Source organism: Aythya fuligula, chromosome 5, assembly GCF_009819795.1.
Source record: "Aythya fuligula isolate bAytFul2 chromosome 5, bAytFul2.pri, whole genome shotgun sequence".
Taxonomy (NCBI): domain Eukaryota; kingdom Metazoa; phylum Chordata; class Aves; order Anseriformes; family Anatidae; genus Aythya; species Aythya fuligula.
The window spans coordinates 56241413-56380542 of NC_045563.1; the positions used below are offsets into that span (position 1 = coordinate 56241413).

The 139130-nt window shown below is 42.8% G+C and overlaps 2 protein-coding genes and 3 long non-coding RNA genes across 6 annotated transcripts; 3 read left to right on the forward strand and 2 right to left on the reverse strand.

Moving 5' to 3' along the window:
* Window positions 1-1585: 1585 nt before the first annotated feature.
* Window positions 1586-9994, forward strand: LOC116489967. Its single transcript, XR_004253323.1, has 3 exons — window positions 1586-1762; window positions 3891-4023; window positions 9945-9994. It is a non-coding gene; the product is annotated as an uncharacterized LOC116489967 (long non-coding RNA).
* Window positions 9995-12848: 2854 nt separating this feature from the next.
* On the forward strand, window positions 12849-14550 carry FIBIN (fin bud initiation factor homolog). The gene has a single exon (XM_032188527.1). It carries the CDS (start codon window positions 12883-12885, stop codon window positions 13504-13506), a length of 624 nt encoding a protein of 207 aa, XP_032044418.1. The 5' UTR covers window positions 12849-12882; the 3' UTR covers window positions 13507-14550.
* Window positions 14551-28556: 14006 nt separating this feature from the next.
* Window positions 28557-72023, forward strand: BBOX1 (gamma-butyrobetaine hydroxylase 1). The gene is made up of 7 exons (XM_032189328.1): window positions 28557-28872; window positions 30532-30646; window positions 58972-59170; window positions 66368-66473; window positions 68186-68382; window positions 69177-69343; window positions 71189-72023. The coding sequence occupies exons 1-7, from the start codon at window positions 28651-28653 to the stop codon at window positions 71347-71349; spliced, it is 1167 nt and encodes a 388-aa protein (XP_032045219.1). The 5' UTR covers window positions 28557-28650; the 3' UTR covers window positions 71350-72023.
* LOC116490282 lies at window positions 56655-60982 on the reverse strand. Of its 2 annotated transcripts, XR_004253353.1 has the most exons (4): window positions 60868-60982; window positions 58474-58622; window positions 57061-57199; window positions 56655-56926 (listed from the first exon to the last, which is right to left on the reverse strand). It is a non-coding gene; the product is annotated as an uncharacterized LOC116490282 (long non-coding RNA). The 2 variants fall into 2 exon arrangements; XR_004253352.1 differs by having other exon boundaries at window positions 56655-57199.
* On the reverse strand, window positions 69350-98443 carry LOC116490283. Its single transcript, XR_004253354.1, has 3 exons — window positions 98360-98443; window positions 93449-93571; window positions 69350-69521 (listed from the first exon to the last, which is right to left on the reverse strand). It is a non-coding gene; the product is annotated as an uncharacterized LOC116490283 (long non-coding RNA).
* Window positions 98444-139130: the final 40687 nt, after the last annotated feature.

A 139130-nucleotide genomic window follows, 5' to 3' on the forward strand; every position in this document is an offset into this window, starting at 1 on the left:
CAAGCAGCTGTACAAAGCCTTGGTATTTCTGACCTTTGCCAGCATGGGAGCATCCAAGCTTGCATCCAAGTGTGCCTTGGGATCCAGCAAAGCTTTCAGGAAAGATTTGACACTTTCGTTTTCATGTCTGAGTAGCGCAAGTAGCAGCAATCCTGGGTATTGTTTTTTTTTAGAAGATTAGGTTACTGAAAGGCAACGTTTTAATAATGTTAAATAGCTGTCAGCCGTAGAAGTTGTTCATGAATTTGAACTATTGATCTGTTACATGGATTTTTCCTGAAATAAAATAGCTAACACTCACCATTAAATGGATGAAAAAAATATACTTGCCTGACATTTAGTTTCTTTGATTTTTTTTTTTCTGATTTGTAAGCATTTCTGTCCATACTTGTCTTTTTCATCTTCAGGGTCGTGGTAAGAAAACGCTATTTCCGCATTTTTTCTGGCTTATACATGTTTGTATTTTGTTCTGGTATGGTCAGCTTCTAGTATTACTTGTGGTTTAGATAGAAAAGATGTGGTGGCAAAACAAAATTTCTGTGATTGTTTTGTGGGTTACCCTTAAATTGACCAGTACAGTTTCAGAAATATAAAGCAATTAGTGGGAAAGGGAAAGATGGCTGAGATGCCTGGAAGGGATGTGGGCTCAACACATTTTCTGGAACTTCTCTCAGCAGATCACCCATGGTGTCTGAAACTCGCTGCCTCACCTGGGTGACCTGCTGGTGGGATGATCGTAGAGAAAACATCTGCTGCCTTACACCCTTGTCTTGTGAGGGCTCAGCATATGCTTTGCTTTCTGAATACAACTAACACTGCCAAGTTTGGTAGGACGCAGGTAAATACACACAGGAATGTGATCTTCAGCCTTCATTTGTCCCTGGGCACAGAAGGAAAAGCAGGTCCATTTTTTCTCCTTATGAATCTATAGGAATTATCATGTCAGAATGGGCTCCCTCACCTCGGAGTATGTAGGAACTAACACTATTTTACCCAGGCACAAAAAATACGTAAACGCATGGAAGGAAGTGATGACAGCATTTAGAAGGGCTGGGAACGTGTCCTGACCTCGTGTCAGTCTGGGAGCCACTGAGATATACCTGGAAGGATCTTCTCCCACAGCAGTGTGCACAGATGAAATATTGGGGTGTCCAAAGTCACTTCATGTTATCTCTTTGGTTTCAACATGGCCAAGATATAGCCTTACATATTTCTATTCTTTTTGATGGACACTGCCCATTCTTTTGCAGAAAATCATTCTTTTAAGGAATCCTGTAGATTCCTTAAAATATATATATATATATATATATATATTACCACTATTCTCACCATGCAGAAATACTATACGTTCCTCTCAAACCAGCATGCTGCCCAAAGCATTTCTTCCTAAACAGGCACTGCAGATGCATTTGCTTGTCTGGGCGAGGCACAATGCACAACTCCATTCACATGTTGCCTGTCATACTTCTCTGCTGCCCTCTTTTTTAGAGGCCCAGCAGTCTAGTGCTGTTTTTCACGGTTGCAACTGATTTACAGGTGGTGACTACTGATGACCTCTTGTTTTGGGTTTTGTTACAGTGAAACGCATGCTGGCTGCTCTCAAATGCTTTGGTGCTTACGACTGTGAGTGAAGAAAAGCCTGCTTTCAAATCCCCCTCAAACTCTGGTGTGCATCCACTCCAAAGAGTCACCTGCAAGATCCAGAGCCTTGGATTTGGCAGTGGAGCCTCCTGTCAACATCTGGTCCAAGTCAGGAGAGGAGGTAGGACTGGAAGTGTATTTGCTGTGCTTGTTCAGTCTGTCACACATCCCACAGCTGCTGATGCTGAGGGTAGTGCCCAGAAGTGTGACCTTGGGGAATCCACTGAGATCTGCTATGGTTTGGATGATTCTAGAGGTACATCAGATAGATCATTATTCTGAGTTCTTCAAGTCCCATTTTCTTGTGTCAGAACTGTTATGCATATTCAAAGTATTAGTGTATTCTGTTTATTAACTGTTATATATTAGCTTCAACACGTGGGATGTGGTTTTCTTCATACAGTCATACTACACCCACAAGCCCTTCTGCTTCAGATAGACAAAGCGAATATGATGAAAGAGAATATTCTGTGCCATTCCAGAGAAGATGAGACACATTTTCATTTGCTAGTGCATTCCTCTTCCAACATCTTTACTGCTGTAACATCTGGACGAAAGAGCTATTTGGTAACCAGTGAAGTAACCTGGAAAAGTTAGGATGTCTGGAGGGGATTGCTCTTGCATTACTGTACATAACTGACTATATGTGCAGTTACTTACAGTAACAGGTTTCTATATTTGATGAAGAGATGAAAATGGAAATTTTAGCAGGAGCGCACCAGAATAACAAACAGGGCTTCAGAGCACACAGTTTAGTCTCAAATTAGACCAGATTTACATTTTTTATCATTACAGTTGTATGCATAAGGCGATCAAGTATTTTGTTTGCATTAGGCAATATAATTTTAATCACCTAGCTGTTCTTCATCAAATCATTGAGATAATTCTTTGAACATTTGATAACCAGAAACTCTTGTAAATGCCAACACTTTCACACACCTCAGCAGAAAGGACTCGTCCGAAAATCTGCTCCAGAAGTATTCTCTGCTGTGATGCTATTTCTTATGCAATAACTCTGTCCCAGGACTAACCATCACGTATCAACAATTACTGCCAAATAGCTGGTGGTCAAAGAGAACTGCTAGGAAGCATTATGTAAGCCACAATTTGAGTGATAACAAATTATTTGTTGTAAATCATCTGGAATTAACACAATGAACAATCTAGGAATTATTACTCATATCTGGAAATGCGTAGCATTTCTGGAAATTTATGTTTCCAGAAACAAGTAATGATTCCTCTATTATTCACTGTGTTGATTCCCATATGGCTGTCAAACCAAAAAAAAAAAAAAAAAAAAGAGAGAGAGAAAAGGCTACTGTCTGCAAGAAGCAATTTGCAAGTAAGCCAAGTGCAAGCAAGCCAGTTACAATATAAAGCAAAATATTTTCAAATTCCTTTTTGACTCTGTCCAATTGAAGATACAGGTAAAGTTCTCATCATCTTCAGCAAGTTAGAGAAAATATTTTTAGAAAATACCATTCTCAATATCTGAGTATCTTACTTATTGAGGTAGGTATTTTATCCATTTATGCTGAAGCAGCTTTGGACTCCTGATTCTTTTTTGTCTATGTAGTAGAAGCAACAGCAGCAAATGTCCAGCTACCATGCTCAGAGGTGTGCTCCCATTTTCAACAATGACTTAAGACTAAACTGATCCCTTTAAGGAAAAAAAAAAAAAAAGTTGACTAAAGGAATAAGACAGAGATTTTCTGAAGTGCAAATAATAAGTTTTAAATAACTTCCACAGAACTAGTGGTCTTAGCTACCATTTATAACCTGCACGTTTTCCTGAAAGCTGCAGTATAAGGCTCATTGTTCACTTTAACACTCTTGAAAATCCTGTGTATACATTTTCAAGAATGTCAGAAAACATCGCAATACAAGCTTGAGTTTGCAGCTCATAGTTCTACAAGGAGTACAACTACAAAGAAAGCTTGGCTATTTTTAATATATTTCTAAGTATGCTTCAGTGAGTGCATCCATCTCGGTAATCAGATCTCCTTGTTAGTTCAAATTCTTCAGTTTTAAAAGTAACCAAAAGATTACAGTCTACTTCCATGATTTTTCAGAAAGTACTGTTCGCTTTGCCTAATACTTTGTAGTTTCAACTCAGTTCATTTGTATAATGTGTTGTGTTTTTTAAAATATTTCTCAGCAACAGGAGAATGTGATCAAAATGTAGTTCTTTGAAGTTAAATACATAACAGCATGTAAGTACATGTAATGGCTATGCCTCTAATTTGCAGGAGGAATGACAAATCATAAGAACTGTACCTGAGACAAGAGCCAACCCCACAGTGCCTCTAAAAGCAGAAATTCCTGGTGCAACAAAGATCAAGCACATCGCAAAACTGTATTCTGCAAAAGGAGCTTTGTGAGGTAAGCGTGAAAATAAGTAGAAAATAGGAAAACCTGCATCGTTTTATTATCCAAAGACATATTTGCTGCTATTCCAAGCATTTTTATTTGTGGTAAACTACCCCTTCATCAAATTTACATATAAATGTAACAGGTTAAGAAAACAGATGATGGGTCGTCCCTTGCTGTCATCTCATGGGCCGACCTTCTACAAAAAGGGAGTGAACCACAGTTCAGTGACATACTACTACAGGAGCATAACCTGCAAAACGTATTTTAAAAAGGCACAGTAAGTAGAGAATTAGTGATTTAGCCATTTTGAAACCAAGGTTGAAATCCCACCTCCCCCAAAAAATGGATGGCACGGTGCCAGGGGCCAGGATTTACGTGAGGGTTATAGCTGGTATATCATAACATACAACTGGGGAGCCAGAAAGGGGAATACACATTGCCTTTTTGAAAGCAATGTTTGTGCTTCTGGATGTGTCTGCCGCAAGCTGTTTGGAAAATATGGTGAAAGAGGCCACACACTCTTGCTGTTCCTCTCTGTTCAGCCGTTGTGCTGCCACCTGCAGATTTACTGCTGGAAAGTTAATTCTGTAGACCGCTACTTCCATTGCACGTGGGAGGGGAAAGAGAGGGAACCATGCATTGACACGCTCCCTCTGCTCCAAACGCTGCTAGCCCAGAGCAAACAGAGCATGTTGCAGCCCTTCAACCTGCAGAGGTGTTCTGCGTGAGGGTTACTCTTGTAGAGGATGGGTTTTCCTGCCCTACTTTCCAGGTACTTTTCATTCTCCTAATGTACCCTCTGAATTTTCATTTCAAACAGCCATCATAGCATTGTTTTGGTTTGGTAGAACCTTCTTAAGGCTTCGCAAAGCTTTTTAAACACCTCTAAAGCCGTGCACTGTGAAACAAAGACATTTGTTCTGTTACTAGTGAGAAGCTGCTCCATTTTGCACTTGGGTGTGTTTGGATGCTGAGACCCTTCAGCACATTCAGCTCAGGCATCATCTGTCTAATCCTGGAGGAAATCCTTCCAAGTCTTCCACAGCTCTAGAACTGCTCTCTCAGCAAAACAGTCCCCAGGAAAAAGCAGGTTCGTTTCCTGCCACAGGCTCTGGGAGCATAAACCTGCTGCCCCATCCTGGCTCACCCCACCCGAGGTGGGAGGCAGTGCAGCTGGCACACGTAGCTCTTCAGCTCGCACCGTTCCCCCCTAGGGGTGCACCCAGCGATTACCTGCTCCTGTAGACAGTGGTGGCATTGGCAGCAAGGCCCATCCCTTCCTGTGTTGAGAGGTTTCAGTTCAGCAAAGTTCTCAGTTGCGTTCTCGTGCAAAGTCATTCAAGCGTCATTTTCACAAACTTTAATTCCGTTAACTTCAGTGGGGCTAAAGCTCCATAAGGGACTGATTTGCGTGACTGAATGTGGTGTTCAAGCAGAGGCTCTGATGCCTGCAGCGGGCCCAGGGTTTTCTCATCCAAGGCAACCAAGTGGGAAGAGACGTAATATTTCCTAAACCTAAATTAACCCACAGACTTTATTCAATCCAACTTCTTTCCATTAAAGCCAATCATATGTCTTGGCTTCTTGACCATAAATGTGGAAGCAGGCGCATGCATTCCTGCAGAGCTGCCTGTGTGTTTTGGTTTGAGGTGGGTCTTCATAAACGACAGTGCTGGGGTAAGGTTTATCAGGGCGCGTTCTGCATCACGCATAGAAGGGCTCACAAAGCCAGAAGCAAGTCATCTCGAATGTGAGGTCCTAAGTCATGCCACTGTACATGAAAGTCATAAATTGCAGTAGGAGGCAGAAATTCCCTATCAATATTCTGTGCAAACCTCAGGCATAAGAGAATAACGCAGTGTTAGGACTGCTGAATGAGTGCTCTGTGTGCACAAAGTCATTAAAAACCTGTGGAACAGTCAACCATGACTGCACAAAAATAAATATAGAGCTGGCCGTAAATAGTATCCCTTCACCTGCTTCTTCAAGTAGAATTTTATAAGAACGTTTCTTAAAGAGAATGATTTTTTTAACAAGGAGATTTTGGTATATTTCAATTGAAACCATATGCTTGTTCTTAGGCTGCTCAAATACAAAGTGAGTCTAGTTTTAAATTTAATACACTGTTAAAAACACCTAAAGAAAAATCTGAGTGAATGTGCTAGGATACAAAATGGATGTTTTCCAACTTCTAAAAACCAGATCTGGGAATACAAGTGAACTTTACTATGGAAGCATGTTTTGTTTTATTTTTTATTTGCCACACTGGGAAGAGCATGGGAGAGGAGATTAACCAGTTAAGTCCTATGATTTATTTTTTTTTTAATCACTTTCCATCTTTTACTTTATCTGTACAAAAGATACTATCATGAATGTTTCAGTCTGTAGTGCAGCAGAGCATAGAAAAATTAAACTATTGCAGAGAAACGTTTTATTAAACTTCATGCAATTGGTTAGGCTGATTATGTAGGCTCACGCTCTAAAGTCACCACCACGGACTTTAAAGGATTGGTGAGAAGAGGAAATTTAATGACTAATCAGTATAAAATTTGTCAGGAACTAACTTCTGTTTAGAAATTCATCCCTGACCTTAATAGATCAGATTGTGTGTGTATATCAGAAAATGCCATCCTCATAAAGGTGGCAAAACTGGAAATTATATAGTGTGAAATCTGCTTAAATAATCAGGGAACTGACCTAGAAAATAGGACTTGTGAAAATCAGCTTTCTGAAAACTTAGATGTTTTCAGGATCCTACATCAAATTAATGTATTTGATCACAGGGCTGCAAATCCTCAGCAACTGTATCAATGGATTAATCTCATTTGAAATTACATCAGCATTTCCCCACTGGACTCTCTAAGATTTCTTCCAAAGTTTTTATTCACATTCTTTTCCAACCCTGCCAGAGCAGAACATGCCAGGTTTTAATTTTTTTCTGTTTTATGAGGTAAGGAGAAAATGAAAGAGAAGAGTATTTTTTTTTAAATCCTAAAATGAGCCTAATTTTCCTTCTGACAGTTTAGAGACATGGAGAATGTTATCATGACAAATCAGTGAACAAAGTTTCTGTAACATTTGCAAAATATATATTTTCACACACAGCCTTTTCACTTTCACACACAGCGTTAAAAATAACATAGAAAGGACTGAAAATCAAATCAGCATTTTAACAGTATGATATGCTGACTCTGTGACAAACCACATTTACAGTAATGGGAAAACTTCTCCATGTGCTGGCCAGTGGTGATGCTTTTAAAGTGTTTTCATTTCCACTGAGGAAGTGTTATTATTTCCACTTCAGGAACCTTACTGAAGAAATAGTAGAGGTATCCCTTATGGGGCTGGAGGACTTTCAACAGCAGCGCTAGTATAATACCAGTAAACGTTTGCTCCTCTTCTCTCTTTTAATCCTCTCCCTTCCCAGGAAGCACACATCTTTTCTTTTCAAAAATAACCTAAGCATATCCCCAGTTTTCTGCTTTAGCCAAATCATATTTATATAAACAGCAGCCACTACAGAGACAGGCTGTGTTAAAATGTTTTTCTTTGCATTTTTCTGCCAAGGTTGAACTCATTTTGGTGCTGCCTAAAGTTGAGGTAGATCCAGTACTAACTGCGTATTCTTCTGAGACAATCAGCCTGGCACACACTTTTTATTAGCTGTATTTACATTCAGCTGCGTTTACTGATGCTGCCTGTAAGCACTCATGTTTTTTTTTTTTTAAATTCAATTTTCTGTATTGCTTATCCAAGAAGGGCTGGAGGACTTGGAGGACTGTGCCCAGTCACAGCTCTGGTTTGATCCTGAAATCTGTGAAGAAACAGAAGGTTATCAGAATCTGTCAGCTTAAGCATAAGGTAGCAAAAGAGTTGTTTTCTTTACAAGTCTGTACATGAGAAATCTCTTGTTCAGGTGTTCCAACTCTAAATTAAGCTTACCTTTCTGAGAAACTCCACGTTTCAGTGTAGGCACAGACAGCATTGTGGTACTGGAACATTTGGCACAGCTTATGCTTCAGCATATTCATTCCTACTTTGTGCTGTATTCCAAATTTATACTGAATGAGTGAATATTAAATGTCTTATAAAAGTTTCATTTTACAAATTAATCTTTTCTACAAGATCTCTAGTTATACTCTTATGGCAATGTTCCGAATACTCCTATGAAAAACTGGCATTATTCTTGCACATATCCCTAACTGATACCCTTCAACTGATAATGATAAACCTGAAAGCACAGAATGAAACAGCGGTGACTGCTGTAGTTGTTGTAGAGCCAAATGGGAAAAGCCAGTATTTCTAGTCACGTGTTTAAGTTGTCCAGCGTTTGCTCGGCCTGGCAATCTTTTCAACATTCCCTTTTGTGAGGAACTATTAAAGTTGCTAGTGCATTTAAGGGATATAAACCAGCAAACTATTAATAAGCCAAAAAAAATTCTTTACTTCAGCAAAGTATATATATAGAAGGCAATTTATTAAACTTTGAATGGGGCATTATTCATGTTAAAACTATTACTATGTAGCTTTGTAACAGCTGGATATTGGCAAACTGCTGAAAATTATTACAAAGAATGAGTCAGAATAATATTGTTCTGTACATTTAATATGTAGATACAATATCTAAGTATAAAGTCTATTCTTCCTTTTGCCTTTTGTAACTTTGACATGTGACAGTGCAAATCTGCCACCCCTGAATTCAGTTTTCTTGATATTCCTATTAGCATCTCAGTCATCCAAACGCCACCCATACTTTATTTGCATGTTCCATTCTGAAAAGTTAGCAATGTGCCTCATTAAATTTTTCCAGTAACTTTGTGACCCATTAAAAAAAAAAAAAAAAAAAAAAGTATGTATGTAATCACACATCCAATAACAGTAGCAGTAACTGATGAAGAACGTGATTAGTGGGGGTAAATATATAAGCTATTATTGCACACCTAACTTGATGGCATTTGAGCATTTGGTACTACACCCTACAATTAGAAATTACACTCACATACTTGTTGGTCTCCTGTTTAAACAAGGTATCTTTTTATAAAAAACTATATAACAGTTCACAGCAGAAAAACAGAAGGCAGTAGTCAGCAAACAGCATTTATACCCTAAAGCCTGTGGGGCCTTTAGGACCATATAACATATATCTGTTCCCTAAATTACTGACCGCTTACATCCGAAATATTCTGATGCTGCAAAGTTTACCATGATCTGCAACAGAAATAGCAAGCATATGTGAGCCAAGAACTGAAGATAAAGCACTGCTTGCAGAGAAGATTATGCAAGTGTTGCCTGAAATCCAGCACTGAGCTACATATTTGTGACCAGTTCACTGGCCATTTCTGGACAAAATTGGACGCCGATTTTGGTGCTGTTGCAAAAGAGGAAGAACTTTTTCAGCAGAATAAACTCTGCTGTTCTTCACATTATTATAAAACTAATGCTGTCCACTGGAAAAATGATGGCTTTACCATAGCAGAGAATATAATGCCAAGTATTTGTAAAAAGGCAGTATCAGTATCCTTCTTTATTTTTGTTTTCAGTACTTTCTTTTTGTTTTGTGAATAGGAATTTATGTAAAATTGCTTGAACAGACACATAGGGTAAAATACTGTCATAGTGAAATCAGCAGGACTTCTGACAATGCTAGGATTTCAGTGAAGGCCTTCATGCAAGCGTGCCGCAAAGAACATCTGTTTCTTGGAGGCATCCCCAAAACTCCCCAGATCTCTGATCTCACAGAACTACCCCTATGGGTTCCTAGCAGAAAAGGCAACATTCAGCATAAAACTGCCCTCTCTCTCCTGGTTCTCTCCACCCTGCATTTCTTGTATTCCAGAGAAATTCCCTTCTGTCCTTGCACTTCACAGATAAAGGCAGAACTGTTTTTAAAAAACTCTGCACTGACGCTGATTTTTATGTTGTTATTTCAGCCATTGCTGTAGCGTTGCTGATGAGAGTAACTACGATGAAAATATCTGACCCTTCAACTCAGGTCTTGGTGCTTAAAGGTAAATGTTACTTTCATTATCTTTCTTTCAAAAAAAAAAAAAAAAATCTGATTTTCATTTGTATGCCCATAGTTTCATGGACAGTTCAAAAGCATTCAGATTATCTTGATACATTCCTAAGGCTATTCTCTTTTAAATGTGATTTTGGAGTGATAATGGCTACTCTTACAAAATATTGTTCTGTTAGCATGAGTCTACATCTTCTCCCTTGTTTGATGTTTACCTACATCCTCAGTTAAAACGCAGGATTCTGTTGCACTGTAATCCTGATGTGTATAAGTACTGCCATAGCTCAGGCTGTTGCGTGTCTTTCATCAAGTTCCAACCTTTATGAATGGCTTGCCCACTGAGTCACCAAAGCTGCAGATCCCATATTGTAGACTTCCTTCAGCAGCAGACATTCCAGGTGGGTTACTTAGGGAGAGACTACTTTGGTATAAAACTTAAACAAACTTGGATAATGCGTTTTGGATTGAAAACAGTAATGGCCAGGAGCTGGCAGCTGCAGCAGGGAGCAACAAACACCTCTTAGTTTCTTAACATATGAAGAGAGGGGAAAAAAATTATTTACTAAGGCTGAGTTTTTCACCTACTGTGGAACTGGTGAAAGCATAACCATGCTGACAAAGCTATAGCTAAGAGATTTACAGTGTGGTGCTTCCACGAAGAGACCTCAAAAGTGGAGTCCACCACAGCTCAAGTTCAGCCAAACCAGTCAACTGGCAGTAACACCAGCTCGGGTGGAAATTTATGTAGATAAAATACTACAGCTGGCAAAGAATTGGGAACCGAATAAAATATTAGGTGAAACAAGAGCACCCTGGGAATAAAATTGTTTGAAGGTCTCCCTGTTGGCAAACAGAGACCAAGCACAAATGCCAAGCAAGCTCCGTTGAATAAGCTTTAAACCTTTTATAGAAAGCTGAAGCACAAAAGCTTAGCCTAATCCAACCTATTTATATGAGTGTTTTCTGAGCTTAATTACAAATTTAAAATGTTTCCAAATGTGTGGCATGTTTCTGTTTGGATAGCTTGTCTGGCTTGGGTTTTCAGCCGTGCAAAAAAAGTTGCCCAGACTTTGCAAACACCGCACACCTTGAGGTGTATACGTATGCAGCTTTAATGGACTCCAGGGCTTGGAAGGACTACTCAGAGCAGTCCATAGGTGAAGAGTCCAGCTATTACCCTCACTGTCCTGGGCTAGGTTTTTGTTTGCTTGGCTGACTGATTGTTTTATTCTTTTCTGTTGTTTCTCAGTTTGTTAGTTGTAAGATGTTCTGCGTTTGTCTAAAGTGCTTCAGTAGGCTCTAAAGTCAATACTTGGGAACACTGACATGGTAGGTTATCATTAAATATTCAGGGCCACGCTCACTGTGAGGACTCACCTTCAGTATGCTGTGTCCTACCTTAAAGGCCCTGTCTGTGTCCTTAAGCCCATTGCTTGAGCTCTCAGGAACCCATACTGACATCGCAATCGGTAGCAGAGGCACTTGAAAACAGAATTGGCAGAGTCACCAATGCCAGACACATAGAGATACTGAGATGATGGGTTGTAAGTCTCATTCATCTCTAGGTTGCAGGAAAGTGCAGCCGTCTACTTGAGAAAAGCAACCAGGACTTGCAGTCCTGGAGTAAGAGGCCTCCTACACCACCCCTTTCTGATAAAATAAAGCCAGAGCCCTCTGGTCTGAGCCCTGCCATAAGGCCATTCAGCAAAGATGTGAGACGGTTCAGTTAGGTCTATGGTCTAAAGAGAAACAAGCCCGGTGCTTCCTGACCAGTGTCTTAGTCTGTCATCTACCAGTTAATTTAGGGTGAAACCCTTCCAGTTTGCATGGAATAATCAAAACCTTGCCTCGTCTTTGCCCTGAAGAAGGCAGCCCAACAGCTTGTGCTTGCAGAGTGAAGCCAAGGGGAGGGAAGGGGTTTGAAATGTAGGTGTCTGAAGTAGTGGCAGCATAACAGCTGCTACAGCCACAGCCCCGAGGGCCCTGCAAGGCTCCAACCTACAGTGTCCAGCCTAACAGTGAAGAATGCAGAGACACGACAGAAGAGGCAGACCTGTTTCCCAGTAAAGTTAATCCTAAGCATCAATTATTCCAAGGAGCAGAAGGCAGGGATCATCAGCACTGGATGCTGGTTAAACATTTATATTAAGGAGATGGCATACATATTTCTGCGTGCAAAGCTTTCATGAACTGCAGCGGGAGTTTTAACTGGGGCCGGCCGCAGGATTTGGTGTAATCTCTGCTGGCTGGCGCCTGTTCCCATGAAAGAGGATGTGCAAGGACCTGCTGACTTTACAGCCCGCTTCCTTTCGTGGTCTCACCTTGACGATTCAGAAACGAGAAAGGCAGCTTTATATGTGCAATGCGCAGCGCTCAGCCCCGCCGTAACCCGGCTGCTGGATTCCCGCACAGCGTTGGGTTCACCGCAGAGGAGCGCTGGAGCCGCAGCATTTCGGCGTGCGGGTTTCCCCCCTGCTGCAGAGCCGAGCGGGGCGCCTGCCCTCGCTGCGTTCACCCTCCCACCTCGCCAGGGCTCAGCGCGCTGCCCTCACCCCCAAACCCGTTTTGTTTTTTTTTTCCCTGTTCAAGCGGGGACGGGACGAGCCAGGGGGGCGATGCCCGGGGCCGGGGGCGGGCGGGGGCCGCTCTCGCCGTGCTCTGCCCGGCTTTTAAGGGCGGCGCGCTGAAACCCGACACCAGAGCGCCGCCAGGCTCCGCACCGCCGCCCGCCCTCCTCGGCCCGGCCCGGCCCGGCCCGGCTCGGCTCGGCCCCCGCGTCCCGGCCCGTCCCGGAGGGCGCCCATGGGGCGGGGGCAGCGCGGCGCCGGCCGGCCCTGAGGCTGCGGGCAGCGATGCGGGCGCTGCGCCTGCTGTGGCTCGGCTGCCTGTGCAGCCTGTGCCGGGGGTACTTCGAGGGCCCGCTGTACCCCGAGATGTCCAACGGCACGCTGCACCACTACTTCGTCCCCGACGGGGACTACGAGGAGAACGACGACCCCGAGCGCTGCCAGCTGCTCTTCAGGGTGAGCGAGCAGCGGCGGTGCGGAGGGGCGGCGGCGGCGGGCGGCGGGCTGAGCCTGCGGGAGGAGCTGACGGTGCTGGGCCGGCAGGTGGAGGACGCGGGCCGGGTGCTGGAGGGCATCGGCAAGAGCATCTCCTACGACCTGGACGGCGAGGAGAGCTACAGCACCTACCTGCGCCGCGAGTCCGCGCAGATCAGCGACGCCTACTCCAGCTCGGACCGCTCGCTGAGCGAGCTGGAGGGCAAGTTTCGGCAGGGCCAGGAGCAGGGAGGTCGGGAGGAGGCTCGCCTGGGCGACAGCTTCCTGGGGCTGCTGCTGCACGCCCGTGCCCTGCTCCGCGAGACCCGCGACATCTCCAGCGGGCTGCGCGACAAGCACGACCTGCTCGCCCTCACCGTGCGCAGCCACGGCGCCCGCCTCAGCCGCCTCAAGAACGACTATCTCCGCGCCTGAGCCCCGGGGGCCGAGGGTGAGCTCTGGAAACGCCTATTTATTGCACAGGGCTTCCCAAACTCTGTCAAACCCGGGGGCGGAGGTACGGCGAAGCTAACGTCTGCATATCGGTGATAAACTGCCCCGGAGGTTGCCCACGAGCCCCCCGTGCTCACCACGGTGCACACCTTGACGCCTGGCCTCGTCGCCCACCGTGGTCCTCGCCAGCCTCGTGCGGAGCAGAAGCATGGGTTGCTTCGTTGTTACCCCCTCGTTCAGGGTGAACCCTCTGTTAACTTTCTTAAACTTTTGTAACGGCATGTACTCTACTCATGTAAAATGTTGTTCTACTACGTAACTTGAAGCTGTGATTTCCATTTGCGTTGTGAGAGATGGGATCTATTCCAGCAGGATTTGTACTCTTTATGGTCTTGCTTATCTGTGACTCTGAGCTATCGTAACCCCAAAGAGCCAGCCAAAAAGGCTTATGTCAGATCCTGAGAATGCTGATGCAGATTTTTATAGTAAGAAGGAGCTCTAGCGGCGATTGCAGTTTCAGATCCAAAACTGAAAAGCAGGGTTTCTTAGAGCGTGTTTCTGAAGCAGACAAAAAGTTGGTGTCTGTTCCAACATAGTGACATTTCCCATTGGCGCCCTTGTACTTTTGCTAGCTAAGCTATTAATAAAACTATTTTTGCTCCTGGACAATAGCAAAAGTGCCCAGTGGGAAGGAGGGGGAGGATTGTTTGGGTTTTTAGGCTCATCACTATGTAATCAGCAACTTGGGGTAATATTGTTACGGATACTGCAGGCAGAATCGCTGTTTGGATGAAAAAGTTCATGCGTTCTTTTAATAAACGTTTGAAAACCATACTAAGGCACACTTTTCTTTTACTGTTCTGCCCGAGACTCTCTTGATTTATAATACGCAGTTGTAGTATGTCTTTCAGCAAAAATTTGTGACTGTGTAGATCCTGCCAAATTAAATAACTTGCCTTTTAGTAAAAACAAATAAAAATTTACAGACTCAAGGTAAGCAGCTCTCATTAAATGAATGATATGGAAGAGTGCGTTGGGCTCTTTTTGGATTTTGTAAGCCTTTTTAAGAAACCAATGTATGAAACCAACAACCTCGTAGCACTGGAAACGGAGCTGTTTTATGAGCATTTGAGGTCTGATCTTGTTAACCCCATGTAGTTATACTTTGATCTGCAGACCATCCAGCTGGGTAAGTTACTCAGAAGTGTAATGGGTCAACAGAAGTCACCTGGGACCAGAGCGCTGAAAGCATCAGGGAACACTTGACAAAGGTATGTGCGTAGAGTACTTGTGGACCATCCATGCATCCATCTTTCCTAAAGGCACTGAGCTTTAGCTCCTAGCAGGACACTTTAAGATGTCAGTTTGCACCTTTAGATTCTTGGTTTCTTTGAAGATATGCCTGTTGGTCCTGTGTAAAAATAGAAGCCTTGTATTGACTGAGTTCAGTGGAACTACGTGGTGTGATTTTCAAGTGTTACTTTCAAGGGATACGTGACAGATTCTAGCTCTGAAATAATTCATTCCTTGCCACTAGGGTCAGATGTAGAAACACGAAAGTGAAAAAAGTCATATAAGTCACTGAGTCTAGTTTGCGTGCTTCCACAGCGAAGCATACAGCATTTGAGGGATGGGCCAATGACTGTACATAGAAGAAAAGCTCTAAAAGTTCCCAAGGGTTTCATTCACATAGTCTCTCCACTCTCTCTATCCTTTCAGAAGAACGTGCCAAAGATGTCATGCAGTTCCATTCATGCCCAGATTCTTCTTAAAACCCTGCCCAAGCCAAATCCTTGCAAGAGAAAGTGGGAGTGTTACTCTATGCTTATTCACTTTCTGAGGCACTGCTTATAATGTGAATTGTAAGCGTCAGTAAAGAAACTATAGTGGCAAACCATGCTGGTATTTTTAGCCACAATAGAATTCAAATCCTAATAGAAAAGTAGTAGCAGTAGTGTAAAACACAGTTTCTTGAATATGCTTCAGGCAGCTTGGCTTTGTACGTGCAGCAGTGATCTTTTAGTTGATCTCAAGCCTTCCCATGGTATGCAGCATACCAAGAGGGTAAATATTTGCAGAGTGGTTACTTTCAAAGCAGAAGATAGCATGACTTAACATGGAGATTTACAGAATAGCTCATTCAGCTTGGTGGCTCTGTACGTTGTCATCTAAAGAAGTAAAACTGTGGTTCTTAAAATCCATGATAATGTTTCATATGATAAATATGAGCATGTTGGTAAATATTTCTGTCAATTTTCATTTCAGAAAAATTGAAATTAAAATCAGAGTGCTGCTCTAGAATTTGTACAAGGCTTTAAACCTTCTTCTTTGAAAAGAAAATATGTAAATCTGAGTCTGGGCTACGTGGAAATTTGCATGCTTTATAAAAAGTGTCCATTTTACGTGGATTTTAAGAAGTCAGTACAAAACTTTAAGGGTATTTAAATCCATTTCAATTTGGTTTGCATCATTTTGGCTGGTCTCAGCAAATGTCAGTAACAATCCATTAAAAATGTATCAGTTTTGAGTCAGAGCCGATACAAGTAAGTGGCCTTTATAAAGCTGCGGTCTGATAAACTATGCTGCAAAGTGCCTGCATGAATTGGGTGTTCAGTCATATCCAGATGTTTACATTCAAAAGGGATCCTAAAATCTATGAAAACTATATTGTAATCCTTTTTGTCATCTTAGCTTTTCTTCTTCTTTTTTTTTTTTTTTTAAATCTGAAAAAACTTGTTTAATTAGAAGAGATGAAGATCTTCTGGTTTTATACAACCAATTTCAAATAGTCAAGGTCTTTTTATCATTGAGAACTTTAAATATTTTTAAGTGGAGAGCCTTACAAGAACAATTGTAGCAGCTATTTTGACCCAATAGCTCCTCCTATTGTGTTTAAATATAGCATCAGGATTGGACTCTCTTTTTTCTTTTATTTATTTATTTTTTAATGCCAGAGGGTGGAACTAAAGTTAAGCTGACTCTGTCCTTTTTGTGATGCTCAGGAGATTTTTCAAAATAGGTGCCACTTCTTCAATTTATTAAAGAGTTGATGGCATTGAAGAGCAGATTACAATGTTTACTGAAAAAAAAATCAATCAATCAATTAATGTAAATGGAGCAGAAGGGAACAGTAATAGAGGGCTTACTTAGTACTTCAGTTTTATTTGACATTTGGCCAGTGATTTAATGCATTAAGAGTTAAAGTGAGTCATCAAGAGACAAGACTTTACTCCTCTCTCCCGGTAGCTTACTTCTGCAGTCAGTGCTCTGCTGTAGGTAGTCTCATGTCTACCAATACATGCGATGAGATGAAGATGTTCAAAGTGTAACTGTGGAGCAAACTGCTGTCTCACGTGAGCACTAATAAAACTTTGGGAAAGGAAGGGCTGTGCTTGCAAATGGCAGCATTTGAAAGCAACAACACCTGTGACAACTTGGTGGCTAGGAATGTGGGGTGGTGGTATGAACTGTGGCTTTCTAAATTGAAATTTCCAAAGTTTCACAGGTTGACCTACCCAGCACCGTTCTGAGAAAAAGAGAAGTCAAAGGAAGCTTTCAGAAACATGGTAAGCCTTGCAAAGATCCTGTGTGTGCCAAATTTGATGATGAATCGTCTGCAGTGAAACTGTTGCTCTTATATGTTGTCATGTGCACAGGTGTGTACCTCAGAAGCAAAAAACATACTTGTTTCAGGCAAAAAAAAAAGGCAACATGGTGATCTATAGACACAGCATCAACTGCGGTTATGATCTTGCCTTGAAAAGTTTTAGTTTGTGGAGAAATCACGTTAGGTGAGCCTGTTGCTGTTGTGTAGTTACTGCTTTAGATGGGCTTCGTGTTACTTCAACAGCTTCTTGCTTGTGGTTATCAGATATCACATTTGCTATTGATAAAGGAGTTTTCGGTGTCATTGGCTGAAATGTAATTGTCAGACAATATTCCTGAAATAGTCCTGTATGTTTAAAATCTGTCTGGCATTCTTCTTTCTGCTATGATGTATTTGTGCTTACAGCCAATTGGGAAATTTATATCCTATTACTTCGCTTTTTGGCTAGCCACTAGCCAAAAATTGAACAATTTGTGGGTCCATATTTCATTGCTGAAGTATATGAAACTGGCAAAAATACTAACCCAACTATATATTCTTTAAAAAAAAGCTTTTACTAGAATACATATATAAAAAAAGACTATAACTCTGTGATTATTTTATTTTCTTCATAAAGTTGTCATCCTGCCTACAAGATCAGTTTACAACTGGAAAAGGCACAATTTAATGACTAATTCTGTAACAAGAAAAACATATGGTCTCCATAATCATTACATTTTTAATGATGTGGCTTGGAAAGAGTCATTCATGGCTTGTGGAGTCATTCGTCCTCAAGAACTGCCTTACCTTGGGGAGGTATCGCTGACCGTCTCCAACATACCATTCATATTCTTTCATAAGAAAAGACGATGCCAAACGTATCGTATTTTCTCAGATGACAGCCTTGCTTAGGCTGCATGAATACCTCTTCTGAATACTTAGAAACTCTCTATGAAACAGCAGTTGTTCATTTCTGAACTTTCTTTGGGGAAAGAAGTCGTCCCTGGAGAAGGTTGGCTTAGGGGGCGATTCACTATCCAGTGCCAGATAATCAGCAAGTGCAGGATGACCGAAAAAGCTATGTGTTCGCATCACATTTTCCACACTTTTTCCATGCTGCAAACATTTCACTGCAAAAGCAGTTACCAACATAAATTATTTTTACTGTAAATAGTAGAGGCTTTGCTATATACAGATTGTCCAAATTGCAAAATATTTTTTTTTTCCTCCTGTCTACTTACCATTTCTTCTCAAAAATAATGTGACCAGGATTTTCAGTTTAGAGTTAGGTCCAAGGGAGTTACTTCAGTGGGCCATGAATAAGCCTTTGGTCTTAGGTTCTCAGCTATTTGACTTAAATTTATCCTAGTGTGCCTTTACCTGGGTAATGATAAAGAAAGAAATCCTCCCCATACACTTTCTTTGTTGACCGCTCTTGTGTTATTCCAAAACAACCAACTTTTAACAACAGGCTTTGTCCTTTTTTTTATGAATATGACTTTGTTTCTAATTTAATGTGATTTAACAGTGATTTGTATTAAAATTCACAGTAATATGAATGAATATTTTAAATAACCTGCAAATTATTTTTCTACTTTGGTACGTCCTTACAAAGTATTTGCAAAGCTTTTTAACTCCTGATTCTAACAAGCACAACAAAGTATGAACTCATTGGTAATTGGGACAACACAGAAGTGAGGACACTTAGGTTTGGAATTTTACATAATACCCTGTATAGCCTCTAATTTAAGAGTAACCCTAGGTAGATCTCAGTGAATAAACAAGATGTCAACTATCTTTGTTTGTCCTGTGGACTCTGTTCAGGATTTCATTAGAGTCAAAGGACTGCTTTTCTGTTTTTCATATTTTTCTGAATTAGAATCAGAGTGAATGTGCTTTTCCTGTCCATGGAGATGCCAGGCACCTCAGAACGGGCTACATCATGAGGAGTGAACCAGCGAAGTAGGTAACAGTACAAATAACTTCCAGAGGAGACACTTCTGTCCCCAAAGCAAGACCTGGCTGCAGCTCTTCGCTTCTCTCCTGTGTGACTACCGTCCTGGTCCCTCACCTCTGCAACTCACAGGCACTCTCCCACCCTCATAGCTCTCTAGGTGCTAACCTGTCCTTGTCCAGTCTGACCTAACCTTCTAAGAAAAGCTTTGTCTTCCTCGTAAGAATCTGAGATGCAGTTTTCTCCCTATGGTCATGATTTCATGGCCTAGTCACTCCACGCTCTTTCTGTGCATAAATATGAGTGCAGGGGGATAAACCTGCCCACGTGCATCAAGAATGAACTGCAGTTCACCCTCTGCTCATTTACTCTAGAAGCTAATTTGTGACCAGGGCCAGTTTTTGTTTCTGACGTTTTTATTTTTGTGGCAATTAGGGATTTCAAAAGGCCAGGCAGGCATCCCCCTGTGCTACATATATATTGATTTATAGCTCCTACCCTCATGACCTTTCTGTTGTGTCTGGTTCCACAGCCATGTGCAGGCTGAGTGGTATTTACTTACTTACATAATCTTACTGAATTTAATGCAAGTTCTTCTATGTTTCTAAGCTCCACTTCAGCCTGCCCTGCCACATAGAGGCGCTTGTGAGAGAGTTAATGCTTGAGCACCAATACCCTTGGGCTGCGGCTGCTGCCTGCGTCCTCCTGCACATGTCCCGGGCTCCTGCTGCTGCTTGCCCCTTCTGGGGCTTTTCTACCATGGCCTTCCTGCTCCTGAAGACTTCCCGTGACGTCTCAGGCCTGCTCCGAGTTGCTCCTTGCATCTCCTCAGCACATGTGCAGAGCTGAAGCTGACAGGACCACAAAGCCATTGTTAAAGTCGGTAGGTCTCACTCAGCTGGGAACACAGGTCTAGTTTTAGGCTTTTACTGTTGTGTCAGGGTAACATATTCACTGGGCAAAAATTGGGGTTTGCTTTCTAAGGGCATTCTGCTTCTTATGCTGTTTGCACATTAGCCTGTGACTATGTTTTGCAATACCCATTACCTCCTAATTGCTGCCAACCTTAAATTTATTTGGCACTAACTTACTGCATAGCCTAGTAGTCATATGGAAACCAACAGCGTTACCCCCCGCATCATAGCTCCCCATATGAATGATAGAGGCAGAGTAAAACCCAAAGGGGTAAGTAAACTAATCTTGTACTACAGGATTCTGTAAAATGATATTGTGACGGGAAAAAGACACGTAAATGTACTGCAAAATAAATAAGCTCCAGATTTTCACTGCATAGTACTTCTGACACACTTCTTTTAAAAATCTTTGTTTTATAGATACTCAGCAAATAAAAGCACAACACTAATGAGTCATATTTTGCTGACTTATTATGTAATCTTGAAGGCAGTTTGTTTTTATTTCCACTGGATAGGATACTTTTCCACTTAGATATTATGTAACACTCCTTATAAAAATAGAGACCCGGTCTTGCAAACACCTTGGAGTGTTCCTGTTACAGAATGAGGCTTATGACCATTTCAGTTCTCACACCCTCCTTATTATGCTTATAATATCTCAAAACATTCCCCTTCTGGCTTGAAAAATTTGCCATTCTTGGTTTTGATCTAAAATACTTCTGTTACTATGTAAAAATAAGAACATTTACAAGATTAATTATAAGCATACAAAATATAAAATGTTTTTTATCAGCCAGTATGCATTTAATAGGGTTATAAAAGACAACACTGGTTATAAAAGACAACAAAGAAGAAAAAATACTTGAGAAACATAGTGTTAACGAAATAGGTGGTAAGGCCAACAGCACAGAGTCAGCACATCAAAAACCACGGCTTCTGGAGCTACAATCTACATTCTGCACGAGCAGGATGCCCTTTCCTAAGTGCTAGTACTTGCAGATTGGTGATTGACACAGGGAAAGAGGTACATACTCTTACAACATTTATAAAATATCTGAACATGTGGAATTCTCTGGGTTTTGTTTGTTTTGTCTTAATAGAGAGGCATGACAATTCTGGAATAAATAACTAAAGAATTTTTTAAACAATATATATGAAACGTGCCCAACTATCTGCCAGATGTCCAACGTACTAAATGCTAAAAATCATTTAGAATTTTCAACCTCCTAGTTTCAAATAGCATGATCTAAATGGTAGCAAAAATAAAAGGGTATACATTAGAAACTCATTAAAAAAAAAAAAAAAAAAAAAAAAAAAGCAGGAAGACAGCCAAGACAACCAAGAATGTGTGTGTTCCTTAGAGAAAAATGGGAGAAAAGTAAGGCAAGAATGTGAAAGAAAGGTGGAAAATGGACCTGGGCACTAATTTTAAAGCAAGTAAACCTACCACTGTTGCCTTAAAATAAAGGAACACATCCAATGAGCTCCATGCGTTAAAGCACTGCTTTGGCACGTGAAGACTTTTTTATTGAAGATGTTGAATGATAACTACCAACAAAAATATTTAATTTCCTATAAGTTGCAGACGTCTTAGCCTTTTTAACTGCCAAAATGCTGAGAGAGACAGTCTCTAAACAGTCATTTAATACTTGTGTGTATGCTTATTTCCATCCAACTAGCCAGCATTTCATCTTTGTGAATGTACTGCTGTCTGCTTAGACAACCTTTGTGTCGAAGGTTTTCCCTGCATGGGTTATATCGAGGCACCAGCACTTTTCTAGGTGCTTTGCACACCACAGCAGGGACACCGAGTACCCAGGGGGACCAGTATGTCTGGCATAGCTGGTGGAAAGCTTCGCTGTGCCCCTCGCAAGGAATTGCTCATTACCCAAGACAGTAAAGGTTTTTCTTTTCCTTTTTAGTTCAGACACACAGCCAGCTTGTGCCCGCTGAAGAATGTGAGGATCCTGGTCCAGTACAAGATGAAAACTTGAAAACCAGCATGGGGCTCCCCATCTGAAAGCCGGGTAAGTGCTGTATCCCACTGTTGGGACACAGCAACACGTGAGCATTATTTCTGTCTCTTAGAACCTCCCTCCCTTCAGCCACACGAAACACATTGTGCAAATAAATACTGCACTGATGTATTTACCACCCAGAAGGTATGTGGCACTAAATAATGAGGATATGTAATTGCTCTTTTGAAATCTATTCCCGGGAAGCTCATCTGCCTGGAGCTTACTGCTCACAAGATTTGCCTGGCTCTCAAATCACCTGCACCATCAGCTCAGAGGGTACAGGCAAGGCCGCTCTATCTGTAACAGTGGGGACTTTTTTTGCCACATCATAGGCAGTGTTTGGTCACAGGCCCAGCAATCTTGCTAAGGAGCATCTTTCATATTTGGTGATATTTACTGTAGTTTAGATCTGGCATAAAGAGCCCAGGGTGTTGATGTGTATTTTTGTTTGTTTTTCTCCTTTTGCTTCTAAGGGCACACAGCTCATCACACCTGGTGAGGACAGTAAGGACACCCTCAGGTGTGTTTCCTCCCAGGTCCTTGCTTTGTTCCTGTGGTCCAAAGAGGTTTCTTAGCCTGACTTACCCCCTGTTTATCTCTCCTCCCACCAGGACACTTGAGTTTGCAATGCCTGGGGAGCGTTTGTTGGAAAAAAAGGCTCGGGAAACGACAGCTCTTCCCCGGCTTTCTCCTCGCATCCAGTCCAAAGGCCTTTTTAAACACACCCCGCCTCCCCCAAACACACACCGGGATCCCAGAGACCGCCTTAGGGCCCTGCGTGCCCCCTCCGGAGCCGCCTCCAGGCGCGGGGCCCTCCCCGGGGCCGGGCCTGCCGGGGCCGGGGGGGGCCGGGCCGGGCCCGGGGCCGCTGTGAGGTGCGGGGACCCCTCCTGGCCGCGTCCCTAATCGTGCAGGTACAGCTACGGAGCGTGTCTGACCCCAGCAGGCAGGCAAAAGGGTGGTAGCAGGGCCGGGAGGCTGAATAGGGGGGGGATTTGGGGGAAGGACAGCAGCGAGCATGAGCTGGAGGGCGGGGGGAGGCTGGAAGCACGGCTGTGAGCAGGGAAACCTCTGAGCCTGTGTGCATGGGGCAGTGGGACTCGTAAAAGCTCTTGGTAGCGTTTGTTTTAAGCTGTGAAAGTCCCATGAGTGGTAACAGAGCAGAGTCACGCGTGGTGCCTTCGGGGGTCATGCAGCGGGTAGCCCAGAGACGAGGCAGGCGGAGAGCTGGGGTGCAGGGAGCTCGCCCTGCGTATTTCTGAGCTATTTGCTTTTCAGTTTGACCGTGGTTGTGAGCATCCTGAGAACAACTTCAGGCAAACCAGGCAGTTCTGCTTCTCGTTTAGCGCAGAATGCGATTCCGAGTGTAAAATAGCACCACGTGGGTAAGCGTCAGCCTGGAAAGTTTGAGGGGGAAAGGGGATGAAAACCCCTGGGACTCTTGCTTGTAATTGGGCCTGCATTAGGCTGAGATTAGCATCCTACTTTTATTGTTGGAGGGGAAAAAAAAAAAAAAAGAAAAAAAAAAAAAGGAAAAACGTTTAAACAATCGTCAATAAATTGAAAAACTACACTGAAGCTGTTAGCAGAATCCATATGCTATGTGACTGAAGCCATGAAGCATGTTCAAGAGCCTGTTAGAATATGAGATGTGTTTTTCCCCTCTCTGCAGTGGCCTGGCACCAGGCATTGGGATTTGTTTTTCTTTACCAGCAGCTCCCTGCGTGTCTTGGACTCCAAGGTTTTTAAGGCCTAAAGTAGTAATTCTCCAGCATTTAGGACTGTATCTTAGTTATTAAGAAAACAGGAGTGTAACCCCATAGCTACAGCTGTGCCAGTCACTGATCAGGGCTGGAAACTCACAGCTCAGTGACTCTGTTTGCAGATACACCTATCAGTGAGGCAGTGCTGTCTTTGTGCCAGTGAGTGGGAAGGCAGCAGGTAGCTTTTCTGTGGCACTTTTAAGTGAACAATAGCAGGATTTTCTGAAGACATCACTACGAACAGTTCAAAGTTCTTTATCGTCCTGTGGAGAACTCACCTGAATGTCCTGTATGCGCTCAGCGTGAAGAAGAATCGCTTAGGAGCAGCACACAGTTTGCAGACACATCCACCCAGTCCGTGGATGCCTCTCCTTGCAGCACACTGGAAATAAGCAGAGCCAGCAGGCAGGGCTTGCTCGTTCATGTGGCAGCTAGGGCCTTGCCAGTGCTGTTGGAAGAATATTTTGCCCCAGCTTCACACGCTGTGTCACTCGTTGCTCCAGGAGGGAGGCAGGGCTGGCTTTCTGGCCAGAGCTGGGAGCTGGAGCTGTCCTCCTGCCCTGGCAGGCCGGGAGCAGCAGCTGAGCAAGCAGAACCATGGAGCAAGTGAGGGCGAGGGGGCACAGAGCACCAGGGTGAGTGGTGACAACATCATGACAAACCCCGGGTGGCTGGGAACTGCTTCACATCCAGAGAGGTCTGGTGAAGGCATGCCAGCTTGCTGCTGTGTACAACGCAGAATGCTCTAGCACCCCACTGATGCTAACAGTAAAAAAAAAATAATAAAAAAAAATGCTGAGGGGGGAATATTTTTCTGAGAAACAGCATATGGGACAAAAATGAGACTTGCAGATCTGTTTAATTTGTATGTCTGAGAAGAAAAACATCCAGAGGCCTGTTGCAGATATTTTTAATCACTGTCATCTGGGTTTTCATTTTAATAATGACACCATGATATGACTAACTCGAGGAAAACAATAAACAGCCTCTTTATTGTTACAAGGTTTCTCTCGGTAGGTGGTTAACCCGAATGATTGCTTTACAACGAAGACAGAAACAGAAGTTGTAATGCAAACGCTGTTGTATATTTTAAAAGTGAACGCTTAACTTCACCACAAGGGAAATCTGCTGCTGTAATAGTTTGCATGGCTTCCTCTCGCATACCTACCAACCTGGCTAACATTGGATCCAAAGGGCCTGATTCTCTCCTAATTGACAGCGGTGTCATTTAGGTGCAAGTCTACTCACTTCAGCAAATAGACATCATAAATGAAAAATCTGAATAGGCTTGGAGTCATGGGGCACAGTAATAGTAGACAAAATAGATCTGTATATTAAAAAACCCACATACTGTGATTTTTATTAATCCCACGAAGCGTGCGGTGGAATTGTTTCCTACCCTAAGCGTATCGAAGGCTTCTGCTGCAGTCTGGGAAAGAGATCCTCCCCTCTCTCTGGGGTGCAGAGGCTGGCTATTCAGCGTCTGGCTGTTAGGACTGGAATTATTTCAAGAGAGCACTTTGTGGTTCACAATAGGTTGGACCTCCAATGCCAAAACCTGACGTCGCTTGGAACGGGGGTGCCAGTGACAGCAGCGGAGGCTTGCTCTGCCTGGCAGCAAAGTTTAGGGCTGCTACCATCCACGATTCTCCCAGCAGTGTTGTGCGTAGCGAGTTGTATGCAGAAACAGTGGTCTGGGAACAGGAGCACCAGTTCATCATAAAATTACCACTGTGAAATGTCTTGCGGAGTGTAAACACCGACAGTGTAACATCCACGTCAGAGCTAGCTGCTGGGGCTCTTCTTGTAGCTGGTGGAGAGAAATAAGAGTTCAGTTCGTCTCATCCTGAAGCAGGTTTCTCCAAAGGTCAGGTGAAGTGTGCCCTAAATGTGCCTGTTCGTTACGGGTGTTGCAGATGGCTCCTGCGATGTTCGGGTGTAGGTGACTGGTACATGTCTGAGGTGAGGCAAGATGAACGCTGCCATGCCATGCTTCTCGGATCTAAGCAGAGCTGGAAATTCCCCTTTGGCATACAGCCTTCCCCACTGTAACATAGATTATGTGTAACTTCCAGAAGATTTGTTTATTTATCTATTTGTTTTTAATTTAGAAGTTGTGTCTGGCAGGATTGGCTGCATCTGATTTTTGAGGTTGACCTTTGTTCCAAAGCATTTGCGAGACTTCCTGCCACTGACTTGGAAGAAATTCTGCTTGAGATAGGCTGTGTGTGCCTGAGTTATCATTACCCTGCGAACAAATACCAGTTAAGCAACATCTGTGACAGGAAGACAGTAAACTCACCTTAATTTCTCATCATAAAAAATATTCTGATGTGGTTTTCTATTACCAGCAGTACTACAAGGGGCCTCTTAGGAACAAGTTCAGATTTCTTAACTGAATGGTAAAATACAAGAAGCCTGGACACCCTTCGAAGCTGTCAGACTTCAAGTAGGACAGCAGACTTGGTGATTAATGTTCCCTGAAGGGCATTCGGGAATTAAAGGCTTAATTACTTTTTACATGAAGACTCCAACGATGAAAGTGATTTAACAGGTTGTGAAGTTAAACAATAAGTATGCGAATAATACTTAAGTTATTTGGCAAGCCACGTTAATCAAAATGAGCAAATTATGCATGAAAGTTTATCCGAACAACTGGATGGCGTGGTGTACCAAGTGTATGAAATACAGCGTAGGCAAAGCACATAACGAACTAATTAGGTGGGTGTTTTACAGACCCAAAAAGATCTAGTTCTGAGAATTCTCCCTGGTAAGCCAGAGGAGCTTCCTGGAGGCCTTGAACTTCGAAAATCAAATCTGGTTCTCCTGGTCTTGTCCTAACCAGATGCGTAAAGGAATGCCTCCGTAGGTGTAGTGCACGGAGATGTGTCCCTATCTGCAGAGGAGCTGGGCTGGCTGGGCGGTTGGTTCTGGGAAGAGTTATACCCTGTAAGACAGGTGGAATAAATTGCTCCTACCGTTTAGGTTGCTTGTATGCTTTCTAACCTTGTTCTTAAATTCAAGTGGCCATGAGTGCAATGCTTTGGGTTGAATTCAGTAGTCGTAATGATGATGCTTTGATGATTTGATGATGGTGCTTACCCAACTGTGCCTTGCAAGGGGCGGCTTCCCCTTCACCCTAAGCTGTATGCTGGTTAACTAAGCGTGCTTTTGGTTCTGATCCATTGTCATCAAATAATCCACTGCCTTGAGCAGAACTACCGTGTAACCAGTACAGATGCAGCAGAAGTTTACAGTACGTTAAAGTGGTGGTGTTGTTACTTGCTCGGAAACCAGCTCTTCTAAAGTTTCACTATATTGGAAACATTCATTGTGTTCCAGTGCTTGTCTTTTGTTTCAAAGAGATTAGAATAAGTATCCAATTGTTTTAAGTTTAAAAAAAAACTAAAACATACCATGTCTTTGCAGCCATACATAATAAAACTTTGTGCAAGATGTTTCAGAAGGAAACTGCAGCCAGTCCCCTGGTGTAAATATTTTTACAGTCAACAGGAAAATTGCTGTGCTTGAATAGTGCTTAGTATGTATTTACATATATATGTGTGCACATATACGTGTGTGTATGTATAAAAGGAAAGATACGTCTGGATATGAATCCATTTTTGGATAAAAGAGATTTGAGCCTGTGTGCACAAAGCTGTTCCTCGGGCTGAACTGCAAGTGGAAGTTGGTAATTAATGGGTTCTGATGGGACTGCTACGCCCAGACAAAAGAAAGCAGAAATCAATATTCTGCTTTGCTGTACTAAATCAAATCAAATAAAAACAAAAAGAGACCCTGGGGCGCTGTACAGCGTAATTCTAACTTAGAGAAAGGAAAGGAAGAAAATCAAAAACCTTCTGACAACTTCTGTAGGTTTTAGTGTGTCAAAACACTGACGCTAATGAGGTTTTCCCTGTGCAAAGACAAGTGGGGAGGCTTTGGTCCTGACAGGGCATCAATATTTTGCCCTCTGAGTGGAAGAACAAAAACAACAGAAAAAGACACTGAACACATTGGAAATAAATACACAAACTTCAAAATGATTAAACAGTCTATTAAAAACAAATGTGATATTTTATTGATTTGAGGGGAGGCCAAGTGCTTTCCTGAATAAGAAAAACAATCGATCAGAACTTCTCTTGTAATTTAAGGTTTGGATGCATTGTCTTTCTTCAGTACAGCATACAGCTAACTTCAAATATTCAATTAGCTTTAAATAATCCAGCGTACGTATAGAAAGCAGGCTGCCTGTGCAAGGAGAAATGAGCTCTTGCAGAACTCTGTCGTAGCTCAAGTCGTATTTCCAAAGCTTTTCCCTGCAGGGAGATGGATGCAGCATCTGCTTTTCCATAGTGTTGAGAGCAGGAATTAAGGTGCGTGTACTTCAAAGCCGTAGCTTGTCAGCACGATTGGTAGCAGCACCTACGTTTGAGCTGTGGAGCTCATCTGAAGGTGTCTTTTATAAAGAGACAATTTATGCAGTACGTATTGAACTGACTGCAGGAACTGAAGATGGTGAATCAAACTGAAGCTCTGCTGATCCCAGGGCTTTCTGAATAGGTGGGTCCGAATGCACTCTCCGTGCCTCAAAAAAAAACAAACAGGATAATGAATGCTCCTAAACGTTGAGGTAGAAGACAGGTGGGGAGAACCATCTCAACGTGCTCTTTCTGTTACAGTTTCTCCTTCAGTAACACACTGCCCTTCACCCTGCTGTAGGAGCTCTCTGTCCGGCGGTGTCGCGGCGGCTGCGATGTGGAGGCTGGCGGCTCACGTCCTGCGGGGGACCAAAGTCCACGCCGTGCTCCAGGACAGGAGCGTGATCACCGCGGCCACCCTGCTGCCGTGCTGCTGGCGGGGGACAGCGCGAGGGGCCCACAGCAGCAACATGAGCACGGCGATACAGAAGGTGGAGGCTCCGGACGCGGAGCACCTCGTCCGCGTGCACTGGGCGGACGGGAGCGAGAGCTGCTACCCGTGCGTCTGGCTGAGGGACAACTGCCAGTGCCCCGACTGCTTCCTCAGCTCGGCCAAGGCACGCAGGCTGCTCTTCGAGGACCTCGATGTTGACATCGTGGCGAAGGAAGTCACTCTGACAGACAGAAAAAAGGTACTCGGAGAGGCACTGGTTGCTCTTCTAGGGAAACGTGTTTAACAATTCTCGTTAATCTGCAAGTTAGAGATAAGCCCAGGATATGCTGTAACCATAATTCATTTATCCATGATCAGTAGTGTGGATTTGCACAGCTTTTAAGAATAACCCAAGGATCTAACGGGAGTAATTCGGGCAAGTTGGGTCTTCCCAATGTATATGAAACTACTTTATACGTGTGACGCATTGGGCACAGAAACAGTTTCTAGAACATAATTGTTCTTTTTTGAACGTTTCCTTATTATCAGAGGTTGAAAAGAAAATGTAGGCATTCCCCACACTTCTAATTTTGCATTAACATCTGTGTTTTTTCTCCTTATTTTATAAGTGACTTGCAAATTAGAAAAACAAATGGGAAAGTGACGATAATCTAAATTCATAACAAAGATATCCTTGTATTAGCTGATATCTTCCAATGTGCAAAAGACTTCATTTTAGAGCAAACGCTCAAACTGAAGTTGAACCCGATATTCAGTGCTGGCCTAGTGTCTGTATCTGTGTCTATCCATCTACGTTAACGCTTGGTTGTGAAAAAGAGAGGTCATTGGGCAAGAGGGGAGAGGAACTGCCCTTGCTGTAAATTTTAATCTTTCCTGACATATGTAAATGCCTAGTATATTATCTAGATCTTATACATTTATTTACAAGCAGTACATAGCTCCCTTGATATGCAAACTCACTTCCTTTATTTTGCAGTTAAAGAGGTTTAAAACATGTTACAGACAGAGCAATCAGCCCTGTAACAGCCGGGGCTCATCTGCAAGACAAGGTGCTGTGTTTATTTAGGCTCCCGAGCTGATGGTTCATTACCAAAAGTAATGCTGTGTAAATTCACCCTTTGAATGAGCAAATGTACTGTGATAGAGGGATTGCCTGCTTCTGTGTACACTCAGGAACTGCAGGCACAGCACTAATCATAAACTAATGCTGGTGTTTTACCATAACATGAACGACCAGAATTTTGTGAAATGGGGATTGAAGCCTACACAGCAGATGAGAGAATTCCATGGGGTGTGTGTGCTGCACTGAGCTCTTTGGTTCATAGGAAGCAAAGCTTTACACTTTCCATCCTTTTTTTTTTTTTTTTTTTTTTTCAGGAATTGAAAAATATACAATTATTTGAAAGGGGGAAAAAAGTGTCAAAACTAGGGAAATTATTTATCTCCTAACTTTTTTTGCATGTGTCTGTCTTGTCCTTTTTCTGTTTTGACAGCTGTCAGTGTTTTGGAAGATATTTTTGCTCTCTTCTGAGTTGTTGATAAAGTGCTCTCCTCAGTGGTGTGTGCCAGCTTCTGTGATTCCCCACTTTCTGCTAAGCAAAGCACACGCAGTGACAGCAGCACGCACAAAATAGCAAATTAGGTCATGTGCTTATGTGAAAATAACCATCTATAAATGGTATCAGAACTTGGATGGTGTTCAGATTGGGATTTCATTAATTGTTTGCAGTTACACTGCAAGGAAGCCTGGGCTGATATTACTGATTGAAATATTGCAATATTTATAATTTCTAAGGTTGGAGTTTTTAGTTGTGTTTTTTTGTTGTTGTTGTTTGTTTGTTTGGTCTACATGGTGGTTGTTTTTTTTCTAAAATGACCTTTCTTTTTATTCTTTAAGATATCTATTACATGGCCCGATGAACACACAAGCGAATATGAGGCTGAGTGGTTGAAAAAACGATGCTTCTCTGAAGCAGCCAGAGCAGAGATGCGAGAAGATTTGTTTTTACCAGGTAGGAGTTCAAACCGCCTCTGTGACACAGGTTTCAAATGCAGGTGGTCTGACACTGCCAGCCCTGTCTAGAGGGTCCTTGCATGAGGACCAAGTCCACCAGCTGAAGCAAGCACAGCCAACCTTAGGAACATGCTTTTTTGCCCTTTCCTCTCTTCTAACCTCTGGACTGCAGGCCAGGAGCAGCCACTCGTGACTGCTGTGTCCTGGGTCACTTGCAGGGAGAGCAGTGGTCAGCTGCTTGGGCTGTGTTTACTTTCCTAAAAGACACTTCCTTTCAGATAGTTTTTGGAGATCTTAAAATAAGGCTTGTGCAGCCCCACTGATCTGTGATAAAGCATATGTTGGTGCTCTTCAAATTATTTAAAGTTTTATTTTTAGAAAAAATCTTTAGAATTGCAGGGGAATTATAACCGAAATATTTTTCCCTTTCTGTGGCCTTCTGTTAAAAAGTAACCACATTGCACACCAGTGTCTTGTGCTGAAGTTCAGGTTGTGTTTGCTCTGTGTCTGATTCTTCCTGCACTAGTTGACCGTCCTTTGGAAAAGAAGCATTTTGTGCAACTGGCAGTGAAACATTGGCAATACAAGCAACAGTCACCCACGACACATCATACACCCTTTTGAGAGAATGATTATAAAATCACCAGGTTTGCCATGATGCACATTATCATTTCTTCTTTCTTTGGCAGTCTTTTGTACTGTGAGCATGGAATGTGTGAAAACTTGCAAGATTTCTGCAGTTGCCCTTGACAGCGTTCCTGTGAGTTCTGCTGTTGCAGAAAGCTGTGGATCAGTATTCAGAGCTAAGCCTGTATCCATTAAAATAGGGTATTATTTTAGTAAAAGAAAGTAGAGGCAGGCTGATGGTGTGAAATTCAGATCCAGCTATTGGTTCCATCAGAGCTCAGCAAGAGGAAAGTCTGAGGTTGTTTTATGCTGCTTTTTTTTGATGTGTTTTGTTGGTTTTTTTTTCTAACAAAGAAAGGAGAAAGATTTTGTTTTGTTTTGTTTTTCCTGAAAGTTTATAAATGGGAAAGCATAAGTATCATCCACTTCTGAGTTTCGTCTGGCACTTAGGGACAACTCAAGGGGCCCATTATCTTTCCCAATTTCTGCCTGTCAAATCTTCCTTACTCCTAGCACCTGTTTTCCTAAACAAAAGCCAGTTATTTAGATTCAGCCTTTTACATCTAGCTTAAAACTTCAGTTATGAGTAGTATTTCCATTCATTTCAGTGGATCGTGTAACAGCTGTCTAGTAGTTCAGAATGGAACTTTTTTCCTCTAGTGACTGATATAAACGTCTATGTCTACTTTTGCCTTGGCAAGAACAAACTACGCTGTTTACTGTTTAATAGGCTTAGGCATGTTCCCAGAATGAACATGATGAAAATGCAAACCTCATATAGGGAAACTGCATTTGATTTCTCAGCTAGTGAGAACTTGTATTTGGAAAAATGAAGATGCTGTGGAAGTTAACAAGACATTTTACAGCGTCTGGGGGGATCGATGCAAATCGATTGTTGCTCTAATTAATGCCCAGACAAATTAGTTTAGATCTCTGGCTAAGTTTATTAGCAAAGGTATCAGTAACTGTAATTTCGGGGATTCAGATATGAATTGCTTCTTTTTTCCCTCCATTATGAAGCCTTAACTGGGTATGATTTGGCTTCTCTCGCATATTTACAGTGTGCTTACTCTCAGGATCTAAATACGATGCTTATTTTGGAGGCCACTTCTCCCCTCTGCTGCTGCTGTTCTCTAGTGGAGCAGTCCAGATAAAATAAACACTAATGATACTTTTTGTTCTTTGGGCAATGCTTTGCAAATTCTATTTTCCATGGTAGATCTGAGTAAATATGTTTATGGAAGTTGCACTAAGTAAGGGCCTGCATTAACTTTGGCTTTGTGTTGTAGTGTCATTCTGCTCTTTCTCAGATTCCCAGAGAAGATCTGGCACATTATAAGGATTGCTTCTTCCAGCATTTCTCAGGTTTTGTTTGCACAGAAGGCTGAAGTTATAAAGGATGTGAATTTGCTTGTTGGCTGTTTGAGACCTGTTTCTCATTGTGTATCAGAATAAGTTTAGAATCAGCTTCCTTCTGGTCAGTGCAGTTACACCACTGCAAATTACATGCTCTTAAGTAGCTAATCATATCCCAGCAGCTTAGCATTACAGATGACATGAAATGCCAGCCCTGCATACTGGTTCAGCAAATACAAGAGCAAGCTCACCAGACTGCTGTAGTTAGAGGTTAACCTTCACTGCTGACATTATCACAGCTGTGGCTTTTTTCTTTTTTCTTTTCTTTTTTTTTTTTTTTTTTGGAAGTGGTTATTTGCATTTCATGTTGCTTTTATGATGATTTTTTGTTGTAATTTCTTTTTCAAAAAATTAGGTGTCAAACGTGTCAAACCAAAAAAAAAGAATAAGTTGTACCTTCACTGCATGATGGAAGTGACTATAATAACTCCATGGCAGTACATCAGGAGTACATTTTTAGAAACGGTGCCAGACCTTATCAGTGCAGTATGCAAAGTCCTCTGTGTGTGTACACTGAGGCTCTTTTCAGGCTGGCCTAGGTTAAAACCTAGGTTAGGTTAAAGGCCTCAGACAGCAATGGTCCTTTAAAATGTGATAATGTCATACTGAACATATATCTAATTCCACTGTTTGAATCGGGATATTAACACTGTCATTGGTGTTTTCAGTTTTTCTATGGGGCCCTGATAGATGACTTCTTTAGAGAAATAAGTTAAAATGTTTGTTTGTTTGTTTGTTTTTTACTAAAGGAGTTTGTTCATTTGAACATATCCTATAGTAATAATTAATGAGAACTGCCCCTGTGAGCTAGGCTGCCATATACTTGTGCTAAGTAATTGCATTGGGTTGACATGGCAAGGTGCAGTACAGCAGAAATGAGGATGTCCCGCAACAAACGCTAAAATACCCATTTAGACAAAATGTCTGAAAGCAATAGGTTAAAAATCAGGAAAGTTTCTTAAAAACAGTAAAAAGCTTTAAAAGGCAGGAACTCCCAATAAAGTTTGTTCACTCATGGTTAGGTCACCTTCCATCTCATGAAGTAGTGGTTTCCAGAGGACCGCTGCTCCTTTTTTTCCCCTCATTTGTGTGACAGCAGTGACTGCTGAACTGCTGGAGAGAACAGCACACTGACACAGGCAGTCAAAACCAGAGGATGCAGACTCCAGGTCTGTGCTTTGTTTTTCAGTCCTTGTTTATTTTGCCATGTGGCTCATAACAGTTCAACCTTCCAGAATTTTAATTTCAGCGTTTCAGCTGGTTGTTAGCTGCTTTGCTTCAGCGATTTGTGGCTTTGGCAATTTCAGAGCTGTAATTGCTAGCAGAGTTAAGTCGCGCACTTTGAGAAGCACAAATACAACAGCTTGCAGGCAAGCTTGCGCACTGCGGGCACCCACGCTGCCTGTGCCTGCAGTGCTACCTAAATACAGACGTGTATACATGTACATACGGTCCTCTAGCTTGTATGCATGTGTCGGTGGTGCCTGAGCTCATCAGACATGTGTAAAATACATTTTCTGAAATGGTGATGTCTTCTTTCCTAAAAGATTTGTATTTTTTGCAGATGGTGGCAATTGTGCCAGTGAAATCTTTTTTTTTTTTTTTTTTTCCCTGTCATTTAGTTTCACTGTAGATCAGTTCCAATAACTATTTTGCATGTCTTTCTTCTCTGGGAAAAAGACAAAACTTTCTGATGAAGCTTTTTTTCTAAAAGTAACCATCCATTCCTGGAAACTCTCAGACCAGTTATTTCTGAGACACATTTTCAACAGGGATATAAAGTTATTGTCTTTTGAGAAAGGTTGTTAGAAACAGATGTCTACTAAGTTGTTTTTTTTTTTCCCCATTTATGTAAAAGAGAATATTTTTGAGTGCATTATACCACATGACTCCAAGTAATTACCCATGTTTGATTTTTTTTTCCACGTAGTATCCATTACTGTGGGTCCAAAATGGAGGGGGAAATAACTCTGACTTTTTTAATAGTTTTAATCTGAAAAAAATCCAGATTTTCCAATCCATTCACTTTTAGAGTGCTAAATACTTAAAATACATATATATATATATATATATATATATATATACACATGTTTTACTCTGAAAACAAGTATATGAATGAAAAATATCACTCTCTTTCATTTATTCCCCGATAAAAAATTCTAAGCTTGCCAATTAATACTTTCTGTAGCACATCTTAAATGCAGAATAATTAATTCCAAGTGTTTGTTGATGATTGCACACTGTCTGCAGAAATTGGGCAAAGGCCATCTTCTCATTTTGTGCAGACGTCTGATGTAGAGTCTTTCTGTGGCTAAACCTGGTATGATCAAGAAATGGTATTTATTTATTAATTTTTTTCTCTTAATTATTATTCTGAAGCTGGAAGTTGTGATGACGACTTCTTTCAAAAGCAGGTTGTTCTTCCCACTTTGAAAAGCACCTAGATCTGGGTTTTATTAATCGTAATGCAATTGGTCAATAATGACGTGAAATAACTCTACAAGACCTTTGTTTTTATCCCTTGGGAATCATCCAGCTACACAGAGATTTTTAATATGGCAACTGCATCTGTGCTGTGCAGGCGAGAACTAGGTCTGTCCAAACACTAATGACTCGCTGCTATCTTTCTTGCTCTCTCAGGTTTTGGAGCTTATGTTCTTAAATTTCTGCTGGAGTACAATGGAAACTATATTAACTGTGGTTACATCAATATCTTAGCATCACAGGATCTTTTTTAGTTTTATTACATATGCTTTCCTGTCCCTTTCCCAAAAAATCGTGAACCTGCTAATTTGCCAAATTGTAAATATTGGACAGCGTGTAACATTTTCATGTGGGGCTGAGGAGAAGGAAATCTTCATAAATATTGCTGCTTTTAGTGTTGACTTGTCTCTCTCCTCCTCCTGTTGAAATTAGTAGTGTTGTACTTGAGTTGCTGTGATGGTCTCTGGGACCCATCAGGAAAGGAAGTCCTTCATTGTTTTTCAGGCATATGTGCATCATTTAAAAGTAGTTCGTGCCTACATCTGACATAAATGATAAAAATTAGACCCAAGATCCAAGCTACCAGAAGGGTTAGAACTAGCACCAATATATTTGAGTTAAACCGTATGATAGCTCTGGGGAAAAAAATAAAAATGACTAGTATGTAAAGTGTAAAGATGAAAAATACTGTACAAAACTCTATGCTAAAAGTCATTATATGAAAGTTGTCATCTAGCCTACTCTTTTAATTCATTCAATGTACATGATAAAAACAATCATCTGGCAGTCAGTGTAGAAAGCCAATGTGACTGTCAGCCAATTTCCCCTTTGCTGATAGTAAACACATTTATTATGCACACTGCCTCGAGCTGGTATTTAAATCATGCAGGTTTCTCCCTATTTTCTGTGGCTTTATTGCTGCAAATGAATCACTTTATTTTAGTGTGGCTCTAAAAAATTTTCCCACATACTTCTGTTGATGGAGATTATTCCTTTCTAATATTTTGGAAGGTCTGGGCAGTGCTGTGAAGGCATTGGTTTGCTGCATGCTCTAAATATGCAAGTTTGTTCTCGCTCTAGGAGTGTTGAAGGGCGAGGGTTACAGCTCTAAATGACCCTCACAGACAGGAGAAATGGTAAAAACAGTTTAAAAATGCTTTAATCTGCTGGGCAACTACTTTACCTAGCCTACTTCTCGGTCTTCAGCAGCAATATAACAAAAGCATCTGAGCCCAGCTGCTCTCCCCAGTCCATTCGCTTCGTACTTCTAGGGCATCCACTGTCTTTGTGCCAGGGTTTGCTGTAAAGTGCTGCAGCTCGGCGGGTGTCGGAGTGCAAGGTAGGGAAATAACCTCCTGTCTGGGGTTGGTACTGCTCGCAGACCGAGTCCTGCCTGTGCTGGCAGACTGGCTTGAGATCAGGGCAGCCCAAAGGGAAACCTGGCCTGCCTCAGGGATGAAGTAGCCCTTCTGCTCCTTTTAACAGAGTGACACTTCCATAGCAAGGTGCTGGGCGTCAAGGAAGGCTGCAAAGACAGCGTGCTCATTTGGAAAGCTCTGTAAATGGTCAGGGCTCTAGAGACATCTAAGAATTCAAGGGCTGCGGAGAGAGAGAGAAGAGTGAAAGAACCATTTGTTTTCCATGTTCACGGTGGGTACGTCAATATACTGCATCTGTACATATATGAAAATATTTTCAGAATAGGTAAAAATTGGAGTTCAGACAAACTATTAACAGTTTCAAATTAAATGGAAGATTTTAAGTGAGGGCATAATTTTTATAGCAAAAACTTTACGAGCTGCACTAGATTTATATATATATTTTAGTCCCAGATACCAGCTGCTGCTGCATTCCATACATTTCCCAAGGATTAGTAAAAACTTGGAGCTGTACACAATGCATTTTCAGCTTCTGGCATATTTACCACAGTGTCATTACACAGTACAGTGGGAAATGTCAGGGGGAAAGGTTACTCCTGCAGTAGCTCAAAGACTAAGCTCTTGGCTGCGATAATATGCCACTGAAGGGCTGGGAACTTGGAGCCTTTTTTCTGCAACATGAGGTAGGATTTATAACATGCACTGTGTAAGCATTCATGTACCAGGCTGCACCTTTTAAAAAGAAAAACAATAATCCACTGAGGAGGATGCTGGCTGCACTTGTCACTGGAAGTGAATTCATTTGAGAGAACTGGAACTTGGAGGACAGAGTTGATGGCCTTGCCAAGGCAGGATTTGACTAAATTTACCACTTTTTAACTATTTTTTAAAATTTATTTTAAAATATGAAGTAGCTAAAAATTAAAAAAAAAAAAAAAAAAAAAAAAAAGCCTAGGAAGCAATTTTACTTGAACCATTTCTCAGTTTCAGTAGCGGCCTGCAGAGTATCAGTGAACAGTTCTGTCTCCTGGAAGTACTCCAAGCAGTACAGTGGAGGTTAAACACCTCTTTGCTCTGCAGACAGCATTGAGTCCTGAATGCAGTGCGGAGTCGGGGAGAGGATAAACTCCCAGTACCTTGGTGGGATGCACATGGCTGCTTTGCTGTGCAGGTTATTTACAGGAGCAGTTTGTGTTTAGCTTTGTCTCCCTCAGCTCCTTAGAGTTGGAGATGGGAGGCCAGGCGAGCGCTTCCACTGCAGGGGTCTGGTGGGGAGGAAGAGCAGGTGAGTTGCTGCCCCTTGAGGGTTGCCTGCGGTGCAGCTATAAGGCTTGGCACATGTGTCATACTGAAATCAAGGGCGGTTCTGGACAGGCATACTGAGTAAGTACTGCCTTGCACTGCCACACTGTACCTTGGGTTGTGCATCCCATTTGAGGTGGAGCTTCCAGCAAGCACGGTGACAGCTGGGAATTTGAACAGGGGAACCCTACAGTTCGTGTGCTCAGAGAAGCCTGGGGCACTTGGAGCTGCAGTTAAACTCCAGGCTCCATGGGTGTTTTCCAAAGTGGGAAAAAATCTGTTGGTATATTCCGAGAAATAGTAATGTCCCTTTTATTTTATGTAAGGAAGATTAGGGAAATATTTATTAGCGAGATCAGGAAGGAAAAGTTGCACGTTAAATACCCCATTAGTTTGCACATGGTTGTTTTACCTGCACAAACACTGAAACCGAAATCTGTCTTTCAAAGGATGTTCTTGGCGGTTCACACAGCATAGCTACAGCTATTTTAATTTTATAACCTTTAATAGAGAAAAAGGAAAACATCTATATTTTATTTTTTCCCAAACTTTCAAACGTGTGAAGGGATGTATCTTGGCTTAAACACACTGGAGCAGTGAACAGACAGCCACAGAGTGGTCGCACGAAGGAATTTAATGAGGTGAGATTCTGCGTCTCCTCAAGGATTGCACTTCCTTCATTTTGTGAACATGTTGTGAAATTCAACAGCTTGTCGATCATACCACAGCTTCTTTGAAACATGGGATGGGGTATAAAAGATGGTCTGTGCGAGTGGCTTATATTTGGGTATGTGTGTTGTGTTTCTTGGACAGCCTCTAACGAGCTGAGCCAGAGCAGTAAGGAGTACTCGTGGCTGGAAATCTGCAGACTTTGCAACTGCTGAAAATGTAACTCTGTAGGGTCGGGGTTCACATTTTTATGAGCACGTGGTGTTTTTTGCTTGCTACCTGTATCCAGAGAGGGAGAACATTTATTTTTTTTAAAAAAAAAAGAAAAGAAAAAAAATGACTTTTACATTTCTTTGAAGTGCAGCGTGTCCCTCAGCACCAGGTGAAAGCTGCTGCTCGGAGGGCACGGTGGGTGCTGGCAGCCCTGGAGTAAGGAGGGTGTAAGTGACGCAGTCCCCTTTTGTCAAATGCTCTTGGTCTCCTCTCTGGGTGTAATCTTTACAGTCGATGACTGGACAACTTAACTGAACATCAGCTAAAACACCAAGTGAGCTGGGTGTGATGTAAAGCAGACGAGGGTGCTGTTAACCAAATAGCTCCGATGCCAGCAGAGCCAGGCCGGCCGGCTGAAATCAGAGCAGAGAGCAGCGTCCCGGCCGGGGGGCGAGCAGCGGTTCCAGTGCCATGTGTGCTCGCTGCCCAGTGATGAAATGAGTTTTTTCCTCTTGCACGAGAAGTGAATGCAGCGTGTGGCCACGTCGGGCGGCGCAGAGGCAGCAGCAGCACGGAGCGGCCCAGAGGTCCATCTAGCGGCGCGCAGGAGGGCAGGTGGTGCAGCACAGGGAGCTCGGCACTGGGGGCTCTCAGCACCTTCTGCCCTGCCCACGCTAAGCCAGGTGACTCGGGTGACTGGCACTGGTCCCTGGGCAGAGCGTTTTCACCCCAGAAATACGCAGCGATGCAAGATTTCACTGCTCACGTCTCAGCGCAAGACAGGCGCAGACGGCTGCTGCTCAGAGAGGAGAAAGGGAGAAGAGTTTGCAGTCTGGTTATGCAGGTAGAAGGCGCCTCGGTGTCTTCAGGGGCTGTGTCAGGGTGCTGTCACCGAACTATGAACAGCTGCTGCCAGGGAGGAACCCCATCCCCCTGCCTGGCTTACGCTTCCTCTGCAGTCTGCAGCAGATTTTGCTCAGTCTCCAGGCCCTGCACCACCCGCTTCCCACATTACATCCCTCAATTTTTCCCAGGTAGTGCACATCTTCCTCCTCCCTGACAGGTGCTCCCATCGTTCATGTTGAATGTTTCCTCCTCTGTACCGGAGAATTCACCCAAGCATATTTCTGACATTGTCTGTCACCAAAGTCAGAAGAATTAGTACCTTTGCTGGATTTTTTTTTTCTCAAAAACAGGCAGAAAATATGCTTCTTCATTCCATTTCGTTCTCTGAAATGCCTGACCCTTTTGATTGATTGTTCTCCCTATAAACTCAATATAAGAAAAACTTCGGCATAAAAAGAAATCTGCCCAAAAGGCTGTATTTTGCTGAAGCTGTAAGCAATTAAAAGCAGCTCACAGCAGAAAAGCAGATTTCTGAGGAAATCTCGGTACCTCTTACTATGAACCAGTCTTTCAGTGTTGTAGCTATGGATATGTATGGTGCATCTGTGGGTTATCATGAATATGCTTGACATACATGGGAGAAAACAGTTGTCTATGATGCTTCCTAGCAAGGCCATTTGATAGGAGTTACAGCTTGACCTAAGGTTTAGTTACTCCAGCACACCTGTAGTCATTTCAGATTTAATCTAATGATGTTTACAAACTCGATTTATGTCAATATAACCGAGACTGTGGCAGCTCGCTTTCAGGTATGTGGGCAACCATTTCACGTGGCTTTAACCCTGTCCTGTTTTAAACTCCAAATAAATAAGCAAAAAAAGACCAGGCTGGGTTCAGCGGCCCACACCAGCAGTGCAGTAGCACATTATTCTCTGCAGTCACTCCAACTGTGGAAGAAAATCGCCAGTAGCTGTAAAGTAGGAAATGTGATGCACAGTCGTGGAGCTCAGTGCCCTGTGCCAGGAGCACAGACAAATTAAATTAAAGTTAACTGCGTTAACGACAGCCAGGCTCCAGAAAGTGTCCTGGTGAGAAGCTGCGCTTTGGGCTCCGTGATTCATTTCCTGCCTTTTCCCTTTCTGTCGACGTTGCCATTCTTGGCCAAATGCACTGGAGCCATTAAAATTTAGGTGATACCTATTTCAGTTTTGTCTAGCAAAATTGGTCCTGGCAGGAATAGGCTGAAAAAAAGCAAACAAACAAACAAACAAAAACTTTTAAAAATTATTTTAATGAAGTGGTCTTGGCATAAGAATATTGAGGGCTAGTCAAGATAGTCATAGAGTTTAGTGGCCCTTGTGTGTTTTTGTCTGCACTAATGAGCTGCTACAGCACTGCCCGCTGTTGAAGAAAATTAATTGGATTTTGCAGATGTCTATGAAAATCTTAAAATATATACTTGGCTAGCCAAATTTGGCTGGTTTCAACAGAATGGCAAATGTCCTAAGAAGTGGGTGACTTTCCAAATTTGACACTTGAAAGAATGAAAACATTAAAACTTCTCAGCTAAGCCAATGTAGGAATTTTTGGCGTGGCCACACTGCTTATCTTTCACTGGTCCATTGGGTTTGGGACCATTTTTGTTGTTGTGGAAGCTCTCCCAAAATATTTGAGGCAGGTATTGCCATGGAAGCCCTCAGCTGAAATGGCTGCAGTTTAGCAAAGTTGAAACACTCTGAGAGAAGCGTGAGGTGGCTGCAGAGACAGAGCCCTCCACCAGCTGTGCTCTGGGTGGGGAGTGTTTCATGGGCACGAGTAAGGGAAACTGAAAACACCGCCCCTGGTCATTGTGCCAGCTTCCTCGGGGCTCTGCCAGAACTTCTAATCGGAAAGCATCTCAGCCTAATGTATTCTGTACGTCTGAAGCCTGGTTTTGAGCTGTATAGGTATGACTTAGGATCATCCTATGGAAAGATGAAGGAAAAAAAAAATCTATTGTTCCCCAGAGGGAGGCCCAGATATCTCCAACTGCACCGGCAGATGGCAGTTTGGCACTTGTCCGTGCACGGAGAGCTGTCATCGTGCTCTGTACACATTTCTTTGTCCACTAAAATAAAATGGCCATGGTTTCACAAAGGACAACCTTTTGTTAGGAGTTAATAATCAGATCCAGCATGGAAAACAGTTTGCTCCTCCTTTGCGCAAGGCACAGCTCTTATTAAAAATTCTTGCAAACCTGGCACTAGTACTCTTTATCCTGGTACACACACAATTTTTGAACATTCGTGGTCTTCTTTCCATCAGAGCGGATGGTGTTATTTTTCCATCAAGAAAACCTTGGCTGCTGCTGGTTGTGTTCAGCAATGCTGCTCTGTGACCTACGGGTGGAAGTCTAACAAGTCCAACACCACCCTGATGTTTCTGCTTATGATCACCTCACATTTTTCCCGTGAAGAAGCTGCAGGTGGTCATCTTCAGGGTTACACGAGAGGGCTCCTGCAGCCATCAGAAGGGTGGCCCCATGAGTCTCGGCTACAGAGCTTGTGAAACGTTCAGCCGGGGGAAGGACTGGAGCTCCCTGGTGGCCACAGGACAGCATCCCTGGAGAGCCAGGGCTGTGTGCTTCGGTCACACAGGCTGCAAGTCCTGCTCCTTCCTGCGGTGTGGCTGCCAGTTTTCAGGTCTGGTGGTAAGCTCCATGAAGCGAAGCAGACTTAGTTCCTTGTATTAAGCAGCAAGAAAATATTAAACGATAAATCAGTATGAGCAATAGCAGCACTCCTAGGGAGATGGCATCAAAAAAAATAGAAAACAAAATAGAGTAGGAGGCGTTATCAGCATTGGGATGTTCTGGAGAAAATAATTAAAGTTATAGACCTCATTATTTTATTTGTTAGAAAGTCCCATTCCCAATGAAGTCAGAAGAGACAAAGCACAACAGAAATACAACTCCAGCATAAGCTTATGAATAATTTGAATAATTATTCCCTACTTATGTTTTAAAAACCTGTTTCTGTATCCATCAGCCAGTGGGAATTTTGGGAGTAAAAGAGTAAAAAACAATTTGTTGAATTTCAAATGTAAGTGCATCAAAACAGGGGGAAATAGGGTTCTTGGGAACAGACACGTGCTGAGTTGCAGAAAGGCTGAATGGTTTTCTCAAACTTAATCTGGGAATAAATAATACTTTGCATGAGCAACAACTAAAGCTTTCTCTGACTGCATTTTGACTGTGTGTGAGCCACAAACTGCACAACAGTGGCATAGATCCCCAAAGAACAAAGCCCAAGGGAGGCAGCCTGACAGCGCCAGGAGCTGCTGGGCTGCCCTGAGGGCAATGGGGCAGCGACAGCGGGGAACTGGGAGCGCTGCGGGGGGATGGAGGCACAGAGAGAATGAGGAGCACAGCCCCGAAACGGCTGGGTACGGGGCTGCCGTCAGTAACCCCGGGGCTCCCAAATTTCTGCAAGTTTGACCTCGAGTAACCCCGAGGGCTAATTGGTTGACCTCAGATGACCCCGGGGCTCCCAAATTTCTGCAAGTTTGACCTCGAGTAACCCCGGGGGCTAATTGGTTGACCTCAGATGACCCCGGGGCTCCCAAAAATCTCCAAGTTTGACCTCGAGTAACCCCGGGGGCTAATTGGTTGACCTGAGATGACCCCGGAGCTCCCAAAAATCTCCAAGTTTGACCTCGAGTAACCCCGAGGGCTAATTGGTTGACCTCAGATGACCCCGGGGCTCCCAAAAATCTCCAAGTTTGACCTCGAGTAACCCCGGGGGCTAATTGCTTGACCTCAGATGACCTCGGGGCTCCCAAAAATCTCCAAGTTTGACCTCGAGTAACCCCGGGGGCTAATTGGTTGACCTCAGATGACCCCGGGGCTCCCAAATTTCTGCAAGTTTGACCTCGAGTAACCCCGGGGGCTAATTGGTTGACCTCAGATGACCCCGGGGCTCCCAAAAATCTCCAAGTTTGACCTCGAGTAACCCTGAGAGCTAATTGATTGACCTCAGATGACCCCGGGGCTCCCAAAAATCTCCAAGTTTGACCTCGAGTAACCCCGGGGGCTAATTGGTTGACCTCAGATGACCCCGGGGCTCCCAAAAATCTGCAAGTTTGACCTCGAGTAACCCCGAGGGCTAATTGGTTGACCTCAGATGACCCCGGGGCTCCCAAAAATCTCCAAGTTTGACCTCGAGTAACCCCGGGGGCTAATTGGTTGACCTGAGATGACCCCGGGGCTCCCAAAAATCTCCAAGTTTGACCTCGAGTAACCCCGAGGGCTAATTGGTTGACCTGAGATGACCCCGGGGCTCCCAAAAATCTCCAAGTTTGACCTCGAGTAACCCCGGGGGCTAATTGGTTGACCTCAGATGACCCCGGGGCTCCCAAAAATCTGCAAGTTTGACCTCGAGTAACCCCGGGGGCTAATTGGTTGACCTCAGATGACCTCGGGGCTCCCAAAAATCTCCAAGTTTGACCTCGAGTAACCCCGGGGGCTAATTGGTTGACCTCAGATGACCCCGGGGCTCCCAAAAATCTGCAAGTTTGACCTCGAGTAACCCCGGGGGCTAATTGGTTGACCTGAGATGACCCCGGGGCTCCCAAAAATCTGCAAGTTTGACCTCGAGTAACCCCGGGGGCTAATTGGTTGACCTGATATGACCCCGGGGCTCCCAAAAATCTCCAAGTTTGACCTCGAGTAACCCCGGGGGCTAATTGGTTGACCTGAGATGACCCCGGGGCTCCCAAAAATCTCCAAGTTTGACCTCGAGTAACCCCGAGGGCTAATTGGTTGACCTGAGATGACCCCGGGGCTCCCAAAAATCTCCAAGTTTGACCTCGAGTAACCCCGGGGGCTAATTGGTTGACCTCAGATGACCCCGGGGCTCCCAAAAATCTCCAAGTTTGACCTCGAGTAACCCCGGGGGATAATTGCTTGACCTCAGATGACCTCGGGGCTCCCAAAAATCTCCAAGTTTGACCTCGAGTAACCCCGGGGGATAATTGGTTGACCTCAGATGACCCCGGGGCTCCCAAAAATCTCCAAGTTTGACCTCGAGTAACCCCGGGGGCTAATTGGTTGACCTCAGATGACCCCGGGGCTCCCAAAAATCTCCAAGTTTGACCTCGAGTAACCCCGAGAGCTAATTGATTGACCTCAGATGACCCCGGGGCTCCCAAAAATCTCCAAGTTTGACCTCGAGTAACCCCGGGGGCTAATTGGTTGACCTCAGATGACCCCGGGGCTCCCAAAAATCTCCAAGTTTGACCTCGAGTAACCCCGAGGGCTAATTGGTTGACCTCAGATGACCCCGGGGCTCCCAAAAATCTCCAAGTTTGACCTCGAGTAACCCCGGGGGCTAATTGGTTGACCTGAGATGACCCCGGGGCTCCCAAAAATCTGCAAGTTTGACCTCGAGTAACCCCGAGGGCTAATTGGTTGACCTGAGATGACCCCGGGGCTCCCAAAAATCTCCAAGTTTGACCTCGAGTAACCCCGAGGGCTAATTGGTTGACCTCAGATGACCCCGGGGCTCCCAAAAATCTCCAAGTTTGACCTCGAGTAACCCCGAGGGCTAATTGGTTGACCTCAGATGACCCCGGGGCTCCCAAAAATCTGCAAGTTTGACCTCGAGTAACCCCGGGGGCTAATTGGTTGACCTCAGATGACCCCGGGGCTCCCAAAAATCTCCAAGTTTGACCTCGAGTAACCCCGGGGGCTAATTGTTTGACCTGAGATGACCCCGGGGCTCCCAAAAATCTCCAAGTTTGACCTCGAGTAACCCCGGGGGCTAATTGGTTGACCTCAGATGACCCCGGGGCTCCCAAAAATCTCCAAGTTTGACCTCGAGTAACCCCGAGAGCTAATTGATTGACCTCAGATGACCCCGGGGCTCCCAAAAATCTCCAAGTTTGACCTCGAGTAACCCCGAGGGCTAATTGGTTGACCTGAGATGACCCCGGGGCTCCCAAAAATCTCCAAGTTTGACCTCGAGTAACCCCGGGGGCTAATTGGTTGACCTCAGATGACCCCGGGGCTCCCAAAAATCTCCAAGTTTGACCTCGAGTAACCCCGAGGGCTAATTGGTTGACCTCAGATGACCCCGGGGCTCCCAAAAATCTCCAAGTTTGACCTCGAGTAACCCCGAGGGCTAATTGGTTGACCTCAGATGACCCCGGGGCTCCCAAAAATCTCCAAGTTTGACCTCGAGTAACCCCGAGGGCTAATTGGTTGACCTCAGATGACCCCGGGGCTCCCAAAAATCTGCAAGTTTGACCTCGAGTAACCCCGGGGGCTAATTGGTTGACCTCAGATGACCCCGGGGCTCCCAAAAATCTCCAAGTTTGACCTCGAGTAACCCCGGGGGCTAATTGTTTGACCTCAGATGACCCCGGGGCTCCCAAAAATCTCCAAGTTTGACCTCGAGTAACCCCGAGGGCTAATTGGTTGACCTCAGATGACCCCGGGGCTCCCAAAAATCTGCAAGTTTGACCTCGAGTAACCCCGGGGGCTAATTGGTTGACCTCAGATGACCCCGGGGCTCCCAAAAATCTCCAAGTTTGACCTCGAGTAACCCCGAGGGCTAATTGGTTGACCTCAGATGACCCCGGGGCTCCCAAAAATCTCCAAGTTTGACCTCGAGTAACCCCGGGGGCTAATTGGTTGACCTCAGATGACCCCGGGGCTCCCAAAAATCTCCAAGTTTGACCTCGAGTAACCCGAGAGCTAATTGATTGACCTCAGATGACCCCGGGGCTCCCAAAAATCTCCAAGTTTGACCTCGAGTAACCCCGAGGGCTAATTGGTTGACCTCAGATGACCCCGGGGCTCCCAAAAATCTCCAAGTTTGACCTCGAGTAACCCCGGGGGCTAATTGGTTGACCTCAGATGACCCCGGGGCTCCCAAAAATCTCCAAGTTTGACCTCGAGTAACCCCGGGGGCTAATTGGTTGACCTCAGATGACCCCGGGGCTCCCAAAAATCTCCAAGTTTGACCTCGAGTAACCCTGAGAGCTAATTGATTGACCTGAGATGACCCCGGGGCTCCCAAAAATCTGCAAGTTTGACCTCGAGTAACCCCGGGGGCTAATTGGTTGACCTCAGATGACCCCGGGGCTCCCAAAAATCTCCAAGTTTGACCTCGAGTAACCCCGGGGGATAATTGCTTGACCTCAGATGACCTCGGGGCTCCCAAAAATCTCCAAGTTTGACCTCGAGTAACCCCGGGGGATAATTGGTTGACCTCAGATGACCCCGGGGCTCCCAAAAATCTCCAAGTTTGACCTCGAGTAACCCCGGGGGCTAATTGGTTGACCTCAGATGACCCCGGGGCTCCCAAAAATCTCCAAGTTTGACCTCGAGTAACCCCGAGAGCTAATTGATTGACCTCAGATGACCCCGGGGCTCCCAAAAATCTCCAAGTTTGACCTCGAGTAACCCCGGGGGCTAATTGGTTGACCTCAGATGACCCCGGGGCTCCCAAAAATCTCCAAGTTTGACCTCGAGTAACCCCGAGGGCTAATTGGTTGACCTCAGATGACCCCGGGGCTCCCAAAAATCTCCAAGTTTGACCTCGAGTAACCCCGGGGGCTAATTGGTTGACCTGAGATGACCCCGGGGCTCCCAAAAATCTGCAAGTTTGACCTCGAGTAACCCCGAGGGCTAATTGGTTGACCTGAGATGACCCCGGGGCTCCCAAAAATCTCCAAGTTTGACCTCGAGTAACCCCGAGGGCTAATTGGTTGACCTCAGATGACCCCGGGGCTCCCAAAAATCTCCAAGTTTGACCTCGAGTAACCCCGAGGGCTAATTGGTTGACCTCAGATGACCCCGGGGCTCCCAAAAATCTGCAAGTTTGACCTCGAGTAACCCCGGGGGCTAATTGGTTGACCTCAGATGACCCCGGGGCTCCCAAAAATCTCCAAGTTTGACCTCGAGTAACCCCGGGGGCTAATTGTTTGACCTGAGATGACCCCGGGGCTCCCAAAAATCTCCAAGTTTGACCTCGAGTAACCCCGAGGGCTAATTGGTTGACCTCAGATGACCCCGGGGCTCCCAAAAATCTGCAAGTTTGACCTCGAGTAACCCCGGGGGCTAATTGGTTGACCTCAGATGACCCCGGGGCTCCCAAAAATCTCCAAGTTTGACCTCGAGTAACCCCGAGGGCTAATTGGTTGACCTGAGATGACCCCGGGGCTCCCAAAAATCTCCAAGTTTGACCTCGAGTAACCCCGGGGGCTAATTGGTTGACCTCAGATGACCCCGGGGCTCCCAAAAATCTCCAAGTTTGACCTCGAGTAACCCCGAGAGCTAATTGATTGACCTCAGATGACCCCGGGGCTCCCAAAAATCTCCAAGTTTGACCTCGAGTAACCCCGAGGGCTAATTGGTTGACCTGAGATGACCCCGGGGCTCCCAAAAATCTCCAAGTTTGACCTCGAGTAACCCCGGGGGCTAATTGGTTGACCTCAGATGACCCCGGGGCTCCCAAAAATCTCCAAGTTTGACCTCGAGTAACCCCGAGGGCTAATTGGTTGACCTCAGATGACCCCGGGGCTCCCAAAAATCTCCAAGTTTGACCTCGAGTAACCCCGAGGGCTAATTGGTTGACCTCAGATGACCCCGGGGCTCCCAAAAATCTCCAAGTTTGACCTCGAGTAACCCCGAGGGCTAATTGGTTGACCTCAGATGACCCCGGGGCTCCCAAAAATCTGCAAGTTTGACCTCGAGTAACCCCGGGGGCTAATTGGTTGACCTCAGATGACCCCGGGGCTCCCAAAAATCTGCAAGTTTGACCTCGAGTAACCCCGGGGGCTAATTGGTTGACCTCAGATGACCCCGGGGCTCCCAAAAATCTCCAAGTTTGACCTCGAGTAACCCCGGGGGCTAATTGGTTGACCTCAGATGACCCCGGGGCTCCCAAATTTCTGCAAGTTTGACCTCGAGTAACCCCGGGGGCTAATTGGTTGACCTCAGATGACCCCGGGGCTCCCAAAAATCTCCAAGTTTGACCTCGAGTAACCCCGAGGGCTAATTGGTTGACCTCAGATGACCCCGGGGCTCCCAAAAATCTCCAAGTTTGACCTCGAGTAACCCCGGGGGCTAATTGGTTGACCTCAGATGACCCCGGGGCTCCCAAAAATCTCCAAGTTTGACCTCGAGTAACCCCGAGAGCTAATTGATTGACCTCAGATGACCCCGGGGCTCCCAAAAATCTCCAAGTTTGACCTCGAGTAACCCCGAGGGCTAATTGGTTGACCTCAGATGACCCCGGGGCTCCCAAAAATCTCCAAGTTTGACCTCGAGTAACCCCGGGGGCTAATTGGTTGACCTCAGATGACCCCGGGGCTCCCAAAAATCTCCAAGTTTGACCTCGAGTAACCCCGGGGGCTAATTGGTTGACCTCAGATGACCCCGGGGCTCCCAAAAATCTCCAAGTTTGACCTCGAGTAACCCTGAGAGCTAATTGATTGACCTGAGATGACCCCGGGGCTCCCAAAAATCTGCAAGTTTGACCTCGAGTAACCCCGGGGGCTAATTGGTTGACCTCAGATGACCCCGGGGCTCCCAAAAATCTCCAAGTTTGACCTCGAGTAACCCCGAGGGCTAATTGGTTGACCTCAGATGACCCCGGGGCTCCCAAAAATCTCCAAGTTTGACCTCGAGTAACCCCGAGGGCTAATTGGTTGACCTGAGATGACCCCGGGGCTCCCAAAAATCTCCAAGTTTGACCTCGAGTAACCCTGAGAGCTAATTGATTGACCTCAGATGACCCCGGGGCTCCCAAAAATCTCCAAGTTTGACCTCGAGTAACCCCGGGGGCTAATTGATTGACCTCAGATGACCCCGGGGCTCCCAAAAATTTCCAAGTTTGACCTCGAGTAACCCCGAGGGCTAATTGGTTGACCTCAGATGACCCCGGGGCTCCCAAAAATCTCCAAGTTTGACCTCGAGTAACCCCGAGGGCTAATTGGTTGACCTCAGATGACCCCGGGGCTCCCAAAAATCTCCAAGTTTGACCTCGAGTAACCCCGAGGGCTAATTGGTTGACCTGAGATGACCCCGGGGCTCCCAAAAATCTCCAAGTTTGACCTCGAGTAACCCCGAGGGCTAATTGGTTGACCTCAGATGACCCCGGGGCTCCCAAAAATCTCCAAGTTTGACCTCGAGTAACCCCGAGGGCTAATTGGTTGACCTCAGATGACCCCGGGGCTCCCAAAAATCTGCAAGTTTGACCTCGAGTAACCCCGGGGGCTAATTGGTTGACCTCAGATGACCCCGGGGCTCCCAAAAATCTCCAAGTTTGACCTCGAGTAACCCCGGGGGCTAATTGGTTGACCTGAGATTACCCCGGGGCTCCCAAAAATCTCCAAGTTTGACCTCGAGTAACCCCGAGGGCTAATTGGTTGACCTCAGATGACCCCGGGGCTCCCAAAAATCTGCAAGTTTGACCTCGAGTAACCCCGGGGGCTAATTGGTTGACCTGAGATGACCCCGGGGCTCCCAAAAATCTCCAAGTTTGACCTCGAGTAACCCCGAGGGCTAATTGGTTGACCTGAGATGACCCCGGGGCTCCCAAAAATCTGCAAGTTTGACCTCGAGTAACCCCGGGGGCTAATTGTTTGACCTCAGATGACCCCGGGGCTCCCAAAAATCTCCAAGTTTGACCTCGAGTAACCCCGAGAGCTAATTGATTGACCTCAGATGACCCCGGGGCTCCCAAAAATCTCCAAGTTTGACCTCGAGTAACCCCGAGGGCTAATTGGTTGACCTCAGATGACCCCGGGGCTCCCAAAAATCTGCAAGTTTGACCTCGAGTAACCCCGGGGGCTAATTGGTTGACCTCAGATGACCCCGGGGCTCCCAAAAATCTCCAAGTTTGACCTCGAGTAACCCCGAGGGCTAATTGGTTGACCTCAGATGACCCCGGGGCTCCCAAAAATCTCCAAGTTTGACCTCGAGTAACCCCGGGGGCTAATTGGTTGACCTCAGATGACCCCGGGGCTCCCAAAAATCTCCAAGTTTGACCTCGAGTAACCCCGAGGGCTAATTGGTTGACCTCAGATGACCCCGGGGCTCCCAAAAATCTCCAAGTTTGACCTCGAGTAACCCCGAGGGCTAATTGGTTGACCTCAGATGACCCCGGGGCTCCCAAAAATCTCCAAGTTTGACCTCGAGTAACCCCGAGGGCTAATTGGTTGACCTGAGATGACCCCGGGGCTCCCAAAAATCTCCAAGTTTGACCTCGAGTAACCCCGAGGGCTAATTGGTTGACCTCAGATGACCCCGGGGCTCCCAAAAATCTCCAAGTTTGACCTCGAGTAACCCCGGGGGCTAATTGGTTGACCTCAGATGACCTCGGGGCTCCCAAAAATCTCCAAGTTTGACCTCGAGTAACCCCGGGGGCTAATTGGTTGACCTCAGATGACCCCGGGGCTCCCAAATTTCTGCAAGTTTGACCTCGAGTAACCCCGGGGGCTAATTGGTTGACCTGAGATGACCCCGGGGCTCCCAAAAATCTCCAAGTTTGACCTCGAGTAACCCCGAGGGCTAATTGATTGACCTCAGATGACCCCGGGGCTCCCAAAAATCTCCAAGTTTGACCTCGAGTAACCCCGAGGGCTAATTGGTTGACCTGAGATGACCCCGGGGCTCCCAAAAATCTCCAAGTTTGACCTCGAGTAACCCCGAGGGCTAATTGGTTGACCTCAGATGACCCCGGGGCTCCCAAAAATCTCCAAGTTTGACCTCGAGTAACCCCGGGGGCTAATTGGTTGACCTCAGATGACCCCGGGGCTCCCAAAAATTTCCAAGTTTGACCTCGAGTAACCCCGAGGGCTAATTGGTTGACCTCAGATGACCCCGGGGCTCCCAAAAATCTCCAAGTTTGACCTCGAGTAACCCCGAGGGCTAATTGGTTGACCTCAGATGACCCCGGGGCTCCCAAAAATCTCCAAGTTTGACCTCGAGTAACCCCGAGGGCTAATTGGTTGACCTCAGATGACCCCGGGGCTCCCAAAAATCTCCAAGTTTGACCTCGAGTAACCCCGAGGGCTAATTGGTTGACCTGAGATGACCCCGGGGCTCCCAAAAATCTCCAAGTTTGACCTCGAGTAACCCCGAGGGCTAATTGGTTGACCTGAGATGACCCCGGGGCTCCCAAAAATCTCCAAGTTTGACCTCGAGTAACCCCGGGGGCTAATTGGTTGACCTGAGATGACCCCGGGGCTCCCAAAAATCTCCAAGTTTGACCTCGAGTAACCCCGAGGGCTAATTGGTTGACCTCAGATGACCCCGGGGCTCCCAAAAATCTCCAAGTTTGACCTCGAGTAACCCCGGGGGCTAATTGGTTGACCTCAGATGACCCCGGGGCTCCCAAAAATCTCCAAGTTTGACCTCGAGTAACCCCGAGGGCTAATTGGTTGACCTGAGATGACCCCGGGGCTCCCAAAAATCTCCAAGTTTGACCTCGAGTAACCCCGAGGGCTAATTGGTTGACCTCAGATGACCCCGGGGCTCCCAAAAATCTCCAAGTTTGACCTCGAGTAACCCCGGGGGCTAATTGTTTGACCTCAGATGACCCCGGGGCTCCCAAAAATCTCCAAGTTTGACCTCGAGTAACCCCGAGGGCTAATTGGTTGACCTCAGATGACCCCGGGGCTCCCAAAAATCTGCAAGTTTGACCTCGAGTAACCCCGGGGGCTAATTGGTTGACCTCAGATGACCCCGGGGCTCCCAAAAATCTCCAAGTTTGACCTCGAGTAACCCCGAGGGCTAATTGGTTGACCTGAGATGACCCCGGGGCTCCCAAAAATCTCCAAGTTTGACCTCGAGTAACCCCGGGGGCTAATTGGTTGACCTCAGATGACCCCGGGGCTCCCAAAAATCTCCAAGTTTGACCTCGAGTAACCCCGAGAGCTAATTGATTGACCTCAGATGACCCCGGGGCTCCCAAAAATCTCCAAGTTTGACCTCGAGTAACCCCGAGGGCTAATTGGTTGACCTCAGATGACCCCGGGGCTCCCAAAAATCTCCAAGTTTGACCTCGAGTAACCCCGGGGGCTAATTGGTTGACCTCAGATGACCCCGGGGCTCCCAAAAATCTCCAAGTTTGACCTCGAGTAACCCCGAGGGCTAATTGGTTGACCTCAGATGACCCCGGGGCTCCCAAAAATCTCCAAGTTTGACCTCGAGTAACCCTGAGAGCTAATTGATTGACCTCAGATGACCCCGGGGCTCCCAAAAATCTCCAAGTTTGACCTCGAGTAACCCCGGGGGCTAATTGGTTGACCTGAGATGACCCCGGGGCTCCCAAAAATCTCCAAGTTTGACCTCGAGTAACCCCGAGGGCTAATTGGTTGACCTCAGATGACCCCGGGGCTCCCAAAAATCTCCAAGTTTGACCTCGAGTAACCCCGAGGGCTAATTGGTTGACCTGAGATGACCCCGGGGCTCCCAAAAATCTCCAAGTTTGACCTCGAGTAACCCCGAGGGCTAATTGGTTGACCTGAGATGACCCCGGGGCTCCCAAAAATCTCCAAGTTTGACCTCGAGTAACCCCGAGGGCTAATTGGTTGACCTCAGATGACCCCGGGGCTCCCAAAAATCTCCAAGTTTGACCTCGAGTAACCCCGAGGGCTAATTGGTTGACCTCAGATGACCCCGGGGCTCCCAAAAATCTCCAAGTTTGACCTCGAGTAACCCCGGGGGCTAATTGGTTGACCTCAGATGACCCCGGGGCTCCCAAAAATCTCCAAGTTTGACCTCGAGTAACCCCGGGGGCTAATTGGTTGACCTGAGATGACCCCGGGGCTCCCAAAAATCTGCAAGTTTGACCTCGAGTAACCCCGAGGGCTAATTGGTTGACCTGAGATGACCCCGGGGCTCCCAAAAATCTCCAAGTTTGACCTCGAGTAACCCCGAGGGCTAATTGGTTGACCTCAGATGACCCCGGGGCTCCCAAAAATCTCCAAGTTTGACCTCGAGTAACCCCGAGGGCTAATTGGTTGACCTCAGATGACCCCGGGGCTCCCAAAAATCTGCAAGTTTGACCTCGAGTAACCCCGGGGGCTAATTGGTTGACCTCAGATGACCCCGGGGCTCCCAAAAATCTCCAAGTTTGACCTCGAGTAACCCCGAGGGCTAATTGGTTGACCTGAGATGACCCCGGGGCTCCCAAAAATCTCCAAGTTTGACCTCGAGTAACCCCGAGGGCTAATTGGTTGACCTGAGATGACCCCGGGGCTCCCAAAAATCTCCAAGTTTGACCTCGAGTAACCCCGAGGGCTAATTGGTTGACCTCAGATGACCCCGGGGCTCCCAAAAATCTCCAAGTTTGACCTCGAGTAACCCCGGGGGCTAATTGGTTGACCTGAGATGACCCCGGGGCTCCCAAAAATCTCCAAGTTTGACCTCGAGTAACCCCGAGGGCTAATTGGTTGACCTCAGATGACCCCGGGGCTCCCAAAAATCTCCAAGTTTGACCTCGAGTAACCCCGAGGGCTAATTGGTTGACCTCAGATGACCCCGGGGCTCCCAAAAATCTCCAAGTTTGACCTCGAGTAACCCCGAGGGCTAATTGGTTGACCTGAGATGACCCCGGGGCTCCCAAAAATCTCCAAGTTTGACCTCGAGTAACCCCGAGGGCTAATTGGTTGACCTCAGATGACCCCGGGGCTCCCAAAAATCTGCAAGTTTGACCTCGAGTAACCCCGGGGGCTAATTGGTTGACCTCAGATGACCCCGGGGCTCCCAAAAATCTCCAAGTTTGACCTCGAGTAACCCCGGGGGCTAATTGGTTGACCTCAGATGACCCCGGGGCTCCCAAATTTCTGCAAGTTTGACCTCGAGTAACCCCGGGGGCTAATTGGTTGACCTGAGATGACCCCGGGGCTCCCAAAAATCTCCAAGTTTGACCTCGAGCAACCCCGAGGGCTAATTGATTGACCTCAGATGACCCCGGGGCTCCCAAAAATCTCCAAGTTTGACCTCGAGTAACCCCGAGGGCTAATTGGTTGACCTGAGATGACCCCGGGGCTCCCAAAAATCTCCAAGTTTGACCTCGAGTAACCCCGGGGGCTAATTGGTTGACCTGAGATGACCCCGGGGCTCCCAAAAATCTCCAAGTTTGACCTCGAGTAACCCCGGGGGCTAATTGGTTGACCTCAGATGACCCCGGGGCTCCCAAAAATCTCCAAGTTTGACCTCGAGTAACCCCGGGGGCTAATTGGTTGACCTCAGATGACCCCGGGGCTCCCAAAAAACTCCAAGTTTGACCTCGAGTAACCCCGAGGGCTAATTGGTTGACCTCAGATGACCCCGGGGCTCCCAAAAATCTCCAAGTTTGACCTCGAGTAACCCCGAGGGCTAATTGGTTGACCTCAGATGACCCCGGGGCTCCCAAAAATCTCCAAGTTTGACCTCGAGTAACCCCGGGGGCTAATTGGTTGACCTGAGATGACCCCGGGGCTCCCAAAAATCTCCAAGTTTGACCTCGAGTAACCCCGGGGGCTAATTGGTTGACCTCAGATGACCCCGGGGCTCCCAAAAATCTCCAAGTTTGACCTCGAGTAACCCCGAGGGCTAATTGGTTGACCTCAGATGACCCCGGGGCTCCCAAAAATCTCCAAGTTTGACCTCGAGTAACCCCGGGGGCTAATTGGTTGACCTGAGATGACCCCGGGGCTCCCAAAAATCTCCAAGTTTGACCTCGAGTAACCCCGAGGGCTAATTGGTTGACCTCAGATGACCCCGGGGCTCCCAAATTTCTGCAAGTTTGACCTCGAGTAACCCCGGGGGCTAATTGGTTGACCTCAGATGACCCCGGGGCTCCCAAAAATCTCCAAGTTTGACCTCGAGTAACCCCGGGGGCTAATTGGTTGACCTCAGATGACCCCGGGGCTCCCAAAAATCTCCAAGTTTGACCTCGAGTAACCCCGGGGGCTAATTGGTTGACCTCAGATGACCCCGGGGCTCCCAAAAATCTGCAAGTTTGACCTCGAGTAACCCCGGGGGCTAATTGGTTGACCTGAGATGACCCCGGGGCTCCCAAAAATCTCCAAGTTTGACCTCGAGTAACCCCGGGGGCTAATTGGTTGACCTCAGATGACCCCGGGGCTCCCAAATTTCTGCAAGTTTGACCTCGAGTAACCCCGGGGGCTAATTGGTTGACCTGAGATGACCCCGGGGCTCCCAAAAATCTCCAAGTTTGACCTCGAGTAACCCCGAGGGCTAATTGGTTGACCTCAGATGACCCCGGGGCTCCCAAAAATCTCCAAGTTTGACCTCGAGTAACCCCGGGGGCTAATTGGTTGACCTCAGATGACCCCGGGGCTCCCAAAAATCTCCAAGTTTGACCTCGAGTAACCCCGGGGGCTAATTGGTTGACCTCAGATGACCCCGGGGCTCCCAAAAATCTCCAAGTTTGACCTCGAGTAACCCCGGGGGCTAATTGGTTGACCTCAGATGACCCCGGGGCTCCCAAAAATCTGCAAGTTTGACCTCGAGTAACCCCGGGGGCTAATTGGTTGACCTCAGATGACCCCGGGGCTCCCAAAAATCTCCAAGTTTGACCTCGAGTAAGCCTTGAGGAACCCCTGCATGGGAGTAGCCTCCCCTGCACCTTTTGTCTGCCTCTCCAGTTTGTGGGGTTTCCCCACTACAGCAGCAGTTTCTGGGGTCTCAGTACTCCCCATTTTCAGGGTTCCCCCCCTTCCATGCATTGGCCCTTCCAGATTCAAGCGTTGTTTCAAAAACATCAGCACAGGTTTAAGCCTCATAGCAAGACTTTACTTTACAGAGCTTGTGTTCGTTAACAAAAATCATCACCACAGCTCACTTTTTAACCACCCTCCCCACACAGGCGAACAATTAGTCCTTAACAAGCACATCCCAAATTAGCTGTGAGTATAAAATGGCAGAGAGGAGGTCTGTTAGGGTTTGATCCACTTCCAAGGTGAGTGGCTTTGTGGGCTGTTTGATGCATGCAGCTAGCAATCAATGCTGTTGGGCATCTTCTTTTCCACCTCGTTTTTATCCGTTCTTGGTGGTATTTTCTTCTTTCCTTCTTCTGAAAGGCACAAGGGCACTTCCCCTGCTCCTGACAGAGCTGACTTCTTGTACTTGCTTGCCATACATCACACGTACAGCCAGCTGCTCCTTTGTGCTTGCCTATCCTCTGCCCAGTGGCACTTTGTTATTGTATTGAGTGCCTTTTGCTGGTGGGTTTACTACAGACCTTCAACTTGCATCTCCACTCTTGCTGCTTACCCTTGTTGAATTCTCTTCCACCTCTTAGTGCAGCAGGGCACCCGTGCTGGGGTCCTCCTGAGGGACTCTGCTTTTACATAAGGGGGAAAGTAGATATTAATAATAATTATCACCATCATCTGCGAAAGGATTCCAAGCTTTACTTCAGACCCATCCTCCTATGTGAGTGATTCCAGAGGCAGTCCACAGCAGAGGACTTACATCTCCTGTTGAGGGTCCCCAGGAACAGAGAGCTGGCAGGGGAGCTTCTGTAGAAGGGCTGTTCTTGTAGGAGCTCTCATTATCCTCTGGGTGAGCACAGGTGTGTTCTCTGGCTGTGGGCTGCAAGCCATACAAATTCCTGAAAATGAAGAGAAAGAGAAAAATCAGTAAATTCCTAATCTCTGTGTGTCTGCATCCCACCTGGAGAGAAATGGATGTTGTGTGAGGTTGAGAGTGCCCAAGGAAGGAAAGGGTTATTGTCCTGGGACAGAACAGAGATAGGAAAGGAATAATTAATTCCAGGTGTGTGTGAAGTGACTGAAAATATTTGGGGCTTTCCTGTGGTGCTCCCTGGAGCTGGGTATCTCCAGCACCTAAAATGGCTGCAACAGCTCACCCCATACGAGAAGGTTCTTTGTTAGAGCCAGTGGCAGGAATTTCTTACTCCCTTTTCATGAGAGAGAGAAAAGCCTGGTCTTGGCATCTCCCCTTGAGTCACAGTCCCAGAACTGTAGAGTTGCTTTGCAGAGAAGGAAGGAAATGTACAGGAAAGAAGATACAAGTAAATGACAAAAAATCTCCCCAGCTGCAGTCAATACTAGCTGCATGCTCTCTGTGGGGAAGCCTCATCCCTCCCCTACCAGGCATGTGAGGGGAGTGTCCTGGCACCAGGTGCAGTCAGGGACTTGGGTTGTGAGCTGCCACCATATCCGTGCGTTCCCTTAGCATGCCTGGGAGGTCAGTGCCCCTCCGCCTGGCTGGACACCCAACAAGACTTTGCTTTTCCAGAGGCAGTTTCAAGCACAACAATCCAGATCTGAGTTGTGGGTCATATGGTTTAATTTAATATAGTGTAATTTAGGCATAATTCTTAGAACTTAGCCATGCTGAAGGAAGAATTTTGCATTGTGTAGCCCTTCATAACATGAAATATCTGCCCAAGCCCCATGCTCGTATCTAACTATGACTACATTCTGTCACTGTATTAATGCTTTGCCTTTTCCATAGGTTATCTTTACAAATGGATATAAGGCCATGTTGACTGACACCAGAGTACATTCTTCCTCAGAAAATAATCATTCTTTCTTCTACTTACAACCCAGTGTTAGTTTTATTTCTTCTCTGTTAGGTGTTTTATCTGCTTGGGAACTCTAATTCTTACTATTCTGTTGTCAAATGCTCTGACAATGGGCAGGACAAAGCTTCTTGCTCATTGCTCAATATTTCTATCGTTATCCTTACCTTCTGGCAGTGTTTGGGTTCGTTAACATCTCGGGCTCTTTTTTTGCAATGATCCAAAACAACACTAATGCTCACAAAAAAGAATGAGACAAGCAATGACACCATCCTGCAGAACTTAGCATGTGACTTGATGAAGACAGGTCTACAAAAGAAAATCAGTTGGTCACTTACGCAACTGTGATGTAGTTACTCAGCTTCTAAGGTGTAACACTGATGTCTGTCTTCTGCTGTCCTGCACTGGAAGCGTAATCCTTTCATTGATATGTATCCATGCCGTGCTTCCGAGGGGCATCTCAAGGTGCTCTGTGCTGTTTTACCCTCTAGGAGAAATTTTGAAAAGTGGTCTTAGTTTCAGAAAGTCTTACCTTTGTGGTTCACCAGTACAGACAGAAAAAAGTATTATGCACATTTCTGGTGTATTGTTAACAAAATATCCCCTTCAAATGGGCTTTTATTCCATTTCTGATTGAAATTTGCTTCTTTACTGCAATGCTCTGTTAAATTTTATCATGAAGATCCTTTTTTATCCAGGCATAATCGGGGACCAGGGTTCAGGTTGTTGGCTACAGGATTAATGGCATATTCACAAATGCATGGAAATCCCATTAACGTCACACTTTGACTCCTTCGAGGCTTTGAGAGCTTCCTTCTCTATTTCTTCCCTTCCAGAACGTCAGTACTGGGGCTCAGACCTGCAGCTTCCCGAAATACCTTTTGAAGAGATCATGTACAATGATCGGAGTGCATACCAGTGGCTGTGCACCCTAAAGAAAGTGGGAATTGTGCTACTAACAGGAGCTGCTGCTAGGCAGGGGGAGTTGGTTAAGCTTGGCCACAGGATTGGTTTCCTGCGTCTCACTTTTTATGGGTAAGTTGCTGTTGGTTTTTAGTTGTTGTTTTTCGGTTTTGTTTTTAATATCCTTGCTTTGCCAACTGTAATCATGTATTTCACTTCAGCTTACCGGACCTCTCTTGTGGATTAATTTATGAAAGCAAGAGGATTTTTTTCTTGCCTACTATTATGAAAATGCGGAGACAATTGTTAATCTGTATAAGGAAAAATGTCTGACAACAGATAGCAGATACATGACAACCCCAAGAGAGCCATATTTATCTGTATCACTGAGCAAAATCAAAAATCCCTAATCCAGTTCCCTTCTGCACAGAGGATGAGGTAGCTGTACTGAAACATTTTCTTAGCCTGCTGAGTTATGGAAATAGGTAAGAGCATGCTGAGATGTGCAAAAATCCACTTTTCCCTACTGTGAGCAGAGTCCAACCTGAAAAGCCACAACCAACCTCACAATGCCCAATTGAGACTACATGAGACTACATAAAAGACCTCTTCCAAATTGCTGTACCTATGAATAATAAAGTTTGGGGGGGGGGAGCAGAGGGATGGTTTGTTTCACTTTTTCCTTTAATTACCAGAACGCTAGGACTCTGTAGCTTGGCCTGGATCACCTCTTCCTTGGGAAGACGTCTAGAGCATGTTCACATCTTATTTCAGTCCCAGGAATTGATAACTCACTGGGGGAAGAGGCAAAATTCAGTTTGCTATTGAAATCCAGCCCCCAAACCCTAGCTCCACAACATGTCCCATGCCTTGCTGATGCAGGTCCCAGCCCTGTGTGCTCCTTGCTGGTATTTCACAGCTGCTCCTTGTTTCTATTTTAGTCTTTCTTAAAAGACGGTAACATTTAAACACACTTGTTATTTCTTTGTGCCTGAAAACACACCAAAACACGATCAATTTAGGGCTTCCCATCTGAAAAGTTCCCTTCTCCCCCATAATAAATTAAAAGATAAATATTACAGCAAGACTTCTTCACTTGAATCTACCTAGTTCAGAAGACAACCAAATAAACCATGTGGGCAACAACCAAAGCATCTCCTTTGTCTAAAATTATGTAAAATAAAAAGCAGGAAAACAGTCAACCTTTGCCAGAAAGATGATGTTCCCACCAGACTTTAACTCAGAAGGGAGGATTTTCTTCCCCTTCAATAGTCTTGTATGGAGGCACATGAGTCCTGTTAGAATATGCCATGTGGGTGAGGTTGGTATGAGCAGCACTATGATACTGGGAGAAATTTATTAAATCAAGAGGGAGGAGGGTAAAGGAAAGGTCCTTTTTTCAAGCTACAGTGCTTAAGACTTACTGTTTATTGTTACATCTTCTTTTTACCAGTGAAGTTCCATCATTAGATAATACTACTGGCTCTTAAATTTATTAAACAACTTCTAAAAGGCAGGGGAAGAGCTAGTGTGATATAATAGCAACTTCTGCCAGCATGGAAGCTAGTCCTGATCCATTCTCTCCACTTTTGTGTTGCTTTCTGACCATGCACCCAGAGGACCCTGCTCCCAGGTCAGCTGCTGCCCTCAGACATGCTCACATATGAGCCCTGACACTAAATTGCATGAATGTAGAGGGCAAGAGTTTAAGTCTATGAACAAGACCTGCTATCTTTTTCTTTCTCACTAGTTATATTTCAGTATTTCTGAAACAAAGGCTTGATTCAAATCTCTGGCAGCCCAAGCATCCCTCTGGCAGAGTCACTCACTGGCACATTGGTTCCGTGTGGGGTTGCCTCGGAGCAGTGTCCTTGTGACCTTGGCCGCAGCGTATGGCTGTACTCCAGACAGCACTCCAAACACCAGCACCCCTAACGGAGAACAAAAACATAGTTTTTAAGGCATAGTTATGGATTTGCTTCTGCAAGGTTCACCAAAGAATATTGTGCTTGGATAAAACACAAGCGAAAGCTGAGTGGCTTATCCTGCACTAGGAACGTGTCAGTTGACTGGAAAACTAAACACCACAACCCCTGCAAAGAATGGCTGTGGCCACGGCATCCCTTCCCTTGGTCGCACAGGAAAAATGGAATTCTTCGTAATACTTCTTATGTTGAAAATCAACCTGTTTCTGTGACACTTTTTTTCCTGTGCTTCAAACCTGGGAAGCTGGCTCAGGAAAAATCTTCAAAATCAGCCAAAATTCTGAGTTCACTTCAGTGAACTTCAGATACAACACTTGTGAGAATGGCATTTTATTTTATTTTATTTTTTTTTCTGCTGACCTCCAAAAAGAGGGGGGTAGAGGGAACAACTGCTTTAAATTACCATTAATATTATGAGTCTTCTGTCAGTTCCAGAAACCACCTTAAATATTTGTAAGGCTTGAAAAAGAAACATGTATAATGTACTAGGTTGGTTAAGATGATGTACTTTCACTAGGATGTTTTTTTCCCCTTTCTGCTCACTGTGCCAGAAGGAAAAGTGGTTTTCAATGTTAACTGGGATTTGGTCATGTCCATCCTACTAAATCTAATGGGAACAGAACTCCCTGCTCCACTTGGAAACCTTATCCAGTGCTAGTAAATATTTTCTGCTGTTAAAAGCATTCCTAATGTCAAGCACGTCTACATCTGGCAGCCTGCTACAGGTCTCACTTAAATACTTGCATTGTTATGCAAGTAGCACCGCTTGCTTTTTCTGTTCTGATGTGCTCCTCATAACAGGTATGTGGTGGCTCCTTTCTGAGCGTGTTCTGCTGCTCTCTGGGGTACCTGAGGGATGAAAGCTGCAGGGGTATCTTAGTTCCGTTAGCAATGAGCAGAGAACAACAAACTGGTTCCTTGTTAAAGCATATCACTACAACAAAGTACATAATATCTGCACGATAGCTTGAGACAGGGGAAAAAGCAACCCTTCAAAATACCTCACGTGTGTGCTTGGGTTACAACAGAACTTGTAGGAGCTTCCCTTTGTTTAAGGGATGAGGAACTGGATCTAGAAGTTCCTAGGCCCTAAAACTGGAAATTATCTCTACATCTCCCAGAGGCATTTCATCCACTGTCCATCTGCTGAGTGCCACAGCATGTTTTTCACAAAGGCATCCAAAAGGTTTTGATACTTACAATGCTCAGCAGCACTGTAAGATGAAACATCTGCCATTCTGCTTGGCTGTCTGCCTCAGCTCTCGGCATCCTTGCTGTTCAAAATTACTGCAAATTTCCCACTCGAAATTGTCTTCAGTGTCCACCTTGCGATAACTCTCTGCACTGTTTAAGAGATTCCAGAGAGTCAATTAATACATAAATGTGCATTAACTATTAGGACATTTTACCTGACTGTCTGAGCCAATAAGAGATTCAGATTCAGTTGTGCCATCAGAATTTTTCTGTTAAAATAAATTAGTGATGTACCTCACTGATTCTTGCCTAATATGGTTATAAAGAGTAATGTTTATTAAATACTTCCTTTTGTTTATGGTCAGTTTGATGTATTTGTTGTATTTATTGTGTTTAAAAATTATTTCAATCAAACTGATTTGTACGGATGAGTTCTGAGTCTCTGACATATATTTAAGTGTTTTAATACATCCTTCAGTGAACTTCCTGATCATTCATGTCCATGCCCGTTCACGTTCAGGACCAAGACTGAAATTTGACCTCAGTCCACAACAATTGGGCAAATAATATTTAGAGCTGCTTTCACTATTTAAATCAGATTTCCTTTTGGTGTCAATTAAACCTTTGTTTTGTTTGTTAATCAAAAAGACTGTAAATAGAAAGTTGGGTTGCAAAATATTAACCCTTCTCAGAAGAAGCATCGTTCAGCTGCACAACTATCAGCCATGGCTCCTTCCTCCCAGCACGCTTGCACATGTGCAGGCACACACGTTGCACATGAAATGCTTTTTAAAATGACCTGGGACATTGCCCCCCCAATAAGAGCACTGTTTTTAAAAAGAGGGGTGAGGAGGGAATTCCTCAGGTACTAAAAAATACAGTTAGGATCACATGTAAGTTTCCTGTTAGGTGTAGTGATTTAAAAGTTACCCATTAACTATTCTTAAGTCATAAACTTCGTGTCAAATATTTTAATACAGCTATGTATGAAGCGGTAACATACTAAATGTACCCAACAGATAGCTAGGGAGCTGTATTCAAATAGCTTAATAACCCAGCTTTTGTTAAATGTGAATCCATCACATGAAATTGTGAAGATTTCAATTTTTGTGTGTGTGTGGTGGTGGTTTGTTTGTTTTCAATTGTTTTAAAAGAAAGAAGTTTCTTATTTTTAGGCATGAGTAGCTGGAACATAGTCTAAAACTACTACAGAGGAGAAAAGGCCTCTGTTCCTATAGTACCTTTTCTCCTGATTTAACCTGTTTCCTTGTTCAATATACTTACTGTAGCACCTGGTCTCGGTACTCTGACATAGTTCTCACAGTAGCAGAAATTGTACTGAGTTTTCAAACTGAATGACAGGCTCAGAACAGCTGCTTTTGGTCCACGTTTTTTGATACCCCTAAAAGAGAAGTTCATTTATTACTGGCATTCAATTCTGAAGTGCTTTTTACAACTGTAATAAAATCATAATTGTTGGTAGTCCCCTTGCTATTTCACCAGTGCCCAAGTACAAGACCTACTAATATTTTAAATAAAATGGATAAACCTGAAACGGTCAAGTTTGTTGAATAAAACATCCCTCCGCAGGGCCATGCATTTTACTGAAATGTAACAGAAATGAATATAACACGTACGTGGGAAAAATGAAAGCCTTTTTTCTTGCCTAGATGTCTGTTTGGTACATGCTATCTTAAAAGGTCACTTCTGTGGAAACATTCTCTGCATCAGCCCTACAAGAGGGTGTCCACACTTACTTCCCTGTGAGCATTTTTTTTTTGTTAAACTAAAGGAGGAACAACTCCACCAGCAGGTTCTCCCCTCCTCCTGCAGTGCATTTCACCAAACCCTCCTGTGCTGGACCCTGCGCTCCTTCCCCTTCAGAAACTTCTCTCAGTGCTTGGGGTGGATCGAGGGCTTCCCTGGGGCCCACCTGCACCTCCCAGAGGGCTGCAGCTGCAAGAGGAGGACACGGGTCCCAAATCTCTTACAAACAAGACCTCAATTTTTAATGAAGTGCAAGGCCAGGTGATTTAAGTGTGGCTTCAGTTCCTACCGCAGCCATTTTCTAAAGCTAAAGACGAGCCAGGCAGAGTAGTTTTCTGCTCAGAGAGACTGAGCTCACGTCGCCCCTTAATGCCAAAACAAGAAGTGCTACACCCGCCTGGTGCCAAATTTCCTGCTATGTCAAACAGCATGAGCAATTCATGCTGAAATCTGACCCTAATTAGTAAACCATAAGCCATTCTAACTGTTTTGTTCTCTCTATGGGATGGGAGTCCTCTGACATTACCTGTGTTTTCTCCTGTAAAAAAGCATCTTCTTTCTTTCTTTCCTCTCCTGGACTTGGTCTAACAGCTCTCCCCGTGACTGAGTTCATACTTGAGCTCTGTTGATACTTTGACAAAGTCTTTTTTCCAGGCCCAGCACTCGGCTCCCCATTAGAATCACTTTGTCTGTTTAATTATTGCTGACTGCAAGGCAGTAACGAGCTATGACAGAAGCTCCACGCATGAAAGGGGAGCCCCCAGGGACAGGTCTCCTGGAAAGCATAGCAGCAGGAAAGCTCTGACCTCTTTTGCAAGATGTCACAACAGCTTTAGAAAGTATTACCATTCCAACAATTGTATCTACTGTATATAAATGAGACAATTAAAAAGCATTAATTTGTTTTAGAAACAGTAAGTGATACTGGAGCCTTTGTAATTAAATATGGAGTGAACATAGCTACCATCAACACCAGTGACAAGGGTGATATAACAAGCTAGTTTTTGGCTGTACAAGTGGGAGCTATGGAAATGTGGTTCAAGTTACCATTCTTCAGCACTGAAGTCATGTACTGATGAATATGTGCTGTACCATATAATAAAAGTGATTTTTCCCAGGCGTTGAAGCACACTCGCAAATATTCAAGTTTTTTTTTTTTTTTTTTTGTTTGTTTTTTGTTTTTTTTCCCCTTAGCAATTTCAGAAATTCAGCTTTAGTATTTTGCATGGTTCTTTTACCAACTGCTACTCCTGGAACAGAAGTGTTTGTGTACTCCATAGAAGTGATTTCGGTCTGCATGTGCTTTATCCTCTTTTCTTATTTAAGCGCTGTTAACAAGTAATGCAAGCACACCACCTGAAACGCATAATAGATTTGGTCTACACTAATTCAAAGGGAAAAAATGAGTTTCACATTTTTCTTTGAAGTCACTCACATTCCTCAATTCCATGACCTGCATATGGTGACTGAGGCTTCCCCAGGCGAGCGTCTGCATCTCCATCACGCCCTCGCTGAGCGCTGGCTTCAGCCCCACGCTCTGTGCAGACCAAATGTGTGGGTCTTGGTCTCCATCTCTCCTGCACGGCCTGCCACGTGAAACAGGGTTTGAATGCGCTGCAACGGGATGTATTCATGTCTTTATTATATAACTAAGACTCCATTTTTTTGCACTTGTCAGTAAACTTTCATACAGAATTTTGTCTAATTTCAACACTGAAACTATGTGATTAGATAAGGGGGAGGGGGAATTCTCAGAGAGAGCATCAGCAAAGAGAAAGAAGGTACGAAGTTTTAAATCAAGACAATTTCTCTTTAATGGTGAGTCTGTGTGTACCAGGAAAAATCCCACTGCAAAGGATACTCTGTATTTTCCAAGATTGTGAAACTTTAAAATTAACTTTGGGGCAAAATTATATAGCTTTAAATAATTTTATATTTCACTTGTGTACTCCATCTGGCAGGGAAAAAAGTAAAGCCCATAAAAAGTGGTCCAAATCCCATTCGAGTATTTCTGAAGCCTCAGAAATAGGTGTTGATTTAGCCCAGAAGATATGGCTTGGTTCTCGTCCTCACCTGATCCTTGTATTCAGCAAAACACCAGTGCTGGAAACCATCACTCCTCTAGATACTGCCTGGGGCCAGATGTCCCTCTCCACACTCAGTTTCTAGCCTGAATTCAGTAATGCTTAAAATCACCAGCATTGCAGAAATAAGCCTGAAATAAGCTGCAGGGGACATTGATCAATCATTTCCTTGTAATTTACAAGACATTCGTGTTCAAAGATGGAGTAACTCTCTTCTCTTGTGATTTCATGGTCTCCATGTGCACGGCACGCTGGCTGACTGTTCTCACATGTTTTCTCTTTTCCCTTTCATTGTAAAGACCGACTTGGCAAGTGCAAGACAAAGCAGATGCTAACAACGTGGCTTACACGACCGGGAAGCTGTGCTTTCACACCGATTACCCTGTTCTGCAGCATCCACCTGGGGTAAGACAAACCTACTGACTTTGCAAAAGGGAATTGTTCCCATAGCGCAAAGCATGAATTAAAATGAAGTCAGCATTCAGCGACTCTAAATTTTGATTTAAAAGAGCAATATAAAAATAATGGTAGATGAATCTTTATATAACAATGTAAATATACATAGAGAAGCATTATGATGTCAATTCTGCATAGCAAGCCCGTTATGTATCCCAAAATTTTCAAATGAAAACTCCTTGTATTGAGAATATTATGGGGCACTCACGCTTCCTCATATGGTATGTGCTTTTGATACTGTTTTCCTTACATTGGAGTTGGGTGTCTGAATGCTGCAGTCAAGTTAGGACAAGGCTGTTCACCTCAGGAGGAGAATAAAACACGATTAAGATGTCACGTCCTGTCTTTTACAAATTGGCTGAAGTTAGGCACTCACGCTTTCGGTGACAACAGACAAACAGGGGGCATTCTCCAGAGCCGACCCACCTCCATGGGACATAGCTCTTCCCCCAGCCCATGTCACTTCAAAGCCTAACCCACAGAATTCACCAGAGAACTGAAAAGCAGCAGGAACACACGTGAAGGAACAAGGAAAATACTGCAAAAGTTTGCATCCATACCTACAACTTCCCTTTCTATTACTTTACCACACTTTCTGTCATTTTCTCCTATAAATGAAAAGCCAATATGATTTATCCACAAATAAGCATCAAATTAGCATCACCTATTAAAATCACTAGATGCTATTCATTAGTGTGGAATAAAAATGGAAGAGAACTTCATTAAGAGAGCACAGCCATGAGTTAGCTCACAGCCTCACCTGTGCCAAAGCTCTCGCTGCTATGAAACATTATAAAAAGAGCAAAACCTCTTCCATTCAAACATGCTTGCAAGACATTAAAGTATTGAAGCACACTGAATTATTTTCAAGCATCATCCTGAATGTAGTTTTATTTATATAGTGTTTACACGCTATTTGAACTCTGAGGATGTATTTAATACAAATAATTGAAGAAGCCTTTTTAAATGGATGATGAGTTCATAGGAATCCTGTAAAAATAGCTTTAGGATTTCCCACATTTTGATCTTGCAACTATTATCCAGGAGATATCCTGGTTTAAAATCACCACCAATAACACTAAAAAAACAAACAAACAAACAAAAAAAACATTAATAATTAGATCTATATAATTACACCAGTGCAGAGTTCGCACTTTCTGTCCCATTCTATGCCTTGGCAACTTCACTGTGAAGTGAAACTTCCTTAATCCGATTTTATTACAGACACTGGGCCCATTGCCTTCCATGAGCCACCTTTTCCCCTTTGTGAACAGATAATTCACAACAGGTTTTGTTTCTGCAAGAGAAAAATAATCCTCTTTGTTGAGATAAGGAGGGAGACTGCAGTGCGTTTAAAATTGTATGACTGCGGCAAACAGCGCCTCAGAAGAAAGAAGTTACAGCAGAGCTTTGCACTTGACTTGCAGGAAATAATAAAAAGCTGCAAGTGTTAGAAGATGTCCCAAATGGGATGGACTTATTAATGTTAAATTTGAACTTTCTGCCTGTGGGATAATGGCGTCAGAGTACTGTGAAGCTGCAGCAATGGGAAGTCAGTCTTTTGCTTGGGGGAAAAAAAAAAGATAAGAGAAAACTGATGCTAATTAACTATTAAATACACAGGGTAATTCTTGTTATAATGAGATCTTAATTTGCTACAGGTTCAGTTTCTCCACTGTATAAAGCAAACAGCTGCAGGAGGCGAGAGTGAAGTTGTAGATGGATTTCACGTTTCCAACAAGCTGAAGCAACAAAACCCTCAAGCATACCAGATCCTGTCCTCTACTGCTGTAGACTATACGGATGTCGGGGTCGACTACTGTGATTTTGCCGTGCAGTGTAAGCAAAGGATTATAGAGTGAGTAGCTTCAGCAACTCAATTCCATCGAAAACTAAAAGCCCCAGTGTCAGGGGATTGCGTGTTGGTAGGAAAAGGTCTGCTCCTGCCACCTTGTGGGGAAACTGTGCCTTAACTGGGTCTGGAGTTGCCTTTTTTTTTTTTTTTTTTTTTTCCCCCTTTAGGAAGCCAGTGTATTTATTACTTGTTCTTTGCTGTCACACTGCAGCATAGTTTTCCTTATTCGGCCTTGCCCAGTTCTAGGGAGGACTCACAGTCTTTAGGATACCTTCTGGGTGCAGGCACAGCAGCTGGGCTGGTTGCTCAGTTCCAGCCTGTGCTGTGTAGCTGTCCCTCTGCTCTGTGCCAGAGAGAGGTCCTACTGTGAAGTATTTAGATTAACATCCATATACTATAAAAAAATCAAATTTAAGTGTTCTTAATCTCTCCTGAATTTAAAAACTTCGACTCTATGACTGAGGTGTATAGAATATAGTAATTTAAGGAAGTTAAGTGTCTACGCTTTTTGCTTATTATCCCTTTCCCTAGTTAGGATTAATTACCAAATTCCAATCCAGTAACAATTAGGAATGAAAGAACTAACCTTGTGGTATCGTCCTTTGTCACAGACTTGAATTTTGTTTAGAAAAGTAAGTCAGGTCGATGGTTGGATTTGATGATCTTGAAGGTCTTTTCCAGCCTAAATGATTCCATGATTCTGAGATTCAAGAGAAGAGTTCAGTTGTTTGTTAACTGCTAAAATGTTTCAGTAACAACGTAATACATTTCTTTTCCTTCCCTTCTCTGTTTCACAGTGTGGATTACAGAGGCCAAGTAGTTCGCATCAATTACAATAATGCAACAAGAGACACAGTGTTTGACATACCAGCCGAAAAAGTGCGGCCATTTTATGCAGCTCTAAAGGAATTTGATGATTTATTAAACAGCAGAGAACACAAGTTTACTTACAAGCTGAAACCAGGTCAGGAAGTTGTTTCTCCTCGCAATGATTTTTCGTGTTTCTCCTGACATGTCAAAACACTCGAGCATCGTTAGCGCTGTCCTGGCACTGAGAGGAAATGTTAGCCCTGTTTGTCACCTATGTTATTTCACGCCGTATCTTTACATTCACTTCATAGATTTCTTCTGCCATCATTTCACTATAAAGAAAAAAAAAATGAGGTGTCTGGGTGGGGAATAGAATCTATTGGTTAGCCCAACCTGTCTGTTCAGGACAAAGACTCACGCCACGTAGGAAATGTTAACTTGTCAAAGCACCAGCACCACAACTGGGAAACATCACTTGCAAGCCTGCTGGGCCACCCAGTTCAGCACACGGTACGTGATCGCACCCTCGTTCGTGCAGGGCAGGAACATTACATCAGATGATTCGCCTGTGTTGTGCTGCTCCTGTGTATTCCCAGGGCACCTCACCAGTGCTGCAGGGAATTCAGTCACCTCCCTTCCTTAGGCACCCAATGCCCGAGTAATGTGGGATGAATTTCGGAAGTCTCTGCTGTTCTGCTGCTTTTTCTGGGTGGCCTGTGCAAGACAGCTGGAGGCAGATTTGCAGAGGCACTAAGTGCTGTAAACTTCAGCTGGAGTTGCACGGGGCTGTGTTTCGAGCATAAAACACAAGTGCTCTTTAAAAGTCAGCCCATACATATATTTAACTACTTTGGCCTTAATCTCAGTTCCTTCATTCTCCAACTATAAAATAAACATACAAATAGTCCCTCAGCTCTCACGAGGTGTTACAAAAGTAAACTTATTAGTGTACGTGACCACATCACACGTCATGGTGCTACTGCCTTTAAAATGTCTATGAGGAAACGAATCACTGCCTATTGGGAACATGCAATAAAATAATTTATAGGATCACATAATAAATGATAAAACAAAGTACTTCCCATTACACAAGTACCATCTTCCTACCATTAAACGCACCAAAATGGTGGTAGAGGGAAGGGTACGTAGGAATGAAAGAGCATAAGGTTATTTAACCAGAGATTTATCACAATGGTGGCACACAAAGGAGAAAAATTTAAATGACAAGCTGGCCTTAATTAAGGCATTTCCTAACTTTCAGTGGTTTAGCTTTGTACTCTCAGAATTCTTTTAACAGGGTTAGCAATGCAGGATGTGTATTGCACAAGTAGTTACAGACCCATCAAGTGAAAATCACCCGCTTTTCTTTGACCCCTTTGATCCTTCCACGGATTTCCCCTAGCACTCTGCTTTCTAAGCATGCCTCCGAGCTGTGGCAAGCCTACTCAACCTTATGTGGGTGACTCAGCGTGCTGGGCTAGTCCCCAGTTAGAGGCTTTCGCTGAGCTTTGTCTCCACTATCTCCTCAGAGGTTCAGCACAGCTTTGTCCAAACAAAAGAAACGTGGATAAACGAGGTAGAAGGTTAAAATGAAAGATAATTTGTATGTGTTGTACACTTTTTAGGTCCATTTTTGGCAGGCTCAATCTGTCCGTGCTTCCCAGCATCTGGGAAGAAAGATTTGATCTCTTTTAGGGGCAGAAGTTCTTTTTTAAACAAGTACCTTCTTACAAAGAAACTCATCTAATCATTTTCTCTAAGCTATCCCAACTGGCTTCTTTTCTATCTGTCCATGGGATTGTCCAGAAACAGAGTTGGAGCTTCCTGGCCTCTCTGCTTGAGAATCACCAGCTAATCTAAAGCTACCACATCACCAAAACCTTCAGACGAGCTATCTGAAATTATCGCTCCCTAGTTGCTGATATAGATCTATCTCAACATCATCTGTCCGAAGGAATAAAATATACCAGCTGTTAAACTTTGTGCCATCTCTTCACAGGAGACATAGTAACCTTCGACAACTGGCGCGTGCTTCATGGTCGCCAGAGCTTCCAGTCGGGATCAGAGGTGAGTCGCCACCTGGAGGGTGCCTACGCCGACTGGGACGTGGTCATGTCAAGGCTCCGGCTCCTCCGAAAGAGGGTCCTGAATAGGGACTGAGCTTTCTTGTGACTAGAACAAACAAAACTAGGCTGTCTAACCTCAAAAAAAAAAAAAAAGTATAAATAAAATAACTCATGTCACAAACTAACATTATGAATATCTGAATGTATTTCTGAATCCCATCAGGTGCTGAGACACTTGCTGCTCATAGCAATTAAAGATCTGTCTGTGCCCTAGTCTTGGAATCTACAAGTGAATTGCTACCACAGTCAACTTACTTTCTTTTTAAAAGCAACATGCAAATGGCTTTAAACGTTATCACTTTACAGGGGTATCCCACTGGGATACCCCAGGGATTTGCCCTCACAGATACACCCGCCCTCCCTAGAAAGCTTGAAAGGATCATCAAGAAGGAGTCTATAAGCATTAGTAACTACAGGTTTGTTATGAACAGCATCTTCCACTACTTTCAGAGAGGCATCCTTTGCTGCATAAATCATAACCCAATTCATTAGCAAAACAAGCAACCGCTGCTCTGGAGTTGTTTTTATGTAGAGACCTTTCTAAGAAGAACCACACTTTACCACGAGCTGTGCTCTGTGTATTCCGATGTACACATGATGACTGTCACAGCCACAACTAACTTTTTCTACGTTTCTAAGTTCATAAGCTTGGAAACCCTAGAGCTAACAGAGAATGCATTGCGTTACTTCTCCTCTGCATTAGGAACAGAAAATTCTCAGTGTGGAGGTCGCTGATAGGGCCAGAAATCACTTCCCTGCGAGGGCAGTGAGGCCCTGGCACAGGCTGCCCAGAGAAGCTGCGGCTGCCCCATCGCTGGAGGTGTCCAAGGCCAGGCTGGATGGGGCTTTGGGCAACCTGGGCTGGTGGGAGGTGTCCCTGCCCATGGCAGGGGGTTGGAACCAGGTGGTCCTTAAGGTCCCTTCCAACCCAGTGATTGAATTCAGATCCATTTTTAATACCAAATAACAGAGAACACCTTTGGCAGATGCGGTCGGGAGGATATTCTCTCACTTGCATTCTGACTGGAGATCACACCATGCAAAAATCGCTGTAGCAATTACTACACAAGTTAGCTACAGCTCTGCACCACTGTTTTTTCCCCCTATATTCAGATGCCAAATTGAAAGACAGAGGTTTAAAATGCAGGTTTTCACACCCAAATGTATGTCCATTGAGTCTATTCCTTCTAGGTGTGGAGCTAAGAGGATGCCCTCTCACCCATGCTGAGGGCCTGACAAGATACCCACCCTTCTGCTCCCCAGTTTGCTCCATTCAACTGCTGATTTCCAAACTATTGCTTAAAATAAATAAATAAATTAATTAATTAAAATTAAATAAACCCATGCCACTTCCTGGCAGGCTAAAACAATAGTACTGTAACTGTGAAATTAAATAGCTGTAGAATTAACTACGTTAACAACAACAACGACAAGAGAGCACAAAAAACCCTAAGTGAGACCCTGACATAAGCTTGCAAACACTCTCAAGGCTTCTACTCATAATTTACAGTCAACAGATGTCGCTCAGTAAGCAAATAAAACTGAATTGGGATGTGGGTGTGAACGGGCACAGTGCGGTTCAGAGCCAGTCCTCTTCAGTACACAGCAAAATATTTTTGTTAAAGTTTTAAACTGACATTAATATGTAGCACAACAAAAATGGCTTTTGGTGGTTATTTGATTTCTCAGCGTCTCCTTTAGTAGTTAACTTTGGAAAGAAGAGCACTGTATTTTTTTGCCTTTGCTATAAAAGGTGGAAAAGATGGGGAAAGGCTTATACCTATATTCCGTAAAACACCAGCAATACTGTGCTTTAGCTGGGATATTTGGCATATAACAATTTAGCGAGGATTGCCATTTGTAACATTTTAATAAGACATCTTGGGATCTATAAAGACGATGAATAGCAAGGAGATTTTCTGCTTTTATTCAGTAATTTTCTGAAACTTCTTTTAGTCATATGTCTGTTTATTAAAAGCCATTGTGGAACCAATTATTCTTTTGGGCTCAGCTCATATTTTGTGCCTGGGAGATACTGCCCTTACACACCCACGCTTCCTCAAACTGTTTTCCCCCAAAACGCATAGGATCAGTGCTAAATTTTACAAGACAAATACAAAAAAGGCAGCTTTGCTGATTACAGGCATACGCCGTGTACCCAGGCAGGATGGTGGCTGTAGGAGTGCTGCTGGCCCTAGGTTCCCCAACAGCCCGCTCACTGTGCTTGCACGCAATTTGCTGTGTATAAATCCTGCAGGATTGTCTATGAACTTAATTCTAGCTATTATATATATATATAACAAAATGTTTCATGCAGAAAGTACGTCATGAAGTGCAAATAATAATAAAAACTGGTCCCTGGTGGAGACGTGAAGCACAGCACAGACAAAATCCAACCCCAGCAGAACCTCTGTGAGTTACGTGAGATGTCCCTTTTAACTGGGCAAGCGTCACTCTATCCACACAAGTCTGATGCAGAACCAAAATTCCAGTTTTTCACTGCAAACCCGCTGCTTAACCTCTAGGACCTCACTGCTTATATCACCGATTTTAACCAAAACATGTTTGCATGTCACACCAGCGATTAAGTTTGAACTCCACTGGTAATTTCAGGTTTGTTTGTGGTATCCATTCTTACTGTAAGCCGGGGAAGGACTTGTCCTCGTTAAAATACCGATCACTTCGTGCCTGATTCTTCCGTGCTCTAAACCACGTTCAGCTTCTAAGGTACTCGTACGGTTTCACAGAGCATACAGCACACGCTGCTTCTCAGACTTCACATTTCTGTAAATTCGCTGCAAATTAAGTCCAGTGTTCCATCACACATGCATTTTGTTCCTCCCGGAAGATCTATGTTTATTCTGTCCCGTGTTTTTCTCTGACAGAAGGCAGGGAAAGCACTTGGTGATCTTGTCTCAATTTCTCCCCGTGGCAAATGAGCGTTCATTCTATTCTAGGTGTTCCCATAGCTAACTGTCAGCTTAGGGCAAGCCCATATCTTAAAGTTACAAGCTGTAAACTTGGAATTGCTTTTGGTAAAAGCTCTGAATTAATAAATACATTTTATACTTACATTTTAAACTTACAGAAGATCCCCCACCTTGTAATGCCACTCCAGTAGCACAACAAGATGGTAAAGATCAAGATGCAGAAAGAGCACGGACCTCCCTTTTCACACCCACCCCAAAAAGGAAAATAACTGGCAACTGTTCATAAGAAACCCCACTTCCAAATAACCTCCGATTAAACTGTAGAAAAGGAAATTGTCGAAACCAGGAGACTAACTACGTGAACTGTCTTGTAGGGCATGGGCTGTTTGAGTTAGCAAAATATATTTGAAGTCAAACATTTTGTGTAGTTTAATGACTTCATTTTTTTAACGTGTTAAAGCACCCAACAACTTTGAAGCAGGCAGAAGATTTCTTTGTTGCCGTGCCACAATACATCTCTTTCCTCATTAGCTCGACCAAAAGGAGGCAGGAGGCCTAAACATGTGGACAGCAGAGGGTGGTTTCTCTACTGTCCTTCCTCTCCAAGCCGTCGCTTAGATCAATAACTACTTGTGTTGGCAATAACCAAGCCATGCACCTCTTTCAAGTTATTTTTGGAAGCATTCAAAGCAGCAAAGATCACAGAACAGCAGACACGGAGAAGATAGAGCAATATTAGAGTATGTCGTACTCACTTTCTGAAAACTTGGCCTGCTTTTTGACTTTAATCAAACAGGAATGTTGTTATGAAAATGTGCTGTGGGCCATACTATGCCCTTGAAAGGAAGCGGGCGAGGAGCAGAGCCGCAGCGAGCGGGGCAGTAGCATACCTCTGAAACGCTGCTCCGTACAGGGGATCTGCTGAGCTCCCCAGAGCACGTCTGGCAGTCAGCAGGACACAACCCTCTCCTTCAAACTATCAAGCCTCCGGTCTCCAGTCCTTTGCTGTCTCCAGTACTGTGTTCACAAGCAAGTTTTCCCACACTGCTCCTTTGCAGTTTTGTTTTCACTTTGACAAGTACATGCAGCAGACAACTGTATGTAGGAGGGAGCCCTACCCATTCGTTTTCTTGGCTCCTCGACAAGATTGCCAAGGAAAACAAACACTGCACAGCCAGAGCACGTGATTTTTTGGCAACTGTGAAGGTTTAGAAAGAGCCTACCTTCATCCTTTCAGGTTTTCCCAACACCCCAAGGCAGTGCTTCCCTTAGCAGCACACTCCACAAGGAAACACGGCCAGTTGTGTGTGTTGTGTTTGTGGCTTTTTGTTGACTTCATCGCCCCCCTGCTCACTCCCAACACCATCCCTTTGGCCACCAGCACGCCATCCAGCAGATGCTTTAATTGTACCTTTGCATATAACTAATATGCTTTATGTATCACTTTTACCCATCGCCACTATTTCTATTGTTGTTGACTTTAGTCAATAAATAAGCCTAATTTAACTTTGTTTGTTTTCCATAATGAGTAGCTATCACAGCTCAAAGAGCTCTTGGTGTCAGAGGACAAAAAACCCTCTCCCCAAGTGCACTTCACTCATCTCCAAAGCTAATGATTCACTTCCTGCTGCTTTTGCACTCCGATTAATTATTTTTGTGGCAGAAGGGGCAGCAGGGAGGTACCCCCAAGTATTTCCAAGTGCAGTTGTGGCTATACCTGCTGTAGGAGGGCTCCTTTCCCACCCTGCAGGATTTAGGCAGCCGAGCACGCTTCCACTTCACTGTTGGCATTTCTTTCCCTAGCTCACTGTTTGCAAGCTCACAGCAGCAGCGATGTGACGCGCACGTCTCCGCCGTGGGGAACGTGATGGGGTGCCCTCAGCTGCCAAGCACGACAGCCAGGGGGAAGGCAAGGACCGGGGAGCGTTGTCTCCATCAGATGAATAAAGCAAAGCAGTGCGAGCGGAAAAGCGCAGCGCTTTCCTGCTGGCAGCCCAGCCAGATGTCTGCTGTCGGAGGCACCACCCCGAGCGCAGAGGCTCGGGAGCTCTGCTCCGTGATGCATTGCACATTTTACAGCCGCATCTGCTGGAAAAGCACTTGAAGGATGATTTATCACCTTGCCGTGCCAAAGGACTGAGAAGCCCCCTGAAAGTTTTCCACTTAATACTAACACTTCCAGCTTGGTGATCCTCCCTGGCTTTTTCTGTGTCCTCTTCTAGCGTTGCTGCACGCGGCAGCCATGGAAGGAGCCTGGAAACTAACGGCAGAGGCCAAAGTTAGGAAAGGATACAGATTAAATTAATCATAGATCACCAGTTTTTGAGCAAAAACCCTCACCAGCAGCTCCCAGCAGGACTGCCTGCTGCAGGGCACCCAGCCCAGCCCCAGCTGCACAGACCCTCGGCGAGCACCCCTTGGTGGCGTCATGGGAAATGCCTCAAATTGGCTGAAAAGGATAACGAGGCTGTAGCTATTTAGAAATATGTATGCTTTCAGCAGTTTTGAGCTTTCTTCCCTGAAAAGCACAGCGGAGAGGCCTGTTCTGGCTGCTGGGAAGGACAGCCCAGAGTGCCGCAGGTATTTTTGTTCCTGTGTTGCAGGTGTTAGCCCCACAGGACCAGCACACGAGGAAAAAGAGGAACAACCAACGCTGCTCTGCATGGGGTCAATCCCAAAGCCACTGGTGCTAGCAGCAAGGACTCCCCTGAACGTGACATGGTGTTTGGGTCAGGTGCCCGGATCTGAAGGCCATCTCGCTGCGTTTCCCCCATTCCATTTTCCTGTCCATCTGAGAACGGGCAGAAATAGGGGTTTCCCCTTAAGATATTTCTTGAGCATGAAGTACAGGGAGGTAGGCTCCGTGGATGGTGGCACCATGCTCTCAGCCTTGATGCTTCATTTCACAGTCCTCGATTTCCTGGAGCTTATCTACAATTTACTCACTGCTCTGGGTGGGAAGGTGGTGGCTGGGCACCACCTGATGCCAAAACTCCCGAGGTGCCTGCCCCTACATGTACACGAGATACCCGTGCAGGCTTCTCATCCCGACAGACACGGGGCATCTCTCTCAGCAGGGAGAAGGGCCAGCACCCAGCTCGGGCATCCAACCTGGCGTTCCCCTGCTCTCAGTGCCCTCTGGGCAAGCAAAGCTCCCCCAAAGAGCATGCCAAGCCCAGAACTGGCTGATGCAGGTTGGAAGCGGGGCTTCCAAAACACAGACCCAGCTTGAGAAATCACCCTAGTGCTGGGTTAAGCATTAGTAAGCACCGTCACCATCTTCCCCAACCTTTTTTTCTTTATTTTTTTTAAATGTTCTACAGGGGGCTTGGCCAGGGCTGCAGAGTGACTGATGGATCTGATCTGCAGCCAGATCTCGAGATGAAACAGCACGTAGGGCAAGTCTGGCTCTGTAACTGATACTCCCCATCAGATCAAGTGTCTCATCTGAGTAAACATACTTTTATTATCTTTTTACCCATGGGTTTATTTTTCCAGAATAAGGTGATGAATCAACAGTCCCTGAAAGCCTGCTTTTTCCTTCCAAGTATTTTCATTTAGTCCATACAGCCTATAAATTTGAGGGCATTTTGAACAAAGGCAGAGCTCCAGTCATCTTTTATGTGGCCAAGGAGCACTGTACTCTATTTTTCAGTGAGCAAATTTGGCACTATTTTTAGGCTCTTGTTTAGGAGAGCAGAGTGACCTCAGCTTTTCTGCCGCCATGCATGACCGTCCTTGCTCATAAACACATTCCTCGCTGCTCCTCCTGCAGGGGGAAAGCACTCGCTCAGAAACGGCTGCTGAACATAGAAGTGCTATGAGGTCATGGATTCCCTTCCTTCGTGGGCAATGTTTCATAATATTTAAATAATAAATAAATGCGACTAAGAAAAGAAACTAAGGATGAGAAAGATCTGAAACAGCGAGGCCTCCTCTCGCTGCCTGACATCCCGTCAGGATCTTGCACACAGATGCTGACCCAAGGACTCCTACAAGGGCTGTAACATTGTGCAGGAAAGGGCAGGGAAAACATCACGTCACAAATTGTGCAAGAGATGGCTAACACTGTGTTAGGAACAGGGATTAAATGGGGAATGAAAGATCCTGTGCTCAAAACTCAGCTTTCCAGCAGCTACCCTATTACTTTGAAAACAGCAAGCTGAATGTGGAGGAGCTGGAACAAATTCCAGCTGGGTCAACAAAACCTTTTGGTGTCAGGGTACTAGCACAGTCCTGAAGCTGGCTAGATCCACAGATAAGCGCACACCAAGATGTGTTTAGACTTCACTAACTCCCCACACCACCTCTCAGGCAACTCAAGCGTGCAGCGTGTTTGAGGACAGCGGAGCTGCACGACACCACGCTGCTGTCCAAGCAGCAGGCACGCCTGTCCTTCCAGAGGAAAAGCAGCAGCACTCGGGGACAATGACCAGAAGGTCACTTGCTGGCTGTAAATAAGGCAGCAGCATAAATTGAACCAGACCATTTCAACAAAGCAACCTCCAGAGACACCACTGTCTGAAAGCTTTGTGTTATGACTACCACCGATGAAGGCAATAACAGTGTTTTTGGGACCCGGTGCAGCACAATTCCCATTTTATGGCTTCACCCAGCCCAGCCCAGCCTGGCAACACCGCATGTCCATGCAGCTCCACAGCACGGAGCAGCCCATGAAGAACGCTTTTGCTTTGGGCTTCTCATGTGAGCGCCTTCAACAGCAGACGAACGTTGTTTGGATCAAGGTGCAGACTGCCTTTGGAGGTCAGTCTGAAGGAAGCAGAAAAATGCTCTTCTTTAACCACAGACCTTTGCTACTGAATTAGCAATAACGCCGTGTGTATTCATATATATTTACATGGATGTGCATGTCTTATATGTGATCATAATAGTAGCCTTGAAAAAAAAAAATGGAAAAGAAGTAATCAATGATTTTTCAATTTTGTTTTCCCTCCAGTTAGGTCAATACAGCTTTTAGTATCTTGACCACTTTTTCTGAGTCATACAAATCAAAAGAAGGATACCTGGTTCTGTTAAGTGAATATGACTGGTCATTCTTTTATTTAACCTTAAAAATTACTACATTGCCAAAAACAAAATTAAAAAGTCTTTCTGTATTTCTTTGCTGAACAGAACAAAATAAAAGAAGTGTGATCTGCCAAAATGAGGAAGCGAAGTAGACCTCAGCACACTTGAGAACTGATGCAAATAGTATGAGCACTATTAGCCTCTTCCCTACAGATATATTCCCTACAGATATATCGATCACCAAGCACATGAAGTTTAACAAAGGCAAGTGCTGGGTCCTGCACCTGGGACGGGGCAACCCTGGCTATATGTACAGACTGGGTGACGAGATGCTGGAGAGCAGCCCCGCAGAGAGGGATCTGGGGGTTGTGGTTGACAGCAAGTTGAACATGAGCCAGCAGTGTGCCCTGGCAGCCAGGAGGGGCAACCGTATCCTGGGGTGCATCCAGCACAGCATCGCTAGTCGCTCGAGGGAGGTGATCGTCCCGCTCTGCTCTGCGCTGGTGCGGCCTCACCTCGAGCACTGTGTGCAGTGCTGGGCACCACAGTACAAGAAGGATGTGAAACTGTTGGAGAGTGTCCAGAGGAGGGCTGCAAAGATGGTGAAGGGCTCAGAGTGGAAGACGTATGAGGAGCAGCTGAGGGCACTGGGCCTGTTCAGCCTGGAGAAGAGGAGGCTGAGGGGGGACCTCATTGCGGTCTGCAGCTTCCTCACATGGGGGAGTGGAGGGGCAGGTGACTTATTCTCCGTAATCACCAGTGATAGGACCCACAGCAATGGTGTCAAGCTGAGGCAGGGGAGGTTTAGGCTGGACATCAGGAAGACGTTCTTCACTGAGAGGGTGGTTGCACACTGGAACAGGCTCCCCAGGGACACAGTCACTGCACCAAGCCTGTCAGAGTTTAAGAAGCATTTGGACTGTGCTCTCAGTCACATGGTCTGAAATTTTGGGTAGACCTGTGTGGTGCCAGGAGTTGGACTCAATGATCCTTATGGGTCCCTTCCAACTCGGGATATTCTGTGATTCCATGATTCTGTATTAAGTGTAATCCCCTTGAATGATGCATGTTTAAATATTCAACCCCTGTACAGCTGGTTATACGGAGGCAGCCAAGGAGATGTGGGAAGTGCTAACTACAGAGAAGCAGACAGAGTTTACAGCAGATTCATGGCTTGCACTAATGCTTGCACCAGCTTCTGATCTCACTCTTTCCTGGGCCATCACCAAATGATGATGAACTTAGAAAACTGTTTCTGGAAAAACAGCATTTCCACAGACAACAATCAGGGTCCTTTAAAATGCATTTCAAAATTCCTTGTACGTGTGCTGATATTCACATAGTACACGCAGCTTGGTCTCTTTTTTTCCAAAAGGGCCTCCTTCGTCTCACCCAAAAATAGTGTTTTAGAGATTTGTTTTGAAGGAAGACGTACTGCAAGCATTGCAAATAACAAGGTCATGTTGTGCATAAACACGGCACGCAGGCACAACGGAGCTGACAGCTGCGGGGTCCACGCTCTCCCTGCACCCACAGACACACCTGGCCCGTGACCATACTGCTGTGGCAGGAGCTTTTTGGGATGAACATGGATCTCTGCAGTTGTTTCTCAGATCTAATATATACCGAAGACAGAAAAGTCTTTATTTACTTAATCATTTTAGGTAAGGCCTTGCTAGGGCTACATCAGCCATGGGTTATATGGTGCTCTGGAATTAAGTTGTCCATTCAGATTTACCAAAAAAAAAAAAATACACAACTGGACAAGTTCATAAATTTTTTTGTCAAACGACTTCTATAACTCACTCAATTCATACTCAATTCCATATCAAAAGCTACCAAAAGCACCCAGCTTTACCCCCTAGCCCAATAACATGCTGGCCGATTCCCGCAAGAGGACGTCAGGCACTTTAGGGCACTCCAAGTCTCAGAGGCAGGAATCTCCAAATTTCATCAAGCAGCTTGCAACTTCTGCACTGCCAGGAGCTGTGCTTCCAGCACAGGTCGGGCACTAACCTGCAAGAGACACAGGCACCCCAAAGGGCAGAAGAAATAGAGGGATTTGGATCAGGGCTGGGAGGTGGGAGCCGCTCATGCTGAAGGGCAGAGTGACCACGCTGCCTCGTGCTTGCCATCGCCTCCCAGTCTGCCCACAGCCCCCTGCTTGTCTTTGGGTTTTTGCTTTCTTTTGCTTTTTGCTCAACGTACAATAGATTCACACATTTGGACCCCGTATTTCCCCTTCTCCCCACCTCTATCTGGTGGTCACAGCGTGACGTTTTGCTGGTTCCCCCCCATGCCACATGCTCCAGCACACTCCGCAAGACCTACAGGCAGCTGACGAAGCCAAGCAGACCGATGCCATGACCTGCAGCAACACAACCTGGCTGTGCACGCTGTTTGAGCATCCTGAGGCCCACTGCCACATATTGTCCAAAGGGTTTGACCAAGGTACATCTCCTCGCTCTGCGATGCTGCCAAATGCAAGAACTGAGGCAAGGTCCCTGCTAGTACTGCATGGTGCCCCATAGGCGGGCACATCTATGGACTGAAGTGTACTTACAGCAACTCTGTGACAGTTACCAAAAACAACCTGAGCTGATCTATTTTGCTCTTTTCTGCCACTGGAGGGCATTCATTTCCCTTACAAAACTTCCTTAGCGCAGTCTGCAGGCAGCAGGGATGCCGCAGAAATGCCCTGGGTGAGTTGTTTTCTCAACTCCCCCACTTCTGGTGCCGTGCTCTGTGTGTTGGAAGAAAGTCACTGGGAGGACGCGCATCTCGGGGTGCAGGCAAGCAGCCGGTTCGTGGGACAGACTGGAAGCAGATTGGAGTAAAAGAAAAATTAAACAAAAATCTAAAACAGGGAATTGTGTGGACGGTGGATGCTTGGCACCAAGTTTTTCACCCTACAGACCGCTCCCGTGGGTCGGCACTCATCGTTGGCTGTCCATCAGCTCGGCTGGTCCCCTGCATCCCAAGATTCAGGAAGGCTTTTGGTTTCCGGGGTGAAAGTTTGGCAAGGATATGAGATGGGGGAAGAGAGGGAACCAGCTATAAATAAACCTAGCTGTATTCACCCAGTGCATACATGGAAGGAAGACACTTGTGTATCAGTCCAAGACATAAAACCAGCACGTTAGCACTTTGGAGTCTCAGTAGCTAAGCATGAGAGAGGAAACAACTGGTAAGGATCCACAGGACTGTGCAGCCGTGCTCCTCAGGGCCACCCCACTCAAGGCTCCGAGGAGGCAGGCAGCTCACAGTCACCCAAAAAGCAGCGATGACAGCACCCGCTGGCTGCCGTGCCCCTCACCAAGAAGCCTCTTTGCCACCCCGAGCAGCCAGAAGAGCTGCAGGAGGAGCAACTCGTTTATCCTCAGCTTTGCAGAGCCCTGTCAACAAGTGCCCCAGCTCCGGAAGCTCGCGCTGGTGAGGATTACGTGCGGAGCTAAATATCCTTTCAAGTAATCGCCCTAAGGGTGCGTGAATAATACGAGCTTTCGACTGGGGAGGAAAGGGGTAGGAGAGGGAAAAAAAAAACAACAACATATTTCATGAGCACTTGTTGAGACAGTCTGCTGCTCCGCATTCCCCAGCTCTTTGTTTTCAACATCCCTGGCAAATCGTGCTGGCACCAAATGACAGCCCTCTGTAACAGCATCCATCCCCCCGGGAGGGGTTATTATTATTATTGTGTGCAAGTTTTTTTTTCTTTTTTAAATAACTTTCCTGCTTGACATGTTGTATAGTGGTTTTTGTTGTTGTTGCTGTTGTTGCTTTTAAAGTTAGTCAAGGCTCAAATGGGTTCACAAGCTGTAATCATTCATTCTTTCAACTGCTGAAAAAAATTAAAAGCTGTACTTGGATTCCAGCACAAACCCTCTTTTTTTCCCCCTTCACTGCAGAATAACATGAAAGTGTAGAGGGGAACATTTAATCAAGTCAGGCTGAGGGACAACAAATGATTTGTGTTACCCTCAGGTTTGGGGTGCAGGTGAGAACGCTCGGGAATATAAAACTCTCTACAGGGCATTAGCTCAGTTCCAGTCCTACTAAAAACTTTTTCAGCAAAACACCAGGCTGAAGTGGAAGGCACGAAGCACAGGAGCTAGAGCAAAGAAACCATGGCTTATGCTTTGTCCCAGGTGCTTTTGCATCCCCTTCCCCTGCCTGTGCTCACTCCACAAACGCACTGTGAGCTGTACACACGTTCACCACGTTACTTATTTACCAGCAAGATTTTATTCAGCTCTTATCTTGTTTGTAGGCAGAAAAGGATGAGAAGGAAAATACAGTTATATTCAGCTCAATCCTATCACAGATTGCAACTCAATTGTCCACTCAGAAAGACGGCTCGGAGCCTACATCTGGGGCACGGGTCTGATGTCTACAACCACTTCTGTCTGTAAATAACTTTGCCATTAGAAAAAGAGAACGCAGCCCGCAGTATGGGCACCGGCATGCACCGTACAGGTATTTATGGCATACGTGGTACCTGCTTGTCACCACAGCACCAAACTTGACCTGGGAGGTTACTACAGCACAGAGTGACTCGTCCAGTAACTTTCAATACCATTTATTACCACCTGGGCGGTAGTAATTATATATGGCAGCTTTCACACATTAATTACTTCTTATGAGAACTCTTCTCATAACTCGAACTCATAAAGTTAAATTATGTGTATGTATATATAGACTTATCTACATATCTATATATAGATGCACAACACATACACATTATTTTTCTATCTATCTTATCTCCTGGAAAATTAAATAGACCAAGACGCAACAAACATAACCAAGTTAAATTAAACATTATTAAAATTTATGATGGTTCCTGGTCAGCTAAACACAGTTGCAAACCACTGTTGTAATATAGCAGAATTCCAATGAACTTAGCTGCAATAACTTGTTCTTTCTTCACAGTCCATCAAAACTTTCTTGGGAATTAGCCTGCAACATACGGACAATAGAGCCATATATCTTCAGCAATAAGTTCACTAAAACAGTCTCAGTGTTTTAGCTCCAATTTCCCTGATGCAGTAATATTTTACTGGCTCTCCCGTTAAGTGTTTTGGGGGAATACTTGGGGCATTCAAATAAATGCTTTGGCTAAATAAAAATAAATCTCCAGATTCAAGCATGTGTTTTGCTTCCTTGGTTTTGAACAAGATGAAGTACCTCAAGCCTTCTCAACATTGAGAAACCTTGGTTCATTGAAAGATTAAAGTTTGTTTGTTTGTTGTTTGTTTTTTTCCCCCGAGTTTGAATTTTTAAATCTAAATAATTGCAACATGCAAAAAACACAGAATCTAAAAAACCTTTAGTTTCAGCATTGCTTTCAAAAGGAGATCGTATATATTTAATTTCTTTGCTGGCAGAGATGTTACTTTTCGTATGTTTGGCGCAGTAATGGTGTGATCAGCTATGTCTTAGGGTTTGGATAAATGAACAAGTGTCAAAGGATGTGCTGCAAAGTGTTGAAGTGCAGTCAGCATGCAGATTTCTGTCTGAAATGCCTGGCACTACTTTCTTTCACTTGATTCTAGAAGTAATTATTAAAAACCATGTGAAATGCATTTTCAGACAATTGAACTTAGTTAACAGTACCCTTGCCATGATTCGCTGCACAGAATGAAGAGAAATGCAAATGTACTGCGCTTTTTAATGTTCATTTTCACACAAGCAAAGCAGGGAAAAACAAACAAACAAACACGTTGGCACGTTTCATTATGCCATACCCAGAAAGGAAGATGTCACCTACTGGTATCACTGAGAATTCGGTTTTTAAAACATTTCATAGCAAATAAATTTTGCTGTTCTCCCATCTGGCCTGTATCCTCCCAAAATACAACTATTTCCTGTCTCATCATGCAGCAGCACTAATGCTCCAGCATTTCAAAAGAGTTAGACATGATGATGGGGAGACCTGGATATGTCAATAATAAATATTTCCCTTTTAATCAGTATCAGAAAGTATTTTTAAGAGACTACTTATTAATAATACTTCATTATTTTTGTTTTTGCTCATATATACATACGGTGGCAAGATGTGGTGGAAAAAAAAAGTTTCTCTAGCAGTTACCTAGATCATTGTACCCCTAAATGCTTCAGTGCATCCAAGGAGGAACAAATGCTTGCAGTTTGATTCAAGCACAGCAAGTTTATTTCCTCTTTCTGTCTTCTAAATGCACATTACTTCCTGTACATCGTACCATATAAAAACATCTAAAATATGTTTTACAGCCCTGAATGACAACTATCAATGCTACAATAGCCTAAGCTGACCTGAATGCTGTATAACCTGAATGCTGTAACCTTAAAATAGTTAGAAATATCTTTTTAAGCTTTTCTTTACAAAAACAATCCTAGAAACTGGCATGCTGAATGGAACACAATCCACTTATAAACAAGAACTGGACCCAACACAAGAATTTGGCTGAGCAATCTGGAAGAAAAATAAGAAAATCTTCACCTAAAATGTACTAGTTAGGAACTGAAGAACCAGATTTGTTCTGAGCTGAAGGAGAACGAGGTACCTTAGAGCTGCCCATCTGGTCTGTTACACCTGAAAGGCACTGAATGATACACGCTCGCCTCTGAATCAAGGGAGCTAACAATCCATACCCAGACAAAAAAAAAAAAAAAAAAAAAAAAACACCACAGTTTAAACTCAGTGCTAGAGAAAGACCTACACAATTTCACCAGTTTATTCCCATGAAATCTTCACCCCGAGTTTCTCGGGCACGTTTGTCCAAGCACTAAAGCTTAAATGCATATTTCTATTCAGTTTCATATAGCATTAAAGAAATTTGGTCCCTAAATGTTTCTTGTTTCAGTTCCCAAATATTTGAAACCCTACAAAAGCATCCTACTTGCAGATACATCAAATAAGTCAAAGGTCAGGAGTTCATCGAAAACATAAGCCAGACCAGCAGTGCTGACAATTGACACAGTGACAAGTGAAGGGACAAATACAGAAGATAAGAAGGTACAAGATACTTGGACTCTTATTCCTGTGCATGAAAGAGGCTAAATGCATAGTGAAGACTGCATGCTATTCGTTCCTGACATAGGGTAAGCACCATACTGGAAGATCAAAACCCTCACGTATACTGGGCCAGACACAGCCAACCCTCCTCTTAACTTTCTTGAGTTTTAAATGCAGCTTCTGGGGTTTAATCTGCTCTTCCAATTTTCTCTGCTTTTGTGTTTGCTGTAAACTATTTACAAAGCTTGACAACAGGGTGAGAGAAAGCTACAAACCTACGAAGATATGCCTGTGGAACAACTGAGAATTGTGAGCAAAATATTGCTACTTTCCAGATTTGCCATGACAGCAATTTTTTGTGTATTTTAACACAGCAGTCACTAACAAAAAAAAAACACCCTGAATTTGCAAACACACACACAAAAAAAACACTTCTTACCAAAAGCATAGGTCAGAAAGTAATGAACCTTTTATTTCCTCAGATACACAGACTGATGGAGTATCATTTCTAATTTCCATCCTAAGAACGCAGTGCTAATGTATGCCAAGCAAAACTGATCTTCAGACACGTCCCCCTTATTCTCATGCTTAGCTGTTCTCTGGAAAAAATTCCTTACGGTGTTTTCAACACCTGCCCCTTGACCGTCATCACACACCTTTGGAAAACAAGGTGGTGACAACTGAGAGTTTGGTTTTTAACATCCCTTGTGCTTTCTTCTGTTATCAAACAACGCTGCCATGTCTCAGCAGGACTTGAACCCACACATTCAGAGGTCAGAAGTTAATGAAGGAAAGCAGAATCTGATAAATAAATTACAGACCATATCAGGGCTCACACCTCAGTTGGCTCCTGACATGGTTGCATCCTTGTCAGACTGCTATAGTGAAGTTACAGGGGCCTCTCTTTTGGCTTTAGGCTTTTAGGAAAACTTAGGAAAAAATCTAGTAAAGTTCTTGTTGAATATGCTTACTTTGATACCATTTGTACCTGAGATTCAAAGGTCTGCTTTGGCATTAATAAGCATTCAAAATTAAATCATGTTTTTTTTCACTGTACGAACTCCTATGCAGGAAAAAAAAAAAAAAAAATGGAAATCATATTTCAGGGTGCTGCATCTCCCAGTTAAAAATAAATAAGTAAATAATGCAGTACAAAGGTGAAAACACCAACACAGATTCCTTTCCACCAGCCTTGCTGTGTACCACCTCAGCGATTCCAGCATGACATTGCCTACGATATTCAGGTCCGCGCATGCCCACAAACCAGTCCTGCAATCTCAGTTCATTTTAGAAGCTCACCTGCCTACCAGTGACTCATGTAAAAAGGAATAACCAGAACTAGGAGGAGGTAGTACAGATGCAACGCTTTCATGGTTAAGCCACAGCCCCTCAGATTGTTCCCACAGTCTCATGACCTGCCTTAGCTTTCATTTGAAAAGGAAGGAAAGCGTTTACTAGTTTCAGCAGAAGTATGTTGTAGCTTTTGGATTAGTTAATACCACCTTAACAAATCATGGTTTAAGAGACACTGAATACTGCCTGAACATGGTGATTGATGTTGGCCTACAACAACTCAGACAAAGAAGAAAGGTACCTTAGAGTTTGGTTTTGCAATGAAGGTCACTTAAGGGTTCACTGTTGTTTCATACGTCAGCGGCTGCAGCGCAGCACTGGAAGATAGAGAACTGTTTTCTAGTCCTACTGCAGATAGCCTGCGTGATCTCAGGTCAGCCAGATAACCTCCTCATATCTCACATCCAAACCACAAATCACTGTTTTGAGTCATTTCTGAGAGAATAAATAAACCACATTTCACACGTTGCTCAATCTAATCTTTTTTACCTCACAGCAGCCAATGTTAAAATCCAGCTCTCCTTTACACTAACTAAAAACACTCCTGGAGGCGCCGAACCACCTGGAAAACCCTTTCATGCACAAACTTTCTCAATTCACAGAGGACAACAAGCATTTAATGCTGACTTTAAACAGCCAGGGTCCTTCTCCAGCAACTTTAACAGGAACAGCCAAACTCTCAGGCGTCATTCACTGCAACTGTTTGCAGGCCCCAAACCAAAACCAGTCAGCAAGTTTTCATTCACATCCACAGTAAATCACAAACCTGATCAATTAGGAAACACATAGGGCAATTATTTAAAACTCCCACCCTTACTGATAAGGAAACTGGACTTACTTTCTGATGAAATGAAGGCTGTGATCTCCCCAGCAGCAGCAGTGAGAGCTACAGGCAGGCTGCTGCCAGGGCCTGGCGTGGCCACGAGGGCGGTAGCACCAGGTGCCCTAGTGACTTGTCATTAGAAACTGCAGCTGTGTGGGGAGCACAGGTTTAATAGGAAGCAAGTGGTCCTGCATACACAGAAGAGACGAGACACTAGACATTCATGCCTAACTTTATTTTATTCCCAGCTAAACTACTTTCTGTTAGCAGATGCTCCTCCGGGTCCATTTATTAGCGTGCCTCAGAGTGGTGGCTACAGCTGCCCACTACAATATTGTCTGTGTGCTCACCAGCACTGGGTATAGTCCAAAGCTGCAACACAGCAAACACTCATCCTGTTTAACCTCACATGTAATCCCATTGAGATCTGCATATGAGTAAAGTCAAGCAACCACGAGAGCCCAAGATCAAAGTTAAGCCCAGCCTGAACTGCCCAGCCCATGCTGAGGCAGCAGAGGCCTACTTCCAGCAGTTGCCTGCCTGCAGTCGGGGCTTTTTCTTTTTCCTTGTAGTCTGGTTTACACTTTAACCCAGAATCTGCCCATAAAATCCAGCATGGCAATTTTGCAAAGTTTAATTGTAGCAAAAATCATAAAGGCTGCATCAGTTGGTGCAATAACAGATGTTTTCTAAGGTGCCTTGAAAGCCCAGAAGGAAATAAGGGGACAACTTCTGGGAGCGAAGACACCTCAGGAACATGAAGAATGATCACCAAGGTCATTTTTTCATAAAAAGAGGATCTGCATAGCAGAAAGAGAAATAAAAAAAAAGTTTTAGTGTGATGTTCTGGAACTACTCAGAACATATTGTTTTCTAGCTGAAAAAAAGTAATTGCCCAATATCTTAATTTTTGCATATATAAGAGAAGCTTTGTACAGAATTCAAAATAACTTTCTTGTTGTAGAAACAGGCTAGAAACACATAGGTCAACATCTCTTGTTAAGCCTTCCAAGTAAAACCACATGCAGATTTTAGTTTGTGTGCATTTCCTCGAGCCATTCCAAGGGAAAAAAAATTATGGGGTAAAGGGAAATTTAAAAACACAAGTCCAGCTATATAACTCCCAGAAATTATCAACTCAAATGAACTGACCGTGTCACAGAGTAACCCTCAAGAGGTGCTTAGTCACACTGCTAAAGGAGATGAAATGGAAAATACAGTAGGGCTGAAGACACCCAAATAAAAACGGAGCTATATTCTGACAGACGGTGGGTCACAAAGCAGATGAAGGCACACTATACTTCACAAAGACAAACACAGTTCTTGAATTGCTTACAGACTGATTCAGGCAAACATCCACATAAGTCAATATACCAAAATCCACCCAAACTCAAATCTTGACCTCGTCTGTTTTCCCTCTTTATTGCTGAAGTGTTCAGAAGGGGCCCACACAAGTGTTAAAAAGAGGGATATTTGACAGCAGGTTTTGAATGCACAAGATCCTTCAGAAATATGATAGTATTTGAGAAATGATTTCACCAGGGAAACCAGAACATTCTGTCCTGAAAAGCTGGGACATGTCATTTTGAAAATGTTATTTTGAATGAATTTAAATTAATTAAAAAAAAAAAAAAAAAAAAAAGAATGAAAGAAAAAAAAGGAAAGAAAAAGGCTTATTTAAAGAGGTAAAAAAAAAAAAATCCTGAAAAGACAATTAAATTTTTTGTAACAGTTTAAGCAGACATTTCATTCACGAGAACTGAGGTTAAGGGATGAGATCTGGGTCTCCTGCTTGCAGGCAGGAGCACTGTTGGCATGGCAGCTGCTTTTGGGGTGCTGGCAGAGGCCTCCTCCCTCTCCCAGACAGGCAGCACTGGCTGTGCCAATGCCACACGCTGCAGCTGTAATGAAAACCAGGCCAAACATGCAGAATTTGAAAAGACAGATGAATATTTTTCATGCCAGCTTTATCTTAGGTCATGCCACTGATGTCAGTACTAAGTGCTTCAAGGACGAGGATGGTCACAGCCCCCAGTGGGCTCTGTCTCTGCAGTGCTGGCACAGAAGGAGCACACACCAAAGGATTTTCTGGCATACAAGTTCTCTCCTCAAACTGATGGTCTCCTTACAGAACATCAGGAGAGCTTAGCCATGCCGTAGGCAGTTGGGTGCCCTGTACAGGATCTGACTGCATTAAGATTAGATCAGGCTAGGGCTGAAGGAAGGGCAGGAGGGTGATGGAGGACAGCAGTGCTGTCTGAAATGAGGGATCTTGTGCTATAGGTGTAGGACAAGCTGGAGCAAGAACTGTCAGGAAGTAGGACCGAGACAAGTCCTCTGTGGTCATGGTTCAAAGCATCACTCAATAGCCCAAAACAGCCAGTGGGGTTTTCGTATGTAGTTGATGGGCAGCAGGCCAGGCTCATAGGCCAATCCTTGTGTTTAAGGAGACCAGGTGTGGTCAGGCAGTTATATCTGCCTGCCCCACTGCAGTCTAACAGGGCCTGACACTTAGTCACAGACACCAACACGCCTACACACCTTCACAGGAGCTGCCTGTGCTGCCGAGCCCATGCCGAGGCTTGAGGAAAAACCAAGTGAGCAAACAGCAAGCACAGGTGTCCCCGGACACCTGGTCTGAAGGAATCCACAGGCAAGGGATAGAGGGCTGCCTTGTCCCGAGCCCAGGAAGAGTGATAGAGGCACTGCCCACGTGCCCTGTGTGGAGAGGACAAGACAGGGGGTGCCTAAATGCTGTATGGGTGCTGAGGATTGAATCTCTGTGCTTGAAATTGCGTGTTCCCAGCACACCCCACAGGGAATATATAAAAAATCACTAACAGGAAAAAGGGGAGTTTAACAGGCTGGAATAATAACTGATAAGGAAGAGAGAAGCTGTTGCAAGGAATACAGCGTGATAAAAGAGGAAAGGGAAGCATTTACGGCAGAGAGAGGCCTGGAAAGCTCAGGATAAAAGCAAGCAAACCAGCCTTATAGAACTGTAAACAGCCCTGAAAGTGACAGTTTGGGCACAAATTCACAGAGGGAATTCTGTAGGGCAGATCTTAGCAAAGCGCACCTACTTCTTAGGGCTACGTGGTCTTAAGGCATTCCCCAAAGTTTCCTTATCCAGTCAATCCAGAGAGAGAGCTGCAATTAAATTCCTGACAGCCAGCCCATGAAACAGGGCAAGGGGGCATGTGGAGGGCACTAAACTAGCAAGCAGGAAATGCCAAAGAAATGTCCCTGAAATAATCTTTCCCAGGCTGAGAGCTGTAAACCATGCAGCTGTGAGACCCAAATCATCACAAACATGGAACAGCTTTCTGCACTGAAAATCCTACCGTCTGTATGAGACTGATTTATTTTTTTTTTAATGTTGCTTTCATAAAATGGGCTAACGGCTCTCATAGTCCTTTAGGTTGTGGAAAACCAACATTACTGGCCCTCTGTGGCGTGATAGGATTCAGCTCTTCTCCTCGGAGGGTACTTCAATGGTTCAGTTGCAAGTAACCTCCTCCCTTGAAATCCTTCCCTTGCAGGGCAGCAGACCGTGCTTGTACCACCTTCCTCTCCTGCTCCAGGCATGCCCTCTCTAAAGGGCAACCCAGTTGCAGAAGATTTGAGCAGCAAGTCTACTCCTTCCCTGTGCCTTGAGTAGCAAGTACACTTCTAAGTAATGTGACTTTAAGCCTCTTAGAGCAAGAAGCAGCACTGGCTTCTGGGTTAATGCCCTATTCCCTCAACTGTCAGAGAGCAGGTACCTTTCAATTCTGGAGTTTTTTGGCTCACACATGAGTGTAGTTGCTTGACTTCCTATCCGCAATATAGCTTGCTCCTTGTTCAGGATGTAAAATGAAAGGCAAGATTCATGAAAGACTCTGCAGAGACATCAGTGGAACAACAGAGTGGAAGACAAGTACTGCTGGACATAAAACAGCACCAGAAAACCAGCTGAGGTAGCCAACACTGAAGGTGTAGTGAATAGAAAACACAGGGGAAGCAGAAAGGACAGACGCTATACACAGCTTCTAAGAAAGAATCAACAGAATTTCACAATGTTGTTTACTTGATTCGTTTTAAGTATGTTCTGCTCCATTTCCATGCAAGATCAGTCTTTGCCAAACCTCTGCTTCCCATGGGGCTGTCTGCTGGTTGGGTCAGTTTATTGTTCACAGAGATATTTGGGTTACCCAAAGCCAGTGGTGAGATCTGGAAACGGTCCCTTTTGTATTTAACGAAGAAATACAAAAGCTGCTGTTGATTAGCTCACATTTCTGACTGCACATTTTTATATCCAGCTTGATATGCTGGATGTTCTCAGCGTGATTCATCTGGAAAAATAGCAATTTAATGTAGAAGGGCATGTTGGAGCAGGCAGAAACATTTCAGGGAAACATAGATTTAGTCAGAGGATTTAAATATCAACATACAGAAAATTATCTGTCTTTGTCTGGATGAAGAATACTTTTACAGGCTAGGACTCTTAAAAGTAGTCAAAGGGAAGTAGGCATCCAAATCCCACCAGATTTTTTCAAAGCTCTTTTAAAAATCCCATCCTGGAATGTGAGTATCAGGCTAGACTAATGGATCAGATCCAAACATGCATAAGTGAGGGTAGCCTCAATGTGGAATCACGAAAAACAGGGAAAGAAAATACCTCATGAAGTCATCTCGTTTATCCCCCTGCCCCGGGCAGGATTATCTATACCTATATCATTCGTGACAGATGTTTGTCTAACGTGTTTTTAAAGACCTCCAAAGACGGAAACTCCAATATTTTATTATCCTGTTAGAAAGCTTTTCCCTATTGTTTAACCTGCATCTTTCTTCCTGTAGCATAAGATCACAACTTTCTATCACATAAACCATGGGCTTTTAGGAAAGACTATTTCTGTCCTTTACACAGTTTGATTCTACCTTCTACATACTTGGGGATTATCTCTGTGCTATCCAAAGGCTTCTCTTGTAAAAGCTGAGCTATTGAAACTTGATTAGCTCTTACCTCCTTGGTCATGTTTGAGACCTCCATAATTATACTCAAGGCTTCTCCTTTGAATCTTTCCAACTGGTCCACGTCCTCTCAAACTGCAACACCAGAGAAGTTCAGCCAAGTTTTTTTCCAATGCTGAGAATAGCAGAAAGATGGCATATATATCAGGTATATCTCGATATATATCAAGCAGGCTACATTGTTCTTTGTGCAATTTGGTATTCAGTATTGCACTCCATCTTTTTTCTCCTCAGCAGCATGACTTTTTTTTGACTCATTCAAGCCACAGAAGAAAACCTTTCCCAACTTAGAGTTCCCCCCCCCTCCTTCTTACATGCTGCTTATCCTGGCCGTCCACCTCATTAAGCAATTTTTCTTTTATAGGATCTCTTACTTCAAATCCTAGGTAGCAAATTCCAATTGACTTATTATTTAAAATAGATCTAGCTCCTATGGAGCTTGCTCAACTGCCAACGTGGTGCACTGTGAACAGAACACTTAGCAATTATAGAAATGATCCCCTCTGTTTCCTTCCAGCCTGTACAATTTAAAAAAAAAATGCACACAAAAAAACACTAGAACATAACAATAACCCTAAATAGACTATACAACATCAGCCAGTCTCAGTTGTTCATTATAATCATAACCGGCTTGTAAGGTTTCAGAGAAGGTCATGTCAGCTATTTAGGAAATTAGCATGATGTTAAACGTATGTAGTTATTATTCTTAATTGGCAAGTTTGATTATCAGCTGTAAACACAACCTGATTTTAAGCTAAAGAAACCTTGCGATGAAATTCCCCTGCTAGATAGTCTGCAAAGAGAGATGTTTTCAGCATATGCTATGTTTAAGCATATGAACTGCTGTTCACGTTATCATTAATCATGCATTGCAGTGGATGGTACAATGTATGCAAATCCTATATTTACAGTTCTCTGTTAATTGCATGGTGCAGACAGAGCCACCCTTCTCAGGGCTGGGAGCCTGGGATGTGTGGGCTGCAGCTTAGCATCAAGAGCCTGGCCAAATCAAAACTGGCTAATTTGTTGTGACTGTAATTGGTGCTGTTACATATTTAATAGCCTCAGTTACCAGAACATAACGTCTCGGTTTCTGTGTATATTTCCCAGTATAGACAGTCATATATGCATTTTAATTTCTAAATATACTGCATTCCCAAGACCTACTCTAAAATAATATAATTGTTATAAAATCATGCTTTCAGAAACTTGAAAGTACGACAAGCTTGTCTGAGGAGACTGGAGAGGGTATCCCTTTGTCCATTCACGATAAAAACAGTCACTGTGTATGCCTGCAGAACCTCTGTCCCTTTCATGGTGGACATTTCTGGAGCTATTTAATACAGACTAATTTTATTTATTTATTTTTTTTGGCTACAGTTTTTACACTACACTAATTACAAATCATATCTGAAATATCTTATTGATTTCCTCATGGATATTTCCAGCATGCGTCCACCACAGATGGACATTTTTAAGGCAGCCAAACACCAAGTTCACCAGGAAACCTAGAGGAGCTGGGCCATAGGTATCACTGCAGCTTTGGGTACACGGTGCTACTGTCCAGCTCCCGCTGATGCCAACTGCCCACTGTCACCATTGTGACTGCTGTCCCAGGGCAGGAGCTGTGCTGAGTACACAAAGCACCGAGCAAAGGACCAGGAGGCTCCAAATCCGCACTGCAGGTCCTTTTATTGTGCGTTTGGAGCTTGCAAACAAAAATGACCATGAATAGAGCTAACTGGGATGGAGGTGGACTAGCACGGACTTCCTGAACTACACTGAAGAAAGCTCAGCTCCACCTGGCACTACACACTGGTACACACATGACCCATGGGATGGCAGCGTGGCTGGTGGTGGTCAGGGCAGCTGCACTGGGGCTCAGGGGAATTGGGCACAAAGGTTTTGAACACAGACACCTCGGCTCTTTCCAAGCTCCAGGTCCCACACTAGCCACCATATGCCCCTGGGAGGATGGTGCCACTCGGTACCCTGGAAAAGATTCAGTAACTACATAGATGAGTAAGAATTGATACTGCAGAATGTTGTGTCATTCATTGGAAATCATTCTAGCAAATGATCTCACCATCCTAGTTGCCATTCACCTTGCTAGACTTCAGCAACAGAGCAGAGGCTCGTGAGTGTTTTTTTGTTTGTTTCTCAAGTGTGCATGTTCCCTCCCTATGAGAATATCCTCCAAGTATCTGAATCTCCGGCTGCAGAAGCTGTTGTTAACTTGCAGAGACCAAGGTTTGTTATCAGGCTTAAAGCAAAAAGTACCCTCGAGTCTGTTCTAAGACACCAAGCACATTTGTTTGCCTACTATGTTTTTCAATAAAGTCCAACTGGCCTCACAATGAACTGGAATTTCAGTTCAGCTGTCCATCCAATACTCAAAAGCGAAGCAGGCTTTTACTGAGCACTCACAGACCCTCCCAGGCCCCTGCCCAGCAAGATGTGTGCAGCGCTGCTGGAGACCTTAGCAATGCTCTCCAGGCAGGATTAGATAAGATGTGAGATTTTGCCTGCATGAGTCAGCCACCTCACCCTGTTTCTTTGTTAGTGACTTTAAGACCTTGTCTCTACTTGAAAGATATACCTGTAAAACAACAGTGCACATGGGATGGAGCTTAGACCAGAGCCCAAAATGAAGTTATAACAGGAAAACCTTTTTCTTTTTTTTCCCCAATGTAACCATGCTTACAAGGACAGTTACAACATCCCAAGAACTGTGTCCTATGACTAGCATAACTCAGCAAACATTTCAGTGTAGATCAGGTCAACTGTGCACCCAAGCTGTAAAAACACTGGAGAAATCTACACAGTCATTCATTTTATTTACATTAACAGAGACTTCAACCCTATAGGAGAGATTCTTATCTACCTTGCAAGGTCAGTGCTGATTTGTGTTACAGACCAATTGAAAAACTAAACCCTACTCCCCTCTACTCTGCCCTAACTGTATACAATTAGGACTGAACACTGAACATTTTCCAAGTCACACTTCCAAGTTAGAGTTACCAACCCCCTGAGACCCATAAAATTTTTAAAAGTTCAAAATACTTTTTTTTTTTCAATAGAACTGTCATTAGGTGATTTTCAATAGTGCAGCTATTATAATGTCTGAAGAAATGGAAATTCCTGTACTTGATTTGTACCCGGTTACGTACTTCAAAATTAGAGAAGTCCTTTTGTGTGAGTGTTCAGGCCACTCATAGCAAAACAAATAAGAACAGACACTCCTATGAGTCCTTAGAGATATTTGGGGTCCATAGGTGCATATTACCTTATTTGATACTTATTACAATGGCATCTTACAAATGACAAACTGAGTAACACGAGCTGGGGACACACAGGAAGCCTGCAGCTAATCAGAGAGCTAAACAACACCCTTGGAGTCAAGATGTTAAGGCTACTGGGCACTATTATTTTCTAATGCAACCAGCATTTTCCAGCTGTCTTGTATTTGCAGGTATGTTGCATCAGTGTAGGTGAAACAGCCGAGCATGTGCACTCCCCGTTGTGTGGCACAATACTCCTTGTGGATCTCTTTTTGATTCAGAACTGAAGAGCTCTAAGTCTTCACTATGTTGCCTTTTTTTTTTTTTTTTTTGTATATATTTCTCTTTCCTCTCAGACAGATTTCAGGAAGTTGCTGCTGTCTTATTACAGCTTATTCCAAGCAGACTCATTATATCATAGTAAATGTTTGCACATCTGATCTTGACACTTTTCAGGATTTTTCGATTTACCACCAGGAGGTGCAAATGATCTTCCCAGCTGCACCACTTTGGTGTTCATTGCAATTACCAGCTATATTCAAGGTAGAAAGAGCTTTGTCTATTCTTTCACAGGATTTTTCTTCCTTATTTCCTCCCTACTTGCGGGCCATGAAGGCTTTCAGAGCACTTACCAAATGTGATTTCCTAGCCTGTTTTGGATTGAGCTTTCTCTGGGAGTCAGCTCTGCGTTGCTGTTGTTGCTGGCAGAAATATTTGGTAGTACTTACACATTGGAAAAGTGCATACACCACACCATGGCAGTTAAAACAGATCATTTCTATGGGTGATTTGTTATCTCCCTTTAAACAGTGTGACTGAGCTGTACAATCAGTCCTGGCAAGAGCTGACTGCAAGCCACACAGTGAAAGCCAAGGACCCACCAAATGCCTGGGATCCACTTCTCTAGTGAGTCTGCAGCCAGAGCTGGTCATAGCCCCAAATTATCGGCAGGCAAAAAGGGAAAGAAAGCCCTGTCCTTCTCACTCCGTGCAGACGTGAAACAATAAGGATGGGTGGGGTTTCTGTCCCAACTGCACGTATATTCAAACCCATATTTAAATTTAGCCCTTGTGAGAACTGGCATCTGAACCGAACCCAAAGCTAAGAGAAGGCATTTCTTCCATGCAGGAGCAGCCAAGTATGTAAGATATAATCACAGGGTAAGGACAGGCTCTCAAGATGAGGTGGTCTCACTGGACTTCCAGTGGAGATTGCAGAATTTTTAGTTGATTTAGCTTGTTTCCACCCTTCTAACTATGGAATGTTACAGCAGCAGCTCAGATCTGAATCACAGAAACTCCCTAACACTGACTTGTTTCCAAATAATTTTCTCTTTACCCTTTACACATGGGTGGGGATCCAGTATTACTGCAAGACCAAGTGCGCAGGGCACTCAACAGCACTAAAATAGCCAGTTCCAGCACTGTTGAGAGATACAGTATGTGCAGTGCTAATGTGTCCCATCCCACCTGAGCAACCTGACCTCCAACCTCCTCCACCTATTTTCCCCACAGAAGTGGGCAGGGTCACCTGGATATTCTCTCTGCCTTAGGAGTTAAGTAGCAGAGCGTTAGAAGTAGGTCACACTCAATTGTCTCCCTGTGCAGCAGAGAGCCCCATACCTTGTTCTCTCTGGCAGAGTTGCTGTGCCCAAGTTCCGTAAAAAAGGGGCACCAGCAGGAGAGCCAAGATCTCAGGGTGTCACATAGCACATGCTGCAGCCTCCAGGGTCACGTCCTGGCTTCCTCATGAGACCACTGCTCTGTTAGCAAGAGAAGAGAGAGAGGAAAAAAAGATGAGAGAAGTCAGAAGCTTATAGGTAAGTCTATAGAGAACATGGTCAGGATTAGTTTGCATCAAAAGCAGTACTTTGCAGTACTGTTTTAATATTTTATTTTTTATACCATGAAAGTGTTATGCATGTTTCCTCTACCATTTAGCAATTGGCCAAGTGGAGCAATATTTGAAATTTCCCTTTCTTTTTCTGCCTTGATAATACCAAAACGAAAAATTTGGAAAAGGTTCTCAGTCCCAATGTACAGAAAACTTTGTTTGGGTTAAAATAACATTATTAAAGGGATATTTCCACAGCAATTCAGTAGTCCACTAATGGCTGTGTACCTACGAGCCTGGTCCCTACAAACAGCAACATGTATAGCCCTGTAGTTAGCTATCTGTTCTCCAGTTTTGAACTTGGCATATGCTCCATGTCAAGACTTCAGGGCATAATCAACAAGAAGGTATGGATTCCGATAAAATTCAGAAAACACTAAGGAGAAAATGAGTGTATCTAAGCAAGGCTATCTCTAATACTTTCAACTAACTCTACGCTAAACAGCTCCTGATGGCTTTCATCTCAACTACCATGCATGCTCCTCCCTTTCTTCTAAGGGTGATCTGCTGACATGCTGAAGGGCTTCTTTCCCAGACAGCATGAAATACCCAAGTGGCCAAGGAAGGGAGGAGTAGGCTCATACTGCTGCATTTTAGAGACGGCTACAGCAGGCCCTAAATGTGGGGAAAGAGACCTGAGATACTGATTGAGGAGAAGAGGGAGGTGAAGTCAAAATGAGGTGGAAAACGAAGGATCACAGTTTGGCATTCAGAAGGAGAAAGAAGAAAGGAAAACAAAGATAGAATAGGAGAGAAGAAAATTAAAAAGTCACTCAGTCTCTCTGGACTGCAGCAGACAGCATCACTGTAGGGGGGACAAGTGAGGAGAAAAAGGGGATCGAGGGGCTCCAAGGGTGCGTGCCATGCACAGCCCACAGGCATGGCAGCAGAGGGAACACTGAGGGTTTATTTGCTTTGTGTATGCCAATTGCCAATGCCAAGGACAAACGAGAAAATTGCACATTGACAAAAAGCTTAATTCCCTCCTCATTAGCAAGCAGAAGCACTGACACCAAAGCATGCCGCTCATTAGCTCCAGTTATTTTAACAGTAAATCTTGAGTTATCAGAAGAAAACTCTGACAGCATCACTGAGCATAAAGGAATCTAAATTCACTTATTTGCACCCTCCAGCAAACTGTAAGTACAAAATTGCAGGGTACATTTTTTTCTAAATGTGACCTCTAATTGAAAAAAAAAAAAAGATTATTTTCTAGTGCTGAGATTATTGTCTAGTGCTCAGCTGGGAAGGAATTAAATAGGATCTGAAAAATAGTTAATTAGAAGGGCATGCTGCGGTTGGCAGTTCTGGTTCCTTTTCATCCGTTTTACAGCCATACTGTGAATCAGGAACATCAAGAACTGCTGAGAAATTATTTGCGGAACATCTTTCACTATCCACTGAGCCATATTCCGAGATCTCTCAAGTCAAAAGGATTTTTCTCATTGACTCCAATGGTAAATCACATAAACACGTTGGAGTATTTAATTAATATACATGAGGTGCACAACACAGGAACAACACGAGCATCACTAAGTGGTAACCAGATCACTTAAATTGATATCCCTTTGCTCCTTTCTTGGTTGAAGAGGCTTGTGAAAGCTCCCTAGTCAAAAGTCACTGAAGCAATACAACAATAGAGGAGGGAGACCAAAACACGCACCCCGGCTGACCCACAGCTAGACCAGCCATAGTAATGGAAGTGCTACAGCTAAAATAGAGGTGATTAATTTCTACCTGGCCAGATGTCTGTCCAAGAATGCATCACTTATGAGTAGTCATCCTTTTGCATTAGTGTAATGCAAAACAGTGAGCTAAATGCTTCTGATAATGTTTCCAGATCTATGTTTGGATTACAGGAATATCAGGAGTAATTATAGAGAATTATCTCTAGCAAGAATTCTGGTGGTAAGTTAGGATAAATACAGCACAAACGTACAATTCTTATATATTGGAAGAATGAAACAATATCAAGCTTCAGCTTTTTAATTCTGGGATAGACTTACTGAATTGCCCAGCTACATGTCATACCCAAAGACTTTCTAAGCATCACAAAAAGAAACATGCACTCCTAACATGAGCCAAGGCTAAGCCTCACCTGAGCCCAGAAGAAATGAACCTGAAGGTGCCTGTTGGGTCCTTGTCACCTATACTCTAACCCTAAGATGGACCTGTGCTGGCAGCTGAGCTGAGCAAGCACACCTACCCCAAAGGCCGTATGTAGCCTTGGCAGCATTTAAAATGCTGGTTTACCTGCAAGGGAAGCTCTTCTCCAGAACCAGAAACCAAACAAAACCTTGGGAACATGACACCCGTGTATTCTGGGACAAGATAGCAGCAAGGTATAATTTGAACCAGTTGTAACTTTTCAGATGAAGTTAGAAAACATTTTATTTTTTAAAAAAATATTGCCCTGGAAATAAATAAATGTTTAAAGAAGTTGGTGACCATAACGATGGCTGGATTTCGAAAAACAGAACACAACACAACAGAGAGCATTTGGCTCTTTTCACAACAAACAGCATGTTTCTAATCATCAGCAACAAATGCAAGCTAAGTATTTCAAACCACAACACCAAAGAGAATAAAACTGTACATGCTAATGTACAGCAGACTGTGTTGCTATATGCCCATCTCATCTGTTGTCATGCCAACTTTCTTACTTGTTACCAGCTTCTTTTGTTTGTTTGCACTTTTTATTTGAAATACCTTATTTTTAAAATCACCCAGCAACTCGTATTTAGCTATCCATTCAGATTTCCTAAGAAACTTTGTTCCCTTTAGAGAGCTTAGTGAAATAACCAGTTATTTTAGAGTGTTTAACACCAACAAGCATCACTGAAGCATCACTGGGGAAATTCAATTTGAAAACTTTGTACCCAGCTGGCTTTCTTAAAGAGGCAGTTTAGTATTTGGTGGCATTCCCACTCCCCTACTCTTTTTGTAATACAAAGCTAGAGAGGAGCATGATGAATACCAGTTGCTGGCTGTACCGTGCCTGCCTCTTTTTCTCCTTAAGGAAAGAAGTAGACTGAAGAGCACGAAATATGAAGTTGCTGCTGTCTGCCAGGCTGACAGCCTGTCTGCCTACAAACCTAGTAATTCATGCAGTGCGTGCATGATGCAATATTAGCGACTTTTGCTTTTAGTATGCAGTTAGCATGCAGTTTGCTTCAGTATGCAGTTATAGTCACGTGCAGAATGAATGCGTGGGAGATTCCGATCGATGGCTGCCACAGACTCATCTTGCTGGGTCTCATTAGCGAAGGCCGTAAAAACAGCAACAAGTGAAAACGAGTCAGAATGAAAATGTATTAGAGCCTGCCATATTTTCAGTGCACAATTCAATGATTTCCCACTTACGCCAGGGAGGAGACTCTGCAGATGAGGCCTCTGGAGGCCACTCAGAAATTATTCCTGGCTCTTCCCCAAACTCCCTGTGTGATCTTGTCTAAGCTAGTTTATTCTTCCATACCTCAACCCTCTGTGTAGCTGTAAAACGCACCCTAAGTCTCTCTTGGCAAAACAAAAGTACAGCGCTTAGGTAGGATTAATCAACTGCACAAATTCAAAATACAGAGTGATTAGCTAGGGTTAGACCTGTTATTTTTCGTAACAGGTCTTGGAGGTTGCAATGGATCACCAGCTGAGCATGAATCAACCATGTAATCTGTTCTGAAAAAAACCAAACACCTCACTGGGACACAAACTGGAGCAGAGCATACAGATCATGCAGCAATCCTTCATCTGCCAGTACACCCCAGCTGAAGATCTGTCGTCCCGTTTTGGATGCATTTTAGGAAAGATGAACCACTAGAAAGACTTTTAAGCAAGACGAGAGAGGGAGACCAGAGGCCCAGAACAGCTGACCTATAAGAGCCTTAATTAATTGCTGTCATCTAGCCAAAAAGAAAAAGCAAGCTGAAGAAAGGAGGACTAAAATAACAGCGCTCCAGGTTGTTGCAAGACAGAGCAAATAATCTCCTTTCTGATATCTTTGGTGGTTAGGAAAAGACATAAAGAGCTTCGACTGCAGTAAGAGAAATTTATGTTAAACATGATGGGAAAAAATTCTGTGACAGGAAGGGTGGTAAAGCACCAGAATAAATTGCCCTGGGAAGCTGTGGAGTGTCCATCTTTGGAGGCCTTTAAGAACGACTTATACAAACATCTTTTAGGAATAACATAGGGATAGTTAATCTTGCCTTGGGGCAGCATGATAAACTCTGATCTTTCAAAATCCATTCAGCCTGTTGTTCTGTGATAATATCTGTGCAGCTGTCCGGTGTTTGTACAGTACCTAGCCCTCTTCTTTCTTCCTGAAAGACAAACAGTAATTACTAATTAGCTTTATAATCATTATACTTCAAACCATAGTTTTATGCAACTTACACAAACTATAGCTTCACTTTAAACAAAAAAATATGTTCTCCCATTTCCCTACTGAGCTACACTACATTAAGAATAATTGTTTATTTTTCAATGCCATATCTGCAAAATCAGTTCACATGGCTTTACTTGGTAGTAGGAAAAAAGCTCACTACTGCATCGCACACAGTCTTTTTCATTTTCACATGCTCTACTGTGCTAGAAAAAGAAAAAATAAAAAGTAAATATAAAACTTCCTCAAATATCTATTCCACTTCTTAAAAACTAAAAATAGCAAGATTCACAACTTCATCTTTGAATATCTTTTTGCCTTACCTCAGTTAATATGAAAATGACAAGACTGTAACTCTGAATTAATGTAACTAATTAATTAATCTGGGTGTTGTTTCATGTGATATTTATCATTAAAAAATGAAAAGAAAACCACTCCCTTCTTAATATGTATATTTCAACTACTATTTAGACTCTTATATGCAGGTGAAGCTGTCATCATAATTGATCACTTCACCAGTCACTGCCAAATGTTATCATCTCTGTTCAAGTCTGTTAATGCCGTATTTGCTCTCTTTCCAGCCTTACTTCATGTGCATGTAGAGGCAAACCCCCTAACTGGAACAAAAATGATGCAATAAAACAGAAGAGTACTCATGTCGCTAACGGGAAAATTCAACGGCCATGTTATTTTCCTCTCAGAGATATTGCTGGTTGTTTCTATTTAGTTCAGTGCTTTGCTATTAAATTGACACCCAAACCCCACTAGGCAATGATAAATTTCACCAATGTTTCATTTGTTGTAGTCTCAGATATACCCTTATGCCTGGCAGCAAAGGATGTGGTTCAATTCAGTTCTCATTTTTTAGGATTCTGTACTGCATCTGGATGTCTACCCAGCAAAGTAAAAAGAACCAGAGCCCATCTCTGCTTCAGCGTAAATCTGACTTTGGGGAATCGAATCCCATCAGATTTCAAAATAGACACACCACACTGACTTTTGAAGTAATGTAATTTGACAGTGATCCACCATCAGCTTATAAAGGGGCCTGGATGAAGAACAATATGCTAATAGGGTGCCAGTTATACACTGTTTTCCCAGATATTATGCTGGTCTACATGTATTTTGCTATACTCCTACATTATGTAGGAAATGTCACAAGTGGTGGTGGTTTTTTTGTGACTAGTGAGATATTAGATATCTTAAGGCTTTGCTCTTAAATGCATGATCATTTCATCTTTCATTAAGGAAGAGGAACATTTTTCCTACCCTAAAGGATGCAAAGGAATCCCTAAAACAGCCTCTGATGTCATATTATGTGACGTAGCATCTTGAAAATTTGTAAAGAAAAGACTTGTCCATTGAGCCAATAAGGATCTATTGACAGGTAGTATTAAGACTAAAGTACTTAAAGCTTTTTATATGCCAAAATTCAGAAGGTAAATCACAAATAGCAATCTGAGTTAATACTAAGGAAAGAACAGGGAAAGGACAGTTTAGATAGTACTTAGGTAGGTTAAATATGTTCAACTCATGCTAACACATACAAAAATCTGAGCAAGATTGCTAAGATCCCAGAGCCCCTGGCAACTGCCTATCTCTGGAAATCTCTGGAGGACCGACAACATATCAGAAAGCTGCAGAAGGGAGAAAACGGTGATTATTCTTACAAAGGAACAAAACCAGAGCAGCTGGGAATCTGCAGGCCTGACGACATACTTATCAAACAACACTGGCACATATAATTAAATAATCTATTTGTGAGCACTGAAAAGAAAATAGGTCCAGTAGTGGCAGTCAGTGTGAACCCCTGTTAAGAGCTAATAGTATCAAACTACTGTAATTTCCCCCTATAATATGGTATCAGGCTTTGTGGGTGTGCAGAGGAGAATATATCCCATAATTTTACCCTTGTAAAGCTTTTGATATTTTCTTACAATCACACTGACCAAGTACTAGATTAAAATGTAAGAGGTCAGGTATAAAACTGGTAAGAAAAGAGATTACTTACCAATGTTCATTGCAAATAGAAGCTAGGATACTGCCAGGGATGAGTATTTTACTATGGCTATAAGATCAGGAGTAAGCAGGCAGTAGTCAGGAGAGCGAGAAAATTAGGTTACTAATTGGTGAATGACATGAAGATAAAGGGGACAAGCAATACATTGGTGGACAGACTTGATTCCACCCAAATAAGATAACTGGTCTGTGAAGAAGAGGATGCTGCTCCGTAAGGACAAGCATAAGTTGCTACAAGTACACGGGAATAATCAGCCCAGCAAACACCAGCCAGGGAGCTATGGGTTGGATGGCAGGTTTGCATAAAGGGATGCAGTAAGGTCAGCCACAGTCAGCAGGTCATCCTCTGAAAAAGATGAATGTCAGACTGGGACAGATAGTCTGCCTGTAGTCCATTGGGCACATGTTGGAAGTTTCATTTTCAGCCTACACAGATGGAGCACAATGCCAAATTTTGGTGTGCTGCTTTGCAAGAAAGAAGAGGAGTTATTGCAACTCGATGAAAATCCAGGCATGACATAGACCGCTTAGCCTGTAGATAAGAGTACAGAAGGCGGGCAGAATAGTAAATAAAAAGATATTGCAGAAAGGAAGGGCAGTCTAGTGTCAAGATATGTGATAAATAACATTAATGCAGATTAAATTTCATGATATAATATTTGAGAATTAAGAAAATAAGGAAAAAAGTCATGGTTGGGATGGTAGAAGTCAAGAATGCCTGGCCTGGAGAGAGTTAATCATTGTAGAAGAATAAGAATGAGCAGGAAGACATCTGTGAGGACTCATAAATATGAGTTGTCTGGCCTTGCATCGGGGTAGAAAGTATGCAATCTGTTGAGATCTTATTTAGCCCTGCTTCTGTGGCATTTAAGATGTTTAAACAATAAAAAGAGAAGAGCAAGAACTCTACACTTCTGTATCTCTCGAGCTAGGGATGATACGATTCACTTTTCTACACTCAGAGTTAGTAATGTTATATAGTGTACGTTCAGGCACTAGCAAGAAACAAAAGGGAAGAAACAAATACCATTAGGACATTTTTTTTGTGTGAGAAAGTGACACTGCTTCTGCTACAGTGGTAAGGCAGCACAAAAAGCCTACAGGATAGAAAACCTGCACATCAGTCTCCCGAATTCCTGGCTACTAGCCTAACAACTTGACTGCCCTTCGAACATGCCCTCCTTTGATTCTTTTCCAGAACTATCTTCCACAGAGCCAGGTCTGGCTGGCCGTGACTCCATCCCTGTGTTTTGGTAGGTGGCTGTAAGCAGGAGTGGGGCTTCCTAGGGGGGGACCCAACACCACTTCTGTGAGAGATAAACTAAACCTGTTATCGCTTGGAAAGCAAGGGGGAGGTATTGGCAATCTCCTGCAGTCACCTTTTAGGACAAACACAGCTGGAAAAGGTGTTTGAAGGCTTCTTTCCTTCCAGATACGAATTATTCACCGTGGGGCTTTACTGAATTCCTGAGGCTTTCACACCTCAGAACAGTGCCCGGGACAGGAAGCAGGCCTCCACCCAAGTCCCAGGCAGCAGAAGCAATGGTTTTTCATTTGTTCAGAGAACTAGTGCGCATGCAGTGAAGAGAAAAAAAAAAAAAAAAAAGGAAAATCAAGGAGGGAAGGCAGTCTTCAAAGCCACAGTGAGAGAGCAAGACAGACGAAAATGGTGACCCGAGAGAGGTAAAGCAGCAAGGTAGCAAGAAGTGGAAAGTTGATAGGAAGACAAACAATGTGTTTTTACTAAAGCTGTTAATTCACTCTTCACATCTCCCACTCAAGTCATCAATCACAACACAAACTAAATAGAGCTGAGAGCACAGCTGCCTGCCTGCCACTGTAAATGAACCTTCTGTGTATGGAGCACTGCTCCGGCAAGCTGGCGTCACAAGAGGAAAAAACCTCAGCTACAAAAATAAACAAATCAGGTACCACAACCCTCCTCCCTACATTTTTTTTCCAAAGAATATGTGCTACTAAGTTTTAACCCTTCATTGCTTGTTAACTAAGTTCACTAAGTTTCCTTTACTTAAAACGTGCAACTGGTGGCATCCTGAAGTACTGAAACAGTTACTGGGTTTTACTGACCAGCACAAAGCTTTGCTCAGCACCAAATTCTTCCTCCATATCAAACAGGGCTGGTGGTAGAGGCGAAGGAAGAACAGAGGTGCAGAAAGAGGCAAGCTCTAACTCCCACCATCAGACCTGCCTAACAAATATCCGTGGACCTAAGATGCTTGCAGACTCAGAAAACCCATGGTTTTGTCTCTGCTTCACTCTTCTTGTGCCATGCTGCAGTTGTGGCTTCCTGCCTTTTACTATAAGCCTTGCTTCAGTGATAAAGTGACCAGCAAATCTTCCGTGTTATGTGGGGCACTGGGAGGCATGGACAAATGTTGGATGGAGCCTTTGAGATTGGACATGCACTTTGGCACTGCCTGTAATCATGGTATTTTGGAGCTGGTGTTGAATTAATCCCCTCCAGCCTTGCGTTTCTACTGTTTAAACTCATGAGAAATCACCTTCTCATTTCTAAGTCAGAGAACATTTTCCTTTGTTCTGACGATATTTTTATTTAAAAAATAAATAAATAAATAAATAAATAATAAAGGAAAAAGGTGACCTGTTCTTTATCAAAATTCACAATGATAAACTTATTACTAGCTTATTACTAACTTAAGACTAAAAGGTCTTCCCATTTTTGGTTCATAACCTATAATAATCACTGACGTGCATTTTTCTGAATTATTCACACTCTATCTGTGAGCCAAATGACAGCACAGTTAAGAAGCTACAATATAACTGAAGGAAAGATGGGAGTGAAAGCTAAGAGGACCCCAGAAGACACTACCACAATGGGATCGAAGATGTGGTGGGCACAGCTGTCAGTCTCTCTCTGTGACCAGGTCTGGAATTGCATTGTCGGTCACTGCTGGCATAAGCCAGTGATCAATGACTGCTCTGGCCAGCCAAGGAAGGGAAAGCCTGAGTTTTAGAGTCACCGAGTCGCAGGACTCCCCTGGGATGGTCCATTTTACTAATGGGGACTTGCAGCAAGTCCCCATCTACCACTTCTATGGACATTTCTGGAGAATACATTGCTACTATCTAGTAATTGTAAAGTCATCTATCTGCTAAGCAGAGAAGATATGTAGGCTTCTCTAACTAATCCCTTAAAAGAAAAACGAGTCCACAAATTCCTAGAGGAAAAAAAAAATCTAAATTCTTTTAGTATATTTTGATTAATTGCTATATATCAGAACACTGGAGAAATGTTCTCTCTTTAAATCAGCTGCTTTGAGCAAGTATTTTGATTGCAGAAACATTGCTTATAGAAGGATCCTGGAACAGAAAACTTGACAACAGCAGGTACTAAACAGAAAGCCAACTTAGACGTTATGGAAAGTTGCAGAAAGAGTCAACAAGAGTCAACACTTGCTGTTGCTTTGCTCTGCATATTTGACAGAACATCTGTGTATTGCAGAATCTTTGTTCATTTTTTAGGCACATAGCAAATTAAGGGAATTGTGTGTGTCTACAACAGCTAAAATTCCTGTTCACAAGTCAGGAGTGTTCAGGGTATATGGAAGAGGAATAAATACCTAGATGCATGAGAAGTCTTGCAAAGAGCAAACTGTTCTGTAAGGAACACTCACCAGCTTCTATGACACATATATTTTACATTTTTTCCAAGTCTGTTTTCTGCTGTGTCAGACTAGATTATATATATGTTATATGATGTTCAGTATTTCACAGATTTTGATGATAAGGTACCAGGATCTACGACAAATCTGTGTTTTATGCCCGTGCGAGAACACATAGACTAAGAGATGCTGCCACTTAGAGCACACTGGCTTGGCACTTCGGTTTCTGAATGAGATGTGCTGGTGCACTGACTTCAGCACGTCATGTGAGAGGAAACAGGAAAAACAGACTGCCTCCCCCAACATTTTGGGACTGTTGTTGGGCCTCTTGTGATTCAGGAAAGCTTGGTTTTGTTCCTGGCTTAATGCCTGAGCAGCACTGCGCTCCAACACTGGCTGTTTTATCTACTTGTATGCAGGGAGGCGTCCCTCCCTGCATGTATATATACAAAGAAGGCCTCCAGCTGAACTGTAGGCTGCAAGAGCTACTAGAAGTAAAGGCAGCATGAATTAATGTACCTTTGACCACATAAGAAAAGAGCTCGAGGAGGTGCTCTCTCTATAAGCTTTGTGAGCAGATAGCAACCTATATTTGTCACGTAAGAGGCTACTAAAGACAAGCAAGCATAGACTTTGAAGCAGAAATTACTGTTCAGAACATGATGCATTCCATTTACTTTATGCCTTAAAATCATATTCAAGCTATATATTTTTGAATAAGAAAGGGTGGATCTTATCTAGTTTTCATTTTGTAAACTGTGCATGTTCTGTATCATTTATTTTTAGTTTTAAATGATGTAACTTCAATGTAGATTTTTGGGAACGTTTATACAACAGCATGCATTAAGTTTGAAAAAAAAAAGCTGGATCAAAATTAATTGCAAAACTCTCGTGAGAACAGACTAAATCAATGCATAAATACCTGTTCTAAACTTAAACAACATTTCAGGGAAAAGATAAGGAAATCACAACGTATGATTTAAACCAGAAACAAAATCACAGAGGAAGAATAAAATAAGGCTTTTGTTGGCTACGAATACGGCTCAGACTGTCCTAGCAATACTATTTTACGACACAAGTGAAGTTAATCATATATTCCCAAATGTGAATGCCATCATTAGCAGTATGGTGGATACCACTGCAGATCTATTTAGTGCCATGCCAATTCTCAATAAACGTGTAGGTTAGCAAAACAATACAGATAACCTTCCCAGACAGTGTTGTGCTTCTTCTTTAACCCAGGAAATGCTACAGAACAGGTAAACTGCAGCATTTCTCAATTTATACGAGACCACACAGTCACTTATTTTAGAGGATGCTGCACAAGCTATGATCTTAGAGACTCACCTAAGAGCTTTCCAAGTTCCAACACTATTGAAAGAAAAACGGTAGACAGAGAAGACTGGTGAGAACAAAATAGCTAAATTTCTGGGAGGCAGATATTGTTAGAAGGATAAAATACTGAGTCCACTGAAGTCAGTGTTAATAAAAGAGATGGTACAGCATCTGAGCACATCTGTAATTAGGAGGTTACTTCTCCTACCTCTGAGAATCCTGGAATGGGTTGTTAACAAAGAGCGTATTGGATCCAAATTAACTTTAAAACTCCACTAACTTTCCTGAGGCTAACCTCAGGCCTTTCTGTTCCTGTTATGTCACACAGCTTGCTTTGGCTAATCTCAGATCTGTGGGATTAATCAGAAATAGGCATTTCCTGCCATGTTTTTGTTTGTTTTGCTTTTCCTGCAGGTGATTAGAGTATCTTTGTAACTGCTTGCATTATGGATTAAAACCCACCTGTGGGTGGGCTGAAGTAATCACTTTCTGCTGAATGTTTATTAAAGCAGTAATTGCTTTCATTTCCCCATATACACAGTGCACATGCTATCTACTGTATAAAATTTGGTTAAAATAAGAAAGAAATAAAACCATAAACCTTTATAGGCACAGAAAGCCTCACTTAGTCTTAAGCTCAATTCTACATGGCAGCTGTACATGGAAAACTTGCTATTGAAGTGGCTTATATCACTGAATAAGTGTAAGTCCTTTCAATATCTTTTCCCAGTACTTTACTTCAGTGTCATTTGGGAAGCCGAGGGAGCTGCATTTGCACCAATGTTGGATTCATCTGATTAAATATTGTCCTTAGGCAAGAACCTGTATTAAGCCGCAAACTTGCCATGTTTGGGAAAAATACCCTTTGGGGAAAAAAAAAAACCTTCAGGAGTGAAAGTCTCGAAAGTCTCCCTTCTGTATGTTGATGCAAAACTTTCTGATTGATGAAACCTGTCCAGAGCTCCGTAGCGCCTGCACTTCATCTCCCTCTGTCCAAGTGATCCTGCATCTCAAATAGCCACTTTTACTGCAGCCTGCTGCCCTCCGTGTCAGAGATGTTATCTGGCTTTCAGAGGAATGCCAAATTCTTTGAGTGCGTGTAGATCTATACTCCCACAAAATCCTATGCTGATCAGAGCAAGTACATCACGTTGTGCAGTTTGTGCCACGAGAAGTTAGATGCATTACAACAGCCAAGTACTAAACAGCCTGCTCCATTCCCCTGGTCTGATTACGCCCCTCAATGCTGAATGTTTTTATGCGCTGAGCTCCCTCATTCAATCAGTGGTAATATAACTGCCAATGCTCCTGGCTGGTTTTAACAATGTAACAGGTTTGTAGTCACACCATTAACTAAACTGTACTAGATTTACCTTGAAATAGATTTTAAATCACTGGAGCACTCACGAGTCAACATGAGAGGTAACGTAGAAATATTCTCCCCAGAAAAGAGAGGGAGAATGAAAGAGACAGTTACTGAAAGCCAAGGATTTCTAATCTATCTTTAAACTAAAAAGTGCCATTAGTCTCATTAGTCTCAAATAGAAATATGCACATTCTTGACTTACACAACAATATCCCCTCCAGAGAATTGCTCACACAGTGTGTGCGTGTCTGTATACGAGTAAGCGTAGTGGCTATACAACAGTAGCTACAAATTAAGGAAGTGATGATAAGCGATGACTACAGTAGTATTTAAGCTAAATGGCATATTTGGAAACCACTCAAACCAGGCATATTCATTAAATCCAACTTCATTGTCCATTAGAAATACTTAAGTCTCAATCGAGTGATTTTAAGTGGTTAAAAAAAAAATGATAGTTGTCAATGTCTGAAATAACTGGGTTTTTGTACAGTCCTCAATGGTATGGTTACAGTCAGTAAATACCTGCAAGTTAGATTACAAAACATCTGGTCCCAACTCAGGGAGAGCTGTCAAAAGGAAGTAAGTGCAGTAGACACTTGTTTCAGTAGACAAACAATCAAGTTATTGCCTGCCTTTGTTTCAGATGTTATTGCTTTTTCTGATCAGCTTCTTGCCCTTATATCCAGGTATCACTAAGGAGTTGTCTTATGCTTTTTACCATTGACTGGTTTTTCTCTAGAGAAAGACTTAGCCACCAACCACTAGAGAGGACTGGGGATTATGCTCTGGATCCTACTTACCGTTTCACACAATTTGGGGAAGAACCCCCCAAAAAATCCCTGCTTGTGATGCAGCCAGCTCCCCAGCCCATCTGGAGTTGCCATTCACAACACCCGTGGTTAACGCTGCCTTTCCCAAGTGTCTTGAAAATTACTCGAAATTAAATTAAACTGTAAAGCTCAGATACAACATTTTGATTTGATTTGCCAAATTAGTCTTTCTAATGAGGCAATTAAATTTCTTGCTCATGCTAATTCTTGAAGAGCCAAGAACCACTGTTTCCCAAAATAGGCTTAGGAAAAATTGGAATTCATCTTGCTTTTTTGGAAATGAACATGGCTGGCATGGCATTGGCATCATCATTCTAAAAATGCAGTCTGTACATAAGCAGCTAACCAAGACATTTTCTCCCACATGAAATACCAATGTTTGGTTTGGAATCAATTTCACAACATGCTTGTGAATGCAGACCATACATCGATGCCAATGCATAGCATGAATTCATCTCTGTGTGCTATTAGGAAAGCAGAGTATAATTTTACACAAAAGGTGTCTACATCTGGTACTGTTCATATGCATTTTCTCCCTTTCCCATTCAAAATAAGAATAGCAACACAAAGATTTGGGAAGCTTTCAAGAATTGCTTTGAATTACACAAGAAGGAAAGTTTCAGCAAATCTGGAGATTTGCCATGGACATTTGCACACTGATTCCATCAAATTTATATTGGTTTCATAGCAATTTACCAACATGTTACATGCACCAATTGAAAGCCTGCTCTGTTTTTAGGAGCAGACCCATGGTCCCTGAACAAACCTGATGAGGACAAAACCTCCCAGGGACAACCTAGAGATGCCCTCTGAGAGGTGTCAAGGGCCCTCTGCTTCCCCAGATTCCTTACACAACAGGAACTGTTTTTGGCCATACACAGTAGAGAAGTGGCGGACCTTTTGCTAAAATCATCCTTTTCTTTCCCAGTGGAGGGCAACACTTCCCTAGTGATTTCGTCAGTACAACTGTAAGGAGCACAAAACTAACTCGAGGGAACTCCTTGAAGAGAGACACCATTCTAAGAAAGAAATGTTACTATCAGTTTCCTGGTAGTTTGCAATATAAATCGTCCTCTGTCTGGGGGAGTGTAAGGGGACGTAATTATGAAAAAGCCAAAAATAAACAGTCACTCTGCCTAGTATACATTTGTGTGCACACATACCTGCAAAATATTAACTGTGTTTTAACCAAACTATTCATTCAGACTTTCCCTTGCATTTACAAAAAGGTGACTCTTCCTTGCCTCTAAGCAACAAGTGTTGCTTCTGACTCTACTTCCTTCAAACTACCAGTTTTTTTCTGAAGCCCAGTTATGTGAAAGCAGCATTCCAGAAGTGGACTCAGCAATCACCAAAAAAAAATAAAATAAATTAAAAAAAACTCTCTTGATCCCGTATTAAAACAAATGAAATGCATGTCAGTATTTTCCCCAGAATGCTATATTCTTCTGTTTGGTACTAACATTCTCATTTCTACAACTACTTTTTGTTCACGATGCCAAGCAGCTTAAATAATTTGGCTAAATTTTCAGCTAATATTTCCTGATGTCATAAATGTTTACCTCAAATGCAAATGCTCCTTACTCATTCCTTGGCACACTGATAGACTTCCCTGAGCACTTTTTCACTTAGGGAAATTTTATGGATTGTCCCACCGTGACATACTCAAAAATAAAATAAAATAAATCAGGTTCTAGTACTTCTTAATGGAAATAAACTTTATTTTTGAGTATGTGTTTTACACTAACAAAAAAAATACCACAAAAAACAAAATGTGAGGTACCCGCTATTACAGCCCTATTTTCCTCAGTTGAGCTATTCCCAATTTACGGGGTACCATGAGACGAATACCAAAATTAGCCCCAACAATCCTGAAGAGCCTTTGAACTTTCTGTTTTCAAAATCGGCTTGAATAGATACTTCCTTAAAAATGTCTGGAAGCGCTACAGCACTTCGTGCTGGCTTGGCGCAAAGCCAAGCAGCAACCTTGCCTTCTATTTAGGTTGTATGCCTAAGAGCAATGTTATTTTTCACAACCAACAATTTCACAGGCGCCCATCACTGGAGAGCTGGAGCAAAGTGGCTCTCTAGAAAGAGGACTCACCCAGCCTGCGCGGGGTTTGTGGCCGTCGATTCGTCGGAGGCAAGGAGCTGAGTTTTGTGCGAGTCCAAGCGTAGCAGAAGCCTTCCATTTATTTAGTTTGCTGTTAGCAGGAAAAATAATAAAAAAAAAAAAGGTGAGGAGGGAGTAAAAGCCAGGCAATGTTACTACTACCAGTACAACAATAGAAAAAAGAAATCGATAGCATTACAGCATATGCAATCTATATTTGTTCTATTGAATGGCAATATACATAATAAATATAAATAATATGTTTATTTATATAAATTTATATGAATAGAAATAATAAATAGAAATAACAAACTAGTGACTGCACAGCTTTTCAGAAAGCTGAATTTGACGTCCCCAGTCACCCTGTTCATAAAGTGGCCTGTTGTCACCATTTTTAGTTGTATGCATGGACAGAGTTGAGCTAAAATATAATGGTGTAACCTCACTGACTTCAAGAACCTATGCTTACATGTACTAAGAATGTGACCCAATGTTTATTTGTTTTTCAGACCACAAAAGCAGTACTCCGTGATCTACCAATGTATTTCAGTAAAACTAACCAGTGGAGGCTCCTTTTGCTCTAACACACATATTTTCATGTTTCCCATAGATCCGATGCTTTTTCAGGCTTTCACTAAACCAAAAACACATCTGAATTTCCAAACATCTCCTGACTTCGTTGAGTTTGTTCCCATTACTTCATTTTTTCTGTTGCACATACATCATCTAATGTTAAACAATGAAGACAACCAAAGCAAAGTCTTGCTCTCAGGTTATTAAATGACCATTTATCTTTTCCTCTCATTTTGAAGTTCTTCACATAGCTACGGAGTTGGCTTAAATCTGGACATTACACAGTTCGAAATACAGATGTGAAAGCTGGAACAGAAAACATGGCCGAAATGGTAACCAAGATGGTGTAGCAAATGAAAAGACATGTTTGCATAATATCATGGCAGCCTCTCTGAAAGGCAAACCATGTAACTTGCCAGAGCAAACAGATGGTTACACAGCATGTGAAAATATATTTCTTTTGCACAAATTCAGCTGAAGGAACATAAAATAATGAGCTCAGAGTTAAAGAACAGATAATGAATGAAAGGTAAACAATGAACAGGAAAATGGGATTAGTCATCTTTAATTTATTTCACTTGCTCCAATATTTTTGTTACCTAAATTGATGACAAAAAATACTCTTAACTGTAGGCGAGAGACACTTGAATCCACTGTGTGTGCCTGCCTCTGTTGTGGTAAGCTTTTAGCTGCACCTCCCAACACATGCTTTTAAGCACTTGAGCAATTCTTACAGTGCTATCTCAGTTTTTCTGCAGTAAAACCATGGGTTTGAAGAAAGAGCACATGCAAAGACAGTGTGTTGTAATTTTAATGTCAAAATATGTTTTAATAATATTTTATATGGTCAAAAACAAAGTTTTATGGCCACCTATGATATTTGATACCCCATTCTGCATTTCTCTCCATTTGTTTATGTAACACGGCTGCAAGTTGCTGAACAGGAATAGCTGCATTTCAGTGATGGATGGAGTAAGCCTATAAGCACAGATTGGGGAATTTGGGGTGAGAGAGAAAGGGAGAGGGCATATGTGAAGGACAGAAAGAGCAAGAGGGCTTAAAGACCTTAAGTGAGGATGAATTCTTGTCTCCACTGAAGATTACAGGAGTTTAATCAATTATTTCAGGAGGACTGGTAAGGTAATTTTGGCTAAAGTGGACTTGGATCTTGTGTAATGAATCTCACATGAATGAATTCATATACACATATTACTTCACATACTGTTAATGAGCAGTATTTTCGTGAAATTTCCTTTGTACTTGGACGTCTTTATCAAATCGCACAGATTATTGAATTATACGGCCTATTCCCATAAAAAAGCAGGTAAATCATGATCTTAATCTCTTGCACAATTCACTAGTTATAGCACGTAAAAGGTGGTAGACAACTGAAGGAAATAATGAGCTTTTGTGATAAAAGCAAAATAACTTACTCCTTCCTTCATTAAAAGTTTAGATGACCATTCCAGAAACAAATTGTTGTGATTGAATAGTTAGCTCTTCAAATGATTTCCAAAATATCAATGAAATTACAATAAAATGGTTAATTCTTTTATATGTATGTCTGTATGGTTCAAGAATGAAAGATACACTAACACAGAGGGTCTGAGAATACGGAGCAAGACTCAGGTTAGTTAGTTATAAAGACTATGAAGCTCCTTTTAACTAAAAAACACCAAAATTCTCTATATTGTTTACAGGGAATAACTGTATACATGTAATGGTCATAGAAGGTCTGGGCATAATGCTAAGTTTAATCATGCAGAGTCACTGGTCACACTGTGAATGTCTTAACACCTTCCCCTTCAACTGCACAACACATATGGACAGTAAACTTCTTTAAATGGCTTCCTTATAATACTCAATTCACAAACCTATCCAAAGACAGTCATTCAGAAGCTATAAACTTGATCTCTGGGATAAAGAAGATATATTATTCTAGCTTTTCATGTAAAGGAAGAAGAAATAAAATATTGAGGTTTTTCCTGAAGAGAAATTTACCAGACAGAATACTTGTACATGTTCAAATCTTTTCTTTGGACTACTTTCCATTGAGCTCTTGCAGCACCTCCTGAAGTCTGCCTGAATCCCATTTCTGTACTCTGTGCCAAATGTCTCCACAGCCTACACTTTACATTATGATAGGATTTCTGTGATGCAAACTGCATGTCGAGTGACTAAAATGTGACATGAAAGATGTGCTTCTTCCAGTGAACCCAGCCCCTGCAGCAGGAGTGAAATGAGGCACTGTGAAGGTATCATAACTGAGACTAACACAGATTAATGAGAAGCAGATCTAAAAAGAAAGAATTGGCTGAGTCTGACAAACTAGAGTTTATAGAGCTAGCCTAACAGAAAGTAAGTGCTGTAATCTATTTCCAGTAGCAAATCCAAAATTTCACCTAAATAATTTTTAACACCTCCCCTCCAGCCCCATTTCATTTTCCACGAGAAAGGCAATAGCCCCCAGCTCACTCCAAACGGCAAAGTTGTTCCCACTTGGAAATTCAGCTCGAGGGTTTCTCCAAGCACAGAAAGTGTCTGACATAAAGCTGTCAGCATCTGTTTGAGTTGATGAGCTGAGCTGTCACAGTGTTTAGACAGAAAGCTGAAAAGGAACAAGGCAGGATGTGGTAGTGGTTATTCACTAGGTGGCACTTTGCTCTATGAGGTTCCAGTCTGGCAAGAAGCCCCAGATCAGTCAGACCCCAGACAATAGATATATTGTCCAAAGGTTCAAAAATGAAAAAGTGTTATTTTTCTGATGCTCTTCACTTGCAGAACATAAACATATGGTTGAGTTCAGCTGGACAAAAATAGAGAAGCAAGTAGGCCATCTGCATAGAGCAGCCTGCACGACTGACCCAGTCGCTGCCAATGTGCTGCTGTCAAAGAAAAAGAGGCCCTGTGCCTCCCTTCACCCTAAGGTACAGGCTGGCGCTGGAATCCAGCAAACATCGTAGTGAGGCCTTGTGCTGAGTGTTTTGACCAATTCGGGTCTCGTCAACTTCCCTCTACTTAACCAAAATTATCTTCAGTGTTTAATTTGGATGAAGAACTCTTCGCTGCATGCTTCATGCACACCTCTTCTGTCAGCTGCTATTTCTGCAAGAGCAGACACTTTCCAGGAATGGAGAAATAGATTTCTGAATGCATTTAAAAGATGGAGAAAGAGAAAATCCAACTGAGTTACTGTTCATCTGACACTGTTGTTAGAAACAACAAAGAATACACGGTAGGAAACCATGGCCTCCTGAAAACAGTTTATCAGGAATTAGACAACACAATAGTTACCTTGCTTTAAAGGAAATTTCTCCAAAGGGTTAATTGTGGACCCAGAAAAAGACTAACAAAACAAAACAAACATGTGGAAGGCATCAAGCTTAAATTTTCAACATGAGCAACACTAATAGACCTTTTCTGTAGCCAGGCACAACCCCTGTAATTCTACAAATTAGACTGAGCCCCTGGGAACTATGTGCCTGCAGCTGCTACACAGATGTGCAGATAGAAAATGAAGCAGAATCTTCCAAATAAGTCTGAATGGTTCTGAAGCTAATAAAATTACCACTTGATCCAGTGTTAACTGATTACTTATAAAAAAGCCATACATTTCATCTTACAGCAAAATACATTCAGAGCTGAAAAGTATCCTCCCATGGATGGGTGGAAAAATTATTTCTCTCACTTTGGAGTGATTCCCATCTTGTAAATATTAATTTACTGTCAAACCTCTCTTTGGGCAGTAAGAGAAGTTGTTCTTGGTGCCTGTTTGGAAGTAAGAGTTCTCCCTCAAGATGCTGGTTAGTATTTGTGAAAAACAACGAATACACATATTCCCCTGAAAATATTTATCCAAAATTCAAACACAAACCTAGCTTCTTCTTGTGAAAGATGAAAAAATAGCCCCAGAAAACTTATATTGCTGGCTGACTGTCAAGATCATCTAAGAACCAAATGGCACACACTGACTTCCTGCTTTCCTTTCCTGATTCTTATCTGTTTTTCTTAGTTACTGGCCTCCCCATTAATGCATGAAGAAGCTTGGATTCTGCAACACATGCAGAAGCAGAGCTTTGAAAAGAGCTCAGAAAAGCTAGCTGTCCAAACTCAACTGCACTGCAACAAGCACTGAGGGTCAACCCCCACTTCAGGGATGGTTAAATGACTAAATGAACTTCCAAAAATCTGGCCTTGAGCACTTGTTTTTTGGCACTTTTGATAACCACAGCTCTAAGATGTAAAGAATTTGAGTGTGGCAAGTTTGCTTGGCATGGAGCCCACATGGATCCAAGAAAACGCTCTAACAAAATGACTTCACAGTGTTATATGAACTTGACCGATTGAAAACCACACATAAGTCACAAATGTTCAGGCACAGATGTGACCTTCAACAATCTTTAAAAAAAAAAAAAATTAAAAAAAAAATTAACAGGCATAGTAACAGCACACCCAACACTTCAGAACATCACTTCTTCATGTGGGCATCCCCCTTCATAGGTGGGTTCAAAACAGCCAAAGTGGACAGAATTCCCCTGCACTCAGGAAGAAAGAATCAAAAATGAACAAAGTGAGGATGAATACAGAGAGTGACATGAGAAAGGACAAGAAACAGAGGAGGGGGAAAAAAAAAAAGGCTGAGAATGGTGGAAAACAGATGACAGTTGAGCATGGATGTCACTGATGTGACGAGTTCACAGGTAGGTGGCGGGGGGGAACGACAGAGATTTTTTACTCATTGGAAACCACAGGAAAATGGGCAGATCAAAAAGGTACCAGCGATAGCTGACAGAGAAATGACTTCACTAAGCATTTCCCCCACCTCTCACCTTACTGCAGAACTGAAACTCATTTTAATCAAAACGGCTTTTTATATGCTCTTCTTGGCACCTGATCAAAGTGTTGCCTCCTTAGTCAATATATTTCTTAAAGTCCCCAAATGTGTCTGAAACATGTCCTTTTGCTATAACTCTAACGGCCTACAATCACTTCAAGCTGTGGTCTCTTCAACTAGGGTAAACAATGTTGTGCCAAAGTTTGGCTGATGAAAACCTCCAGAAACATACCAGGAGCTTAAAAGGGAGACATTGTAATTTTGTAGAGAGCACTCCTCCCTGTGAATTACTGCTCTGCTTGTGTCCCACCATGCCATTAGGAGACACAAGTCTGATATCAGCGGTAGCTAACCTAGAGCTTGTTTATGACATCCTGTGTTTGCTAAGGCATCACCACACCAACATAACTACTCCCTTTCTACTCTTTAACTACTATAAATCTCTCAAAGATTTGCATAATGTACCACAAAGGTTTCAGAGACCATGGCAATCTTTCAGAGAAGTGAGCAGCTCATAGTGTCCTTGCCCAGCTCCCAGGACAGACATTGCTAACATCTTTTCTTAGGTTGAATTCTTCCTACATAGCTTCCTTGGAGTGCAGGGTATTTGCATTCACTTCCAGTCCAAAGTTGCTTATGTGGACTAGTGGGTCAGCTGCCATTTTCCACCCTCAAGGACAAGTGACTGAGAAGGCATATCCAGAAAATGAAAAAAAAAAAAAAAAAAAAATCATTTTTAAGACTGTTTCTGGATAAATACGTGATGGTATTTTTAAGGCTGCTTTACCGAGGACTTCACATTACAGACTGACACATACCTCATGGGACACGCACAGATGAAGCTCAAAGCAGCAATATCACAGGGAGACAATCCCATTCCTAGCCCCAGCCTTGCAGACCACTCCCTGCATGTGGCTGATGTTGTGCACCCTCCACCAGAGATGCAGGTCAGGATGGCCCTCCTGCCACATCCGTCAACACACACGGAAGGAAGAGACAGTCTGTGTCTGGGTGTCAGGCACGTTTGCTCTGTTTCCACCCTGCAGGGACCGTGCTCACTGGGGGAGTTCTGCATACACACGATACCAGAATGAGCAGAGTGGCTGCTACTTCTCTACATGCTACATTAAAGAAGCGAAGGGAGGCAGCTACAGCTTTACTTGCCTTTTGGCACTGCCTGTTTTTTACATGAGAATAACTGGAAGGCTGGATGAACTAGGGAATTGGTAATAAGAGATAAAATACTTTTTAGACAGCCCATGTGCTTCTGATCAGACTGCCCTTGATAGCAGTCCAGGGCTGTCACTGTTGCAGAACAAGACTGCCTGCTTTGCTTTTGTTTATTATTGGGAACAAGGAGGCAGCTAATGGCCCCAGCCAGAAGTCAGGACCGTACTGTGCTGTCGAGAATGGTTCAGTAAAACTCTAAGTAATAATGTCTGTTCTCGAATGCTTGCATGTGAGACAGGCAGTGGAAGAAAGGAAATGATATCTTTGGTTTGCTATAGCAACTGATGCACTGGGATGTTTATGCAGGGTCACATAGGAAACCTGCAGCAAAGCCAGAATTTGAACCTACATCTTCTGCATGTAATTACAGCACTGGCCCAACAGGTCCTTCCTTCCTCTCAAACATTTGCTGTCTGACTTCTTGCTAAAGGCTTGAACCCAAGAAAATCAGCATGGAAAACAAGCTTTACACAGTTGCATGGAGAAAACAACTCCATCAACAGTCAGCAGACAAAAATTTCAACCAGGCCCACAGATCAGGACAGAGCAGTTGTTCCACTGGCAATTGCAGTCAAACACCACCTAGCTCTATTTATAAGGCTCCTCATTACATATTCTAGGTGGCAACTTTCTGAGCCAAGTTTGGAAGCCATCCATGGGACAAAATGGCAAAGCTTGTTTTCCTGCTGTGGAGGTGTGAACAGTGCCAGGAGATGCAAATCCAGACCTGCCATACCAGCAGAAAGAGCTGGACATATCTTAGCATATTGTTCAGCACCTCTGCTGGTTCATTGCTCACTGCTGATACCTCTGTTTTTGTCACGGAGCCCTAAATAAGGGCTTAGGAGTAATCAGAATGTGTTTCTTCTTTCCCAAATGCCATGACAATTGCATTCCTTTGGGGGAAGGTTTGCAGATGCAGCACTGTCAGAGCTCATGTCTTCAGGCTGATGTTGAGCCTGTACAGAGCAGATTGCACTTCACAGAACAAGCACAGTAACAGAAAAGACAAAGAGCAGAAGGGGAAAAGCAAGAAAAATGATAGCATCAGATACCGTGAAACCAATAGCCTTAATTCACTTCTCAGAAGTTATGGAAACAGAACACATCAATAAGAGTCCCTCTTACTTCATTTGTTCACAGATTTCAGTGAGGAGTAGTGTGCTGGCTGATTGATAGCACAAATCCTAGTACTAACCATGAAATAGCATAGCAAATTCTACTTCAGAAATTTAAGTGCATCGCACACTTTTTTCCCCTACTTAGTTATTGCTGTGTATCTCTAAAATTCAAGACTTTCAATTTACAAAAAAAAAATCTATTTCAGAAAAAAATGACCTACTTCTGCATTGAGCCCAAACCATTTTTTCTTTTTCTCTTTCCTTTTCTTTGAAACTTCCCAGAAATCTGGTGAAGTACATGCATATTGTGAAGGAGCATTTATTTTCTGAAACAAAATCATTACTGTACATGCAGCTTTTTTGCCTGCAGGCCTAGAAAAATGGATGCTTTAATAAAATGGGATTTCAGAGCTGCTCAGTGACTTTTAGAGGTTTCCAAACCCCTTGTTCCTTTTCTGCTTCATCTCAAACCCTTGGCCTAGCCCAGGCCTTGGACTTTCACGCTCTTGTCTTTCAGACAACCCTGGAGATGCAGCTTCTACAGCTTGGAGAAGGGCACCCTTCAGAGTGACCTGGTACTGGAGAAGCCAGACATACAAAGGGAACCAAACCAGAGTCCATTAGAAACCTGCCTGACAGGCAGAGTTTCACTGGAGTTGTGTAGCTGCTTTGACGTTAACTTGCCAAAGTCTTTTATTGTGGAAGAGCTGCTTTAAATGTACGTATGGGTTCTAGGAGAAAACTAGGACTAGAAACAGAAGGATATACTTTAAGAGACTTTGAAAGAAACAATTTGTTCTAAGGAAATTAGCCTACTTCAAACAAACAAATAAACAAACTTAATTTCTTCCAAAGCCTATCTTACTACAGAAAGTCACCAAACACACAGCAGTCCACACTCTTGTTTTCTCAATAGAGATTGTAAATAAGACAAATGATAAAAGGTGCTGTTGATCTGTTTTGGTGGCCTGCCCACTACCACAAATTTCAAAAGCTTTTACGTAAGGCCAAATCCCGAAAAAGATATGTGAGAAAGTCAGTGGATTCACTGGTTTTCTGAACAGTCTCCTGGAATTTTGTAAGGTGACTCAAGAAATCAAATGGTTAAAAGATGGCAGAAAGGTTTACTGGAAGAAAAAGCTGTGTTATACGACAAACTATGTAGACCTACCAGCTAGAAATTCATATAAAACAGGGGAATAATATAGTCAACCAAAATCAAAACTTATAAACATAATGGTACTTGAGTTGGTGGACCCACCAGGTGTTATCAGGAAGGGAAAGCAGAGGGTGTTTGAGCACAGACAGATATATTCCTGTACTACTTGCAAAGTTTCACCTAAAATACTGAATCATTTAGGAGCTTTCAGATACCCTTTTAAAATGTCTTTTCTTCAGCTATTTTTGACTTACCATACTCATTAACTGAAGCTGGAAAAGCAGGCATATTAAAACAGACCCCTTAGGCTATAGTAAGGAATGTTCTCTTCACTTCCACCACTGGCTTAACTCCACCCACCACAAAAACTATAGTGGGAGAACTGGAGTAAAGAAAGCATCGATGATCTTGTGCATGTGAAAAGCACCTTAATCAAGGTATGTAGAGATCTGCTGCCTAAGGTTGGAGAGCCCAGTAGTGAAATGTTACTATTCAGAGAGTGATTTACCATTTACTCATGCAATAAGGCACCAATACTCAACGTGAGAAGGCAAAGCAAAACCTGTTGTTAAATTTCAGGGGTTAAAATGGGAGAAAAACTAAACAAGATTTTTACATTACTACAAAACACTGATTTTATAACTGTCCTCATAATTATAATGAGTTAGCTGATTGGCATAAAATCGGTATTAAGTCCAGTAAAGTTTGTAACTGTTCAAAACATTTGCCATAGTAATAATCAGAGTTTTATAGAACAGGCTGTATTACTACTCAGTAATTGTCCTCTTTATTGCAAATATAAAAGAAAAGTACCAGAACTGCTATTAGAGCTGAGAAAAAGCCTGTTAAAACATGAACTTCTGGAACTACATGTTTCAAAGTCAAAAATACCAGCTGGGTGGCTATAAATATAGGACACAATCTAATTAAGTCTAATCCTTAGATCTAGTAAAAGTAGGCCCTAAAAAATCTGGAACCTCACCTGAATAATAAAGGAGATTAGGATTTGATCCCATGTCCCTGATGTTAATTTGTCAACCTATATTGCCTGGCAGTAAACAATTAAGGGCCAATCCTGAGAGGCTGCTAGAAGCTGAGGGAACTTAATGCCAGGCAAAGATAGAGAAAGAATATTGCCTCCTGTTTACACTGGGCATGAGCTTTATATAATTATCCTACCAGTTAGGATTAACTGGGCAATTATTCTAGCAAACAATAAGACATTGATGACAGTAAAACAAAAGCATCTCAGACCAGCTCCTTTGTTAGCACTGCTGCCAGCCAGAGCCCCACTGAATCGTGTCGGTCCTGGCTGCTGGCCCAGTGCTATCAGTCCACAAACAAGGGCTGCACAGTTATAGGGGCTGCAGCAAAGGAAACAGTTTTCCTAACCTGTCAGCATTTAAGAACTCAAACATTTTTCCTTACCACATAAGGAGCTGAAAATTTGGAGGGAAAAATGTCCACAGACTAATCATATCCAGCAGATGGGCTTGAGAGAACAGTTTTGCTTTCCACACTTTTGAAGTATTTTCCTTCAGATTTTGGACCTCCTTCCCGTGATTGAAAGCTGCATTTCAGCACTGAATTTGGGAAGGATAAAAAAAAAAAAAAAAAAAAAAAAAGAGAGAGGAGAGAGAGAGAGATAAAACATCAGGATGGGAATATCAAAGGGCTTTTTTTATTATTATTATTTTAAACCCCCAAAAACTCTAAACAGGAGATTCAGCTAGCTCAATCTTTCTTGGCAGCGATTCCAGTTCAGCAAAGAGACTCATTTAGTCAGAAGACTTCTGCCCAGCAGTAGTCAGTGGTACATAAAAGATAAAAGAATTCCCATAACTCTATTTCTAGTACAGAGGGCTCTGTTCAGGCCTGGAGTGGCAGGGACCATCCTCTGGTGGTATTTCCATGCTCCACACCATAACAGGCCTAAACAAATTCCAAGACTCCAGAAGCTTAGACCTAATTGGTAATCTGGCCAATTATATCTAGCCATAATGTTTTCTCTCCTGTACAAAGCGAAAATTCTCTTCCCACTTCTGGGACACATCAGAAGATGATTGTGTCTGTGGAACACTTCAGCTCATGCTAAATCTTAAAAGAGCTACAATCTTAAATACTACAAAACCTGAATGTTTAGATGGATATTCAATACCTATGGCAAAACTGACCTTTAAAATCACTAGCATTCAAGTATTTCAACCATTCTGTCACTATAGCAATATTTAGCACCACCATCTTGAAGGAGACCACAGCTGAGAATATCTCTTAGTTATTCAAATTCCAGATTTTCCAAGATTTACCTTACCACTTTGCAAGAGCTGGTCCTCTGCACTTGTGACAGATTTATTTATTTATTTCATCCTGGATGCTCGCTACCTTACCAAGGCTTAGGTAAAAGCTCCAGACAAAATGCACCTCAACCATATTGAAAAAGGGACAAAGTCTGAGCCTAAGTAGTTCTTGGTCATGAACAAAGTCTAAAACTCTTAACTTCTTCTATGACTACTAGTAGCTTTTACTACTCATGTTTCATTATGGAGACCAATAGTCACAAAATCAGCTACAAATATGCACTAAATAAATAAAAGTTCCCTTCAGGTTAATCTATACATATAGACATTTTTCCAGAACTTGAAGGCTGTGGTATTTCTTTTCCCCTTTTGTCTTTTTTTTTGTTCAAAGTTTGGTGGGGATTTATTAAGGTGAAAAAGAACCATGAGGAAAAATTATTTGCAAGCCAGGAAGCCATGCTGGTTAGCAAAATACAGCAGGAAAAAAAAAAAAAAGAGAGAGAGAGACGATCTCAATATTTTCATACTTTAAGCAGGAAAGAAGCAGGGGATAGATACTTTTTCATCAATGTGATGCTACATTTACATCCTTGTTCCCTCTGAAGACTTACACATGCTTTTTAGTTTTGACTGATAATAAATAATAGATTTCCTGCCATTAACTACAATGTTCCCCTCTCCCCTCCCAGGTTAACGGGTTCTGTCCAACAGATCTGGTCCTTCACAAACAATAGCTCCCTCACTGCTGAGGCCCTGCAGAGGCCTGCTGAAAGCACACAAAAATATTTCTTCTGCTCTCTTCCTGAACTTCTTAAACTCTAGGTGACCCAGAGTAAAATCCATTTTAATGGGGCCTCGGTTAAATTAGTCAACTGAGCCCTTGTTGAACTAGCCAACACTATTCAGAAATAAAAAATAATTAAAAAAAATACATTCTAGTTTCTTTTTGGAGTCTTGGTTTTTACTTTACTTTCCTTAGAGGGAAAGAAATACTTATGTTCCCGGTCTTAATTCTCACTTCACTGTAGAATTAGCCGGCATTATTTAAACAGTACAGCCACAGTTCATTAAGTTGTGGTGCATTTAGTTTATGGAAGTTCTCCTTCAATGCCATAGCATATTAGGTCCTGTTAGCCTACTAAACTGTCTGACACAATTGTGCTTTTCACTGAATAATTTCTTCTGCTGATGACACAAGTCCAGTGAGCTGTGAGTAGAACTGAGAGATTATGGAGGTCTCTTGTCATGCTCCTTGGACATGCATAATAAAACAGTGCCTTGGGACAACATTTTTCATTCAAAACGCACTTCAGACTGCTCAAGAGCCTGTTTCACAACATTAAAGAGTATCAGCAGAAGACGGAGAAAAACTTGTAATGCACATGATAAACATCAGAAGTTCATTTTCACTCAGAAATGGCTTAAAATCGAGCAACATCTTCCAGATTACAGGAACTTGCACACGTAGTGATGAGACACTGTCTATACTTGAAATGATTTACTTAAATATTTTTTTATACTGTGATAGCATACTGTAAATGGGTACTTGCACATATGTACCTTATGCTGATTTGACAATTAATACCAGGAAACTTCTAAGGATCTATATGATTTACAAATGCCTTTGTAGTTTATTCTCTCTACAATGATACAAGTAAAAGGGTAAACGTGTCCAAGATAGCAGGGCTGAGAAGTATTGTCTTAATATGTAGCTCCTATCAAGGTTTTCTGGCATTTTATTGATCTCCTGTTAGGGCTACTGCCTCACATTTCCATTGACAGCGGATTGTTTGCAGAACCTGAAAAGATGAAATAAACCCTGCCACATTCACTAGTCTTTTAGAATTCCACATCCACAAGTTCCTTATAAAGTTATATGTTCTCTGGATTTACGTGTATATAATACTCTTCTTTATGATCGAAAAGACCTAAATACACATTCCTTCAGGTCTCCCTTGCCTTCTTGCATTTCTACACAAGCAGCTAGTCTCTACCAATCCACAGATATGCAAAATGCACTTCTTTCATGCTGGCATTGATTTATTTCATTCAACATTCAGAAGCATTCTTAGGAACGAATCTGAGGAAACATTTTCTAAAGTATTAAGCAGCTCCTGGGTTCAAAAATCTTACCACACCATTTAGATGGTGAGTCTATAAGTCCTGAGGCAAGTTTTCAGTATTGAGACAACAGAGGAGAGACACACTCCTTTTAATACTACTAGAATTTGGTCATTTCAACAGCCATGTACATTTTGAAACGTAGCCCTTGGAATTTTGACTCTACCCCCCAGGCACTCTTTAAACAAAGGGTGCCCACATTTGCTGTATGGGTCTTTACACAGAGGTTAAAAACAACATCTTACAGTAAAAACCACAGCAACAAGAAAAACACCAGTTTAAATGATGAGCCACAGCTGGAGATCAAAGGGTCAACATTTTGACCAGAAGGGAATCCCTTTTTGCCTCCTTGCATTATTTATCAAACTAATTATTCAACTGCAACAAAGAGCACTGTTTCTCCACTTTTGCATCCATTTGCCTCTAAAATTAGAGAAATTAGCAATAATCGGTGTGAATTAGAAAGAAATTCACAGCTATTACAATACTAACTGCTTCTATTTTCTCTTTGCCTCTCCCCATCGCATAACCCTTAACAAATTTTGCTTTCTCCATTACCAATAGACTTGCTCTATTTAGGTTAAAAAGTCACAGTCCTTAAAATAAGATGCTTATCTTCTTTCAGCTGCTGAAGTCTAAAAGTGATCACAGTCCTCAGTCTTTGTGAACTTTACAACTTGTTGGATTTTTCTTGAAATGTGTCTATTCTTAAAAGCCAAACCCATGGAAAAATAACTGAAACCAAATGCCATGTGATCAGGGCCAACCATAACACATGAGAGCCCTAAAATAACAGGAGAGATACTGTGGTAATGCCTGACCTTCTGAACTGTGCATATGGGTTGAAGCAAAACAGCCCATATTCACGTCTTAAATGGTGCATACTAATAGTTTATTTGTAATGCAGAGGAACACAGTTTATAGAGCCATGATTTTAAAGCTTCAAGGACTTGCTTTAGATGCCAGAAATGACTTCACTTTTGGAATAAGCTTAAACAAGGTCACAGTTGAACTTTATTAGCTTATATGGTCAAAAACAGTTCAGCAGGCAGTTTCAATAACTGCGGACATTCCCTCTTTTTCTATCATGTTTCCACCTCAAAAAAGGCAGGTGCTCTACCACATCTTCTGCTCTAAATACAGGGTTATTCAGGGGGCCTGAATCTAGCATTTCTAAAACTTCGAATATAAGTTTACAGGCATACAACTGCTACAACAATTTTCTTACGAGGATGTTACCAGCCTGTTCAGACATGCAACCAGCCCTTAACTCCAGCGATACATCTATCAATTACACTTGGATCAGTCCCACAGAACCTGTGTGTGTGTGATCCCAGTCATCTAAAATGCAGATTGTGTTGCTGCTGAGAAAGATAACTGAGCCCTTTGTATGTATCTGAAGTGTTCAGACCGTAGTGCCATCAGGGTACTTTCTGAAAAGGAACAGTAACCTTGGCTAAGATAAAGAACCAATGATACTTCAGTGAACACTAACTTCAAACAACAAAACTATGACAGTGTCAGAATAATGGCCGCTCCTATCCAGTTTACACATATAATCAGTCAAGATGTTGAGTAAATTGTGTTATTATGAGTTAAATATCCCTACAAACTATGAGTGGGAAATCTACCCTCTATCCAGCTTCAATGTGCAAGACGGCCAGAAACTCAAAACCAAACCACAGACACGTCACTGACACACAAAGAAAGCATATACAGGCTTGCTCAGGAACAAACAAATGTTTCCTGGGTAATGTTCTGAAACAGAAGATGTGCAACTTTGACAGCAGGAAAAAGAAAAAGTGAGGAGAAAAACGACAAATGCATCAATGACTACATCTAGACAGTTGCTGAAACCTTGGCAGTGTAAATAAAAGGGAAAAAACTTTGAAAAAGTTGCAGGGTCTGGTGCTAGCTAAATGAGGCTTCCAGCTGAAAGCAAGGAAACTTTTTCTAATTATTCTTATATCCTGTTTTCAGGGAAAATGTTTATCCTACTTTCTCTTTAGATGAACAGGATCAGTATAGAGGCTCCTCAGTCCACAGCCATGCTTTCCCTGCTGGAAAAACTTGTAGCATTCATGGCCTTCCAGACAGCCATCCAGTCAGAAACGTAAACTGGTGCTACCCACAGCCCTTACGTTACACACATACAACGAAATCCTGATCCCACTCTAGTTGAAAGTCCTGCTTCTGCTCACAGGAACACAGACAAGACTTTCTTTTTATGCATATTTTTTCTTCATTAACAAACTTTCAAACAAATAAAGAGAAGAGTGCTAAAGAACCCTATAAGATAGTTTTAACTACCCTTCCTTCTAGGTCTTGAGTACACAAATATCTGCACAACCATGCCTACAGATCTCTTGCAACAGAAGCTACCAAAAATCCTGGCAGAGGTGGGCGAGTCAATATGTAAAAGATAGTCAAACTATGCAAATTGCCATGCTCTAATTCATAGGCAGCTGAATGAAAATGAGAAGCTCAGTTATCTGAACTGGTGAGATGTGGCAGCCAGACCACAGAGGGAAAAAAGAGCAGTAAAATGTTTCCTAATGCACGAAGAACTAAAGAATAGAAATAGAATCATTCATCATACGCAAACAGATAGGGTAGCATGGCCAAAGGATGAACTGTTACAACAGTTGATTTTGGCACAGGATCATGCTTAGCTGTACTACTTCCTTCAGGTGAAGTCCTGCTGGACTGAAGTATTGCTGGACAGAAACCAACCTTTCGTCTGGCCAAAGACAAGCACCGAGACCTTACAAACTGAACTGCTAGAGACGGGGTAAAAAGTATAAACGACCACTTCCTATAGTCATCAAAGAACAAGATCACCTTAGAGTTAAGCCTTCATTAAAACGAACTTTTTAAACCTTATTTAAAATCCATGGAACTCAGTAAATTGGATGCTTCTAATCATTAACAGGGATACTTAGGCCCTTTTTTAGGGTTTTGGTATCTTCAGACAAGAACAATCATTTCTTTCTTCTCTGTTGGTTACAGCCTATAAGAGAAGATGAATACCCAGAGCTAATCGGGGCTCTGACAAGAAGGCCTAGGGCTTACGGAGGCTGACTCTGGACAAGGACAGATAGTACCAACATATTTTTCCACCGTTATCTTGTACTGTATCATCTGCTGACAGCATTCATAACACCTTCAGGGTAACACCACAAATAGACACATGACTTTGCAGGGAGGGAAGAAAAAAAAAAAAAAAAAAAAAAAAAAAGGAACAGTTAAAGGCTGCAATGTCTTTCTTCTAAAGTCAGTAATTATGATGAAAAGTCCAAATATTTAATATGATCAAGACAGAAATCCTTCAGCTCTGACATCTGCCCAGTCCTATGACATGGAGGATGATCCTGATCTTCAGAAAAACATCCCTTCATCTGCCTCCTCTCCCATTGCGCCAAACCACTGAGCTATTCTCAAACACTTGTACAAACAGGAAGAGGAAACTGAGCGGATACTAACACCCTAATCCTCAGAAATTAGGTAGCTCCCTTGTGTTGTATCATTTGCTCCTATTTGAATCCTAATGAGGTACAAAACATAACAACGTACAGAAACCCTACTTAATTCATAACAATTTTAATTCTTAACATTAGGCCTTAATTTATAGCTTCATTCAAAGTAGCACAAGCAGAGGTCTTACTGCAGAACTTTGAAATGTTATCTACGCAAGATTTGAAAAGTTTTGATTTCTGATTTCAGTGAAGTATCTCAGACCTTTTATATACTGTGCCCTCTTTTAAAAATAATCTTAGTTTCCTGTCTGATACATCTGTCTTTCTTCAGTCACAGAAAGCAGGATAGTTTTCAAACTTTTTTCTCAATTCATCTGATACTTTCACGAGTGCTAGAGGGCAACAACCAATACTGACACTTCATAATAATTTTGACTATATAAGTGTCCCATGAACAACAAAATCAACAACAAAAAACTGAAAATATTTTCCAAAGCTTCCATTAACCTGGGGTTTCTTGTCTCGAGCTTCACAACTGTGGAGCTCTTCTGGGAAGCTACAGTGTATAGCTACACTAGCAGAAAATGCTGCGGAGTGTTGGCTAACCCTAAAATGCTGAGTGGAGTAACAGTCTCCTGTTCTCCATTACCTCCATGTGCCAGAGGTTCAACACCTAACTCCACTGTCTGATGTTCATTGTGAGAGCCAGTGAGTATCCTTCCAAGTGATGCCATTGTGAGATGAGGATTTACATCTTTAAAAACAGGATGAACATATAAAGCCTGTGTTTACATCGTTGAGGTTTGACAAGCTGGAGCCGGAATATCTGTAATCTGATAGCAAATGTAAAAATTTAGACATGGAATTTGATATTTTATCTTCATCACATAGATCTAATACACACAATAACAAGTTCGTATATTTCACATGTATACCCTATATGTGAGATACTCTTTGGCAGATCCAGCCAGCTCCCCTGCCAGATATTGAACTACCCTCAGCTGTTTTTAATTTTTGGAACCTCTTAAAAATGAAAAGACTCGCTGTTTTGTAAATACTTTAGCCAGTCACAGATATTCAGCAGTATAAAGAACGGCAATGTGAAACACTTGTTTTCCGTAAGTTCACTCTTTTTGCGATAATCAAGCATCTTACAATCAAATAACACCTCTTTGTCTGCTTTTTAGTATAACACTAAAATACTCAGACTGAGATTTATGCAAGCAATGAAAGGAAACTCATGCAATGTTGAACTGCTTCCTTAATCTGAAGAAATTTGGAAAAGGTTTTGTTGAAAGCACATAAACTGACACAAAACCTTGCATGTAACGTCTCTGAGAAGCGAACTACCTTTCTGAATAAATGAAAATGAAATCCACGACTGTATTAGTTATGCAGGTAGTTAAGACCACAACAAACTAGTTTGTATCTCATGTTCAACTGTACATTATTGCTGTCCCCCTCCCTTATATTGGTCTAGAAGTTAAGTCTTTGTATCCCCTCACCTTCCTGTAACCTACTTGTGATACCACGACTAACTCAGAGGAGAAGAAGTTAGAGATAAAGAAAATGATTGGGGGTTAAGAAGTCAACTACACAAGAGAATGCCTGCAAGGCATGCAATGTGCTGCGTCCTGACGATGAAATATTTGTTCTTCAAAGCAATTGAGGATAAGCTTCCAACAACGGAAGAGAATCTAGAGATTCATTAGGACCTAGAATTCAACAAGATGAAAGAAAAGTCCCACTCATTTCTATCAACACTTCCATCTAAACAGAATATATTGAAAATTGCTTTAGAGGTGAACTCCTTGCCATTTGCCTACTGCACTGATTAAATCATACTTTCTTTGAATTATTTGCTTGCAATCTTTTTATTATTTAAATCAAGCTGAAAGATTCCATAGAAAAAACTAAAGCTCATGGGAACAGTAATATTGATTTTCATGTGGCTTAAAAACTGGACAAATGTTGCAAACCTCTCATGGATATGAGGATTGTTCGGTTTGATAGAACTGCTTTCAGATTCAAAAAGTAACCATTCCTTCTTAAAAAGCAAAATTAGTTATGTCATATTGTGCAATCATTTTCTTACCACATAGCAGGCAATATAGAAATTACGCTCTAGTTACTAAAATCCATAAAAAGATTCTAAAATGTGTAGGAGCATTTCTGTGCAAACAAATACAGCTCTGACAAATTCAAGAATCCAGTAAGTAATGCCTTAGGTTCTTTTTGAAGACACAGTTTATTAAGAATCAAACCATATGTGGAAGCTTAGAGAGTACCAAAACTTCTAACGAGTGAAGCATATATTGCAAGTAAAACAACTTTGCGTTATATAAATAAAACAGTAATTTTTTAACTTTTTGGATATAAGAAGTGCATGGGCTCATTGGTAGGGGAGTTTGATTACTACACGATTTTTTCACAGTACACCTTACACTTCCTGCATTTCCCAGGAAAAGAAAACATGAATGCAAAGATACTCTATCAAAATACACCCATGTAAGATCTCTGACACCCAAGTGCATTCAAATTCTGAATTCCACTCTCAGTAATGAATGGAAAAACTCCAGTTCCACTAGGAAAGGCCTATCTCAGCTGGTATTTTTGCAACTGACTTTTCCCACTTTCCCTAAAATGGCTTTGACAAATCCCTTGATCTCTGTCTCTGGCTGACACTTAAAGTCTTTTAAACTCAGAGTAATAATGTTTAGTGTTTTTGCTGATAGTGCAAGTCTGGCATTAAATTCTAAACATTAAACCAATACCTGGAATATTTATCACTACAGACCACGTTTACTTAAAATTCAGAAATTGTGATGAAGCATATCACACAAGACTTGAAGCCTCCTTTCTTTTCAAAGGAAACACAAGTTTTCCTCGACTGGATTATCATCAATAAGTATAACAAAACCTGCCATAACTTTGTTCCTCAATCAATGAAGAGATTCATCTAATTATTTGCCTTATGGGCCTACCAAATACAGTTCAAACAAGCTACGCTCATCAGCCTCAAATACATCAGAACTGCTTCTTGGGGCTCTTAAAATGATGAGCAAGCAAATCAGTTCACAGAACAGAACCCCTGACATTCTGCCAGGAACCATGTGTGGAGAAGTACTTGAAAAAGATGTAATACTGAGAGACCTATCCTGCCAAGGTGATATGGTGGTGTTGCAGTGGTCATTTGAATGATGGATAATGCATTTTCATTTCAGTCTCTTAGTTGCAAGATTACACATGAACCATATTCAAGAAAAAAGAAATGTACTCTTTCAAATTTAAGTTAAAATCTTCATACAACCACGTATACAACCAATTTTTAACAACCATAATCAAAAGCAGGGGTTTAAAAATCAATATATTGCAACAGGTTCACTACAATTTGCAAGAGTTGATAATGATGAGAAACTTTCAGGTCCCTTGAAACTGGACGTTAGGTCATGTTCTCTTTACATAATAATTATTATTATTAAATATAAGCAAATTCCTATCCACTTTTATGATCAATAAATAGCACATGCTGGATAGACACTGCATCTATATTTGAATCTCTCTGTATCTCTCAGAGAGAAAAAAAAAATCTTGAAAAAAGCAGCAGTATCACAGGATTTTTTTAGATTTTTTTCCCTCAAGGACTTGAAAAAAAAAATCCCAACCACACTACTACCATTCCTGTTATATTTGAGACTGGCTATGTTAGTAGGGCAGAAAAGACTTAACGGGAACTTCTTTTTGTCACAACTCCTTGAAATCAGACCCCCCAGTCTTTACACATACATATTACGCAGTGGTCTGCTGCAATGGAAATAGATAGGTCTTGTACTACCTACTGGCTATCCTTTTTGCTGGGTCAGATGTTGCTGGCCTACTAAAATGGGGGAACCAGTATCCTTTAGCACACAGGACAAGGACTTTTAATTGCTGTGGCTTGACCCAGTATTTTCAGATTTTTTGGTACACAAACTTTGCTTTTTGTGATGTTGTGAGGAAGTTATCTATGAGAGTTCCTTTTTCACAACTGATTATGATTCCATCATCAGTCATGGCTAGATATCAAATTACTTTTGGCATATATCTTGTATTACAATCTGGCCACAGAGTACTAAATCAGTGTTTCACAGAAATTTCTCATCATTTCACTAAATGCAGCATGGTTGTAATTTTAAGGGTTTCATTTCACCTCAAATGTAGTGTTCACACAGCTGCGGGAAAGCACTAGGAAATGGGTAGCGAGGCAAACTTGTGAATTACATTCCCAGTGATCATAAAGACATTATATACTGGATATTTTATTGCTCCTGTCAAATAAAATTTGTTAAAATGTAGGTTAATCAGGCTTGATAGAACCTCTTAGCTTTTTTTCCACACATCACAATTTTCAATATCGTTACTAAATGGTATACTGAGTATCTAGGCATATCGTCAGCTAGCTACCTCATCTTTGTAACGACTGTTCTCACCTGATATTTGGGAGGAACTGGAAGCCAAGCAAACAGAACTTTAATTTGGATTGACCAGCATGGTTGTGCACCCAAGAAGTGCAAAAAGCATGAGTCAATCATGCAAGTAAGTTAACGGAACATTAGCTTACAAATCACAGCACTAAGATTCCTCTGTTTTCATAGTACTTGGAGGTGTTCTTTAATGAAAGTGAAATTATCATTCAAACTAGGATTACAATTAAAAAATATCCAAAATAAGTCTCAAAATAATGTTGTGATAGTAACAATAATGGTAGATCCAGTTTATATCAAGACACAGCAAATGCTGCAGAAATTGTGAACACAAATAGCATATGGCAAACCCAACCTAACAGAGACCTGCACTCTAGATATCGTCATCACAGACAGTCAGTATATACAATGGAAAAAAGCAAGAAATTCTAGTGTGCAAATTGTCTTTCTAAAAGATATGTAACTGCACCCTGAGCATGCCAAATTATGCTCATTGATATAAAGGAACATAGTGGGAATAGTTTATAAGGTAGCTGTCTAAAGTTAGGTGAGATGAAACCCATGGCACTTGATTTTTGTTTTTCCTTTACCTCAAATTATTTGAGACAAATTTGAGGAAAGATTTTGATTTAAACAGATCAGCAGCTTCTCAAAATCCACCTTCTTTTGGGCACATCAAAAGTTGTTCACTTAAGAAAAAAAAGAAACACTTAAAACCAGTCTTGAAAGTATACAGTGACCAATTCTTCACATTGCAAATCATGTTGCATTTGAAATCCATGACACAGGCTCTCATCCCTCCACTCCCTTCTCCAGCAACTGGAAGAACTTGTCTTTCCAAAAAGCTGGATTCTGCACTATGCCTCAGGCTGCAGTGAGTCAAGCTTTCATATGGGATTGGCTGAATGGTTGTTTCTTTTTTGCCTTGTGGTTTTTGTTTTTTCTTCCCCTAAAAAACTACCAAGGGGACTTGGGGTGGACTTAGAGTGTAGAAAAGTTAACCTGTTTTTTAACTGCTAAGAGAGGAAGATGTTTACAAAGCAACAACTGCTCTGTACATGTATGAGAGCAGTATTGGATTTACAATTGGTTGTTGTTTCCTCTATTGCCAAAACTTTTTTTTTTTTTTTTGGCAAGAACTTTTTGGTGTGCAATGTTAGTTCCAAACATTGTTTGTGTTTGGTTTATGCTCTACAGTAATCTTTTCTTATATTTTTTAGCTTTTTTAGCTGCCTGGCAGGGCATGCCTTTCAAACTCATAATCAAGAACAACAACGTGGCAGCAGAGATAGAAACAAAATTAAAACAAAGTGGTGGAAAACATAGTGATCTTGGTTCCAGATAATATTTAATTGCATGTGCGTGAGACACTGCCTCTCATAGCAGTGGATCATCAGTGCAGTAAAGGCAATACTGTCTATGCTAGCCATTACAAAAAAAGCCAGACAATGGCAGTCCTCCCTTATCACTCAGCTATTCAGTGTAACTGAGCCTGCTACGCCCTGTTTCATGTGTGTTTTTACATGGCAATCAAAAGTGCTTATTTATGAAAGCTACTAGCTCTCAGACATGCTCTAACATTGGCCAAGAGAACTTACTTAGCTTGTCCTAGATCTAACAAAGAGTCGGAGGCAGTTAGATATATAACTCAGGAGGTTTAAATCAAGTTCTTTGATTTCATCTCAAGACAGCATTCTTTACCCACTATACTGTCTCAGCGTTAATTACAGAGTATTCTTTGGAACTCCACAAGCTATACTGAGGTAGACAAGAATTATTTTTTGAGATCATGATTCAAAAGCTTATGATTATTCATTTTGCTTCCCTTTTGAGTTAAGAAACTGAAGTGACACTAAAACTTAGCCAAATGTTTTTCATAGATATAAAAATACACATATTATATATAATAAGACTCCGAAGAAGTGCATTTGAAATCCGTATGCAAATAAAAATATAATTTCATACATGTTTCTACTCTTAAAACAAGTCCCAAGATAAAACAGAACAAATGCTTCATAGCATTAGAAGAAAGAGGAAAACAAACCCCTGGATACGCTTTGTAGATCATATCATCAACTTGTGAGGCATGTCTTTTATTTACCAGTGATTTTGTCTAGAAAGTCTAGACTGCAAATCCTTTATATAGGACTTGGATATAACTTACCATTGAATATACACAAAATTAAAAGGAAAAAGTAGCACACTACTGCAATACCTGTATTACAAATAAAGTCAAAATGCTAAGTAAATCTATTTCTCTTCCCAGCTAGTCTCTTGGTTGATCACAATGGGAAATAAAATTTGCAGTGCACAACCATGAGTCGCCATCCGTGCATATCTACTCTGCCAAACAACTGTATGCAGCAAAACCTTAACTGTAACGTAGATGCTAAAGAACAGAATTGTAAGAATAATTAGGCTTTTAGCATCAGTTAAGGAACTACACTTTCCCTCTCCCCAAGGTATCATTCAAACTGTATCCAAACCCAAACTGAAACTGTCCTTACCAAGGTAAAAAGCCTAAAATATTGTTTGCTCAAAATCAAACTTGCGACATAAAACAGTTTGTGTCGGTTACTATAAACAGAATATAAGATAATTAAAAGATTTTTCACAAAACTTCTGAAAAAAAAAATCAAAGCACATCATTTTCCAATAGTCAACACTTACCACGGGTATCAGTGATTTCTGTTCCTTTCTTTCCCATATATTCAGGTGAGTGACCTAGTGGAGCAAATGAGAATAGATTACCTGGAGACATTTAATTCCTTCTGTTGGAAGTATTTTGGTTTGCATATATAAGTGGAAGTTCGTGGATCAAAGACTTGAATCTCCTATATCTTATCTTCTAGGCCAGTGGCTCTAGAATCATTACTACTTGTAAGTTATCTTATAAAAACTAAAAATGAAAAATACAGATTTTGACAGCAAGGCCTGAGGGAGATCAAATACTGTAAATTTATTAGTAAGGAAAGTAAATTAACAATAAATCATCTTTCATATATAGAACTAGACATGAAATAGATCAATATTTTAACTGACTAGATCAAATAACCATTATATGAGATTATGCTTTAAAAGTATCAGAGGTTTATGGGTGAGTTTAAAGGTATAAGTCCACTTTTCAAGAGTTTTAAAAGGCATAATGTTGAAGTTTAGTCACCTTACTCCCATCTAAACGGTTCAATCCTGAAACCTTATACCTCTGAAGCAGCCTTAGAAGAACCCTAACAATTCTATGATCAACACACCCAGGCCACCTGAAATAACAAAACAAAAAAAAAGTAGGAAGGTATTTTTTTAAATGATTTGTTTGTTTTGGAATCTCTTGAAACACTACCAGCACATCCACTGCATTCAGGAGATCACATAAAACCTTACCAATTTTCAAAGCCATTCAACTTAACCAATAAGGAAACAAGAGATCGTGGTCAGTGTTTAAGCATGGCTTTGATTAGTAGTTCAATAACAACTTCAGCCTAAAGAAAAACAAGGAAAAGAGAGGAAGAGTGGGGAGGGAAATCAGAGGCACCTGGAT

Excerpts from the sequence above, each read along its gene's own strand:
- BBOX1 (XM_032189328.1), top strand. The coding sequence starts at position 28,651 with ATGAGCACGGCGATACAGAAGGTGGAGGCTCCGGACGCGGAGCACCTC. Across the intron at positions 59,171-66,367 it reads CTGCGTCTCACTTTTTATGG|ACCGACTTGGCAAGTGCAAG; the intron begins GTAAGTTGCTGT and ends TTCATTGTAAAG. Across the intron at positions 66,474-68,185 it reads TTCTGCAGCATCCACCTGGG|GTTCAGTTTCTCCACTGTAT; the intron begins GTAAGACAAACC and ends AATTTGCTACAG.
- FIBIN (XM_032188527.1), top strand. The coding sequence starts at position 12,883 with ATGCGGGCGCTGCGCCTGCTGTGGCTCGGCTGCCTGTGCAGCCTGTGC.